General features: G+C 36.3%; 4 protein-coding genes and 5 pseudogenes across 5 annotated transcripts; 8 read left to right on the top strand and 1 right to left on the bottom strand.

Annotated features, from left to right (window-relative positions):
- The first annotated feature begins 9,084 nt into the window (after positions 1-9,084).
- LOC143566668 (1-aminocyclopropane-1-carboxylate oxidase homolog pseudogene) lies at positions 9,085-9,435 on the top strand (annotated as a pseudogene).
- Positions 9,436-13,648: 4,213 nt separating this feature from the next.
- On the top strand, positions 13,649-16,265 carry LOC143566657 (transcription factor bHLH104-like). Its single transcript, XM_077053295.1, has 5 exons — positions 13,649-13,743; positions 14,014-14,088; positions 14,290-14,361; positions 15,619-15,787; positions 15,851-16,265. The coding sequence occupies exons 1-5, from the start codon at positions 13,649-13,651 to the stop codon at positions 16,103-16,105; spliced, it is 666 nt and encodes a 221-aa protein (XP_076909410.1). The 3' UTR covers positions 16,106-16,265.
- Positions 16,266-18,052: 1,787 nt separating this feature from the next.
- On the top strand, positions 18,053-88,694 carry LOC143566667 (putative disease resistance RPP13-like protein 1; annotated as a pseudogene). The gene is made up of 3 exons (XR_013141270.1): positions 18,053-19,048; positions 19,316-19,550; positions 87,724-88,694. The product of XR_013141270.1 is annotated as a putative disease resistance RPP13-like protein 1 (transcript).
- LOC143566663 (uncharacterized) lies at positions 19,680-21,227 on the top strand. The gene has a single exon (XM_077053299.1). It carries the CDS (start codon positions 19,680-19,682, stop codon positions 21,225-21,227), a length of 1,548 nt encoding a protein of 515 aa, XP_076909414.1.
- LOC143566655 (1-aminocyclopropane-1-carboxylate oxidase homolog 1-like) lies at positions 42,587-44,341 on the top strand. The gene is made up of 2 exons (XM_077053293.1): positions 42,587-43,421; positions 43,961-44,341. The coding sequence occupies exons 1-2, from the start codon at positions 42,594-42,596 to the stop codon at positions 44,210-44,212; spliced, it is 1,080 nt and encodes a 359-aa protein (XP_076909408.1). The 5' UTR covers positions 42,587-42,593; the 3' UTR covers positions 44,213-44,341.
- Positions 46,205-48,061, bottom strand: LOC143566662 (ethylene-response factor C3 pseudogene; annotated as a pseudogene).
- LOC143566656 (transcription factor bHLH104-like) lies at positions 54,931-57,546 on the top strand. Its single transcript, XM_077053294.1, has 5 exons — positions 54,931-55,025; positions 55,296-55,370; positions 55,572-55,643; positions 56,900-57,068; positions 57,132-57,546. The coding sequence occupies exons 1-5, from the start codon at positions 54,931-54,933 to the stop codon at positions 57,384-57,386; spliced, it is 666 nt and encodes a 221-aa protein (XP_076909409.1). The 3' UTR covers positions 57,387-57,546.
- LOC143566661 (putative disease resistance RPP13-like protein 1) lies at positions 71,749-73,367 on the top strand (annotated as a pseudogene).
- LOC143566653 (putative disease resistance RPP13-like protein 1) lies at positions 79,950-87,153 on the top strand (annotated as a pseudogene).
- Positions 88,695-103,643: the final 14,949 nt, after the last annotated feature.

Here is a 103,643-nt window from a genome sequence, read left to right as displayed (position 1 = left end):
AAGCCTTCATTGCTAGAATGAACAAAAAGGGTAAAATCGGGTCACCTTGTTGTAAGCCTCTAAAACATTTGAATTCAAAAGTAGGAGAACCGTTTATTAAAACAGAAGATCGAGCAGAAGACACAACTCCATTAATCCATCTTCTCCACACTGTTGGAAACCCCTTGTTTTCCATAATGCTATCCAAGAACGTCCAATTTAGATGATCGTACGCCTTTTCAAAATCAACCTTAAATAAAAACCCAGCTTTTCTCTTTTTCCTCCACCAGGTTATAATCTCATTTATGATGAGTGGACCGTCCAAAATCGATCTGTCACTTAAAAAAGCTGACTGAGAATTTGAAATCACAGATTTCAGGACACCCATTAAGCGATTTGCAAGAACTTTAGATATTGTCTTTGATATAGCTCCCATTTAGTTAACTGGCCTAAAGTCCTGCAAAGAAATCGGGTCTCGACATTTGGGAACCAAAATTATAAAAGAGGAGCAACATTTCTGATCAAGACAAGCTGAACCGTGGAAATAATTTAATAATTTAATCCATCTCCATTTAAAAATGATGTTATAAAACATACAAAAGTAAATTATGTATATTTTCTTTGTTGGTTTGTTTAATTTAGAATATGTCGAGATTTTACTTTCATTTGGTTTTTATATTATATCTTTTAATGTATGATGTTTTGCTTATTAAATAGTTATAATTTTTTCTTTGTTTCATTTTAATTATTTTTATAAACGCATTACATTTCATCCATATATAAGGTAGCGTTTGTTTTGCAACAATGATAAGGGGAATGGAATGATTTATTGTGTGGGAATGAAAAAAGTAATGTTTGGTTGCTCAATGGATTGGAATCATCCATAACACATGGAATCACATTCCATCAAAACCATTCCTTCCTACCCTTTTTTTTTCATTTCATTCCTCCTTCACCCTACTTTCTCAACAACATCACCACTTAACAACAACAACCACTACTACCATCGCCACCACCACCACCTTACCACTAGTGCTACCGCCGCCACCATCGCAGCCGCCACCACCTTACAACCAGCGTTACCACCGCTGCCGCCACCATCGTTGCAGTAACCACCGCAACCATTGTCATTGCATCCGTTTGGTCATCACCGCCACCATCACCTGACCGGCGCCACCGTTTCCGCCAGCCTACTATCGCCATCACTACCAATGCTTGACCACCCCACCAACCCCCACCACCACCACAACCATCGCCCCTGCCGCCTGACCGCCACCACCACCGTCGCCACCGCCACCATCACCACCGTCGCCAATATATTTTTTTGGATACCAAACAACATGAGTAATAATTCATTTCATTCCTGTAGGTTAAACTAACAAGACAAAGGAATGGTAATGATCTATTTCATTCCCATTTTCATTCCATTCCTTCTCTCTTTTCATTCCCTCTTCATTCTATTACCTCCAACCAAACATACCCTAAATGTATACTTTTATAGCGGAGGGTTCATGTACAAAATAATTGTAACATAGAAACATAGGAAACAATATCAATCTATCGAAAAATAAGAACATAAGAAACAATACCAACTATAATACCAATCTACACAAGCAATGTTTTATAATAACAAAAAAATAAAATAAACTAAAAATAAAAATAAAAAAAACCTAATAATAACAATAAAAGAATCAAAATCAGCAACAAAATAATAACAACAAATACTTATAACAACCTAAGAAAACAATCTAATAATAACAACAAAATGTAAATCAACAAATACTTATAGTGTCTCATAATGGAAATCAGCAAATACGAACAAAAAATAACAACAATTATAAAAACAAACTTAATAATAGCAACAAATTGGTTCTCATTGTTTTCATGTTAAGAATAAAATGTATTTGATCCTGAAACTACTATTATATATACAAACATGGTTTATTTGTAATTTAATTTAGTTTTATCCGTTTATTATGCGACCTGACCCGACTCGAAACCAAAAAATTTTACTATATAGCGATAGACAACCAATACTTAAAAATTTTTGACCCCTGTAAAAAAAAATCTTGGATCCGTCACTAGTGATGGTTAAGGCTTGAAATCTTATGGTCTTAGGTTCAAAACCTAACTCAAATGGGTTTTTCCACAGTGGTGGGTTTCCTCCTTAATGGTGCTCCTAGATGAGTCAGCTAGACCGTCAAAATCAGTATAGGCGGTCGACATTCCGTCTCATAAAAACTCACTCGGGTTATGCATGGCCCCCGCATGGGGTGGTTCCAAAAGAAGTTGAAAAAAATATAATATTAATACAACTTAATTAATTAGTTGCTCTAGTAGATTGGCTCTCAATCACAGTTTAATAATTGATAAATCCATGTGGACCTTGTTTGTTTCATAGTACTAGTCATTTTTACCATCTTGTTCATGACATTGGACATACTATTAATGGGCCTGGTTTGTTTTGATACAATACAACTAATGAACTAATTATCTAATGCATATTAGATCAAAACCCGACCCATTGACAAGCATAAACCCTAATTCATAAATAGAAAACGCAACTAAATCGTTATTGGTGAGCCCACGATTACCTAATACCGTTATCTCCAATTCCAAAAAAAACCCACCCACCCGAAGGCCCACTGGTGGTAAAACCCGGACGCCCTCATGATCGAACTGGTGATCACAAAGATCCCAGTCTTTCTTCATTGAGCCACCCATGCCCTCTCCAAGGTGTTGTTAGTGGGGTTTGAACTTAGGTCTCCATTGAGAAACACAAGTTTCTTACCACTACACCACATTGAAAATGACTAATAATGTTTGTTAGATCATCAAGGTTATAAAGTAACACTAAAATTACCAACAAGGTTCAAAATATTTAATAACAAAACCAAAACATTGGGATACGACTTATGGGTGTTCACGGTCCAATTTTCTCGTTTTTAGGTCAAACCGCGAATCAAACCGTTACTAACGATTTTTAACTCTTGTAAACCTAAACCAAACCGTTGAACTTTTAAACCAAACCGAACCAAACTGTTAGTTACGGTTTGGTTTCATGGTTTGAACATGTTGGTCTTTAAATAATTTGCAAAAGTTTAACTTATTTAATTACATTTATGTCTAGATCATAAAATATATATTGATTTAGGGTTTAATATTTTTTGAAAAAAATCTAAAGGCTGATGTATTACTGTGTTTGGAATTTGGGCTCAGCCCATTTTTCAATTACTATTTAGTTATTAATAATAATATTTTAAAATATATTACAATATTACACCATCAGTTTATTTAACGCATATCGAGGATTGAGTTATTCTACAAAAGCCAATAAAAATGAGAAGTGTAAGAAACCATAGTTGATTAATATGTGTTAAGTGGGGACCAAAGGTAAAATGGTATAAAAGTAATAGTATATATTTTCTCTCTTCACATGCAAGTCACATGTCAATTCCCTTATTATTTTAAAACGTTCATAATTTTTTCATGCAACATTAGCGTTTTTTATCTTTAATATGAGTATGACTTTGTTATATAAATGTAACATCCCGAAATTTTCAAAATGATATTAATTATATTACTTAATAATAGAGGGAAAGTTGACTCGGGTTCGGGAAATAAATAACGGAGTAGGAGTTGGTATGAGTCGGGCTAGTGTTAGATTAATTGAGATGGGTTAAATGAGAATGGGCCTTAGGTCCATAGGCTTTAAGGGATATAAATATCCCCTAAACCACCATAAAACCCTAAACCTCATCTCTTCCCATTCTAATCTCTACACATTCAAAACACACACACCATAAACGAGCAGGATCCGAGAGAGAGTAAACGTTAGTTGGTGCTAGATCGTCATGACAAACCAAAGCATCAAGACCAGCTCGTGTTCGTAAGTTCGACTCGTTCAAGGTACGTTTATGGTTAGAAATCGTTCGTATAGGTTCGGTTTGATTTGAGAAATGGTAGATCTGAGTTTGTATGGTAAAAACGAATCCAACAAAGCTAAACTTACGGAAAATGGTTATGATTTGATGGGTTAATCGATTGATAAAAAGGACCCGTAACCTATATGCCTAAATCGCACCCTCTAAACATCGATGTTAGGTCAATTTGATAGTTGGGGTTTGAAGGCGCTGGTCAGACGATTCCATGGGTACCTAAATCGAGTTATTTGGTTAAGGAACGAAGGATTTAAGAGCGAACAGAACCTGCAGACGACAACTTCGCCTGCAAGCTAAGTTCGTCTGCAAGCTAAGTTCGCCTGATGAACTTCGCCTAAAGCTAAGTTCGCCTAAGGTTTAACTTCGCCTAAAGCTAAGTTCGCTTAAGGTTTAACTTCGCCTAAAGTTAAGTTCGCTTAGAAAATAAATTAATAACCTAATGAAAAATGTGTTAAGACAGTTAATGTAAATAAAATTTTTCCAAACTGACCTGGCAGCTCGACCCCAGCTAGGGGCTCTGCCCCTTGGACCCTGCTAGGGGCTGCCGCCCCTAGACCCCGCTGCCAGGGGCGCTGCCCCCGGACCCTGTTCGTTGTGGGTAGTAGTTAAGACTGGAAAGATGATATGAGTAGTGATAGTTGTTTGATACGTGTACTTGTTATACAGTCAGCCGTGCACAGCTGAAGAAAGGGATTACGATTAACGGTTAACGTAACCGTGTTCAGGTGAGTTTCTAGCCTCATTCCTTGTTATGTTTTCGGGGCTGTGTGCATACTCGATGTGTTGTTAATACATTTATCCTAAGTGATAAGTGTATGTCATATGTGATATGTGTGATAGATATGAATGATTGTTTGTCGGTACGCGAACGATCTTCCGATATTGCGCGTACTGTCAGGCTAAAAATAAAGGTACGAATATTATATATCGAAGATGTATGAATATTTCAAATGAATACTTGTCGGGGCGTGAACGATCTTCGGATATTGCACGTAACGACAAGGGGTATGGTTGTTAAATGAATGAGGTAAAGAATGCCTAGAGTGTTCTTATGTTATAATGTAAGTATGTGTATATAGGTACACGAATGGCATGTGAGTTCTACGTTCGACATAGTAAGTTAGGATGGCAAATCCCTCTAGCTTCTGTCGGACATAGACTCGGCTGGTGATGGCGTAGTTAAGGACTGCGAGCCTTATACGTGAAGTAGATGATATATGTAAACGATAAGGACTGCGAACCTTATACGTAATGTAGATAGGCGTCAGCATAGGAAAGGACTGTGAACCTTATACGTGCTGTATTTGTAGCATAGGGGAGGACTGCGAACCTCGTACGTGCTATGAATTAGGTTGCAACATAGGGAAGGACTGCGAACCTTGTACGTGTTGTGGATGTATTTCAGTATAGGAAAGGACTGTGAACCTTATACGTGCTGATTTTGTAGCATAGGGGAGGACTGCGAACCTCGTACGTGCTATGAATTAGGTTGCAACATAGGGAAGGACTGCGAACCTTGTACGTGTTGTGGATGTATTTCAGCATAGGAAAGGACTGTGAACCTTATACGTGCTGATTTTGTAGCATAGGGGAGGACTGCGAACCTCGTACGTGCTATGAATTAGGTTGCAACATAGGGAAGGACTGCGAACCTTGTACGTGTTGTGGATGTATTTCAGCATAGGAAAGGACTGTGAACCTTATACGTGCTGATTTTGTAGCATAGGGGAGGACTGCGAACCTCGTACGTGCTATGAATTAGGTTGCAACATAGGGAAGGACTGCGAACCTTGTACGTGTTGTGGATGTACTATGGTATAGGGAAGGACCGCGATCCTTGTACGTACCATAAATGGTGAACATAGGTAAGGACTGCGAACCTTGTACGTGTTCACGACCTTGAGTACAGGTATAGACGGTGAACTATGAATGTACTCTCGGTAGACTGAGGTTAGTGATTGTAGATATGTATGTATGTATGTATGTATGTATGGTAGCGAGTATGTATGTAGAACAGAAGGGTAACTAGTGAAGTATAGATATGTATGTATGTGTATGTATTGTATGGCGTTCGATTAACTAGAACTCACTCAGCGTAGCTGACTTTTAGTATGCACGCAGGTGAGCTGATTATAGAGTTAGCATGAGGATGACACACGGCATGGATTGAACGGCTGGCATCTGAAGAAAGAAGTAAAGATGTTTTAAATATAAAGTTTTGTGTTATGGTATCAAAGAAAAGATTTAATGTTTTGTAACAAATGATTGATGTTTTATATTCCGCGAAAAGTTTTAATAAACTCTGATTTGAAGAACTGTGTTTATGAGTAAATCCGACGCTAAAGTAGGGTCACCGGGTTCGGGGCCTTACAATAAAAATTAAAAAAAATTACGTCATTGTGTCTTTTCTGTTTGTCATTGTGTTTTTTTGTCATTGTGTCTTTCAAATCATCATCGTGTTTTTTAAATGCTAATAATACGGTTGTGTAATAATAATACGTAAATATAATGATAAAATAACAACAAATTATCAAATACATAAAACACAATGATGAATACATATTACACAATTACATGAAACGTAAAACACAATGATGAATATATAACACAATGACCTGAAACGTAAAGCACAATGGTGAATACATATAACACAATGACCTGAAATATAAAACACAATGGAAACTATATATTACGCAATGACATGAACGTAATACACAATGACTAAAACACAATGATAAGTAGAAAGACAAATGATGAACAAAAAGACACAATGACGTATGACGTAGGTTGTCGCGGTCTACTCAAAACCAATTAATTAAAGACTTAAATACCTATAAACTAGTACGGGTAAGTAAGGTCGTCTCCACAGGGACTCAAGGAAAGTGCAAGTTTATATTTTTAACTAATTAATTATTAACTAAAGTGGACAGACGATGTCAAGCGGGTTTTAGAAAAATATTTAATTAAAACTAATTGTTACTTAAAAAGATTTGTAAACAATATTAATTAAAATATTCATTCTAGGTTCGGGTAATGTGACATTCAACTTAATCACATATTTACTTGTCTTGATTGCGCAGTAATTACTAGACCTAGTAGTTTGATTGTGATGACAAACGATACCCTAACCAGATTGTTGACACAATTGAACTCGATCTACACAATTACCAATTTATGTTTTATGACAACTAACTAAGTAGCATGAACCGATGATTATAAGTTCAATGACACAAGAGCCTAACCCTAAGCGTTGATGAACAAAACCAAACAAGTGATGCACTAATCAATAATCGCAAATATAAATTGTTTAAACAACCAAGTAATCAATTAAACAAGATGAAAGCAATAACTCAAATCAAGTTCATAACTTTAAGCATAGCAAATCTGGTCTTGAGATGAATTACACAAAACCCTAACCTAGAATGAACAAAGGACTTAGCCGAACATGATCATAATGTCAAAACACTTATCTTTGATGAACTTGCAAATCCGAGATGAACCAAAAGCATCGGGATGGCTGGAATCGTCTTAGCACAGCTCTTCTGCCTCTGGAAGTCGATATTAGCCGAATCGGGAGGTTAAGGGGTTTATATAAGGCAAACCTAAAATTATGGCCGACTTAAGCATCTTCGCGTATCGCGAAGATGTCCTGGCTTGCTCTTCGTGTATCGGGAAGGACAAAATAGTCGCGGCCGATTTTCTGCAACTTCGTGTATCGCGAAGTTGTCCTTCTTTGCATCTTCGCGTATCGCGAAGATGTAACTTTTCAGAATTTTTTATTTTCTTTTCTTGACTGCCTCGTGATGCGTGCACTTCCAATCTTTCACCTCTCGATCTTCATTCCAAGCCCGTAAATATCCTCGTTAAGCTCCAAAGCTTCCAATATCCTAAAACACGTAAACAATGCTTGAAGTACCAATGTTCATTCATTTATTTACCTAAATATAACTAATTAATATATAATAATAACTAACTTTTACCCAACCATCAACGTAATCTTTGTTTTAATTGTTATCTTTAATATGAGTACCAATTGATAGCACAATGACCAAAATCTATAACACAATGCATAGAAAAACCCAATTAAAAATCATAATGAACAACCAATGACAAAATATAAAAACCCACTATGTTTTTTATTTTTATATAACAATATAATACTCATATTAAAGATAAAAAAACACTTGTTATTATGGTGAAATTTAAAAAAAAAAATAATGTCGCATGAACAAGTTATGGACGTTTTAAAATATGGAGAATTGGCATGTGCCTTGCATGTGGAAAGAGAAAGTCAACAAAAATGGGTTATTACATTTATGCCATACTCATTAATTTATTTACTTAAATTAATCTCTACCATTCATATATAAGATCAATGGATTAGATTCTTTCTCACTCATCTCATTTTTGTTGTCCTTTGTATTTTAACTTTACTCCGCATATCGATACATATAAAATTAGATATAATTAAATTATACGGTCGGTCTAGTCTGGTTTCATACATTGATTTTTTATACAAACCGTAAATCAAACCGTTTGCTACGGTTTGAAATTATTGACACCGACCGGCCGAAACTTAAAAAAAACAACCGTAAAACCGAACCGATGACCGGTTTTACGATTTTCAACCGAACCGTGAACACCCCTTATTAGGACTATATGAGTGTGAAGAGGAATATAGTATTGCTGCTATAAACATGTTTGCGTGATGATATTACTTGGATATTACTTGATAATCGAATGTAAATAGTCTAAACGAAGAATCAATGAGCAAGTATAAAACAGATAAAGATTTTGTCATTACTTTTGAATCAAAGCATTGAAACCCCCCTCCTTTTTCTTTTTTTTTTTTTTTTAATTTTGACGTGTAAATTTAGCCATTTTCATCTATAGGTATTGAGATCTTATCGGGATGTTTTCGTGCAAACGTCGCCACTAGGTTGAAGGAAAATTTTGGATAATTTGAAGACAAACTTTGTGTTATGAGTTATGACTAATCATAGATATTTTGAAATAATATATAGAAATCACAGCCGGATATGTTTGGGCCATGGTTTGATACTTTGATATTTTTGGTCCTTAACGGCAAAAGTCAAAATAGTTGACTGCGTACATCCATTTATAGAAAAAATCTTTGCATAGTAACATGACACAATTCACAAACATGGTGACAACCACCGTACCCCATGATCGAGCAGCCGAACTGAAAGCTTTCGACGAAACAAAATCAGGCGTCCAAGGCCTCGTCAATGCCGGTATTCAACAAGTCCCTCGCATCTTCATCAATCAACCAGAAACGATTCCCAAATCTTCCACTCTTTTCGACTTTCCAGTCATAGACCTTGCATCCACCGATAGAGCATCAACGGTGGATAACATCCGTGCAGCCTCGGAAAACCTCGGGTTTTTTCAAATAGTGAATCATGGAATCCCGGTGACTGTGATGCATGAGATGCTTCAAGGAGTTCGTAGATTTCACTTTAAAAAAATGACCCAACTAACATTTAAAACCTGATTATTAATTAAATAAAATCTGAATTTTAAACATATAAATAAAAAAACAATCGGCCTTCAGGTTCCTTGTGAGCTCACTTCTGTTATGTTCGTTCGATCCTTACCCACTATGATCGACAATATTCAATATTTAGCTCGACATTCGATTTTGAATCCGTTTAAAACCGAATCCCACTTGACTCGGAAGTAGGGGTGTTCAGAGTTTAATTTGAGTTCGAATCATACAAAATTCGATTTGATTCGTATTCGATTATAATTATCAAATACGAACCGAATACGAATTTATGATTTATTATTCGATTCAATTCGAATTCAAAATGAATACTTATATATGTGTGTGTATTTTTTTTTGTTTGGGCCAAATCCAAAAATAACAAGTGTCAATTACAAAATATTTAAACTCCAATAGCACATATTATTTTTTATCTCATACTATTTGTATTTTAATTTTGAACTTATTATCATATGGTTTTGTAGTTACTTTAAACTAGTATTTGTGTGTTTTACAACTATGATTTTGTTTTTTGAAATTTTAAGCATAAGTGAACTTGAATTAAATCGAATTTATTCGAACTCGGTTCGTATTTGATTTGAATTCGAATTTTAAATACGAATTAAACCGAATTCCGAATATGGCATATAGCCATATACTACGAATAAGAATTCGAATCGAATAATTCAACTTTTATTCGAATACGAATACAGATACTAGCAAAAAAAATAAATTATTCGGATTATTTGATTCGGTTAACCTGAAAATTAGTTATTCGATGAACACCCCTACTTAGAAGTTACTAATCAATCCATTACGAATAATAAGGTTAGTTTTCCCTTTTTTTCATGTAGTATAGTTTCAAGCTTGTTTATTATTTATGATTTATGTACATTTTTCAAGATTACATTGCTAGTTTACATAGGGCCGGTCCAACAATTTTGGTGGTCTAAAGTGAATTATAAAACGAGGCCTTTCGTGAAAAATAATTAATAATTTTGCTAAAAATCTAATAAGTTGAAACGTGGATCAATATTGGACAACGACCTGGGTTTGAGAGGGGGAGATCTTGATTCAAATGACAGACGATCGACAAGACTTGAAAAGAAATTCTCTTCTTCCTTTTTTTTATATTTATTTTTCTTTAATTTGTATGGCTGAGGAGCACTCTGGATATATGTTGAATGTTCAAATACATGCATTAAGTTATATATCAAATCAAACGTTAACTTTTTAATGTAAAAGAGTAAAAACTTAAGTTCTCTACCACATATATTTCATTTTTAATTAAGATTTGAACTAAGTTATTAAGTAAACACGTTCTAGATAACAAGAAAATATGGAATACATACTTCCTAACGAATTTTGAAGAGACGTGTATATGTGTGCAATGTATACTTTTTTATACGTGTAATACTTTTGTGTGACATTAACAAATTTATTTATATGCATATGCAATAGAGATGGGCGATTTAACGTTTTCAAGTTCTAAAGTGAAATAAAAGTTGGTATTCAAAGTTAATGTTTTCACAACAAGATTTCTAGTCGAGTTGACCATTGGACTGGTTAGATTGGTTTTAAATTTGAATGACATCAGTTTGAAGATTAAAACTAAATATATATAGCGGCGAAGGTTAGTGAGGGCCCAGGGTGGCCCTCCCCCCTGTTTTTTTACGCAGTTGTGTAAATTTATCTGTTTTCACCCGAAACTACTTCGTGTTTCTATGTAGAAATTAAAAAGAAATGCAATGCGGTTCAACTATATGCTTTGGTTCACTATTTTAGATAGGGACGGTTACTGATTGTGTAGTTGGTTATCGGTTTGACAGGATGGTCCACCTCCGGTTACAAGCCAATTTGTGATGATTTGAAAATTGAAAATGAAAGAAGAAAATATTTAACACGATACAAAAGTTTAGTGGAGACCATAGCTCTAGGGGTTAAATACTCATACTGAAAATAAACACAAATATTTTTTATAATTCAGAATTTTTGTTGATAAAATGCCAGAAACTACAAACTTGTTTGTGGCAGAATTACATATGATATGAGAACTTAATAAACACACTCTAAGATCAGATACATAAAGCCTAATTGATGATATGATACTCGTTGCCATTCAATTATATTTGGAACTTTTAATATATTGTTTGAACACATCGAACATGACTTGTCAATGCTAAAATAAAGTATGAATATTTATCTACATATGCATTCAATCATCTGATCTTTAAGATAGCACTAGTTGAACATTTCGGCCTGAGCAAATCTGTATCTTTATCAACTCGAGCTGCGGCTTGAGTTAAAATGCAGCTATATTAAGCATATATGAGCGTGCACTCGCTCTTGAATGTTTAACATGAGATAAAGAACTTGATTTTGGATCTCCACAATTGATGAAATATGGGTGTAAGTGTTCAACTATTAAAAATTTAGCTTGACAGCTCAACATCTTTTTAGCCACTGCCCCCAATGGTTGTTACCCATGCCTCATGATCGTAAAGTTGGGTTCACATCTTAATTTGTTATTTACGAAGTCTTTAAGCTTAATTTGTCATATCAGTTTCTACATAAAACTAATCATCAATACTATAATTATTAAAACGAGATACACCCCTTATATATTATATCTAATCGACTTGGTATTTGGTTTTTAGGCATCATACAAAATCGAAATTAAATCATAAGCTTTTTAAGTACGGTATCTTATGATTCAATTCTCCCACTCACTCTTCCTTGAGCAATTGAGGAAGCGAAGCGGGTTGCCTGTCTTGCCTCGAGCCCATAAGAGAAGTACTGCTCTGGACTAGCATGGTGTTGTTCTGCTTAAAACTAGGCTAGAAACCTTTGCCACTAAAATCATTTTTACTACGTTAATTTATAATTACCAATTTTTTATTTAATTAATTTTATGATGAGTAGTGATTACATCGAAATAGAATGCAAACGGGTAACAAGCTGTGCCGCTATCCATTTCGAATTGCGAAACCCAGGTTTTTTAAAAGCTACATTAGCTGATCTTAGAGTCATAACATTACTATGCATGACCCGTTAAACTCGGCTAAGTAACTTCACAGCTTCAGGCACGAGGAAAATAAAAGTGTCAAAAGCAAAATGAATAAATTCATATTGGTTGTCAAGACACGTCTTCTTATATTTAGTCACCTTACATAAAACAACATTTAAAGCTGTTTAACCGACTATAAAACTACTATTTCCTAGACCTACCAGAGTAGAAACACCCTGTAGATCCACACTTTTACTTTGTCATTCTGTTGGGGCAACATCACTTTTAGCGTGTGTTCTCAAGTTTTTTCTTTCTTTCTTTTTTTTTTGAAAGAAAGGAATGGAAAGTTAAAAACTTGTGTTCCCTAGTTTCATTTAAGAAGAGAAAGAAAAGAAATGGAAGGAAAATATGAGGTTTTAGAAGGTAAAATCTTTCTTTCCAATTTGAAAAGAATTAAAAGGAAAGAAAAGATGATTTGGATGCATAAAGCCATAAAGGAAAAAGAAACAAATGGAAAGGAAAAACAACTTCCTTTTCTTTCATTATGTTAACTCGAGAACACAGAGTCAAGTTTCAACTTGATAGCTAACACTAGGGGTATGTTTGGCAAAACTAGCTGGTGGCTGGTAGCTAGAAGCTGGTGACTGGTAGCTGGAAGCTGGTAGTTGGTAGCTGTAGCTAATAGATATATTTAAGTGTTTGGCAGAGTAGCTGAAGCTTTTAATAAAATGTATAAATGACCAAAATAGGCATAACTAAAAAAAATAATATTAAATTTAATTATTTTGAAAGGTTATTTAAGTAATTAAAATACTAAAAGCTTGTAGTTCATTCTAAACGCTATTAGTTGGAGCTTGAAGCTTTTAGATTATAAGAAAAAGCTTAAAGCTCCTAAAAGCTTATAAAAACTCCTTGCCAATCCTACCCTAAATTGATCACATGGTAGCTAACATTCACATTCAACATTTCAACTTGTGGTCAAACTTAAGTAATCAACAAACGCACAAAATACATTATCTTCAAAACTTTTATATCATTTTACTTGTCACCCAAATCCCAATTTAGACAATTAGATCACTACCATAACTTATGCGACTACACATTCTACGTGGCATATCCCCATTGGATAATAAATCAACATGCCACCGGCCAAATATCATTTATTCCAACTTTTTTGTTTAATTGCAAAAATCAGCAGAAAAATTCAACATAAAAATGGATCCTTTTGATTATACTAATTGGGATTTAATCGATTACAATGATCTAATTAACGACGTCGCATCCACTGATCTTTACTGGGCTGAACAGAGGTAATTAATTCTTTTTTTTTTTTAATGCAGATATAGGTATTTGATTTCTGGGTTCAGATTCTAAGGTTGAATTGTTGTTGAGTGAGTGCAAATTGTGAATTGCCAAATTGAGGATTTTGCAGGTGTTAATATGTGTATATGATAGTAAAATCTTGGATATTGTAGGTGACAGTTGGTTGTATGCTTATTTATTGAGATTCTTAGCTGGGTTAATTAGGGTAATATGTATGAACACCAAGTGTTTGATTAAATGCTGGTATGCTATTGCAGTGCTGCGGTCACGATTGACGGTTCGCTTGCACTACCGGAGAAGGAGAGTGCGGAGAAAGAATGTTCAAGGAAAAGGTATTTAATCATATAGTTAAACTCATGACTCAAACAATTGCTATGTTAGCATGTGATCATTTTTCCAAATTATCACATTATTTTGCAACTGCATATTTTGAGGTTTTGTTTATATCATGTATAAAAGCCAGTTTCTTCTTTTTCTCTGTTATTGTAATTATTTGATGTTAAATTGTTTCATACTGTTTGTTTACTTAACAGGGGACGTGGTAGCTCATGCAGCAAGGCCGAGAATAAAGCATGCCGCGAGAGGCAAAGCATAGACTATTTATATTTAGTTAGTCTATTTCTTGAGGTGCTTGAAAGCATAGACTAACAAAAATGTGTTTTGTAGAGGGGGCAAAGTTGACTAATTTACTTATAAATGAGTATATGCGTGTTGTATTGTATCTCTAATTTAAAGAAGCTACTTAGAAGTAAATGAGTTGAAAGTCACACAGAGCGTATTCCTTTGCACAAAACCTACTAAATCATTTTATTTGAAAGCGTTGTTTATTAGTCAAATAAGAAGTTTTTAATCATATTTTGACACTGACTGGTTTTAAAAACATTTATTTTGTTTTGTAAAAATAGTCTTTTTGGTCAACCCAACCTCACTGACCTGTAGGGGTGTGCATAAAACTGAATTAACCAACCAATAACCCAATTAACTGATGAACTGAACTGATATAATCGAACCTAACCAGGAACCGATTGGTCGGTTTAGAGTTGTTTTTTCTTAAAACCTAAATTAGTGGGTCGGTTATGGTTGATCATATTTCCATCTCCAACAAAACCAACCTGAGTCGAGATTTAGCTAAACCACGGTTAACGGAACCGACCCAATATATACGAATTTAAAATGGCAACTCAAATTATTCAAGCCCAAATGTCTAATAGCAATTTATTAAGTGGTTAAAACGTTAAATGCCCAAACTTTCAGGGGAATCACATTGTTTTGGGCTGTTTTTAGTCAAGCCCAAACATATCCTGACCAAATCTAGTTCATGGTTAACTGACTCATAACTGAATCAAATCAACATGTAAAACAGATTAACCATAACCGATTGGTTATCATTTTGTGGTTAACCCAAAGTTCGGTTATTGTTATGGTTTTGGGCCAAAACTGAAAAGTTGGCCGCTTTAACCTTTTAACAAACCACCCATTTTGTCATCTCTAGATCTTAGAATCAGAATTTAAGTCTAGCCAGCGTGTAAATCAACAACCCAAGTACAAGAAATAATCGTTATCTGGTCTTTTTTATACTCGGTATATGCTTTAACAATAATATATTTTAGAGATAATATTCTCCCTCCAAAGAAATAATTCAAATTCAAATATTGTAACTCTTATTTTATATTTAGATAGTCTTAACTAGGTTTGATGATAGCTTATTTCTTTGGATTTATTCCCGCAGTTTTGATTTATATTTGTGTATATATTGATAATTGATCACTAAGTCGATGAAAATAATCAAGTTGATTTCCATTCTCTTATATAATAAAATGATTCATGATATGGTTTTATTGATGAAATATTATTATTTCTTTTCACAGGTTCATAGAATTAAGCTCTACTTTGGAACCCGATCGACCCGTCACTACTGATAAGTTAGCTATTCTTGGAGATGCTATCCGAGTGCTGAATCAGCTCAAATCTGAATCACAGGATTTCAAAGAAATGAATGATAAACTATCAGAAGAAATTAAAACATTAAAGGTTAGTATTAATTGACAGCAAACGAACTTTCTTAATGTTTTTTTAATTAATTTCTAACGATAGGCAGAGAAGAACGAGCTTCGAGAAGAGAAACTTGTTTTAAAGGCGGTAAAAGCAAAAATTGAGCAGCAGGTCAAAGCCATGGCCAATAACATTCCACCACCTGGATACATGGCACCGCATCCGGCTGCATTTCAGGCTGGGGCACACAAGATGCCCGTTTTTCCAGGATACGGTTACATTCCAATGTGGCAGTATATACCTCAATCGACGTGTGATACGTCTCATGATCATGAGCTCAGGCCACCTGCTGCTTAATAACTTGACCAATGAGAGCATTGTTAGCTCATTGTAGTTTGTAAATAAATGCGCTTTTGCTGTTATGTTTTTGGAGACAAATAGAGTGCTTTGTTGGATATAAGTAATATCCTTCTTTAATCTTATTGTCCCTATGAAATTTGAATTTCTTTTACGATTTGTTGTTTCCGTATGCTTTTAAAGATATAGAGTAAGAAAGCCATTTAGATATTAAGTACTAATGCGCTTCATGGAGGATCTGGCAGCATGATTACTAGTCAAACTGAAATATTGACCTGCTAAGATCCGATGTGATAATCAGGCCATGACAGAATCTTATTTGCTTTATGCTTGCTTCTTGATTCTTCTTTTAGAAATATATATTATTGTTTAGCTAAGTAATATCGTCACACAAACATGCTTATAATAATAACAACAACAACAACAACAACAACAACAACAACAACTACTGAAGCTAATAGACAACAAATTCACGAGTGAATGACAAAAAAAGGTAAATGAAATTGTGACAGAACGTCTGTGTGTAATGTCATTTTTCATCTTTGTCTCACATGCATTCTAGGTTTTTTACTGTATCATAAATTAATACAAACTAATTCACTTATGTACAAAAAGTGATGGAAGGAAAGTGCAAAAAGGTAGAAGATTGAGGACTAAGAATGATAGTTACACATATGCACGGAAGATTTTGCCTTCAACGTTAACACAATCAAGCTAGTGTCTGTGTGCAGTTCGATTTTACCATGGCTCGAAACAAAGAGAAATCTCAATAGGTTCATCACCATGTAGCATACTCTCGATTCAGGTGCGTTTTCTATTTATGAAATAGGGTCTATGCTTCGGGTTTTGATCTGATATGCATAAGATTAGTTCATTAGCTGTTAAACACAAATCAGGCCCATTAATAATATGTCCTGAACAAGTTGCTAGTAAAATGACTAGTGTGAAACAAACAAGGTCCACTTGAATATTATTGAGCAAGTTGCTAGTAAATGACTAGTGGGAAAATGTGACTGAGAGCCAATCTAGTTGTGCAAGTAATTTAGTTGTATTAATGAAATAAATCCTAAATTAGTTACTTCTATTTCTTATGAATCCTGATAATAGATTATCCTGCACAAATAATATTGGCTGGTTTTAAAAAGGCCAGAAGCACCACAAAAGCAATATGGTCTATAACTGAGGCGTTAAGCACAAGCTTTTCGTACACGAGGCGCAATGTGCTTACATAGTGCCATTCTGGTACATGTGTGTATTCATATATCATACTTGTATATTATAACACACATCTTATTATTTATATAAATGATCATTATAATAATAAAATACAATAATCATTCTTATTCTTTTTATAATCCATCAACAAAGCCTGCTTCAGTGTAGACTGTGGGTGTAAGTTAGATGTCCTTTTTCAATAATGCGGCTTCAACTTGTTTTTTGTTTTGTTTTATTTTTCCAATATGGTGGCTCCAGGATAAGGAAGCTAGGCTGGCCACCCTTCTTTATCATTAAAATAAAATATTACAATTGTTATTATTATTATTATTATTAATTAAAAACTATAATTAATTTTATTAAAAATGATTTGTTAATAAAAGATTATCAGCTTATGTGTCTTTGAAAGTGATAAAAGTAATACTTATTTTAGTGTGTTGCGTGTGCTATATATGTTTAGCTATATGCATGGTGTCTAATTATCGAATTTCATTTGAAATTATGTAAAAAATATGATAGTATTTTTAACATGCTATTAAATTTGTAATTATGTTATATTTGAATATAACTTATTATATTTATTATTAGCTACAAGAGAGTTATTTTAAGATAATATTGTAAAAAGAGAAATTAATTAAAACATATATGGGCAAGTTCATGGATGGTACCAAATCATTGGCTAAAGGAACTATAAACAGCAGCCTCTGAAACCTTGTCTTTCCTTCCATACCCTTATAATTCCATTAACATATATCTTTGTTATACAGAGTTTCCTTCATCACCAATCACCACAGATTAAACTAACAATGTCTGAAATCATTGCCATTGAACTCCTGAAATCTGTTTTACAGAAGCTGGCCTCTGAAGCCGTCAAGACATATGTTCGGTCCCAAGGAATTCATTCAGAGCTCAACAAGCTTGAGAAGACACTGACCCAGATCCAGTCTCTGCTTAATGATGCTTCTCAGAAGGAAATTACTGATGAAGCTGTTAAGCAGTGCTCCCGGAAGTAAAATTATAATGACAACTCGAAAGGAGCAACTGCTCAAAAAGATGGGTTACAATCATCTAAACCACCTGCAGACTCTATCACATGACGATGCGATGTCTTTATTTGCTCAACATGCGTTGGGTGAAATTAACTTTGATTCACATCCAATGCTCAGACCACATGGTGAAGGCATCGTGAAAAAATGTGATGGCTTGCCTTTAGCTTTAACAGTACTTGGAAGGTTATTGAGGACAAAGAACAAAGAAGAAGAAGAGTGGAAGGAGCTGTTGAATAGCGAGATTTGGAGGTTAGGAGAAAAATCTAAGGTTATACCGGCTCTTAGACTAAGCTATCATGACCTTTCTTCCTGTTTGAAACAGTTGTTTGCATACTGCTCCTTGTTCCCCAAGGACTATACGTTTGACAAAGACGATTTAATTTTACTTTGGATGGCGGAAGGTTATCTGAACCAGCCATCATCAAGCAAGTCAATGGAACGATTAGGTCTTGAATATTTTGAAGAGTTGTTCTCAAGGTCGTTGTTTCAACATGCACCTGATGACAAATCGTTATTCATGATGCATGATTTGCTAAATGACTTAGCCACATCTGTCGCTGGAGAATTCTTTCTAAGAGTAGGCAATGGGATGGTGATGGATGTTAGGAAGGAAGGTTTGGAAAAGTACCACCATATGTCATTTGTTCGTGAGGAATATGTAGCTTACTCGAAGTTCAAGGCATTGGAAGGAGCTAAAAGTTTGAGAACATTCTTAGCAGTGTCAATTGAAACGGAAGATAGTTGGGACTATGTCAACGTATCTAGTAAGATTTTAGTTGACTTGCTTCCCAAATTACCATTATTAAGGGTTCTATGTTTGAGTGGTTCTTTTATATATGAGGTACCACAAACCATTGGCATTTTGAAGCACTTGCGGTATCTTAACTTATCTCGGACCTCAATCACAAATTTACCAGAAAATGTCAGTAATCTTTACAATTTACAGTCATTAATCCTTTATGAATGCATCATATTACATAAGTAGCCCAACAACTTTTCAAGGCTCAAAAACTTGCGGCATTTGGACATTAGGGGTACTCCGCTTTTGAATAAGATGCCCTTAGGGATTGACAGCTTGAAAAGCTTACAAACTCTCTCCAAGATCATTATTGGACGAGATGTCCTTGCGATTAAAGAGCTTAAAGACTTCACAAATCTTCACGGGAAGACTCATGTTAGGGGTTGGACAAAGTGGAAATGGCAATGCATGCACAGGAGGCAAACTTATCGCAAAAGAGGCTAACCGAGTTAGAGCTAGAATGGAGTGACGTATTTGATGGCTCTCGAAAAAAATTCTTGAAAAGGAGGTCATGGGTGCGTTGAAGCCTTGTAATGATAGTTTGACAAAACTTGGAATAGTGTCATATGGGGGTCTAGAGTTTCCTAATTGGGTTGGGGATCCGTCCTTTCTTCATTTGATTAATGTGTCTATACATGGCTGTAAAACCTGTACATCTGTACCACCACTTGGGCAGTTACCGTCACTTAAGGAGTTGTTTATTGAAGGCATGGATGATATAAAAAATGTGGGTTCGGATTTAACTGGGACTGATCTTCCATTCCCCTCACTTAAAATTCTTGAAATAAAAAACATGAAGAGGTTGGAAGTATGGTCAACCGATACTGGGGCTGCGTCATTTCCATGCCTTCAAAAACTTGTTATTAATAATTGTCCAGTTCTGGCTGAAGTGTCACTTACGGAACTACCTTCATTAAATGATTTAGAAATACAAGACTGTGATAGTGGTGTGCTGAGAAGGGTCGTTCAAGCAGCTTCATCAGTCCGCAAGTTGAAAATAGTATCCGTTCTAGGGCTTAATGATGTGGTGTGGAATGGTGTTATGGAGTACCTTCGGGAAGTTGAAGAATTAATCTTACATGACTGTAATGAAATAAGATACTTGGAAGTCAGGAATTGTCAAAAGTTGGTGAGATTAGGAGAGACAACAGAGGAAGAGGATTGTGGGAGCAACCTCATAACAACTCTAAGGACGTTAGAGATATTAAAATGTGATAGTATGGAGCATTGCAGGTGTCCAAATAACATTGAGTTCTTGCGGATCTCTTTTTGTCCTTCCATTACATCAGTTTCATTTCCAACAAAAGGGCAGAAGCTCAAGTCTCTCTTCATTTATTCATGTGACAAACTGTTAGACAAGGAGTTAGGAGGAGATAACAGTAGCGTGTTTATCAATAAACAAAGCATGCCAATGCTTCAATATGCATTGTTAATTGATTGGCCGAATCTGACAACCGTCATTGAATTGAGTCACTTCATCCATCTCACCTCTTTGGCAATAGACAAATGTCCAAATTTAGAGTCGTTTCCGAACCATGAATTGCCTAATCTCACCTCGTTAACAGATTTGGTAATAGCCAAATGCCCATGTATAGACGCTTCCTTTCCTCGTGGATTTTGGCCTCCAAAATTACATAACCTTGCAATAGGGGGTTTGAAGAAGCCCATCTTAGAGTGGGGCCCACAGAATTTCCCAACCTCACTTGCCAACCTAAGGTTATTTGGCGATCTGTCAGGAGAAGATGGTGTGAGCAGCAGTAATCAGTTGTCATGTCTTATTCCTTCATCTCTTTCTTCTCTTCAGATATCTGGGTTTAAGAAACTAAAATCACTCTCAGTGGGACTCCGACACCTCATCTCCCTCCAACATCTCTCTTTAAATGATTGCCCAAATATCAGGGATCTACCAGAATTTCTGCTGCCTGCACTTTTGAGGTTAAATATCGATGACTGCCCACGTCTAGAAGGAAGGTGTCGTAGAAGAGGCTCCTCCTATTGGTCCCGCATCTCTCATATCCCCTGCATCAGAATAAACACAGGAAGTTCTCCTATTTTTTAAACTACCAGAATGATATTGCTTGCATTCATCCAACAAACCAATGTAAGTATTATTCAATATGAGTACATTGTTACTTCAAAAAAGTGCAAAAAATAGTGCTGAAGAATCCCCTTTGATTACTTGATGTCTTAATTTGTATTACCATTTACCAATGCTAGTTAAACCCATATGTTAACCGGACTGGGATTTTCATTATATATCTGTGCAGTTGCTGAGAATAGAAATTCTATTTTCTCTCTCTGTTTACATTTGATATTTTAGTTTTTTGACAATATTTGATTTGAATTGGCGTCAACTGAATTCAGTTATCTATTACTTGATCCGAGTTACACTTTATTAGAATATCAATTCAATAAATCCAAACTGATCTGAAATTGTCAAATAAGTTAATCATCATGGCGTGCAGGTTGATGAATTTAATACTAACAGTAATTTTTTTTTCTTGTGTAGTCATTGCTTCCAAAAATTCACTCAAATCAAAGATGGATTGATCATAAGTAGACTAAACCTAGGATTTGGAACTGCCAGCTGTCATGATTTGTTTATGAGTGTTAAGAGGCCTATAAGTTGTGGACATGCATAACTAATCACCAAACTCATTCCATACTCGGTGTATGCAGGAAGTAAGACCTTTTACTAATCTTACCAAGTTTGTAGCCCCTCTTATTTGAGATAAATAATGGTTGGAGAACTAAGCCCATATGTCAGAATACATGGGCCTGCAGAAGTAATACATAAAAAAACACAAACTTAAAAACATTATTTTCTTTTCTATTAGTAAGCACCTACCACCTGTCTTGTCTTCTTTTCTAACATCTTAGTTTTGGGGCCTATTGATAATTTGGCAGGCTAGGTGTTATCAAACTTATAGAAAATAAGCTAAAGGGGCAAACTTCAGCTAAATGGGCAAACTTCAGGTTCCAAGGTAGTAAATAGTTAAAAAAGGATTGTTGGAGGCTTTGAGTGGTCAAGTTGTATAAAGTATTAGAAATCAGATTTTGGATATAATCATAACAGTGTTTTTTAAACCTGACTGCACTGCTGGTTATGCCTATTTAAGTCAAATTTTAATTGACCAATAACCAACAAGCTATTATAATATTCTGCCAACGGGCCATTTTTGTTTTAAGAAGCTTCTACTGGATTCTCTTCTTATATAACTTATAAGCACCATCAGTGCTTCCAGTTTACTTGATGTGGGACAGGAAAAAACAAGTTTTGTGGTTAGAAAATAACAACATTTACTCTTATTGTTGTGAAACTAGCCTAATAGCCAAACAATAAGAGAAAGACATGTAGGGAGAAAGATGAAGATTTCTTTAATTATGTGTAGAATATAATGAGATACAATAGAATATTATATAGGGATGAGAAAACTTGAAGAAGAAGCCAAATCTATTTTAGGTGTTGATAACCATAATAATTATTATTCATAACACTCCCCCTTGGTTATCAACTTCATACGCTTCGGGATGCTGCCTCGTTAAAAACCTTGCTAGGAAAACCCAGTGGTACAAAACCATAGCTAAGGGGAAAAGAGTGCAGCGCGTATTGTCTCCCCCTAATTTATATATTCGTTAAAATGGTAAATATCAATCTTCTGTGAAAGCTTCAAAACTTTTACTTAATCATTTGTGTCTTCGTCCCTTGACATACGAATTGTTAAGTTGAACAATGTTGCATGATCTTCGTCCCTTCACGTGAAACCTTCTTTTGTGTCATCTTGTAACCATATACTATTGTATTGATACCCTGTTGTGTTTCTCTGCATGACAAGACTAACAAAACTTGTTTTGATGAGTTAGTAAAATATAAACACATATCTTTCATACCTGAAATATATGTTTGAACCCATTCCGATGTCTCTTAGCCGGACACGTGCCGATAAATATATAAAAAAATAATCACTTATAGCTAACAATATGATATAATGCACTTATGCATTTAATTGTGGTATTTCGGAACTAATAATAGTTCATATTCAGGTAGGAAATGATATTAGAGTCAAGGTGTTTCAAAATTCTCATTCTAAAAGTTCTGCAGCTTCTCTCGATGATGTATACATCATCACTGTAAACTGTGATTATATGAACTTTTAAGAGTAAAATTTTGATAAAAGCATGGCTAATGACGTCCAACTTATCTCCCTCCTTATCAAAATATTTCCTGATTGTACGTGCCACGCTGAATCCGACTATTTGGTCCATATGCAATATCTTAACCTTGTAGAACATTTATTGATGCTTTCATGCCGATGCTTAGGCGTTTTCAATCCATCACAAAACTCTTTCCATCTTAACCAATTATTGATGTGCATTCACTCCTCATGAGTTTTGCTACATGAACTTGCTCATTTGACACATCAATTTATATATCATATATCAAAACCCATATTGTACAATTCTTTGTTTATTAAGATAAGACAATCATTAGGTACAATTTCTTCTATGTATGCTTATTGGTGCACAAGAATTACATCCTTAAGATATTTCAATTAACATTTTAAGCATTCACGTGTTAGGAACTCTTCAGGAGTTCAGCTATATTTAACATATAAAGTAATCATAACGTATTCAAATATGAATCTGTATACAACATGAGTCATAGTGTTCTCGAGAACATAATTTACATGATTTGATAATTCAAATCCTTAATAGACTTTCATGTAAACTTTCATTATCAACTGAATCACAATATTTATTAGACGCATATCAATTCTCTTTTCGTATTATCAGACTATTTAGGTATCAGAAAGTAATTGCTTCCACCATTGGAGAATGTGTCTCCTCAAAATCAATCATGGATCTTTGCAAAATCCTTGTGCCATCAATTTTGTCTTATATCACTAAATTGATTTTCATAACTTGCATAAAAGACCCGTTCGTATCTAACACATTTTACAAGTTATGTTGTACGGACTACTGGTCCGAAAAACTTTCTGTTATTTAGAGAATTCAACTCTGCCATATTTGCGTCTTTCCACTTTGGCCAATCATTAACATATTTTATTCATAGGCAGATCTTAAATCATGATTCTCATTATTTTCAAGCGCTATCTTATATACAAAATTATAACGACGTCGACTTTATTTTGATTCCATATATATCTTGTAGACATGATAAAATACAATTTACTGAGAGCTCTTTGTTTTCAGGTACCTAAGGTTTTTTCAATAACCATCATGTCTAAGATCTCTCAAGAGACCTTTTTACCATACCTCGACTTGACCATCTTTATTACTTGCTCCAATTTTCGAGGAATCATTATTCTTGGAATCGACTAGTCTACCACGCTTCAGGCGTGCCTTAGACTCACTAGTCATTACCAATGTATGGTTGTCCTTCCGGGACGTTTATATTAATTGGAGCATAGGCAGTTGTTATAGGTGTCTTAGCTAGACACTTTGTTTTGGTCAGTGAATCGTCTGGTAATTGATTCGCTAATCTTTATACATGAATTATTGTTTGAACTTTTAGTTCATATAATTTAATTTGAGGATCAATGATAATCAAACTAATTTCGTTTTCCAACTGCTTTATATTTCCCCCTAATGTTGAGAATGTTGCTTCACTAAAGTGAAAACCAATGCGCCATAAACAAATATCTTATTAATAGCTCTAACTCTTTAATCATAGATAATATATAATACCGACATAAATTCCCAACTTCCTTAATGGTCTCATCTTTGTGTCTTGTGGTGAATTAATTTCAATATATAAAACACACGGAATATTAGATGAAAGATACTTGGTTACTGACCAAAAACCAATTGCAATGGGGAGGAAGTCTCATAATTTGTTGGCTCGATGTGAATGCATGTTAAATGATAAATACCCAAATAAAACATGAACTTTTGCTCTCATGATCATTATCATTGACGTTGCAACTAATTGTAGACGTTTGATGATCGTCTTAACAAAATCAATTCGTCTATTAATAGTGATTTACCAAAATAAATATGAAAATCTAGAATATTGTGCTTGCTATCTCATTAGCTAAGCCACAAATCACACAAACTTCATGTTGTGAAATTGATAACCATTTAGACGATGCATCGATTTAAAACACTAAATGGTGTCATGTTAGGATATGCGTATCCTTTTCTCATTCCATAATATTTAGGGATTCACACTCTCCATTAGTTGGTAAATAAATAATTCCCCTTGAGAGCAATATTACATGTATAATTACTAGAAAGAATCTTTTGGTTCTTCAATAAATTTCACATCATTGACTCGGTGTGGTCTAACCGGTCATGGCATTTGATAATCATGATCCATAAACTTTAGGTTTGTGATCGTTTATGTATTATACTTCTTTAATGCAAGACTATAAATATGAGATAACATTGTATTATCGTTTCGAACGATCATGTTATTTCACTTGGGTATTTCCGCATTTTGATCTCATATAGGATCAATCACTTTGCCACTTGTGGTATATCTCATTATTAGCATGACCATAATTATAATTCCGATGGCCAATCTCATTATTAATATAATCATAATCGATCTCACGATGACCATTATTACAATTTGCCCAATTATGGTGAAGATCAATATCTTTCCAATAATTAATATGTATCACATTCACTTCGCGGAATGAAGTAAAACCAAACAAGTTTCATGGTTTTATAACTTTCTTGAACTCAAGAATATGAAATCATTACAAAAATTCCATATTGCTACTTCAGGAGCTTGCTTGAGATTTGGTAAATGCAAATTGTTTTTTCTAGGCTGTCTTTATAAACAAATTTCTCTTCACATAATATAAAATGAATAAAATGAGACATAGTGACATGGTCGAGTCATATAAATCACGTGGGTCTTAAATTTTATTACTCTTTGTAAAACAATAATGAGATTTTGAAAATATGACATTTCGGGCGTCATAGCTAAGCATATTTCTACTCTTTTATGCGAATGATAAATAAACCATACATTTGGTTGGTTTAATAAGCCATACATTTCGTTTAATTATTCTATTCACTACTCCTATATACATAAATTACACATATAAATAAGAGGTCTGCATAACAAAAAGTTATATGACCCTATAATATGTCATCATATAAATGAGTTATTAATAACTAAATGAATATCTACCACTTGGAATAATAAAGCATATTAAAAGATAAGTTGAAAACACACATCGTATACACGATTAATAAGTGGGTATTAAACCCCCCACTTGTTAATTAGGAGTCTCAAACTATTATTCTAACTCTGTTGAAAATAATAATTACAAAACAATAAAATAGACCCATGTTTAAAATATATCCGTAACAAGAATACTAACACATGATTTTTAAAACTTCCATAAATACTCAATATTATATTCTTAATTAATTTATATATAAGTTCAATCATCCCCATAGAATAACCTCATAAATCAAAGCTTTAAAATTTTAAATCATAAAATAAGATAAAAATCAAAGTTTATGTATATAGAAATCCCGCAAATATCTGATGAAAACAAATTCTATCATACCAATCAATCCATGAGAAAACATGATAAAAAAATAAGAACGATAAAAGTTTTCCTCACGGAAACAAAAATCTTAGTTTTGCTTTCTTTTTATTAATCAAATTTAGCATCAGTCAATATTTAATAATATATTTGGTTTGTTACAAGCATATCAAACGGGTAAATACATATTTGGCTAACCACATATTTAAATACAAATATACAAATATATGTAGTATGGCAACAAATCTCATATATTAATCATGCATGATTAGATTTTAGAAACCAAATAATCATACTAATATATAAACAAATAAAGTATGTAAGAACAACACCATTTATTAAAATCATAAACCAATATAGAATATTAAGATGATTTTTCTTTTTTAACAAGATTATATTCATGACTATTGGGATAATTTAGAAACAAATTTACTATATATTTAGTTAGATTCTTTGAGTCCAATAATTGCACCCTGCATTCTATTGTAGGATTGTAGGGCCAATATTCTATGTTGTTTTTAGGATTGTATATGTCGTTTTAGTTTGCTTTTAGTCGGTGTAGTACATACTCGGTACGTTTAGTTTGTATGTTTATTTTGTAAGTTTTGAAGATATTGGGAGACCTACCCATTTCTCCACAACACAACTCTTTCACAACTCAAGAGAAACAACTCTTGGAAATAAAAAGAATTTCTCTCTCTCTATCTTCTTCTTCTTTCTTTCAAGCAAATAAACCAAACAAACTAAGATCCGAGATCCGAGTGTCGTTGGTGATTTCCGCTAACCAACAACACGGATTGATCCGAGTCAAGTCTTGAGATCCATTTAGAGGACCTACAAGTGGTATCAGAGCTTTCGGCTCGACTTTTTGTGGTTTTCGGGTCAAACTTTTCAGATTTTGATCTTAGTTTTTGTTGGATTTGAGGTTGATTTCGTGTTACTCATCTCTTTTGGAGTCCCTTACACCTTGGAAATACACGAAAATCACCAAATCTAAGTTTTTAGTGTTTTAACTTTTTGTGTCCGAGCTCAGATTCGGTTTAAAAACTTAGATCTAGGCCTATTTATTGATTTTTAGACTAAAGTCTTTTTAACTTTTTGGAAGTTTGGGTGTTAAATTCTCAAAAAAAAATTGCATCGGGTACTGTAGCAGTCGCTTCCGAGGTACTGTAGCAATCGCCGGGGGGGGGGGGGGGGGTGGTACTATAGCAATCGCATCGCCGAGGTACTGTAGCACTTTGCACGGGGGGGGGGGGGCTGTAGCAACTCGGCACTGTAGCAACTCATGCGAAAAAAGGGATTTCGCATGCACTGTTGCAACTCATGCAAAACACTGTAGCAACTCATGCGAAATACTGTAGCGGCTCGGCACTGTAGCAAAAAAAAAAAAAAAAATTCTGGTTTTAAAAGTTGTTTCGCTTCGCACCAGATCATTTCGCTTAGCATCAAGAAAATTCGCTTCGCTTGAGACTGCTTCGCGTCTCATCAAAACGTTTCGCTTCGCTTGAGACTGTTTCGCGCGAAATTCTTGTTTTTGTTAAAAATCAAACTGTTTAAGGACTGTTAAGTGTTTGAGACTGTTGTGACCATGGCTAGTACTGATTCTGAGCTGTTGAAGGGGTGCTTGTTGCTTGAGAACCAAGTGGGAACCAATACTAAACCTCCAAAGTTTATGACCTTAGATGACAACTTTGCTGATTTCAAATGGAGGTTCATGAACTTTATTTCGTTGACTGACTCTGAGTTGATGAGATGTTTTGAGGTAGGTCCTCATGTTCCTGTGGTAGTCACTGCAAATGGGGGACAGGCAAAAGCCGTTGAAAATTATGATCAAAATGATAAGACATTAATAGAGCAAGATAAGAAGGCATACCTCACTTTAACTGTTTGTCTTTCAAATGAAATTACTGAAACTCTACGTGAACACAAAAGTGCAAAGGGTTTGTGGGATGCACTTGTTGAAAAAGTTGAGGGAAATGCTGAGATTAGAGAAAACAAGAAGGCTCTGCTGAAAGAAGAATTCAATATGTTCAACCATCGTCAAGGTGAAAATGTGTTGAACTTGGTAAAAAGGTTTGAAAAGTTGATGGTAAGAATCAGAGCTGCTAGTGTCAACATCACGAACTCTGAAATCAACTACAAGCTGTTGAATTCACTGCCTTATACATGGAGATCAATGTTGTTACCATAAAGAGAACCACAAACCTGTATACCATGACACTCTCAGAGTTGGCTTCTACCATCAAATCTTTTGAAATAATGGAAGATAAGCTCCAAATGAACAATCAGTCCAAAGAAAATAAAGTTGGGACAAGTAATAAAGTTGGGACAAGTGCTGCAGGTGAAAGCAGTCGTGCATGTCCTATCATTCCCGACACATCACATGCTGATGAGGTATACAACAATTTATGTCCTCAAGCTTGCATTAACAAGGTCACATATTATAGATACCATCAGAATGAAGTTTTGAAAGAAAATGCAAAACTTCGTGAGTTAAATGCTGAATATGTAAAGGCTGACAAGATTTATGTTGAGAAGATTGAAACTCATCCTGATGATGTGGCAAATCTTAAACTTAAAATTTTTCAAAAGGAGCATGACATTATATATTATAAAAACATAATTAATGATTTAAAAGATGAAATTGAAAAGTTGAAACTTGATGCTTCTGATAAAAGGGAAAAAGAAAAATAAGTTGAAAGATTTGAAGCATCATCTGAGAAATTGGATGATCTTATTGGAGCCCAGAGAAGTACTAAAGTGAAAGAGGGGCTGGGGTACGATTACATTGTCGTACCACCACCTTTTAATGATAACTACACCATTTTTCCCCACGTTAGCTATAATACTTCTCCCGATGAAGAAATGTCATATGGGGTTGGTAGAATACCAAAACCTGTGAAATTTGTTCCTGCAGTACCACAAGCTGTTGCTCTAGTTCAATCATCTGATAAATCTAACATCAATGTATCTTTTGAAGCTGGTTGTGTAGAAGAAAGTGGGTCGGTGGAAACGGACACGAGTTGTGATTATGAAACCGTTTGTGATGAAACTTTTGTTGAAAAATGTGTCAACGAAAGTAGGCCTGTTGAGGTGAACATATCAAGTTGTTCATCATCAAGTTGTGAGACTGAAGATAATTCAAGTAAAAGCAAAGTTTTTGAAAATGAAAAGACAAGTACTTCTTGTAAATATGTTCCACCAAATAAACGATCATTTTCTCAAACAACCAATCAATTTAGAAATCCTCAGCCATACAACTTCTGTGACAACAACTACTATGGTCATTATCAACAAAATTTTGTTGATCCATATTACAAATGTGTTTTATAATCATGTTCCTTTCCAAGGATCACCTTTCCCACCACACCAACCACATTATAGTTCAGATGAGTTCTTTGGCACTCCCAGGAGAAAGTGTTGTTTTGTGTGTGGTCACTCTTCTCACCTTGCAAGACATTGCAAGCACTGGTTCAAGCAACAGCTTGATATTCAAAGGCAGCTTAGTCAGTTCCCAAAAGGAGCTTTTAGTAGCCTTGATTCAAGGACTGATCAAGCTGATAGTGAACCCAGTGAAATGGATGTGAGATCCAAAGTAAATAAAGTAAAACACAAAAAGAAACCTTTTAGGAAAACCAAGAAGGATAAAATCAAAAAGGATCCTAAGACTGTAAAGTCTGAGGATTCACCAAAAAAGTTTTAAAATCAAGAAAAGAAAAGTCTAAAATTTCCAAAACCAAGGAACAAGTTTTTGCTTGGATTCCTAAGGATTGTTCTTCATCAAGTGAGACTCCACCAAGAAATAAATGGTTTTCAGGAAATAAAATCAAGTTTGGTCGATTTACGGTTGACCTTCCCGAGACAAAAGTATCCCGGGAACCCATGTCTATTTGAATGCTTAGTGCATGCAGGGGTCAATCAAGGAGGACTATCAATAGTATTAGGTACTTAGATAGTGATTGCACCAGGCTTATGATGGGAGACGAACCCTTGCTATTTGATGCTAAACCATTCGATAGCGGATTCGAGTCTTTCATAAGCGACATGGGAGGACAAAGTTCAAGGAAGGGAAGCGTTGTTTAAATGATTCAACAATAACTTTTCGAGCGTTTCTCAAACCAATCTCCTGCTTCTCTCAAGTGATGGATCCAGCATCAGCTGTTGGATCTCGGTTTGAATCTCTTCAACTTTGTTATACAATGTGATAATGCATGCTTATGATAGTCCATCTGACAACAACTTTGCTGACCTTTACACTAAAGCCATCGATCATACCCGATTTGAATTTCTGGTCGAATTGTTCGGCATGATCAATTTTGATTAAAACAACCTATCTATCTTTTTGTATATAAAATTGTAAATATTTTTCAAATATATCACAATTTTAGATGGAGAAAATTGAGTTAAGTTTAACTCACCAAAAAGATTTTCAGTTTGCTTTCAAGAAAAACTAAAACGAGTCATTTGACTTAACAAAAAGATTTTACTCCTATTAAAGAAAAATTTCAAAAATTCAAAAAGTATTATCCCGCTTAGAGGGAGCTTCTTCGTAGAGGGAGTCAGATGTTTAAAATTTTCAATTAAGAAATTGATCCTACCATGTGGAAAATGATAGTACATTGGTATGCAATGATCCTAGCGCATAAAAAGAGTAGATCAAAAGTCTATAAAATCACTCACAGATGTGTAGATAGGCTTGACAAACAAGTAAGTGTCAGGTGATATAAACCTAAATTTCTGCCGGTACTAGTGGATATACGTTTATGATGCAGTTACATGATTCCGTTAAAGTCATATCAATGAATGATAAAATGTAATTATACATGTCATACCCAAGGCTCTCTTTACCTGATCACAGTTGTCTTATGAAATATGTGTCAATTTTTAATTTTTCTTTGAGCCAAGAAAAGAAAAAGAAAAAGAAAAGAAAAAGAAAAAGACTCAAGAAACGAAAAAGAAAAACAGAAAAACAAAAGAAAAATCAAGAAAAAGAGTCGAAAAAGAGTTTATCTTAGGATTTTAACTTCTGCTTTATTTCTTCATTTATTTTGATTCAAGCCTTGGACTTTCTCTGTTTGTAGTCATACAAGACCTGATTGTTAAGGCCCTGAATCTTCTGCTTTCTTTTAATCTTTCTAGATTGAGTCAAGTGTGCAAAAATAAAGCATAAGGTGTTAAGTATGTTAATAAGGGTACTATGATCAAATAAGAAAGGTTTAAGTCAAGTTGAGGTGATATGTCAACACAAAGTAAGCCTGAGATATGATGGAATCAGTAACATGTCTGATTAAGTGGGGACCACATAAGCACCGTGCCTAATTGTACTTTAAATGTATCACTTTAGCATCAAAACACTTGTCAGGTTAAACAAATTGACGACATCTACAGTCGGTGATGAAATTGTGACATAATAATATCAAAATTGAAACGCGATCTAGGGCTTTGTAAATCAATATGATTATGTTGCGATCTTTCTCACAAAAATATTAAAATCGTTAGAAAATTCTGTAAATATTATTGATATATAATATTAATTTCATCTTTACTCCTATCTTTTATTGTTTATTTTGATTTTGTTTTATTTTAGTTTCAACTTCAAAATATTATGTATATATTTTCGTAATATTAAAATATATGAAAATGCCAAAAAGATTTTAAGTTTTTATTATGTTCGTACATATTTTATTAAACCTTGTTTATTCAAAATCATGTGTTTTGTTGTCAAGGTCGTTCATGCAATGTTTGTTGGAAACCTGGGACTTAAACAAATCACTTACAAGTTGAGAGATTGAAAATAAAATTTCAGGTTATTCTGCAAACACTTCAAACCAAGAGCTTGTTTTGAAAAGGAAAATTCTTCTTTGACCCTTGAGAGAGTCTGTGAACGAATCTTATTCGTTCTAAGTTTTGTGCAGGTGTAGATGGGCAGGTAGATCAAGATCAAGTCTGCTTGGAGTTGCACATGCTGAAGCGCTTAAAAAAAGACGAGAACGTGAAAGTTGGCGGTTGAACCTAAAGATGAACTGATTGTGTCTGAAGATAAGGAATGAAACCAGCCGGCTCAAGAAAGTCAACAAGAGAAAATTAGATGTCGAGCTTCCCGCATCTAATGTTTCTAAAATTTGCTGTTGCCGATCCTTCCCAGAAAATAAGATTGAAATTCAAGTCTATAAGACTGGAAAATAAAGAACTGTTCAAGATCCAATCTGGTTCAAGATCCTGAATCAAGACAAGTACTAAGTTTCAAGAAATAAAGACGAAGCAAAGAACTTGACGAATGTTCCTCAACATACTCAATCCTAGAGGGAGATTGTAGGGCCAATATTCTATATTGTTTTTAGGATTGTATATGTCGTTTTAGTTGGCTTTTAGTCGGTGTAGTACGTACTTGGTACGTTTAGTTTGTACGTTTATTTTGTAAGTTTTGAAGAAATGGGGACCCTATAAAAGGTTACCTACCCATTTCTCCACAACACAACTCTTTCACAACTCAAGAGAAACAACTCTTGGAAATAAAAAGAATTTCTCTCTCTCTATCTTCTTCTTCTTTCTTTCAAGCAAATAAACCAAACAAACTAAGATCCGAGATCTGATTGTCGTTGGTGATTTCCGCTAACCAACAACACGGATTGATCCGAGTCAAGTCTTGAGATCCATTTAGAAGACCTACAATGATGATTTTATTAAAACAGAATAATTAGTCTTTACTATGGATATATTTTCACGGTTAAAGTTTCAAACAAAACTAGCAATTCAATAGCTCTCGAGAAGCAATATTTTGTTAAAAAAATCATCTCCATCTAGATGAAAAGAAACTTTAAATTTGATTATATTCTTGCCATTAAATTCTTTTTATTAGAAATAAATTGTGCATAGAGATTTATAGTTGTTTCGTAGGTTATGAAAAATTCTAGCATAAACAATTATATTCGTTGAGCAATACATAACTTATAATTGTATCAGAATAATAATTAATTAATATAAATCTCAATTTAACCCGAAGTTATATGAATTACAATATGGATTATTTTAAGAGATTTAAATATTTAATGGTTCAAGTTTCAAAGAATAAAGAATAATGGTATGTTAATTATATAATATTGACTTACCTTATGATGTGCGATCCAACTCCAAAAGCAAGTCGTGCTGATAACGTGTTGTGAAACTAGCTTAATAGCCAAACAATAAGAGAAAGACATGTAGAGAGGAAGATGAAGATATGTGTAGAATACAATAAGATACAATATAATATTATATAGGGATGGGAAAACTTGGAGAAGAAGTCAAATCTATTTTAGGTGTTGATAATAATAATAATTATTATTCATAACACTTATCAATTTGTTGTTTGAATTATTATTCCATCAAGCACGTCATCTATTTCGTAAGCAAAATGTTGGAGATCATTGAGCCACTGTTGAACAGCTTCATTGGTTATATGCTTCTGAGAAGCATCCTTAAGCAGAGACTGGATTTTGGTCAATGTTCTCTCTAAATTATTGATCTCTGAATGAATTCCCTGGGACCGAACATATGTCTTTATGGCTTCAGAGGCAAGCTTCTCAAAAACAGATTTCAGGATTTCAGAAGCAATGATTTCAGCCATTGTTAGTTTAATCTGAGCTGATTGGTGATGAAGGAAACTGTGTATAGCAAGGATATATGTTAATGGAATTATAAGTGTATGGAAGGAAAGACAGGGCTTTTGAGGCTGCTGTTTATAGTTCCTTCAGCCAAGGATTTGGTACCATCCATGAACTTGCCGACTATATGTTTTAATGATTTCTATTTTTTCACTACATTTTATAATAACTCTTTTTATTTAATAATAAATATAATAAATTGTATTCAAACATTACATTATTATAAATTTTTAAGGCATGATAAAAATACTATCTTATTTTAGATGTTAAATCATTTAAAATATAATGAAATTCCATAACTAGAATACACTGAAACAAATATATTACTTTTTAGATACCATATAGCTAAATATAGGATGCGACACACTAAAATAAGTATTACTTTCATAAATTTCAAAGATACATGAAACTGATTTAGTTTATTTACAAATGATTTTTAATAATTTAGTTATAGGTATTAATAAACTAGTTTTTCACCCGATGCGTTGCGCCGGGAACTCGGAGGGTGATAAAACTCAAGTGACGTTGTAGGTCTCAAGCGTTGAGCTGGTAATTTTACGTGAATTTAGTCAGTTTTGGTGACGTGTGCTATTGCACCCGAATTAAAACTAAATATAAAACAAAAAAACATAAAGGTTGAGGAGGACCAATAGGGTGTCGTCAGTAGGTAAAACTCGAGAATTGGTAAAAGCCGACCGTTGTCGATCCTTGAACTAAAACAAAAAAAACACAAAAAATTGACCTTCGGCGTTACGTTCGTTGCCATGACTGAACTATAGAAACAAAAACAAATTCTGCGGGTCATTGGGCCACTTGACGGCACCAAACTTTGTATTTGTTATATAGTAATAATAATAGAAATTGTAGCATTTTATTAAAGATCTAAGCATAGTAATGAAAAAGATGGGCGGCCAGCCTAGCCTCCTTATCCTGTAGCCACCGGATTTGAAGGATGTGTACAAAAAACTTTAACAAAACAAAAAACAAGTGGAAGCTGCATTATTAAAAAAGGACATATTGTTGCACATGGGCGCAATTTTTCATAGAAATTAAGCTTGAAAAATGAACCTTCAATTCTGGTTATGACCAGTTTTATATAAAGCTTATTTTAAGCTGAATGTTGAATAGGAGATGCTAAAAGCCTATAGAATGTATAGAAAATATGTGTAAGCACATTGCGCCTCGCATACGAAAGGCTTGCACTTTTGTGCTTCACGCTTAAATAGACCAGGTCACTTTTGTAAGCTTCTTGTTTTATAAAACCTAGCATTCCAGTATTATCAGTATTATCAGGATTCATAAGAAAATAGAAGTAACTAGTTTAGGATTTATTTTATTAACAATAATAATACAGCAATTGGCCTTCCGGCTTAATTGCTTGGGAGTGATGGTCAGGGGCGGACCTATGCTTTGCCGTAGAGGGTCGGCCGACCCTGTGAAAAAAAAATAATTAGTGTCATATCTAAGATAAAATCCCGATAGACCTCTCTAAAATTTCAATACCGACCCCTATGAGATAATGAAAATGGAGGAAAAAAAGGATTACTGGGAAAAAAAAGGTTATCGGAGAATACGAAGTTGGGAACTAGTTATATGCTTTGAAAAAGAAAGAAGATAAAGTTTCTCTCTCTTACCACTATTATTTTTTTTATTAAACATTGGAAGAAGTACCTGACACATGTGGACTTCAGCATCTCCATTTTTTTTTAACTGCAAACTTCGTTAAAAGAACAACACAGAACCTCTCCTAACGAGAAGCTAGCGGAAGCCGCGCAAACAACGAACAATACAAGTTACAAAAACAACCATTTCCATCTATTTCAATCTATATCTAAACATTTAGATCTATGTTTAATCCACAGAAAATTTAACACCTTGATATCTCCAAGTATGTTGTTGATTTTGATGGGTCGTTTGTTCTCGAAAATTCGCTTGTTCCAAGCTCTCCATTGCTAACCGAAAAAGCCTTCATTGCTAGAATGAACAAAAAGGGTAAAATCGGGTCACCTTGTTGTAAGCCTCTAAAACATTTGAATTCAAAAGTAGGAGAACCGTTTATTAAAACAGAAGATCGAGCAGAAGACACAACTCCATTAATCCATCTTCTCCACACTGTTGGAAACCCCTTGTTTTCCATAATGCTATCCAAGAACGTCCAATTTAGATGATCGTACGCCTTTTCAAAATCAACCTTAAATAAAAACCCAGCTTTTCTCTTTTTCCTCCACCAGGTTATAATCTCATTTATGATGAGTGGACCGTCCAAAATCGATCTGTCACTTAAAAAAGCTGACTGAGAATTTGAAATCACAGATTTCAGGACACCCATTAAGCGATTTGCAAGAACTTTAGATATTGTCTTTGATATAGCTCCAATTTAGTTAATTGGCCTAAAGTCCTGCAAAGAAATCGGGTCTCGACATTTGGGAACCAAAGTTATAAAAGAGGAGCAACATTTCTGATCAAGACAAGCTGAACCGTGGAAATAATTTAATAATTTAATCCATCTCCATTTAAAAATGATGTTATAAAACATACAAAAGTAAATTATGTATATTTTCTTTGTTGGTTTGTTTAATTTAGAATATGTCGAGATTTTACTTTCATTTGGTTTTTATATTATATCTTTTAATGTATGATGTTTTGCTTATTAAATAGTTATAATTTTTTCTTTGTTTCATTTTAATTATTTTTATAAACGCATTACATTTCATCCATATATAAGGTAGCGTTTGTTATGCAACAATGATAAGGGGAATGGAATGATTTATTGTGTGGGAATGAAAAAAGTAATGTTTGGTTGCTCAATGGATTGGAATCATCCATAACACATGGAATCACATTCCATCAAAACCATTCCTTCCTACCCTTTTTTTTTCATTTCATTCCTCCTTCACCCTACTTTCTCAACAACATCACCACTTAACAACAACAACCACTACTACCATCGCCACCACCACCACCTTACCACTAGTGCTACCGCCGCCACCATCGCAGCCGCCACCACCTTACAACCAGCGTTACCACCGCTGCCGCCACCATCGTTGCAGTAACCACCGCAACCATTGTCATCGCATCCGTTTGGTCATCACCGCCACCATCACCTGACCGGCGCCACCGTTTCCGCCAGCCTACTATCGCCATCACTACCAATGCTTGACCACCCCACCAACCCCCACCACCACCACAACCATCGCCCCTGCCGCCTGACCGCCACCACCACCGTCGCCACCGCCACCATCACCACCGTCGCCAATATATTTTTTTGGATACCAAACAACATGAGTAATAATTCATTTCATTCCTGTAGGTTAAACTAACAAGACAAAGGAATGGTAATGATCTATTTCATTCCCATTTTCATTCCATTCCTTCTCTCTTTTCATTCCCTCTTCATTCTATTACCTCCAACCAAACATACCCTAAATGTATACTTTTATAGCGGAGGGTTCATGTACAAAATAATTGTAACATAGAAACATAGGAAACAATATCAATCTATCGAAAAATAAGAACATAAGAAACAATACCAACTATAATACCAATCTACACAAGCAATGTTTTATAATAACAAAAAAATAAAATAAACTAAAAATAAAAATAAAAAAAACCTAATAATAACAATAAAAGAATCAAAATCAGCAACAAAATAATAACAACAAATACTTATAACAACCTAAGAAAACAATCTAATAATAACAACAAAATGTAAATCAACAAATACTTATAGTGTCTCATAATGGAAATCAGCAAATACGAACAAAAAATAACAACAATTATAAAAACAAACTTAATAATAGCAACAAATTGGTTCTCATTGTTTTCATGTTAAGAATAAAATGTATTTGATCCTGAAACTACTATTATATATACAAACATGGTTTATTTGTAATTTAATTTAGTTTTATCCGTTTATTATGCGACCTGACCCGACTCGAAACCAAAAAATTTTACTATATAGCGATAGACAACCAATACTTAAAAATTTTTGACCCCTGTAAAAAAAAATCTTGGATCCGTCACTAGTGATGGTTAAGGCTTGAAATCTTAAGGTCTTAGGTTCAAAACCTAACTCAAATGGGTTTTTCCACAGTGGTGGGTTTCCTCCTTAATGGTGCTCCTAGATGAGTCAGCTAGACCGTCAAAATCAGTATAGGCGGTCGACATTCCGTCTCATAAAAACTCACTCGGGTCATGCATGGCCCCCGCATGGGGTGGTTCCAAAAGAAGTTGAAAAAAATATAATATTAATACAACTTAATTAATTAGTTGCTCTAGTAGATTGGCTCTCAATCACAGTTTAAATCCATGTGGACCTTGTTTGTTTCATAGTACTAGTCATTTTTACCATCTTGTTCATGACACTGGACATACTATTAATGGGCCTGGTTTGTTTTGATACAATACAACTAATGAACTAATTATCTAATGCATATCAGATCAAAACCCGACCCATAGACAAGCATAAACCCTAATTCATAAATAGAAAACGCAACTAAATCGTTATTGGTGAGCCCACGATGACCTAATACCGTTATCTCCAATTCCAAAAAAAACCCACCCACCCGAAGGCCCACTGGTGGTAAAACCCGGACGCCCTCATGATCGAATTGGTGATCACAAAGATCCCAGTCTTTCTTCATTGAGCCACCCATGCCCTCTCCAAGGTGTTGTTAGTGGGGTTTGAACTTAGGTCTCCATTGAGAAACACAAGTTTCTTACCACTACACCACATTGAAAATGACTAATAATGTTTGTTAGATCATCAAGGTTATAAAGTAACACTAAAATTACAAACAAGGTTCAAAATATTTAATAACAAAACCAAAACATTGTGATATGACTTATGGGTGTTCACGGTCCAATTTTCTCGTTTTTAGGTCAAACCGCGAATCAAACCGTTACTAACGATTTTTAACTCTTGTAAACCTAAACCAAACCGTTGAACTTTTAAACCAAACCGAACCAAACTGTTAGTTACGGTTTGGTTTCATGGTTTGAACATGTTGGTCTTTAAATAATTTGCAAAAGTTTAACTTATTTAATTACATTTATGTCTAGATCATAAAATATATATTGATTTAGGGTTTAATATTTTTTGAAAAAAATCTAAAGGCTGATGTATTACTGTGTTTGGAATTTGGGCTCAGCCCATTTTTCAATTACTATTTAGTTATTAATATTAATATTTTAAAATATATTACAATATTACACCATCAGTTTATTTAACGCATATCGAGGGTTGAGTTATTCTACAAATGCCAATAAAATGAGAAGTGTAAGAAACCATAGTTGATTAATATGTGTCAAGTGGGGACCAAAGGTAAAAGGGTATAAAAGTAATAGTATATATTTTCTCTCTTCACATGCAAGTCACATGTCAATTCCCTTATTATTTTAAAACGTTCATAACTTTTTCATGCAACATTAGCGTTTTTTTATCTTTAATATGAGTATGACTTTGTTATATAAAAATTAAAAAAAATTACGTCATTGTGTCTTTTCTGTTTGTCATTGTGTTTTTTTTGTCATTGTGTCTTTCAAATCATCATCGTGTTTTTTTAAATGCTAATAATACGGTTGTGTAATAATAATACGTAAATATAATGATAAAATAACAACAAATTATCAAATACATAAAACACAATGATGAATACATATTACACAATTACATGAAACGTAAAACACAATGATGAATATATAACACAATGACCTGAAACGTAAAGCACAATGGTGAATACATATAACACAATGACCTGAAATATAAAACACAATGGAAACTATATATTACGCAATGACATGAACGTAATACACAATGACTAAAACACAATGATAAGTAGAAAGACAAATAATGAACACAAAGACACAATGACAAACAAAAAGACACAATGACGTATGACGTAGGTTGTCGCGGTCTACTCAAAACCAATTAATTAAAGACTTAAATACCTATAAACTAGTACGGGTAAGTAAGGTCGTCTCCACAGGGACTCAAGGAAAGTGCAAGTTTATATTTTTAACTAATTAATTATTAACTAAAGTGGACAGACGATGTCAAGCGGGTTTTAGAAAAATATTTAATTAAAACTAATTGTTACTTAAAAAGATTTGTAAACAATATTAATTAAAATATTCATTCTAGGTTCGGGTAATGTGACATTCAACTTAATCACATATTTACTTGTCTTGATTGCGCAGTAATTACTAGACCTAGTAGTTTGATTGTGATGACAAACGATACCCTAACCAGATTGTTGACACAATTGAACTCGATCTACACAATTACCAATTTATGTTTTATGACAACTAATTAAGTAGCATGAACCGATGATTATAAGTTCAATGACACAAGAGCCTAACCCTAAGCGTTGATGAACAAAACCAAACAAGTGATGCACTAATCAATAATCGCAAATATAAATTGTTTAAACAACCAAGTAATCAATTAAACAAGATGAAAGCAATAACTCAAATCAAGTTCATAACTTTAAGCATAGCAAATCTGGTCTTGAGATGAATTACACAAAACCCTAACCTAGAATGAACAAAGGACTTAGCCGAACATGATCATAATGTCAAAACACTTATCTTTGATGAACATGCAAATCCGAGATGAACCGGAAGCTTCGGGATGGCTGGAATCGTCTTAGCACAGCTCTTCTGCCTCTGGAAGTCGATATTAGCCGAATGGAGAGGTTAAGGGGTTTATATAAGGCAAACCTAAAATTTTGGCCGACTTAAGCATCTTCGCGTATCGCGAAAGTGTCCTGGCTTGCTCCTTCGTGTATCGGGAAGGACAAAATAGTCGCGGCCGATTTTCTGCAACTTCGTGTATCGCGAAGTTGTCCTTCTTTGCATCTTCGCGTATCGCGAAGATGTAACTTTTCAGAATTTTTTATTTTCTTTTCTTGACTGCCTCGTGATGCGTGCACTTCCAATCTTTCACCTCTCGATCTTCATTCCAAGCCCGTAAATATCCTCGTTAAGCTCCAAAGCTTCCAATATCCTGAAACACGTAAACAATGCTTGAAGTACCAATGTTCATTCATTTATTTACCTAAATATAACTAATTAATATATAATAATAACTAACTTTTACCCAACCATCAACGTAATCTTTGTTTTAATTGTTATCTTTAATATGAGTATCAATTGATAGCACAATGACCAAAATCTATAACACAATGCATAGAAAAACTCAATTAAAAATCATAATGAACAACCAATGACAAAATATAAAAACTCACTATGTTTTTTATTTTTATATAACAATATAATACTCAAATTAAAGATAAAAAAACGCTTGTTATTATGGTGAAATTTAAAAAAAAAAATAATGTCGCATGAACAAGTTATGGACGTTTTAAAATATGGAGAATTGGCATATGCCTTGCATGTGAAAAGAGAAAGTCAACAAAAATGGGTTATTACCTTTATGCCATACTCATTAATTTATTTACTTAAATTAATCTCTACCATTCAAATATAAGATCAATGGATTAGATTCTTTCTCACTCATCTCATTTTTGTTGTCCTTTGTATTTTAACTTTACTCCGCATATCGATACATATAAAATTAGATATAATTAAATTATACGGTCGGTCCAGTCTGGTTTCATACATTGATTTTTTATACAAACCGTAAATCAAACCGTTTGCTACGGTTTGAAATTATTGACACCGACCGGCCGAAACTTAAAAAAACAACCGTAAAACCGAACCGATGACCGGTTTTACGATTTTCAACCGAACCGTGAACACCCCTTATTAGGACTATATGAGTGTGAAGAGGAATATAGTATTGCTGCTATAAACATGTTTGCGTGATGATATTACTTGGATATTACTTGATAATCGAATGTAAATAGTCTAAACGAAGAATCAATATAAAACAAATAAAGATTTTGTCATTACTTTTGAATCAAAGCATTGAAACCCCCCTCCTTTTTCTTTTTTTTTTTTAATTTTGCTCGTGTAAATTTAGCCATTTTCATCTATAGGTATCGAGATCCTATCGGGATGTTTTCGTGCAAACGTCGCCACTAGGTTCATGGAAAATTTTGGATAATTTGAAGACAAACTTTGTGTTATGAGTTATGACTAATCATAGATATTTTGAAATAATATATAGAAATCACAGCCGGATATGTTTGGGCCATGGTTTGATACTTTGATATTTTTGGTCCTTAACGGATAAAGTCAAAATAGTTGACTGCGTACATCCATTTATAGAAAAAATCTTTGCATAGTAACATGACACAATTCACAAACATGGTGACAACCACAGTACCCCATGATCGAGCAGCCGAACTGAAAGCTTTCGACGAAACAAAATCAGGCGTCCAAGGCCTCGTCAATGCCGGTATTCAACAAGTCCCTCGCATCTTCATCAATCAACCAGAAACGATTCCCAAATCTTCCACTCTTTTCGACTTTCCAGTCATAGACCTTGCATCCACCGATAGAGCATCAACGGTGGATAACATCCGTGCAGCCTCGGAAAACCTCGGGTTTTTTCAAATAGTGAATCATGGAATCCCGGTGACTGTGATGCATGAGATGCTTCAAGGAGTTCGTAGATTTCACGAACAAGACTTGGAAATAAAGAAAAGGTTTTACACGAGAGATAATACCAAAACAGTGGTGTATAATAGTAATTTCGATCTGTATACTTCCCCTGCTGCCAACTGGAGAGACACATTTCTTTCGTTCATGGCGCCCTCACCTCCGCCTCCAGAAGAATTGCCAGAGGTTTGCAGAGACATTCAAATCGAGTACTCGAATCATGTGTTGAAACTAGGCGGCTTACTATTTGGATTGATCTCGGAGGGCTTAGGTCTGAAACAAGATTACTTAGGAGATATGGGCTGTGACAAGGGGCTGGCGTTCTTAGGCCATTGTTATCCTGCATGTCCCCAACCAGATTTAACCATGGGCACAACCAAACACACCGACGCCGGTTTTCTCACGGTCCTTCTACAAGACCAAATTGGAGGGCTGCAAATACTTCATCAAAATCAGTGGATTGATGTTCCACCAACTCCTGGTGCTCTTGTGATCAATATCGGTGATCTCTTACAGGCAAGTTTTGTAAGATGATAAATCAAGGCCAACTATGAGGCAGGGCCGGGAGGTCGACGGACCCCGGCCCGATACCCTGATAGGCCCGATTTATTTATTTTTTAATATTGATTATATATATTTTTTTGGAAAAAAAAAGTATTCTTAGGAAGTGTTTGGGATTCCTTATTTTTACCTCCTTATGACTTATGGAAAAGCCATAAGTTACAACCTTGTGACTTATAACTTTTCCTCTCACATATTAAGCAAACCTAAACGCTTTTTTTAACTTTTTAATAAGTTACAAGTCATAAAAAGGCAAAAATATGTAATCCCAAACACCTCTTAATGTTTAAACCCAATTACTCAACTCAATAAGACCCAAAAAAATTTCACCTTCGGCAAAATAATTTTTCACGATTCTCAAAGAGACCCTGTGTAAAATCCTGAACTGATTAATTTCATTCAATAAAATAGTACAATATCTAAAGGTCATAATCATTGGATCTTGATTTTTTTTGAAATTCAGAACTATAGTCTAAAATTTTGTTAGGTTTCAGATGATCACGAATGACAAGTTGAAAAGTGTGGAGCACAGAGTGTTAGCAAACGTGAAAGGGCCGAGGGTGTCCGTGGCGTGTTTTTTCAGCACCTCCCTAGCGGCGTCGACAAAGGTTTACGGACCGATCAAGGAGTTGGTTTCTGATGAGAACCCAGCGAGGTACAGGGAGACCACCGCTCATGACTACATGCGGTATTCCTTCTCTAAGGGTCTTAATGGTGTTCCCCGTTTACTTCATTTTAAGCTTTAATGTCTACACAAGTTTAGATATGTACAAGCTTATAATTATATGTTTATTATGTCTACAAAAGTTTATATATGTAGTTATGTACAAGCTTATATTACTTGTATATGGAAAACTATATATATGTTAATCACACTCATGCTTACATTGGTAATCAATATTAATATATGGTCAGCGAGGAATTTTGACCCTATAGCATTTGGTCTAGTACTTTAGTGATACAAACAAGTTCTATAAACCTTTGGTGGGAGAAGATAGTATAAATCTTTCTAGCTAAAGAAGACATTTTGGAATGGGTAAATATGTTTTTGTATTTTGTCATCATAACGTTAGGTTATCCTCGAGGTGTACAAAACCGGTTTGAGAGTACAAGCTGGTTCGAATTATAAACCAAACCAGTTTAGTCAATTGCTTATAAAAACCGTTTAGTTCAAACTAGTTTGTGTTATAAAATGGTTTATGAGGAAAAATGTTCAAACCTATCAAACTGATTCGGTCATTTGAAAAAAAATTAAAAAATGGGTCTTGATTATTCGAAGTCTGAACCATTATATGAACCTACGGGTTGGGTCAGTTTGGAAACCGGTTTGGCCCAAACTAGTTTTGGGTTGTTATTGGGCCGGGTTGGTTTTTTTGTCCATCTCTTGTTTATCCCAATAGCAAGTAGAGGTGTACAAAACTGGTTTTAAACCCAAACCGAACCAGTTTGGTCAACAGCAGGTCAAAACCGGTTTAACTCAAACCGGTTCGATTTATAAACCGGTTTAGAAGCAGCATAGGCCGCCCTGGTCACGTCGGTTCGGTCCGGTTTAAAAATCGGTTTAACCGGTTTTCCTCAAACCGGTTCGGTGTTAAAACCGGTTTGGTAGATCTTAAGGGGAACCGGTCCTGAAACTGTAGGTTTGGGTGAAACCGGTTTTCCTCAAACCCATTCGGTTCCGGTTTGGTAGATCTTAAGGGGAACCGGTCCTGAAACTGGCGGTGTGGGTCGGTTTGGGTGAAACCTATTTTAAACCCAAACCGGTTCGGTTCGGTTTGCCTAAAACCGGTCCCAAACCGGTTTTTTTAACACCTCTAATAGTAAGTGCTAATATTGGCCCAACAGAATATGGACTCATATTATCATATTATAATCTGGCCCAAATGCTATTAAATACAACACATTTTACCATCATGAGCTTTTCGATTACCCAACGGGCAAGTGGGCAACGACTACCATGAATAGTGCATATGACATTGGCCCGATATGACTTACGGCATACAGTCATGCACTATCATGGCCCAGTCCCACCAAGAATTTATCTCATACCAATACATCTTCCTGGGCTTATGATCTGTCCAATAATAACTTATCCTAGCCATGGGCCATGACTCAATATTTGAACTGCCCAAATATACCTCATAGGCTCTTATTTTACAAGGGAGCAGCCCATTATGTAACTTAGAAGATTATTCCAAGCCCAAATGGCCCAACCCAATATAACTATCAGTAGACCTCATCTTGCCTCTTGCGTGTACCAAAATCCCATCGTTGACACCCATTGACTTTTTGGTCAACATTGACAAATGGTCAACATTGGTGATCTGTTATAGGCAAGTTTCCATTGTTAGGTTTCAGATGATAAACTGAAAAAGTGTATAGCAAGAGTGGTGGCGAATGAGAAAGGGCAAAGGGTATCGATGGCCTGTTTGTTCAGCATCTTCCTAACACTGTCGACGAAGGTGTACATACCTATCACGGAGTTGGTTCCTCGTATACCTCATTTGAAGCTTTAAATAGTAACCAACTTATGAAATTTATAAACTTACAATTATTTGTTTATTGAGAACAATATATATATGTTAATCATACCCATGCTAACATATGAATAAAAGTGCGAAATTAACCACAGATAGAAGTTTATGACAACTATCCTAACAAATTCGAGGTTTTCCACTCTTGATAAAATTTTTATGTTTTTACAAGAAAATACATGTGTTATAAAAAAAAAATACAAGCTAACTCTTACTTTCAATTGAAAATGTCAACAATTCTTCCAAATAGTCAACTCCTAAATCCTCAAACACCACCTTCTTTTCTCCCATCATCTCTCTTCTTCTCTTCTTACCACCACCACCACCTCTCTTCCTCATCAAATGCCTCTTCTTCACCTCCAATGCCGGCGAACCACCACATTCCACCGCCATCTCTCGCAACGATTCCCTCACTCGGTCTACAGGAAAGTTCAAAATTGCCAAAGAGCCTCGCATGGATAAAGCAGCCTGATCATAAGCCAAAGCGGCTGCTTCCGCACTATCAAACGTGCCCAACCACACCCGCACCCCATTCCTCATTGAATCCCTTATCTCGGCCGCATACTTCCCCCACGGCCGACGCCTAACGCCTCTAAACTGGGTGATTTTGTCAGGTGCTTGCATTGAGGTGGCTTTGTCCGAAAATGAGCCGTTTGTTAGGATGCCGAATAAAAGCATTTCTTGCGAATCATTTTCGTTGAAAGGAAGGGAATTGGTTAACTCCGTTTCCGGTGAAAGAGAAGAATCCATTGAGTTTGATTTGTTTTGTTTGTCTCGTTGGCTTGTTTAAATACCATTAGGAAGAGGGAAGCTTGGAAATGTGTATTGGACTATTGGTGGTTTAAAATATATTAAAAGGAGATTTCAAATATGTTACAAAATTACCATTTGTATTTCTTTTAATACTATTAAAGTTAAATAAATAAATAAAAATAAAACAAGAGCAATCGAGTTCAAGTAATTTAAGCATAAATTCTAGCTCAATATGACAATATCTCACCATATTCATTTAAGCTAATTTTGAACATCAATGAATATAGATATAGAAAAAAGGTTTAAATACAATGCTTCTTTTATAATATAAGTAGAATTTTGGGTCATTGATTTAATTTAAAACCAATATGCGTTGATATAGTTGTAATTAAAAAACTTAAATCATGCACAATTTCTTATTTTTTTTGAAGTTTTCCCACTTTTTTTGAAATGTGGATAATATTCTTATAAAAAAAACTAACATATAAAATCAAACATTTTATTCTCTTTAATTTGAATACTTTATTGCTATACTTTAAAAAATCAACTTTTTTTTAAAACACTAAATGTGGTGTGCATATAACGTGCGTGATTATATTCATGCGAAATTAGATTGTGTAGTTATTTATACAAGTTACATAATTATATATGTTATATTGCATAATTACCATATAAGTGACGTAATTATGTATGTTTGCGTGATTGTGTAATTTATGTTTCATATTTATAATTATGTCACCACGTGGACTTTGTATGATAAGAAACTTTTATACAATATAATCACCTTAGTAGCTTGTAAATATAACACCAAAGCCATATGTATTGAAGTACTTCGGTGTGTGTGTATAGATATATATAGTTTAATCTTTATGCCATTTTAGTTGTCTTTGAAATAGACTTTTAAGTATTAACGATTAAAATTTAGATTCAATTGGTAAGAAGAACGTAACTGAAGTAAATGATGATATGTGAATATAAAAAAAGTTTATGAGTTTATAAACTCCAAATACTCTTATACTTAACGGTATAAATTGATTAATCTTTTACAATAACAAAACATAATATTACATCACTACATCATATTTAGCATTGGTCAAATAGAAGCAGCTGGCGTATGTTTACTCTTGAATGAACTAATTCAAATCTCCTACACATTAAATATATTAAGTGCTCTTGTTCAAATAGGGGCATCCAAGGATCTGATTGGTTAATTAAAAAACTTTTTTTATTCTGTGACTTTAGCTTTTAACATGTAAAAAAAACGGATTTATCATTTAAAACTTACGTGTTACTAAACAACGACGTCATTATCAGACGTATCACTATATCAGTCGAGTAAATATATCACGTTTACTTTTAAAAACCAACAAACCATGTTAATGTCAACTGAATAGTATATTGTTCGTGTATGTTCTTTTTACCAAATGTTGGCAAAAAAATACTTTTGCTTTTAACATGAAAAAATTGATTGGAAGAGCAATTTTTATCAATTATTTGGCACGTTAAGCTATGATTAGAAAAATAAAAATAAAAACATTAACACAAGTTGCCTTCTTAGCACTTACTTTACATAATTCGGCGCGCCGCAATAAAATGGCTATATTTCATGTAGAAATTCCAACACTAGGTAACAAAAACATACCCATCCCAAACGTAGTTGTTTAAAGGTTTTATATTTATCAATAGACCACCACCCCATTAGTGTCCCAAGACATACCTGAAATTAGAATAAATAAAACAAATCTTCTTAAAAAAGTCAATAACAATATAATATATAGAAGGAGAATTTGATTAAGACTTGCCTTTGTAGCTTGAATAAAGTTTTGTGTCATTTCGACCATCAACAAGATCAAACGATGATGTATTGTCTGATGAATTTTATGCACATGTAACATCTTAAATGTATAACAATTAAAAAGTATTAAATCGGTGTAATAAAAAATAAACATTTTTTTAATTTGTTATTGTGTATCTATGATAATGTTATAAAATACATTAATACTTTTATCATGACTAACTCAAACTTTCTATACTGTACTATTAGATCTACACATATTTGTCCATCACGAGACTTAAACAGTCACTACTTAAAAATAGACATTCTTTTAGCACACTGACACCACCGAATCAAAGGCCTTTAATGAAAAAGCTTAGATGACTTGAGACATTTAAGAGTAGTCGTTTTGACAATTTGACTCGATGACTCCTATCATCCCTATGATCCTGTCTATTTTACATGAATCCATTCAACAGTTATTTGACTTAACATTTTGTAATCTCAAATCTAGTTAGTCATAATATATTTATATTAAACTATGTATCATATGAATAGAGATAATATTTTTCTATAATTTGTTTCTTAATTATATAAAAAAGTTTTAAGACTAATTCTAGAAAGTTTGTGGTTATGCAAATTCAAATCAAAATCTAATTTGAAATGTGTAGATGGTCACCAACTTATATAGAAATATATTTATGATGGATCTTCACGTTACCATTTGAATTTCATCCAAAACCCTCCATTTAAGTTCAAATGTGTTTTTTTAGGCTTAACGGTTAAGTTTATTATTATTGTTAATGTTAGGCTGTTTTTTTCTTAAACGGCGACTTTCTTAGTTTAGTGATAACGTGACCGCATTCACGGCCCCATCACCTTCGGTCCAGACTAGGTTGACATTATCGGGACCCACGCTGGAACCTAAGGATCATTTGGCATTCCCGGTAAAACCCCCGCTCACCCCACCCGAAGGCACGACAGGTTTTATGCATCAGGGAAAACCCGGTTGGCATCAGGGATCGAACCCGGGTCTCCCCTTGTCTTCCCATCCTTTGCCTGGTCAACTGGGCTGTTAGCATATTAAACGTTTTAGTATCAAAACTATTGATATTTGTATCAATAAAATCAAATAAAATCACCCATTGCCTTGCTAGCTTGTTGGCAGTATATACAATTGCAACTAACACCATGTTACGAACTAGTTTCTATTAACGAGATTTCCAAACGAGGTTTTGGACAGGATTTCCAATCTATTTGCGGTTTATTTAGAGCACATGATACAAACACACTCCTTTACATCAATTGAACCCACGAAAATTTTAAACGCACTAATTATGAAACTTTTAATAAAAGTTTTTTTTAATGGATTCTTTAAAGAAATTACTAAAACTAGTAATGCCAAGTTAATTGCCCAAATCATTATTATATATTAATTAAAACATAGATAATGACGCCATTTTTTAACAACAAATTTATGTCTTTTAGTAGACTTGAACCCAAAACCTCCTAACGTCTTGATGTTTTAAATGGCTTTGTCTTTGTTAATGGGCTACCAACCCCATTAGTATATTGACTCATATCTTAAATCTTAAATATATATAAACGAAACCTTTAAAATCTCTCGGGTTGCTCCCATCCTCATCTCAAGCCATTAGATTGCTTTATTTTGTAAACGGAGCCTTCTCATACATTTGACTCGAATTCACTAGTATGAGTCTTACCAAACCCCGATATCCCTTAAACAGGTTATAATATCTCATTATATTAAAAATTAATCTACCTAATATTTGATTTGAAAATCCTATAAAATAGGGATATACTAAAAATTAATAACCAAATTTTTTTTAAAACAAGATATTATTTATAATTAAGAAACAATTTTAAAGTAAAAAAAATAAACGAGTCATCGGTCTCACCAAACCTAAATAGCTGTTAAACATGTTATAACATTCATTTATTTGTGAAACCCTTTCTTCATCAAACCCTAAGTATATTATTATTAACTTTTTTTTACAATAAATAAAATTAAAATCTAAAAAATATATATAAAGATTAGAAACGAAAATTATATAACAAACCTCGTAATACGGAGGATAAAAGCTAGTTAATTAATAAAGAGAGTGGCCTAGATAAATAAAAAAAATGGTATTTACTTTAAAAAAATGACCCAACTAACATTTAAAACCTGATTATTAATTAAATAAAATCTGAATTTTAAACATATAAATAAAAAAACAATCGGCCTTCAGGTTCCTTGTGAGCTCACTTCTGTTATGTTCGTTCGATCCTTACCCAATACGATCGACAATATTCAATATTTAGCTCGACATTCGATTTTGAATCCGTTTAAAACCGAATCTCACTTGACTCGGAAGTAGGGGTGTTCAGAGTTTAATTTGAGTTCGAATCATACAAAATTCGATTTGATTCGTATTCGATTATAATTATCAAATACGAACCGAATACGAATTTATGATTTATTATTCGATTCAATTCGAATTCAAAATGAATACTTATATATGTGTGTGTATTTTTTTTGTTTGGGCCAAATCCAAAAATAACAAGTGTCAATTACAAAATATTTAAACTCCAATAGCACATATTATTTTTTATCTCATACTATTTGTATTTTAATTTTGAACTTATTATCATATGGTTTTGTAGTTACTTTAAACTAATATTTGTGTGTTTTACAACTATGATTTTGTTTTTTGAAATTTTAAGCATAAGTGAACTTGAATTAAATCGAATTTATTCGAACTCGGTTCGTATTTGATTTGAATTCGAATTTCAAATACGAATTAAATCGAATTCCGAATATAGCATATAGCCATATACTACGAATAAGAATTCGAATCGAATAATTCAACTTTTATTCGAATACGAATACGGATACTAGCAAAAAAATAAATTATTCGGATTATTTGATTCGATTAACCTGAAAATTAGTTATTCGATGAACACCCCTACTTAGAAGTTACTAATCAATCCATTACGAATAATAAGGTTAGTTTTCCCTTTTTTTCATGTAGTATAGTTTCAAGCTTGTTTATTATTTATGATTTATGTACATTTTTCAAGATTACTTTGCTAGTTTACATAGGGCCGGTCCAACAATTTTGGTGGTCTAAAGTGAATTATAAAACGAGGCCTTTCGTGAAAAATAATTAATAATTTTGCTAAAAATCTAATAAGTTGAAACGTGGATCAATATTGGACAACGACCTGGGTTTGAATGGGGGAGATCTTGATTCAAATCACAGACGATCGACAAGACTTGAAAAGAAATTCTCTTCTTCCTTTTTTTTATATTTATTTTTCTTTAATTTGTATGGCTGAGGAGCACTCTGGATATATGTTGAATGTTCAAATACATGCATTAAGTTATATATCAAATCAAACGTTAACTTTTTAATGTAAAAGAGTAAAAACTTAAGTTCTCTACCACATATATTTCATTTTTAATTAAGATTTGAACTAAGTTATTAAGTAAACACGTTCTAGATAACAAGAAAATATGGAATACATACTTCCTAACGAATTTTGAAGAGACGTGTATATGTGTGCAATGTATACTTTTTTATACGTGTAATACTTTTGTGTGACATTAACAAATTTATTTATATGCATATGCAATAGAGATGGGCGATTTAACGTTTTCAAGGTCTAAAGTGAAATAAAAGTTGGTATTCAAAGTTAATGTTTTCACAACAAGATTTCTAGTCGAGTTGACCATTGGACTGGTTAGATTGGTTTTAAATTTGAATGACATCAGTTTGAAGATTAAAACTAAATATATATAGCGGCGAAGGTTAGTGAGGGCCCAGGGTGGCCCTCCCCCCTGTTTTTTTACGCAGTTGTGTAAATTTATCTGTTTTCACCCGAAACTACTTCGTGTTTCTATGTAGAAATTAAAAAGAAATGCAATGCGGTTCAACTATATGCTTTGGTTCACTATTTTAGATAGGGACGGTTACTGATTGTGTAGTTGGTTATCGGTTTGACAGGATGGTCCACCTCCGGTTACAAGCCAATTTGTGATGATTTGAAAATTGAAAATGAAAGAAGAAAATATTTAACACGATACAAAAGTTTAGTGGAGACCATAGCTCTAGGGGTTAAATACTCATACTGAAAATAAACACAAATATTTTTTATAATTCAGAATTTTTGTTGATAAAATGCCAGAAACTACAAACTTGTTTGTGGCAGAATTACATATGATATGAGAACTTAATAAACACACTCTAAGATCAGATACATAAAGCCTAATTGATGATATGATACTCGTTGCCATTCAATTATATTTGGAACTTTTAATATATTGTTTGAACACATCGAACATGACTTGTCAATGCTAAAATAAAGTATGAATATTTATCTACATATGCATTCAATCATCTGATCTTTAAGATAGCACTAGTTGAACATTTCGGCCTGAGCAAATCTGTATCTTTATCAACTCGAGCTGCGGCTTGAGTTAAAATGCAGCTATATTAAGCATATATGAGCGTGCACTCGCTCTTGAATGTTTAACATGAGATAAAGAACTTGATTTTGGATCTCCACAATTGATGAAATATGGGTGTAAGTGTTCAACTATTAAAAATTTAGCTTGACAGCTCAACATCTTTTTAGCCACTGCCCCCAATGGTTGTTACCCATGCCTCATGATCGTAAAGTTGGGTTCACATCTTAATTTGTTATTTACGAAGTCTTTAAGCTTAATTTGTCATATCAGTTTCTACATAAAACTAATCATCAATACTATAATTATTAAAACGAGATACACCCCTTATATATTATATCTAATCGACTTGGTATTTGGTTTTTAGGCATCATACAAAATCGAAATTAAATCATAAGCTTTTTAAGTACGGTATCTTATGATTCAATTCTCCCACTCACTCTTCCTTGAGCAATTGAGGAAGCGAAGCGGGTTGCCTGTCTTGCCTCGAGCCCATAAGAGAAGTACTGCTCTGGACTAGCATGGTGTTGTTCTGCTTAAAACTAGGCTAGAAACCTTTGCCACTAAAATCATTTTTACTACGTTAATTTATAATTACCAATTTTTTATTTAATTAATTTTATGATGAGTAGTGATTACATCGAAATAGAATGCAAACGGGTAACAAGCTGTGCCGCTATCCATTTCGAATTGCGAAACCCAGGTTTTTTAAAAGCTACATTAGCTGATCTTAGAGTCATAACATTACTATGCATGACCCGTTAAACTCGGCTAAGTAACTTCACAGCTTCAGGCACGAGGAAAATAAAAGTGTCAAAAGCAAAATGAATAAATTCATATTGGTTGTCAAGACACGTCTTCTTATATTTAGTCACCTTACATAAAACAACATTTAAAGCTGTTTAACCGACTATAAAACTACTATTTCCTAGACCTACCAGAGTAGAAACACCCTGTAGATCCACACTTTTACTTTGTCATTCTGTTGGGGCAACATCACTTTTAGCGTGTGTTCTCAAGTTTTTTCTTTCTTTCTTTTTTTTTTGAAAGAAAGGAATGGAAAGTTAAAAACTTGTGTTCCCTAGTTTCATTTAAGAAGAGAAAGAAAAGAAATGGAAGGAAAATATGAGGTTTTAGAAGGTAAAATCTTTCTTTCCAATTTGAAAAGAATTAAAAGGAAAGAAAAGATGATTTGGATGCATAAAGCCATAAAGGAAAAAGAAACAAATGGAAAGGAAAAAAAACTTCCTTTTCTTTCATTATGTTAACTCGAGAACACAGAGTCAAGTTTCAACTTGATAGCTAACACTAGGGGTATGTTTGGCAAAACTAGCTGGTGGCTGGTAGCTAGAAGCTGGTGACTGGTAGCTGGAAGCTGGTAGTTGATAGCTGTAGCTAATAGATATATTTAAGTGTTCGGCAGAGTAGCTGAAGCTTTTAATAAAATGTATAAATGACCAAAATAGGCATAACTAAAAAAAATAATATTAAATTTAATTATTTTGAAAGGTTATTTAAGTAATTAAAATACTAAAAGCTTGTAGTTCATTCTAAACGCTATTAGTTGGAGCTTGAAGCTTTTAGATTATAAGAAAAAGCTTAAAGCTCCTAAAAGCTTATAAAAACTCCTTGCCAATCATACCCTAAATTGATCACATGGTAGCTAACATTCACATTCAACATTTCAACTTGTGGTCAAACTTAAGTAATCAACAAACGCACAAAATACATTATCTTCAAAACTTTTATATCATTTTACTTGTCACCCAAATCCCAATTTAGACAATTAGATCACTACCATAACTTATGCGACTACACATTCTACGTGGCATATCCCCATTGGATAATAAATCAACATGCCACCGGCCAAATATCATTTATTCCAACTTTTTTGTTTAATTGCAAAAATCAGCAGAAAAATTCAACATAAAAATGGATCCTTTTGATTATACTAATTGGGATTTAATCGATTACAATGATCTAATTAACGACGTCGCATCCACTGATCTTTACTGGGCTGAACAGAGGTAATTAATTCTTTTTTTTTTTTAATGCAGATATAGGTATTTGATTTCTGGGTTCAGATTCTAAGGTTGAATTGTTGTTGAGTGAGTGCAAATTGTGAATTGCCAAATTTAGGATTTTGCAGGTGTTAATATGTGTATATGATAGTAAAATCTTGGATATTGTAGGTGACAGTTGGTTGTATGCTTATTTATTGAGATTCTTAGCTGGGTTAATTAGGGTAATATGAATGAACACCAAGTGTTTGATTAAATGCTGGTATGCTATTGCAGTGCTGCGGTCACGATTGACGGTTCGCTTGCACTACCGGAGAAGGAGAGTGCGGAGAAAGAATGTTCAAGGAAAAGGTATTTAATCATATAGTTAAACTCATGACTCAAACAATTGCTATGTTAGCATGTGATCATTTTTCCAAATTATCACATTATTTTGCAACTGCATATTTTGAGGTTTTGTTTATATCATGTATAAAAGCCAGTTTCTTCTTTTTCTCTGTTATTGTAATTATTTGATGTTAAATTGTTTCATACTGTTTGTTTACTTAACAGGGGACGTGGTAGCTCATGCAGCAAGGCCGAGAATAAAGCATGCCGCGAGAGGCAAAGCATAGACTATTTATATTTAGTTAGTCTATTTCTTGAGGTGCTTGAAAGCATAGACTAACAAAAATGTGTTTTGTAGAGGGGGCAAAGTTGACTAATTTACTTATAAATGAGTATATGCGTGTTGTATTGTATCTCTAATTTAAAGAAGCTACTTAGAAGTAAATGAGTTGAAAGTCACACAGAGCGTATTCCTTTGCACAAAACCTACTAAATCATTTTATTTGAAAGCGTTGTTTATTAGTCAAATAAGAAGTTTTTAATCATATTTTGACACTGACTGGTTTTAAAAACATTTATTTTGTTTTGTAAAAATAGTCTTTTTGGTCAACCCAACCTCACTGACCTGTAGGGGTGTGCATAAAACTGAATTAACCAACCAATAACCCAATTAACTGATGAACTGAACTGATATAATCGAACCTAACCAGGAACCGATTGGTCGGTTTAGAGTTGTTTTTTCTTAAAACCTAAATTAGTGGGTCGGTTATGGTTGATCATATTTCCATCTCCAACAAAACCAACCTGAGTCGAGATTTAGCTAAACCACGGTTAACGGAACCGACCCAATATATACGAATTTAAAATGGCAACTCAAATTATTCAAGCCCAAATGTCTAATAGCAATTTATTAAGTGGTTAAAACGTTTAATGCCCAAACTTTCAGGGGAATCACATTGTTTTGGGCTGTTTTTAGTCAAGCCCAAACATATCCTGACCAAATCTAGTTCATGGTTAACTGACTCATAACTGAATCAAATCAACATGTAAAACAGATTAACCATAACCGATTGGTTATCATTTTCTGGTTAACCCAAAGTTCGGTTATTGTTACGGTTTTGGGCCAAAACTGAAAAGTTGGCCGCTTTAACCTTTTAACAAACCACCCATTTTGTCATCTCTAGATCTTAGAATCAGAATTTAAGTCTAGCCAGCGTGTAAATCAACAACCCAAGTACAAGAAATAATCGTTATCTGGTCTTTTTATACTCGGTATATGCTTTAACAATAGTATATTTTAGAGATAATATTCTCCCTCCAAAGAAATAATTCAAATTCAAATATTGTAACTCTTATTTTATATTTAGATAGTCTTAACTAGGTTTGATGATAGCTTATTTCTTTGGATTTATTCCCGCAGTTTTGATTTATATTTGTGTATATATTGATAATTGATCACTAAGTCGATGAAAATAATCAAGTTGATTTCCATTCTCTTATATAATAAAATGATTCATGATATGGTTTTATTGATGAAATATTATTATTTCTTTTCACAGGTTCATAGAATTAAGCTCTACTTTGGAACCCGATCGACCCGTCACTACTGATAAGTTAGCTATTCTTGGAGATGCTATCCGTGTGCTGAATCAGCTCAAATCTGAATCACAGGATTTCAAAGAAATGAATGATAAACTATCAGAAGAAATTAAAACATTAAAGGTTAGTATTAATTGACAGCAAACGAACTTTCTTAATGTTTTTTTAATTAATTTCTAACGATAGGCAGAGAAGAACGAGCTTCGAGAAGAGAAACTTGTTTTAAAGGCGGTAAAAGCAAAAATTGAGCAGCAGGTCAAAGCCATGGCCAATAACATTCCACCACCTGGATACATGGCACCGCATCCGGCTGCATTTCAGGCTGGGGCACACAAGATGCCCGTTTTTCCAGGATACGGTTACATTCCAATGTGGCAGTATATACCTCAATCGACGTGTGATACGTCTCATGATCATGAGCTCAGGCCACCTGCTGCTTAATAACTTGACCAATGAGAGCATTGTTAGCTCATTGTAGTTTGTAAATAAATGCGCTTTTGCTGTTATGTTTTTGGAGACAAATAGAGTGCTTTGTTGGATATAAGTAATATCCTTCTTTAATCTTATTGTCCCTATGAAATTTGAATTTCTTTTACGATTTGTTGTTTCCGTATGCTTTTAAAGATATAGAGTAAGAAAGCCATTTAGATATTAAGTACTAATGCGCTTCATGGAGGATCTGGCAGCATGATTACTAGTCAAACTGAAATATTGACCTGCTAAGATCCGATGTGATAATCAGGCCATGACAGAATCTTATTTGCTTTATGCTTGCTTCTTGATTCTTCTTTTAGAAATATATATTATTGTTTAGCTAAGTAATATCGTCACACAAACATGCTTATAATAATAACAACAACAACAACAACAACAACAACAACTACTGAAGCTAATAGACAACAAATTCACGAGTGAATGACAAAAAAAGGTAAATGAAATTGTGACAGAACGTCTGTGTGTAATGTCATTTTTCATCTTTGTCTCACATGCATTCTAGGTTTTTTACTGTATCATAAATTAATACAAACTAATTCACTTATGTACAAAAAGTGATGGAAGGAAAGTGCAAAAAGGTAGAAGATTGAGGACTAAGAATGATAGTTACACATATGCACGGAAGATTTTGCCTTCAACGTTAACACAATCAAGCTAGTGTCTGTGTGCAGTTCGATTTTACCATGGCTCGAAACAAAGAGAAATCTCAATAGGTTCATCACCATGTAGCATACTCTCGATTCAGGTGCGTTTTCTATTTATGAAATAGGGTCTATGCTTCGGGTTTTGATCTGATATGCATAAGATTAGTTCATTAGCTGTTAAACACAAATCAGGCCCATTAATAATATGTCCTGAACAAGTTGCTAGTAAAATGACTAGTGTGAAACAAACAAGGTCCACTTGAATATTATTGAGCAAGTTGCTAGTAAATGACTAGTGGGAAAATGTGACTGAGAGCCAATCTAGTTGTGCAAGTAATTTAGTTGTATTAATGAAATAAATCCTAAATTAGTTACTTCTATTTCTTATGAATCCTGATAATAGATTATCCTGCACAAATAATATTGGCTGGTTTTAAAAAGGCCAGAAGCACCACAAAAGCAATATGGTCTATAACTGAGGCGTTAAGCACAAGCTTTTCGTACACGAGGCGCAATGTGCTTACATAGTGCCATTCTGGTACATGTGTGTATTCATATATCATACTTGTATATTATAACACACATCTTATCATTTATATAAATGATCATTATAATAATAAAATACAATAATCATTCTTATTCTTTTTATAATCCATCAACAAAGCCTGCTTCAGTGTAGGCTGTGGGTGTAAGTTAGATGTCCTTTTTCAATAATGCAGCTTCAACTTGTTTTTTGTTTTGTTTTATTTTTCCAATATGGTGGCTCCAGGATAAGGAAGCTAGGCTGGCCACCCTTCTTTATCATTAAAATAAAATATTACAATTGTTATTATTATTATTATTATTATTAATTAAAAACTATAATTAATTTTATTAAAAATGATTTGTTAATAAAAGATTATCAGCGTATGTGTCTTTGAAAGTGATAAAAGTAATACTTATTTTAGTGTGTCGCTTGTGCTATATATGTTTAGCTATATGCATGGTGTCTAATTATCGAATTTCATTTGAAATTATGTAAAAAATATGATAGTATTTTTAACATGCTATTAAATTTGTAATTATGTTATATTTGAATATAACTTATTATATTTATTATTAGCTACAAGAGAGTTATTTTAAGATAATATTGTAAAAAGAGAAATTAATTAAAACATATATGGGCAATGAAGAGGTAGGTCCCAGCAGAGCCCAGTTGGACCCGCAAGACTCACCTTGAACAGGGACGTCTGCGCAACGACCAACTGCTCCCGCAGGACCCACCATGCTCAGAGAAAACCTTACGCGCAGTACGCCAGCTGTACCCGCAGGGAAAGCCTCCCAATGGTGAAGTACCCCGCTTGTTCCCGCAGTTGCGGATACAAGCCATCAGGGAAGGCTACCCGCACTGACAGCAAGGCTACACGCACAAGGCACTAGCTACTTCAGTAGTCACATGAAGGAATGAGCAAGGCGGGAATAATCCCGCCTAAATGAAACAGTCCGTATGCTTCTGGAAGATCTTTTGTACTATACCTACTAAGGTATGGGCAGAACAGACGATCTGACCAGAGCAGCCCATGAACCAATCAAAGGGTGACAGCTCACCGACAACAGTACGAGGAGGAGCACCCTCTAGTACTGTTTGTCACTATTAGCCGCTGCCTACTCACCAACCCTTACTATGGGACGTGCGCAGCCTACAGTTGGTGGAACAGTGCATAGCCGGCAGTAAAGGAACAGTATACAGCCGACCTTGTTACTGTCGGCCGTAGTCTATTCATCAACCAGCATGGCCTGTGCGTAGTCCACTGTTGGTAGAACAGGAATACTATTCAGCCGGCTGTACCTTCTAGGAAACCTACCTTCGGCTATAAATACTCCAACACCTTGGAATGGTAAGGACATCATCTGATATCTCATTCTTATCTAGCAATCTCTTAATATACACTTATATTCAGAGCAATCTAGTCTGATTCTCACGCCGGAGGGTGGTCACATGGAGGAACCCCCCCTTCTCAGTGGCGAGCTTACGGTGTCTGTTTTGCAGGTCACCTGAAGAATAACCTTCTCTGCTGGACCTCATCCTCGTGGGAAACATTACTTAACCCCCATATTATCCATAATCTGCCCCGGGTCACTTAGTGTTTCTTCATTGGCGCCATCCGTGCATAAAAGCTAGAACTAATCCTTAGTTTTTTCAAAATTTCTGAAGAAATGGTTAACGTTACTCCGGTCCCAAGGCCAGTAAGCGACCAAGAAACCCCGGTAACCACAACCCCAGCAACTGGGGGGAACACCGGCGGTTATACAAATCTTACGAACACTACCCCGGTTACCCAAGCCGGGGCAAGTGCAGTAAATATTCCACTGGGGTTCACTGATGCCCAGTTGGAGAAACGAACGAGGGTCCCTCGCCAAACACTAGATCAAGTTAAGGCGTGGGCCGAAGCACGTCAGAAAGAGTTCCAAGCTGAGTTGGATGAACGCTTGCGTTCAGTTCAACAGGCTGACGAATTCGGCAGTACTCGCCAACATCTCAATATGAACAGTGAGTGCGAGTACTCAGACGATGAGCGGGAAGAATCCGATACCGACGCAAACCCTCGCCATAAAGCAAAAGGGAAGCGTAAGGAAACGGACTTCCAACCGACAAGGAATTTTGGAGAAACCTTTAAACCAACGAATGCGGAGAGAAACCCGCGTGACTTCTCCAAAACCTTTAGACCAACTGCTGCGAATGCAGGAAAGTCAAAGTTTGCAACGGACATTGCGGAAGCAATCGCCCCGAGAAGTGCCAAGCAAATGTCCAACATCGGCACTTATGATGGTCTATCCGACCCAGACGACCACTTGAACAGATTCATTGCGGGGGCAACCGTCAGTAACTGGACGGAACCCACGTGGTGTTATATGTTCCAGATGACTCTAGTCGGAGCGGCCAGGGCATGGTTCGATCGTTTACCGGTCCACCACATCTATGATTGGGCGGACTTTCAAAACAAGTTCAGCCAACACTTCAGCCAACAAAGGAAATATACTGAAGAACAGTGGACGATCCTCAACTGCGTGAGAGAGGAGGATGAATCTTTGCTAGACTTCATCACTCGCTTCAACTCCAAAAAGCTAAGTCTGGGCAACATAAGTGAAGATCTTGTTCGCGCCGCTTTCATCCAGGGCGCCGAATACCCATAGCTTATCCGCACATTGACGGGTAAAGACGGCATGCCATCCACATGGGATGCCATCATGACGGCGGCCAAGCACTTTGCCGAGACGGAGAAGCAACTGGGAAGGGATCTTCCCCAGAGTACACACCTCTACACGCAAAGGACTAGAGAAAACAATGTTCGGATCGCCCGGCAGAACAAAAAGAGGAAGCTAGGTATTTGGCAGTCAAGGGTAAACTTTGACACCTCATCCAGCTCTCACCCCCTTGTTGGCGGAAGAGATAATACACACCCTTCAAACCGAAAACACCGTTGGACGCCACTCACCAAAAGCGTCACGGAGATATTTGCCACCGAAAAACTACCATGGCCGAAAGCTCCAATGATCCGGCAGCGACCTAATGCGGATCAGAGTAAATCCTGTGACTTCCACGGGACAAAAGGTCATAGTACGGAAGAGTGTACATCCTTGAAGGATATTGTTGAAGCATTCGTCAAGGATGGAAGACTGGCACACCTGGTGGCATCAATCAAGAAGGGAGGAAGGAACGACAACCGGTACCGAGGCAACGGACGAAAGCCCGTTGACATCAGCATCAACATGGTTCATGGTAAGATCAGAGGAAGAAAAAGGCGAACGACAGAACCAGCGCGTGGAAGGAAGCTGAGGTGCGCTTCCCGCGAGTGCCAGGAGGACCCAGCAAAGAAGGCCCTATCGTCATCAAAAGCCAGCTGGGGCACTACATCACTTCTCGCACTCTTGCTGACAACGGCGCCTCGTCAACGGTGATGTACAGGCAGTTCTTCGACAAGAAGGGAGGAAGGAACGACAACCGGTACCGAGGCAACGGACGAAAGCCCGTTGACATCAGCATCAACATGGTTCATGGTAAGATCAGAGGAAGAAAAAGGCGAACGACAGAACCAGCACGTGGAAGGAAGCTGAGGTGCGCTTCCCGCGAGTGCCAGGAGGACCCAGCAAAGAAGGCCCTATCGTCATCAAAAGCCAGCTGGGGCACTACATCACTTCTCGCACTCTTGCTGACAACGGCGCCTCGTCAACGGTGATGTACAGGCAGTTCTTCGACAAGCTAGATGACGAAGACAAAGAACGCCTGGAAACGATCTGCGCCTCGATGGAAGGGTTCGATGGCAGCACAAACACCCCCCTGGGTATCCTATCTTTCCCCGTCACTCTTACGGATGGGAATCACTCACGCACAGAAGACGTGGATTTTGTCGTAATGAGGAAGCCACACCACACATACGACATTCTCTTCGGAAGAGACGGGATGGCAAGATTCAACGCCGTGGTATCCTCAGTCCACGGCATGATGGGATGGCCAACAGCTGAGGGTGTAGCGATGATCACCGGCATTCCCCAGATATGCATCGCATCTGTCTCATCTAAACCCAAACCAAAGATGGCTAAACCAACCATCACCGAACCAGAAAGATGGGCCTTCAACGGCAAGTACCCTGACCAGGCCGTTTCCATTGGCCCAACAGTTGTTGATCCCACACGCACCTTACTCAAGCGCTTATTACAGAAAAACGCTGACATCTTCGCGCGGACACCAGCTGACATGACTGGTGTACCCCGAAGTAAGGCAGTGCATAAGCTCAAATGCGATCCGGCTGTTACGCCAATCGTACAAAAGCGCAGAGTAATGGGGCCAGAAAAAACTAACGCGTGTAGAACCCAAGTCAAGGAACTCCTTGACGCAGGCATCATACGCGTTAGTAGATATCAAACATGGGTTGCAAATCCCGTTATGGTACCGAAGAATAACAAACAATGGCGCATGTGCATAGATTTCAAGGACTTGAACAAAGCATGCCCCAAAGATTGTTATCCGTTACCCAAAATTGATCTTAAGGTGGATTCGTTGGCACCGTTTTGCCTTAAATGCTTCCTAGACGCGTATAGGGGTACCATCAAATCCATATGGCCGTTGATGATCAGGACAAAACCGCTTTTCGGACGCCCGATGGCACATTTTGTTACCAAATGATGCCATTCGGACTTAAGAATGCCGGGTCCACATACCAACGCCTGATGGACAACCAGTTTCATGCCCAAATTGGGAGGAACTTGGAAGTCTACATGGATGACTTGGTCATCAAAAGCCCTGACGCAGAAGCGATGTTGAAAGACATCGAAGAAACTTTCAACACGCTCAGGAAGATAAACATGAAGCTCAACCCGAGCAAGTGTGCTTTGGAATGGAAGAAGGGAAGTTCTTGGGGGTCATCGTCACTAAAGATGGCTTCAGAGCGAACCCTGAAAAGGTCGAAGCCATTATCAAAATGGAATCACCTACTACCGTCAAACAGGCTCAGACACTGAATGGACGACTAGTGGCACTTAATCGCTTTTTGGCAAACCACGCGGATAAGTCGTTTCCTTTCGTGTCAACGTTGAGAAACTGTTTAAAGAAAACGCACTTCCGCTGGACACCAGAAGCGGAAGCAGCTTTTCAGGAGATTCGGTCACGCTTGATCGAACTCCCAACGCTCACAGCACCAAAAGCGGGAGAGGAGTTAATCCTATACCTTTTCGCAACAGATAGAGCAACCGGGGCAGTCCTGCTAGTAGAGCGAAAAGGCATCCAGATGCCAATCTATTATGTCAGCCGTATCCTAACAGACGTAGAAACCCGGTACTCTACCCTCGAAAAATTAGTCTTAGCACTTATACACGCTTCACGCAGGTTAAGACGATATTTCCAGGGTCACCCAATCACCATTCTCTCCAACTTCAAACTTGCAAACGTTCTAGGCAAACCCGAGTTATCGGGACGCCTAGCCAAATGGGCAATTGAGTTGGGGGAGTACGCGATAAAGTATAAACCAAGACCAGCCATAAAAGGCCAGGTTTTGGCCGACTTTATTGCGGAAGTGCCTGCATCGCGGGAAAAAGAGTGCCAGGAAGAGGCTCAACCCTCTCCAGCACAAGACATCAATGATGTCTGGCGACTCTACACTGATGGAGCAGCCAGTAACGAGGGTTCAGGCGCAGGGCTGAAACTAACCAACCCAGCAGGCCAAGAATACACTTACGCTATTCGACTGGATTTTCCAAGTACGAATAACGAAGCCGAGTATGAGGCATTCTTGGCTGGGCTGAGAATTGCGCGTAAGATGGGAGTGAAAAACTTGGAAGCTCAAGTGGATTCCATGTTAGTAGCCAATCAAATCAACGAGACGTACACGGCCGTGAACGACACAATGGCCCTGTACCTCGCACAAGCAAAATCCCTTATGCGCGATTTCAACGACTGCAAAGTCATACACGTCAAGCGTAGTGAAAACAAATCTGCGGATGCGTTAAGCAAGCTTGCATCATTAGCCTTCACCCACTTAGGAAAGGACATCCGCATTGAACTCCTCGAGACACCTTCGGTCCCGCACAAGGAAATTTGTGTCATCCAAACCGGCACAGAAACGTGGATGACACCAATAATAAAATACCTTGCGGCAGGTACATTACCAGAGTAAAAAACACAGGCAAGAAAACTACGCTGTAAAGCACTGAATTATCAACTCATCGATGACGTCCTTTACAGACGTAACTTTCTTGGCCCACTCTTAAGATGCGTGGACAACCAAGATGCTGACTACCTCCTAAGAGAAGTACACGAAGGCATCTGTGGGGTACACGCAGGCCCCCGCGCTGTTGTAGCTAAGCTAAACAACGCGGGATACTTTTGGCCGGGGATGCATACGGATGCGCTGGCATACATCAGAAAATGCAGGTCTTGCCAGCTCTACGCACCCAATACGCACCGCCCGAAGAATGAACTTGTTCCAGTCACCTCTTCATGGCCATTTCAGAAGTGGGCCATCTATGTGACAGGCCCATTTCCTACAGCAGCAGGAAATGTTCAGTTCCTAGTGGTAGCCATCGACTACTTCACCAAGTGGATAGAAGCAAAACCCTTAGCCCAAACAACCGCGAAACATATCAAAAAATTTATTTGGGAATTTATTATTTGTCGTTTTGGACTTCCACAGAATTTGGTGAGCGATAACGGCACCAACTTTGCTGACAAGAAGCTACAACAGTGGTTGAAAGAACTTCAAATCACCCACACCTTTACCTCAGTGGCACACCCGCAAGGTAATGGTGAGGTGGAAAGAGCAAATAAGAGCATCGGCGAAGGCATAAAGAAAAGACTCTTGGAACACAGATCCGGCTGGGTGGACGAGCTTCCGCACGTCCTTTGGGCAAACAGAACGCTAAAGAAGGCCAGTACGGGAGAAACCCCGTTCAGTCTCACTTATGGCACTGAAGCCATGGTCCCGGTCGAAATTGGTTTACCCTCACCAAGGGTCTTGATTCAGCCAGAAGACAATGATGCGGAAAGACGGTTAGATCTTATGCTAACCGAGGAACGCAGAGACTTAGCCGCAGTGCGTGAAGAGAACTACAAGCGACAAATGCAAAAGTACTACAACACGCGGGTAAAACTCTGCAACTTCAATGTAGGAGACTACATATTGCGTAACAACGAGGCTTCAAACCAAGAACGCCCAGGAAAGCTGGCCCCTGTCTGGGAAGGGCCATACATTATCAAAGAAGTTCTGGGAAAGGGCGCGTACCGGCTCGAATGGCTCGATGGCACTCCCATCCCAAGAACATGGAATGGAGCTCAATTACGCAAATGTTATATGTAGATCAATTCCAAACTTGTAAAGAAAAGGCCTAGAGCCACTTCTAATGGAAATGATTCTCCTTTCACAATGTGTTGATAGCCATACCTTTATACTTATGAACTTCCCACACTGATGTGCCGGTATTCACCGCATAAATAGGGGAAGAAGTAAGTCGTTACGTGTGGAAGGCGGCAAAACCCGCATAAACACAACGGTAAAAATTTCAAGTTTTAAGGAAAACCTCCACGCAGGTCAGATGTAAGTGAAGTTTAGCCATCCTTGTAAGTGCAAGTGACGGTCTTACCCGCACAATCACGAACAAGGAGGCAAAACTTCAACCTATTATCTACCACGTCCAAAGGTTAACTTATTCTGAACACTTAGAAAATTTCAAAGGAAAAGATGAGGAAAACTTCCACGCAGGTCAGGTATAAGTAAAGTTAAGCCATCCTACTAAGTGTAAGTGACGGTCATACCCGCACAATCATGAAAGAGGAAGCGAAACAAACTTATAATTTGCCACGTTAAAAAGTTAACTTATCGAAGTACTAAAGAAATTGCTAAGTTAGATCAAAACATGCGTAAAATAAACAAGGCAAAGAATTAACACAATCTTTATTCCATCAAAATTCAAATATTACAAAGATTGCTGGGTGCATACCCGCATACAAAAGAAGCTATACCAAAGCAAAAATCTACGCTAATGGTGGAAAGGGATCTTCAGGATCATGCTTCAGGACCACTTCCACTTGGACCCGCACCATCAGCAGAGCGTGGCGGTTCAAGGAAAGCTTTGAGGATAGCTAGCCCATCATCAGCAGCAGCGACTTCGTTTACCTTCTCCACCACTGGATGCGGGAAGGCGGCATACTGATTCACTGCTTGGTCGTAAACAGCTTCAGTATCAACATTATACAAAGGGAAGTTGGAAGGCGGGATGCCTTTCTCAACAAACCCTAGACCAAGCAGGAAGCCGGCCTTTTCCCCATCCTCATGAGAAGCGTTGAGGGCTGTACTCATGGCATCGTCATAAGACGTCTCCGTGAAGACCCGATGCACAACCTACAAAAAAATATACAAGTATCAAAACCTTTTCTATTTACAAAGAAAAGCGTAAAGACATGAAAAGCTTACCTGAGACAACGCTTCTCGAAGAAGCCATTCCTTGGCAACCAGAGCTTCTTGGAGGGCGGCTTGAGCTTGAATACAGGCGCGTTCGGCTTCACTTTTATTGAGGTTGGCAAGCAACACTTCCTTTGCAGCAGCCTCTTCGACGCCCTTTACCTTCCGCTCAGTGTGGTCAAGCAAGCCCCTCTGGTCCAGGATCTCTTGGAGCTTCTTCGCGTCCTCCATCGCCAAGGCATCATGAGCCTGTTGGAGCGCCTCTAATTTAGCTTTAAGTTCCTCATTCTCGAGGCGTAGAGGCTCAGCAACAGCTTCAGCCTTGGTGACCCTTTCAGTCGCGTTCCTAGCAGTTTCCTTAGCTAGCTGAAGCTGTTCGTTAACAGCTTGGGCAGCCTTGGAACGGGTCTCGAGACGGGCCTGAACCTCAACTTCAAGGGCCTTGAACGCCTTCTCATTCTCTGCGGCCGCGGCGGAGAGCCTCTTATTCTCCTCCCGGACAGCCCGCGCCTGAGCTACTTCCTGTATGCGAGCTGCTTTTAACTTGTCATTTTCACGACAAAGCAGCTCGACGCGCGGCTGCATCCGGGCCAGGAGAACCCGAAGCTCATTGGTTAGCCTACCCTCCTGGTAGCTAGCCATGGCTTCCCCCAACGCACCACTGGGAGCTGCGTGACGAGCCCACTCCACGCATTCCACAGGTGTGCGAAGGGTTGTTCCTCGGCGAATGTTCCATCGAGGAACATACACTTCATTGGAATCCGACACTGCAAAAAACAAAAAGCAGTTAGGAAAAGATGATAAAAATATATATATATATATATATAGGCCAAAAGAACCCTACGCACCTGTAGGGTCAATAACAGGCCGATAGCCGCCAAACCCATCACCTGAACCCAAGGGAAATCCGTCCAAGAGGTCAGGTAGATGGGAAGGAGGCAGAGGTTGGCGAGAAGCCCCATGCATACCTGAAGGATCGGCCGTCGTTGCCGATGACGGAGGAGGCATGGTGAAGGCCGCCGCGGCCGCCGCGGTCGCCGCTGCAGAATCCGCAGCAAAAGTAACCGCCGGCTCAGTGAAAGATGCGGTAAAAATGGCACTGACAGCCGGCGGTGATGTCATCACAGCTGGAACAGTTGGCTCAATGGATTGAGCAACTGAACCAGCGGAAGCAGGCGCAGCCGCCTGGGTCGTCGCCTCAGGTAGGCTGACCAAGCCTACCGTCATGGGCGGAGGAATACTCTTCCCTGCTCCACCCTGGAATGCGTCAACATCCACGCCTGCACAAAGAAAAGTATTAAAGATGGAAAACTATGAAGTTAAAAGTAAAGTTTGTACTTACGGGTTTTCTTTAGCTTGAAAGTGCGGACAGGCGGGGATGAACCCGATGGAGCCGGCCTCTTTGCGCCGCTCACCGTCGTCATCCGAGGCTCTCCGGAGGTGACAGTCGTCACAGCCTCCGGAGCAGTGGTCTTCTCACCACCGGGGTTCCCCGCCACCTCCTCGCTCTCGGCCTCTGAGTCAGACCGAGGTACCGGATCGGCAGTGGAGGCCACCTTCTCCTTCCCCTTCCCGCCGGCGGCCTTCTTCTTCCGCACCAACGGAGGACCATCTGCGGATTCCTCATCAGAACATAAGATTAGAGGAATTCCAGCAGAGGTTTCAACATTGAGGGGTCGAGGGTTGAATAGCGCCTTACCTGGCCGCCTGGCGCTCAGGATCTCGTGTCCTAGCGGGTAGACCTCCACGAACCGATCCGCCGTTTGTTCTAGGATGGGCAACTCGTTCTCATCTAGAGCACGAGTACCCATCCGAGCGGGACCGTCAGCCTCCCGCGGATACAGGAGCGACTGCAAGTCGTTCCCCTCTGAAATAAACAGGAAAGAAGTTAGAAGAGATTCTAAATCAACAAAAAGAAACAGAGCATACCGTAAGGAACAGAGTTCAAACCGTATTCGAGGACGATCGGGATCTTTCGCGCATCCGCATCCTTCCACACCCGGCTCATCCCGAGCATCACCATCCCGGACTCCGCAAACCGGTAAACCGGAGATTGGACTCGGGATATCTTTGAGAACCATTCCGCCTCCTGGTAGTTGGAGGCGTGAAGGCTTGGGAGAGCTTGCCCATTCTTGAATTTCATGGCAAGGGGGATGGCGGGAGCGAAGATGAAAAAGAACTCCCGCTTCCACGAGCGAAGACTACGCTCGGTTGCGCAAATCTTCAAACCCATGATCCGGGTTATCAGGGTATACCACCCCTGGATGCACCTCCAAGTGTAGAAGGTCATCAGGTGGTCGACAAAGGGCTCAATGCCCAGAATCCGACACACCCACTCGAAGTGGCGAATCTTCGTGATCGCCATCGGGTGCACCTCGGTCAGGTGCACACCGTGCCTCTCCAGGACACGGTACACAAACTTTGTCAATGGGAACCTAAGATTCCCATAAACAAAGAATGCAGCATATACCCCGATCTTGCCTCTGGGGGCATCATACACCGTCTGATGGGGTTCAGGAAACTCAGGCTCGAGAGACTCGAGCATGAACTTCCTGACGATGTACTGGTACAGATCGACAGGCAGAGCACACTGGCACTCGCCAGCAGTACTCTTGTCATCGGTGAACACCCCAGCCTCCTGGGCTGTAGCTTCGAGATCGTGAGAAGACATCTTACAGATGAAAGAAGAAAACGATTTCGAGAGAATGCTCGACTAAAAAGTTGAGTATTCGCCGGAAATCGCTTTGAAGATGAAGAGAAAAGTGAAAGTGTGGATTACAAAGAACCCTCTCCCCCTTTATATACTACTCGCAGTTAATGCGATGAAATTAATGCGGAAGAGAGAGAAATCGAAGGTGCAATGAAACTATGACACGTGGCAAAAAGCAAGCTGGCAACAGCTGTTGAAAGGACGCGTACCATTAATTTCGCGGCCACGCGCCCGAAAAATCGCGCCCACGCGCCTGAAAAAGCGTCTGGAATGACCATGTACTGTCACGTCACCATAACTTCCTGCATGTCCTGACACAGTCAGAAGAAACCGTCGCACGACGTTTCAGAGGTTTGGACTGTTCTTATCCTTTCACCAACTCTTCGAATTTCAAAAAAAATTCAAAAAGATTCAAAAGTAAGCGGGAAAATACCCCTTACCTTGGCAACCAAATAACTGTAAGACAGGTGCGGGTACAGTGTTAAGGCAAAACCTTTCACATACTTAGCACCCGCAGGGAATTGACGCCAGGAATACCTTGGAAGTAAAGTAACCGTAAGACGAGTGCGGGTACAGTGTCAAGGCAAAACCCTTCACATACTTAGCACTCTGCAGGGAATTCAAACCAAGAAGGATCTTCTGGGCTATGCTTGCGGAAACGGGAATAACATCCCCGCATGACGGGAACGTCGAGAACTATATTGTCTGAAACTCCAAGATGGAATTGGTGGTTTTAGCATAATTGATCACTATGTTGAAAACTACCAAAACCCCATGGAGAATCCACACAAGTGGGACTCAACGCTCCTGACTTGCGAGGAGGTTACAAACCTACCCGCTTCATACCCAAAGATCAAGCAGAAAAGTCGGGAATTTCTGCGTGACATCAGGAAAACCGCGGGAAGAATCCCCACGGAAAACCTTAAAACTAAAAACCCTTTTCAAAACCCCTTACTAGTCCAAAAGTTCACCTCACTTATTAATAATTCATGAGAAGAACATTGGACTGGGGGGACTTGAAGAGGTAGGTCCCAGCAGAGCCCAGTTGGACCCGCAAGACTCACCTTGAACAGGGACGTCTGCGCAACGACCAACTGCTCCCGCAGGACCCACCATGCTCAGAGAAAACCTTACGCGCAGTACGCCAGCTGTACCCGCAGGGAAAGCCTCTCAATGGTGAAGTACCCCGCTTGTTCCCGCAGTTGCGGATACAAGCCATCAGGGAAGGCTACCCGCACTGACAGCAAGGCTACACGCACAAGGCACTAGCTACTTCAGTAGTCACATGAAGGAATGAGCAAGGCGGGAATAATCCCGCCTAAATGAGCGAGTCCGTATGCTTCTGGAAGATCTTTTGTACTATACCTACTAAGGTATGGGCAGAACAGACGATCTGACCAGAGCAGCCCATGAACCAATCAAAGGGTGACAGCTCACCGACAACAGTACGAGGAGGAGCACCCTCTAGTACTGTTTGTCACTATTAGCCGCTGCCTACTCACCAACCCTTACTATGGGACGTGCGCAGCCTACAGTTGGTGGAACAGTGCATAGCCGGCAGTAAAGGAACAGTATACAGCCGACCTTGTTACTGTCGGCCGTAGTCTATTCACCAACCAGCATGGCCTGTGCGTAGTCCACTGTTGGTAGAACAGGAATACTATTCAGCCGGCTGTACCTTTTAGGAAACCTACCTTCGGCTATAAATACTCCAACACCTTGGAATGGTAAGGACATCATCTGATATCTCATTCTTATCTAGCAATCTCTTAATATACACTTATATTCAGAGCAATCTAATCTGATTCTCACGCCGGAGGGTGGTCACAAGGAGGAACCCCCCCTTCTCAGTGACGAGCTTACGGTGTCTGTTTTGCAGGTCACCTGAAGAATAACCTTCTCTGCTGGACCTCATCCTCGTGGGAAACATTACTTAACCCCCAGATTATCCATAATCTGCCCCGGGTCACTTAGTGTTTCTTCAGGCAAGTTCATGGATGGTACCAAATCATTGGCTAAAGGAACTATAAACAGCAGCCTCTGAAACCCTGTCTTTCCTTCCATACCCTTATAATTCCATTAACATATATCTTTGTTATACAGAGTTTCCTTCATCACCAATCACCACAGATTAAACTAACAATGTCTGAAATCATTGCCATTGAACTCCTGAAATCTGTTTTACAGAAGCTGGCCTCTGAAGCCGTCAAGACATATGTTCGGTCCCAAGGAATTCATTCAGAGCTCAACAAGCTTGAGAAGACACTGACCCAGATCCAGTCTCTGCTTAATGATGCTTCTCAGAAGGAAATTACTGATGAAGCTGTTAAGCAGTGGCTCAATGGTCTCCAACATCTGGCTTATGACATTGATGATGTACTTGATCACCTAGCAACTGAAGCTATGCGCCGTGAGTTCGGCCAGCAATCTGGAGCCATCACCAGCAAGGTAAGAAGGCTTGTTCCAACTTGTTTCACAAATTTATCACTAAGTCAGAGGATGCATCACAAGTTAGTTGATATTACAACCAAATTTGAAGACCTGTTAAACGAAAATGCGCGTCTAGGTTTGATTGTAAAAGGTGAAAAGCCAAAAAGAAGTTATCAGACCTCTTTGGTAGATACATCCGGTATTGTTGGCCGGCAAAAAGAAAAGAAGGAATTGCTCGTGACGCTATTTGAGGATGGGCCATCATGTGATCAGAACTTTAGCATCGTGCCCATAGTTGGTATGGGCGGGTTAGGCAAAACCACTCTAGCTAGACTTTTGTACGATGATGAGGAAGTTAAGAAGCACTTCAAACTCAAGGCCTGGGTTTGTGTGTCTGATCAGTTTTGATATATTTAATATAAGCAAAGTGATCTTGCAATCTGTAAAGGGGGAAAACAAGGAATTCACAGATTTAAATCTACTTCAAGTAGATCTTAAAAATCAACTCAAGGAAAAACGATTTTTAATTGTACTAGATGATGTTTGGAGTGAAAGTTATGAGGACTTGGAGACACTAGTGAGCCCATTTCATGAGTGTACTCCCGGAAGTAAAATTATAATGACAACTCGAAAGGAGCAACTGCTCAAAAAGATGGGTTACAATCATCTAAACCACCTGGAGACTCTATCACATGACGATGCGATGTCTTTATTTGCTCAACATGCGTTGGGTGAAATTAACTTTGATTCACATCCAATGCTCAGACCACATGGTGAAGGCATCGTGAAAAAATGTGATGGCTTGCCTTTAGCTTTAACAGTACTTGGAAGGTTATTGAGGACAAAGAACAAAGAAGAAGAAGAGTGGAAGGAGCTGTTGAATAGCGAGATTTGGAGGTTAGGAGAAAAATCTAAGGTTATACCGGCTCTTAGACTAAGCTATCATGACCTTTCTTCCTGTTTGAAACAGTTGTTTGCATACTGCTCCTTGTTCCCCAAGGACTATATGTTTGACAAAGACGATTTAATTTTACTTTGGATGGCGGAAGGTTATCTGAACCAGCCATCATCAAGCAAGTCAATGGAACGATTAGGTCTTGAATATTTTGAAGAGTTGTTCTCAAGGTCGTTGTTTCAACATGCACCTGATGACAAATCGTTATCATTGCTTCCAAAAATTCACTCAAATCAAAGATGGATTGATCATAAGTAGACTAAACCTAGGATTTGGAACTGCCACTGTCATGATTTGTTTATGAGTGCTAAGAGGCCTATAAGTTGTGGACATGCATAACTAATCACCAAACTCATTCCATACTCGGTGTATGCAGGAAGTAAGACCTTTTACTAATCTTACCAAGTTTGTAGCCCCTCTTATTTGAGATAAATAATGGTTGGAGAACTAAGCCCATATGTCAGAATACATGGGCCTGCAGAAGTAATACATAAAAAAACACAAACTTAAAAACATTATTTTCTTTTCTATTAGTAAGCACCTACCACCTGTCTTGTCTTCTTTTCTAACATCTTAGTTTTGGGGCTTATTGATAATTTGGCAGGCTAGGTGTTATCAAACTTATAGAAAATAAGCTAAAGGGGCAAACTTCAGCTAAATGGGCAAACTTCAGGTTCCAAGGTAGTAAATAGTTAAAAAAGGATTGTTGGAGGCTTTGAGTGGTCAAGTTGTATAAAGTATTAGAAATCAGATTTTGGATATAATCATAACAGTGTTTTTTAAACCTGACTGCACTGCTGGTTATGCCTATTTAAGTCAAATTTTAATTGACCAATAACCAACAAGCTATTATAATATTCTGCCAACGGGCCATTTTTGTTTTAAGAAGCTTCTACTGGATTCTCTTCTTATATAACTTATAAGCACCATCAGTGCTTCCAGTTTACTTGATGTGGGACAGGAAAAAACAAGTTTTGTGGTTAGAAAATAACAACATTTACTCTTATTGTTGTGAAACTAGCCTAATAGCCAAACAATAAGAGAAAGACATGTAGGGAGAAAGATGAAGATTTCATTAATTATGTGTAGAATATAATGAGATACAATAGAATATTATATAGGGATGAGAAAACTTGAAGAAGAAGCCAAATCTATTTTAGGTGTTGATAACCATAATAATTATTATTCATAACACTCCCCCTTGGTTATCAACTTCATACGCTTCGGGATGCTGCCTCGTTAAAAACCTTGCTAGGAAAACCCAGTGGGACAAAACCATAGCTAAGGGAAAAAGAGTGCAGCGCGTATTGTCTCCCCCTAATTTATATATTCGTTAAAATGGTAAATATCAATCTTCTGTGAAAGCTTCAAAACTTTTACTTAATCATTTGTGTCTTCGTCCCTTGACATACGAATTGTTAAGTTGAACAATGTTGCATGATCTTCGTCCCTTCACGTGAAACCTTCTTTTGTGTCATCTTGTAACCATATACTATTGTATTGATACCCTGTTGTGTTTCTCTGCATGACAAGACTAACAAAACTTGTTTTGATGAGTTAGTAAAATATAAACACATATCTTTCATACCTGAAATATATGTTTGAACCCATTCCGATGTCTCTTAGCCGGACACGTGCCGATAAATATATAAAAAAAATAATCACTTATAGCTAACAATATGATATAATGCACTTATGCATTTAATTGTGGTATTTCGGAACTAATAATAGTTCATATTCAGGTAGGAAATGATATTAGAGTCAAGGTGTTTCAAAATTCTCATTCTAAAAGTTCTGCAGCTTCTCTCGATGATGTATACATCATCACTGTAAACTGTGATTATATGAACTTTTAAGAGTAAAATTTTGATAAAAGCATGGCTAATGACGTCCAACTTATCTCCCTCCTTATCAAAATATTTCCTGATTGTACGTGCCACGCTGAATCCGACTATTTGGTCCATATGCAATATCTTAACCTTGTAGAACATTTATTGATGCTTTCATGCCGATGCTTAGGCGTTTTCAATCCATCACAAAACTCTTTCCATCTTAACCAATTATTGATGTGCATTCACTCCTCATGAGTTTTGCTACATGAACTTGCTCATTTGACACATCAATTTATATATCATATATCAAAACCCATATTGTACAATTCTTTGTTTATTAAGATAAGACAATCATTAGGTACAATTTCTTCTATGTATGCTTATTGGTGCACAAGAATTACATCCTTAAGATATTTCAATTAACATTTTAAGCATTCACGTGTTAGGAACTCTTCAGGAGTTCAGCTATATTTAACATATAAAGTAATCATAACGTATTCAAATATGAATCTGTATACAACATGAGTCATAGTGTTCTCGAGAACATAATTTACATGATTTGATAATTCAAATCCTTAATAGACTTTCATGTAAACTTTCATTATCAACTGAATCACAATATTTATTAGACGCATATCAATTCTCTTTTCGTATTATCAGACTATTTAGGTATCAGAAAGTAATTGCTTCCACCATTGGAGAATGTGTCTCCTCAAAATCAATCATGGATCTTTGCAAAATCCTTGTGCCATCAATTTTGTCTTATATCACTAAATTGATTTTCATAACTTGCATAAAAGACCCGTTCGTATCTAACACATTTTACAAGTTATGTTGTACGGACTACTGGTCCGAAAAACTTTCTGTTATTTAGAGAATTCAACTCTGCCATATTTGCGTCTTTCCACTTTGGCCAATCATTAACATATTTTATTCATAGGCAGATCTTAAATCATGATTCTCATTATTTTCAAGCGCTATCTTATATACAAAATTATAACGATGTCGACTTTTTTGATTCCATATATATCTTGTAGACATGATAAAATACAATTTACTGAGAGCTCTTTGTTTTCAGGTACCTAAGGTTTTTTCAATAACCATCATGTCTAAGATCTCTCAAGAGACCTTTTTACCATACCTCGACTTGACCATCTTTATTACTTGCTCCAATTTTCGAGGAATCATTATTCTTGGAATCGACTAGTCTACCACGCTTCAGGCGTGCCTTAGACTCACTAGTCATTACCAATGTATGGTTGTCCTTCCGGGACGTTTATATTAATTGGAGCATAGGCAGTTGTTATAGGTGTCTTAGCTAGACACTTTGTTTTGGTCAGTGAATCGTCTGGTAATTGATTCGCTAATCTTTATACATGAATTATTGTTTGAACTTTTAGTTCATACAAATTAATTTGAGGATCAATGATAATTCAAACTAATTTCGTTTTCCAACTGCTTTATATTTCCCCCTAATGTTGGGAATGTTGCTTCACTAAAGTGAAAACCAATGCGCCATAAACAAATATCTCATTAATAGCTCTAACTCTTTAATCATAGATAATATATAATACCGACATAAATTCCCAACTTCCTTAATGGTCTCATCTTTGTGTCTTGTGGTGGATTAATTTCAATATATAAAACACACGGAATATTAGATGAAAGATACTTGGTTACTGACCAAAAACCAATTGCAATGGGGAGGAAGTCTCATAATTTGTTGGCTCGATGTGAATGCATGTTAAATGATAAATACCCAAATAAAACATGAACTTTTGCTCTCATGATCATTATCATTGACGTTGCAACTAATTGTAGACGTTTGATGATCGTCTTAACAAAATCAATTCGTCTATTAATAGTGATTTACCAAAATAAATATGAAAATCTAGAATATTGTGCTTGCTATCTCATTAGCTAAGCCACAAATCACACAAACTTCATGTTGTGAAATTGATAACCATTTAGACGATGCATCGATTTAAAACACTAAATGGTGTCATGTTAGGATATGCGTATCCTTTTCTCATTCCATAATATTTAGGGATTCATACTCTCCTTTAGTTGGTAAATAAATAATTCCCCTTGAGAGCAATATTACATATATAATTACTAGAAAGAATCTTTTGGTTCTTCAATAAATTTCACATCGTTGACTCGGTGTGGTCTAACCGGTCATGGCATTTGATAATCATGATCCATAAACTTTAGGTTTATGATCGTTTATGTATTATACTTCTTTAATGCAAGACTATAAATATGAGATAACATTGTATTATCGTTTCGAACGATCATGTTATTTCACTTGGGTATTTCCGCATTTTGATCTCATATAGGATCAATCACTTTGCCACTTGTGGTATATCTCATTATTAGCATGACCATAATTATAATTCCGATGGCCAATCTCATTATTAATATAATCATAATCGATCTCACGATGACCATTATTACAATTTGCCCAATTATGGTGAAGATCAATATCTTTCCAATAATTAATATGTATCACATTCACTTCGCGGAATGAAGTAAAACCAAACAAGTTTCATGGTTTTATAACTTTCTTGAACTCAAGAATATGAAATCATTACAAAAATTCCATATTGCTACTTCAGGAGCTTGCTTGAGATTTGGTAAATGCAAATTGTTTTTTCTAGGCAGTCTTTATAAACAAATTTCTCTTCACATAATATAAAATGAATAAAATGAGACATAGTGACATGGTCGAGTCATATAAATCACGTGGGTCTTAAATTTTATTACTCTTTGTAAAACAATAATGAGATTTTGAAAATATGACATTTCGGGCGTCATAGCTAAGCATATTTCTACTCTTTTATGCGAATGATAAATAAACCATACATTTGGTTGGTTTAATAAGCCATACATTTCGTTTAATTATTCTATTCACTACTCCTATATACATAAATTACACATATAAATAAGAGGTCTGCATAACAAAAAGTTATATGACCCTATAATATGTCATCATATAAATGAGTTATTAATAACTAAATGAATATCTACCACTTGGAATAATAAAGCATATTAAAAGATAAGTTGAAAACACACATCGTATACACGATTAATAAGTGGGTATTAAACCCCCCCACTTGTTAATTAGGAGTCTCAAACTATTATTCTAACTCTGTTGAAAATAATAATTACAAAACAATAAAATAGACCCATGTTTAAAATATATCCGTAACAAGAATACTAACACATGATTTTTAAAACTTCCATAAATACTCAATATTATATTCTTAATTAATTTATATATAAGTTCAATCATCCCCATAGAATAACCTCATAAATCAAAGCTTTAAAATTTTAAATCATAAAATAAGACAAAAATCAAAGTTTAGGTATATAGAAATCCCGCAAATATCTGATGAAAACAAATTCTATCATACCAATCAATCCATGAGAAAACATGATAAAAAAATAAGAACGATAAAAGTTTTCCTCACGGAAACAAAAATCTTAGTTTTGCTTTCTTTTTATTAATCAGATTTAGCAACAGTCAATATTTAATAATATATTTGGTTTGTTACAAGCATATCAAACGGGTAAATGCATATTTGGCTAACCACATATTTAAATACAAATATACAAATATATGTAGTATGGCAACAAATCTCATATATTAATCATGCATGATTAGATTTTAGAAACCAAATAATCATACTAATATATAAACAAATAAAGTATGTAAGAACAACACCATTTATTAAAATCATAAACCAATATAGAATATTAAGATGATTTTTCTTTTTTAACAAGATTATATTCATGACTATTGGGATAATTTAGAAACAAATTTACTATATATTAGTTAGATTCTTTGAGTCCAATAATTGCACCCTGCATTCTATTGTAGGATTGTAGGGCCAATATTCTATATTGTTTTTAGGATTGTATATGTCGTTTTAGTTTGCTTTTAGTCGGTGTAGTACATACTCGGTACGTTTAGTTTGTATGTTTATTTGTAAGTTTTGAAGATATTGGGACCCTATAAAAGGTTACCTACCCATTTCTCCACAACACAACTCTTTCACAACTCAAGAGAAACAACTCTTGGAAATAAAAAGAATTTCTCTCTCTCTATCTTCTTCTTCTTTCTTTCAAGCAAATAAACAAAACAAACTAAGATCCGAGATCCGAGTGTCGTTGGTGATTTCCGCTAACCAACAACAAGGATTGATCCGAGTCAAGTCTTGAGATCCATTTAGAGGACCTACAAGTGGTATCAGAGCTTTCGGCTCGACTTTTTGTGGTTTTCGGGTCAAACTTTTCAGATTTTGATCTTAGTTTTTGTTGGATTTGAAGTTGATTTCGTGTTACTCATCTCTTTTGGAGTCCCTTACACCTTGGAAATACACGAAAATCACCAAATCTAAGTTTTTAGTGTTTTAAGTTTTTGTGTCCGAGCTCAGATTCGGTTTAAAAACTTAGATCTAGGCCTATTTATTGATTTTTAGACTAAAGTCTTTTTAACTTTTTGGAAGTTTGGGTGTTAAATTCTCAAAAAAAAAAAAAAAAAAAAAATTGTATCGGGTACTGTAGCACTCGCTTCTGAGGTACTGTAGCAATCGCCGGGGGGGGGGGGGGGTACTATAGCAATCGCATCGCCGAGGTACTGTAGCACTTTGCACGGGGGGGGGGGGGGGGGGGTACTGTAGCAACTCGACACTGTAGCAACTCATGCGAAAAAAGGGATTTCGCATGCACTGTTGCAACTCATGCAAAACACTGTAGCAACTCATGCGAAATACTGTAGCGGCTCGGCACTGTAGCAAAAAAAAAAAAAAATTCTGGTTTTAAAAGTTGTTTCGCTTCGCACCAGATCATTTCGCTTAGCATCAAGAAAATTCGCTTCGCTTGAGACTGCTTCGCGTCTCATCAAAACGTTTCGCTTCGCTTGAGACTGTTTCGCGCGAAATTCTTGTTTTTGTTAAAAATCAAACTGTTTAAGGACTGTTAAGTGTTTGAGACTGTTGTGACCATGGCTAGTACTGATTCTGAGCTGTTGAAGGGGTGCTTGTTGCTTGAGAACCAAGTGGGAACCAATACTAAACCTCCAAAGTTTATGACCTTAGATGACAACCTTGCTGATTTCAAATGGAGGTTCATGAACTTTATTTCGTTGACTGACTCTGAGTTGATGAGATGTTTTGTGGTAGGTCCTCATGTTCCTGTGGTAGTCACTGCAAATGGGGGACAGTCAAAAGCCGTTGAAAATTATGATCAAAATGATAAGACATTAATAGAGCAAGATAAGAAGGCATACCTCACTTTAACTGTTTGTTTTTCAAATGAAATTACTGAAACTCTACGTGAACACAAAAGTGCAAAGGGTTTGTGGGATGCACTTGTTGAAAAAGTTGAGGGAAATGCTGAGATTAGAGAAAACAAGAAGGCTCTGCTGAAAGAAGAATTCAATATGTTCAACCATCGTCAAGGTGAAAATGTGTTGAACTTGGTAAAAAGGTTTGAAAAGTTGATGGTAAGAATCAGAGCTGCTAGTGTCAACATCACAAACTCTGAAATCAACCACAAGCTGTTGAATTCACTGCCTTATACATGGAGCATCAATGTTGTTACCATAAAGAGAACCACAAACCTGTATACCATGACACTCTCAGAGTTGGCTTCTACCATCAAATCTTTTGAAATAATGGAAGATAAGCTCCAAATGAACAATCAGTCCAAAGAAAATAAAGTTGGGACAAGTAATAAAGTTGGGACAAGTGCTGCAGGTGAAAGCAGTCGTGCATGTCCTATCATTCCCGACACATCACATGCTGATGAGGTATACAACAATTTATGTCCTCAAGCTTGCATTAACAAGGTCACATATTATAGATACCATCAGAATGAAGTTTTGAAAGAAAATGCAAAACTTCGTGAGTTAAATGCTGAATATGTAAAGGCTGACAAGATTTATGTTGAGAAGATTGAAACTCATCGTGATGATGTGGCAAATCTTAAACTTAAAATTTTTCAAAAGGAGCATGACATTATATATTATAAAAACATAATTAATGATTTAAAAGATGAAATTGAAAAGTTGAAACTTGATGCTTCTGATAAAAGGGAAAAAGAAAAATAAGTTGAAAGATTTGAAGCATCATCTGAGAAATTGGATGATCTTATTGGAGCCCAGAGAAGTACTAAAGTGAAAGCGGGGCTGGGGTATGATTACATTGCCGTACCACCACCTTTTAATGATAACTACACCATTTTTCCCCACTTTAGCTATAATACTTCTCCCGAGGAAGAAATGTCATATGGGGTTGGTAGAATACCAAAACCTGTGAAATTTGTTCCTGCAGTACCACAAGCTGTTGCTTTAGTTCAATCATCTCATAAATCTAACATCAATGTATCTTTTGAAGCTGGTTGTGTAGAAGAAAGTGGGTCGGTGGAAACGGACACGAGTTGTGATTATGAAACCGTTTGTGATGAAACTTTTGTTGAAAAATGTGTCAACGAAAGTAGGCCTGTTGAGGTGAACATATCAAGTTGTTCATCATCAAGTTGTGAGACTGAAGATAATTCAAGTAAAAGCAAAGTTTTTGAAAATGAAAAGACAAGTACTTCTTGTAAATATGTTCCACCAAATAAACGATCATTTTCTCAAACAACCAATCAATTTAGAAATCCTCAGCCATACAACTTCTGTGACAACAACTACTATGGTCATTATCAACAAAATTTTGTTGATCCATATTACATAAATGTGTTTTATAATCATGTTCCTTTGCAAGGATCACCTTTCCCACCACACCAACCACATTATAGTTCAGATGAGTTCTTTGGCACTCCCAGGAGAAAGTGTTGTTTTGTGTGTGGTCACTCTTCTCAACTTGCAAGACATTGCAAGCACTGGTTCAAGCAACAGCTTGATATTCAAAGGCAGCTTAGTCAGTTCCCAAAAGGAGCTTTTAGTAGCCTTGATTCAAGGACTGATCAAGCTGATAGTGAACCCAGTGAAATGGATGTGAGATCCAAAGTAAATAAAGTAAAACACAAAAAGAAACCTTTTAGGAAAACCAAGAAGGATAAAATCAAAAAGGATCCTAAGACTGTAAAGTCTGAGGATTCACCAAAAAAGTTTTAAAATCAAGAAAAGAAAAGTCTAAAATTTCCAAAACCAAGGAACAAGTTTTTGCTTGGATTCCTAAGGATGTGAGACTCCACCAAGAAATAAATGGTTTCAGGAAATAAAATCAAGTTTGGTCGATTTACGGTTGACCTTCCCGAGACAAAAGTATCCCGGGAACCCATGTCTATTTGAATGCTTAGTGCATGCAGGGGTCAATCAAGGAGGACTATCAATAGTATTAGGTACTTAGATAGTGATTGCACCAGGCTTATGATGGGAGACGAACCCTTGCTATTTGATGCTAAACCATTCGATAGCGGATTCAAGTCTTTCATAAGCGACATGGGAGGACAAAGTTCAAGGAAGGGAAGCGTTGTTTAAATGGTTCAACAACAACTTTTCGAGCGTTTCTCAAACCAATCTCCTGCTTCTCTCAAGTGATGGATCCAGCATCAGCTGTTGGATCTCGGTTTGAATCTCTTCAACTTTGTTATACAATGTGATAATGCATGCTTATGATAGTCCATCTGACAACAACTTTGCTGACCTTTACACTAAAGCCATCGATCATACCCGATTTGAATTTCTGGTCGAATCGTTCGGCATGATCAATTTTGATTAAAACAACCTATCTATCTTTTTGTATATAAAATTGTAAATATTTTTCAAATATATCACAATTTTAGATGGAGAAAATTGAGTTAAGTTTAACTCACCAAAAAGATTTTCAGTTTGCTTTCAAGAAAAACTAAAACGAGTCATTTGACTTAACAAAAAGATTTTACTCCTATTAAAGAAAAATTTCAAAAATTCAAAAAGTATTATCCCGCTTAGAGGGAGCTTCTTCGTAGAGGGAGTCAGATGTTTAAAATTTTCAATTAAGAAATTGATCCTACCATGTGGAAAATGATAGTACATTGGTATGCAATGATCCTAGCGCATAAAAAGAGTAGATCAAAAGTCTACAAAATCACTCACAGATGTGTAGATAGGCTTGACAAACAAGTAAGTGTCAGGTGATATAAACCTAAATTTCTGCCGGTACTAGTGGATATACGTTTATGATGCAGTTACATGATTCCGTTAAAGTCATATCAATGAAGGATAAAATGTAATTATACATGTCATACCCAAGGCTCTTTACCTGATCACAGTTGTCTTATGAAATATGTGTCAATTTTTAATTTTTCTTTGAGCCAAGAAAAGAAAAAGAAAAAGAAAAGAAAAAGAAAAAGACTCAAGAAACGAAAAAGAAAAACAGAAAAACAAAAGAAAAATCAAGAAAAAGAGTCGAAAAAGAGTTTATCTTAGGATTTTAACTTCTGCTTTATTTCTTCATTTATTTTGATTCAAGCCTTGGACTTTCTCTGTTTGTAGTCATACAAGACCTGATTGTTAAGGCCCTGAATCTTCTGCTTTCTTTTAATCTTTCTAGATTGAGTCAAGTGTGCAAAAATAAAGCATAAGGTGTTAAGTATGTTAATAAGAGTACTATGATCAAATAAGAAAGGTTTAAGTCAAGTTGAGGTGATATGTCAACACAAAGTAAGCCTGAGATAATGGTGGAATCAGTAACATGTCTGATTAAGTGGGGACCACATAAGCACCGTGCCTAATTGTACTTTAAATGTATCACTTTAGCATCAAAACACTTGTCAGGTTAAACAAATTGACGACATCTACAGTCGGTGATGAAATTGTGACATAATAATATCAAAATGGAAACGCGATCTAGGGCTTTGTAAATCAATATGATTCAATGTTGTGATCTTTCTCACAAAAATATTAAAATCGGTAGAAAATTCTGTAAATATTATTGATATATAATATTAATTTCATCTTTACTCCTATCTTTTATTGTTTATTTTGATTTTGTTTTATTTTAGTTTCAACTTCAAAATATTATGTATATATTTTCGTAATATTAAAATATATGAAAATGCCAAAAAGATTTTAAGTTTTTATTATGTTCGTACATATTTTATTAAACCTTGTTTATTCAAAATCATGTGTTTTGTTGTCAAGGTCGTTCATGCAATGTTTGTTGGAAACCTGGGACTTAAACAAATCATTTACAAGTTGAGAGATTGAAAATAAAATTTCAGGTTATTCTGCAAACACTTCAAACCAAGAGCTTGTTTTGAAAAGGAAAATTCTTCTTTGACCCTTGAGAGAGTCTGTGAACGAATCTTATTCGTTCTAAGTTTTGTGCAGGTGTAGATGGGCAGGTAGATCAAGATCAAGTCTGCTTGGAGTTGCACATGCTGAAGCGCTTAAAAAAAGACGAGAACGTGAAAGTTGGTGGTTGAACCTAAAGATGAACTGATTGTGTCTGAAGATAAGGAATGAAACCAGCCGGCTCAAGAAAGTCAACAAGAGAAAATTAGATGTTGAGCTTCCCGCATCTAATGTTTCTAAAATTTGCTGTTGCCGATCCTTCCCAGAAAATAAGATTGAAATTCAAGTCTATAAGACTGGAAAATAAAGAACTGTTCAAGATCCAATCTGGTTCAAGATCCTGAATCAAGACAAGTACTAAGTTTCAAGAAATAAAGACGAAGCAAAGAACTTGACGAATGTTCCTCAACATACTCAATCCTAGAGGGAGATTGTAGGGCCATTATTCTATATTGTTTTTAGGATTGTATATGTCGTTTTAGTTGGCTTTTAGTCGGTGTAGTACATACTCGGTACGTTTAGTTTGTACGTTTATTTTGTAAGTTTTGAAAAAATGGGGACCCTATAAAAGGTTACCTACCCATTTCTCCACAACACAACTCTTTCACAACTCAAGAGAAACAACTCTTGGAAATAAAAAGAATTTCTCTCTCTCTATCTTCTTCTTCTTTCTTTCAAGCAAATAAACCAAACAAACTAAGATCCGAGATCTGATTGTCGTTGGTGATTTCCGCTAACCAACAACACGGATTGATCCGAGTCAAGTCTTGAGATCCATTTAGAAGACCTACAATGATGATTTTATTAAAACAGAATAATTAGTCTTTACTATGGATATATTTTCACGGTTAAAGTTTCAAACAAAACTAGCAATTCAATAGCTCTCGAGAAGCAATATTTTGTTAAAAAAATCATCTCCATCTAGATGAAAAGAAACTTTAAATTTGATTATATTCTTGCCATTAAATTCTTTTTATTAGAAATAAATTGTGCATAGAGATTTATAGTTGTTTCGTAGGTTATGAAAAATTCTAGCATAAACAATTATATTCGTTGAGCAATACATAACTTATAATTGTATCAGAATAATAATTAATTAATATAAATCTCAATTTAACCCGAAGTTATATGAATTACAATATGGATTATTTTAAGAGATTTAAATATTTAATGGTTCAAGTTTCAAAGAATAAAGAATAACGGTATGTTAATTATATAATATTGACTTACCTTATGATGTGCGATCCAACTCCAAAAGCTAGTCGTGCTGATAACGTGTTGTGAAACTAGCTTAATAGCCAAACAATAAGAGAAAGACATGTAGAGAGGAAGATGAAGATATGTGTAGAATACAATAAGATACAATATAATATTATATAGGGATGGGAAAACTTGGAAGAAGTCAAATCTATTTTAGGTGTTGATAACAATAATAATTATTATTCATAACACTTATCAATTTGTTGTTTGAATTTTACCTTTGAAGGGTATTTTTGTCTAACACTTTTATTTCAAAATCCACTTAAATTAGTTTCAAAACCCACTTACATAAACCCACTTACATCTTCACTCATCTCCTACAACCACCACCACTCCACCGCCCACCGCCACCATAACCGTCACCCACCTCCACCACCTCGCCGAAAAAGTCTATGGAAAATCCGCCGGGAATTTCACCGGAAAAGTCGTCGGAAAGTCACCGGAAAACAATCCCCGATAAATTTCGCCAGAAGAATCGCCGAAAAATTTACCGAAAAGTCGCCGAAAAAAAGTCACCGGAAAACGACCATCGAAAAAAACACAATGGAAAACACTATGAAAAACACAATGGAAAATAACACTATAAAAAAAACACAACGATAAAAACACAATTATATGACACAATGTAAAAAACACAATTGCTCATGAAGCTATTAGGAGATGCGCCATGTAACCGAAACTTTAGCATCGTGCCCATAGTTGGTATGGGTGGGTTAGGCAAAACCACTCTAGCTAGACTTTTGTATGATGATGAGGAAGTTAAGAAGCACTTTGAACTCAGGGCCTGGGTTTGTGTGTCTGATCAATTTGATATCTTTAATATAAGCAAAGTCATCATACAATCTGTGAAGGGGGAAACAAGGAATTCACAGATTTAAATCTACTTCAAGTAGATCTTAAAAATCAACTCAAGGAAAAACGATTTTTAATTGTACTAGATGATGTTTGGAGTGAAAGTTATGAGGACTGGGAGACGCTAGTGAGCCCATTTCATGAGTGTACTCCCGGAAGTAAAATTATAATGACAACTCGAAAGGAGCAACTGCTCAAAAAGATGGGTTACAATAATCTAAACCACCTGCAGACTCTATCACATGACGATGCGATGTCTTTATTTGCTCAACATGCGTTGGGTGAAATTAACTTTGATTCACATCCAATGCTCAGACCACATGGTGAAGGAATTGTGAAAAAATGTGATGGCTTGCCTTTAGCTTTAAGAGTACTTGGAAGGTTATTGAGGACAAAGAACAAAGAAGAAGAAGAGTGGAAGGAGCTGTTGAATAGCGAGATTTGGAGGTTAGGAAAAACAGATGAGATTTTACCGGCTCTTAGACTAAGCTATCATGACCTTTCTGCATGTTTGAAGCAGTTGTTTGCATACTGCTCCTTGTTCCCCAAGGACTATATGTTTGACAAAGACATTTTGATTTTACTTTGGATGGCAGAAGGTTTTCTGAACCAGTTGTCATCAAACAAGTCAATGGAACGATAAGGTCTTGAATATTTTGAAGAGTTGTTGTCAAGGTCATTGTTTCAACATGCACCTGATGACAAATCGTTGTTCATGATGCATGACTTGCTGAATGACTTGGCCATGTCCATTGCCAGAGAATTCTTTTTAAGGTTAGAGGATAAGACGGGGAAGGATGCTAGGAACTAATATTTTGAAAAGTATCGCCATATGTCATTTGTTCGTGAGGAGTATGTAGGTTACTCGAAGTTAAAAGCATTGGAAAGAGCTAAAAGTTTGAGAACATTTTTATCAGTGTCAATTGAACCGGAAGATAGTTGGGAAGATTTCTTTTTATCTAGTAAGATTCTAGTTGACTTGCTTCCCAAATTAGCATTTTTAAGGGTTCTATCTTTGAGTGATTATAAAATAAGCGAGGTACCAGAGACCATTGGAAGTTTGAAACACTTGCGTTATCTTAACTTATCTCAAACCTTAATCAGACATTTACCAGATAGTGTCAGCAATCTCTACAATTTACAGACATTAATCCTTTTTGGATGTAAAGGATTAAGTAAATTGCCCAACAACTTCTCAAAGCTTAAAAACTTGAGGCATCTGGACATTAGGGACACCCCGCTTGTGAATAAGATGCCCTTAGGGATTGGTGAGTTGAAAAGCTTGCAAACTCTCTCCAAGATCGTTATCAGAGGATATAATGGCCTTGCAATTACCGAGCTTAAAGACTTCACAAATCTTCAAGGAAAGACTCACATCAAGGGGCTGGACAAGTGGAAGTGGCAGCACATGCATGGGAGGCGAACTTATGGCAAAAGAGGTTTAGCGAGTTGGAGCTTGAATGGAGTGACATGTTTGATGATTCTCAAAAGGAATCTCTTGAAAAGGAGGTCCTCGAAGTGTTGAAGCCTCATAATGACAGTTTGATAAAGCTTGGAATAGTGTCGTATGGCGGCATAGAGTTTCCAAATTGGGTTGGAGATGTATCATTTATTCAGTTGATTAGTGTGTCGCTACGTGGCTGTAAAAACTGTACAACTTTACCACCACTTGGGCAGTTACCATCACTGAAGAATTTGTTTATTGCAGACATGGATGCGGTGAAAGTTGTGGGTTTGGATTTAACTGGGACTGGTCTTGCATTCCCCTCACTTGAAAATCTTGAAATACAAAACATGAAGAGGTTGGAAGCATGGTCAACTAGTATTGGGGTTGTGTCGTTTCCATGCCTTGAAAAGCTTGTTGTTAGAAATTGTCTAGAACTCTCTGAAGTGTCAATTCCAGAACTACCTTCATTGAATAATCTTGAAATACGAGAATGTGATAGTGGTGTGTTGAGAAGGCTCGTTCAAGCCGCTTCATCAGTCAAGAAGTTGAGAATTTTAGCCATTTCAGGCCTTAATGAAGTGGTGTGGCATGGTGTTACGGAGTATCTTAGGGAAGTTGAAGAATTAATAATACGTGACTGTAATGAAATACGATACTTGGAAGTAAGGAAGTGCCAGAAGTTGGTGAGATTAGGAGAGGAGGATAATTGTGGCAGCAACCTCATAACTGCTCTAAGGATATTAAAGATAAAAAGATGTCAGAGCATGGAGCATTGTAGGTGTCCAAATAACATTGAGGACTTGCGCATCTCAGATTGTAACTCCCTTACATCGGTTTCATTCTTGACAGCAACAGGAGGTCAAAGCTCAAGTATCTTTTCATTGAAGGCTGTGACAAACTGTTAGAAGGAGATAACACTGGGGTGCTTATCAACAACCAAAGCATGCCGATGCTTCGATTTGCAGTTTTATTGAACTGGCCAGGTCTGACAACCATCATTGAATTGAGTAACTTCACTCACCTCACCTACCTAGCAATTGTTAATTGCCCAAATTTAGAGTCATTTCCTGACCACGAATTGCCCAATCTCACCTTGTTAACAAATCTGGTAATATGCTATTGCCCATGCATAGATGCTTCCTTTCCTCGTGGATTTTGGCCTCCGAAAACGAATACCCTTACCACAGGGGGTTTGAAGAAGCCCGTCTTAGAGTGGGGCCCATTGAATTTCCCAACCTCACTTGTCAACCTATCATTACGGGGTGGACTATCAGAAGAAGATGATGGTGTGAGGAGGTGTAGTCAGTTGTCATATCTTATTCCTTTATCTCTTACTTGTCTTGAGATAGACGGATTTAACAAACTGAAATCACTGTCGGTGGGACTCCAACACCTTACCTCCCTCCAACATCTCTATATAACTGACTGCCCAAAGGTGTGGGGTCTACCAGAAAGTCTGCTACCTGCACTGTTGAGTTTAACCCTCGAAGCATGCCCACGTCTAGAAAGAAGGTGCAGTAGAAGAAGAAGAAGAGGCTCCTATTGGTCCCGCATCTCTCATATCCCCTGCATCAGAATAAACCCAGAATAAACACAAGATTTTCTTCTAGTTTGTAGACTGCCGGACTGATTTTGCTTGCATTCACCCAACAAACTACTGTAAGTGTTATTTCAATAAGAGTGTATTATTAATACAATTAACTGAAAGGCGGTGCGCCTTTGATTACTTAATGAATTTGGATTACTAATGGCAGTTAAACCCATCAAAGCCTGTTTAACAGAAAACATGCTATCCGAAGGGATTTTGATTATATATGTTTTGAAATTTTAGTCTTCTGACAATATTTGATTTTAAATGGCATCAACCAAATTCAGTTGTCTGTTACTTGATCTTCATTTTGAAACCGTGGACAACTAAATTCACATGATCTGAGTTATGTTTTATTTGAATATCATTTTGATAATCCAAATTGATTTGAAATTACCAAGTAAGTTAATCCAAAATATCAAAGAAGTTGAAGCAACCCACCATTTTGATATACTCTACCTCAGAAACAATAAAATCTTAAAATCAATGGTTTTCTATTGCCATAGTAGAGAGAGAGAGAGAGAGAGAGAGTTGTTTTTATTTTTATCGGTAGAAGAAGGATAGAGTGCTAATTAGTTGACTTAGTTAAAATACATAATATTTTCATTTACAGACTAAAATGCGGTTAATGATTTTCAACCATTGATGAAATAATCCATGGGTCTAGATGCCTTATTTTGTTCTCGCATTTATTTAGTATTCTGAATTGAGAACGGTCCTTACAGTAATATGTATTCTGAATCGAGAACGATCCTTACTATAAAATTCATACCCATGCTTACGTTTAGAGTTAATATTAATCTTTTGGTATATCTTTAACTCTTTGATCAATTCTGTGTACCGAACAGGGAGTAATAAGGATGCGCCACACTATTTCTATTAGGACATTAATTTCCACATAAATTTACATTTTTTAGCTCAACCAATGGTGTGGAATCTCTTATTCTGGACCATATTGTGCTGCCTTTTTATTTCCAACTTTGAGTGTTTTTCGAGTAAATTCACTTGCTAAATCTTGACCTAAAAGTCAATGGAGTCAATGACGGGACGTTGGTCAACCGGCTGTTATACTAGGTCGGGGCTTGGTGGTATAGTGTTTTATGTTATATATACACTGGGCAGCTCCCATGTCCAAAATAAGAGGTATATTTGGGCCTTGGCTAGGATAAGTTATTGTGTCAATGACACATGCTTTGAACTTGTATAAATTACTTGCCAATAACTATTCAGCCTGTCTCATACCGAACCCAGCCCGTCAGACTCAGACCAAGACTGACTGAGCCAGTTTCAGTCTGGTCTTCGGTTTGACTTCTGTCACAAACACCAAGTCTTATCTTAAAACTTAATCAAACGAAATAATAAAATCCTGACCACTAATTCAATGACCTGATAAGCAAAATGGAACCCATCCAGAATCCAATGCTTACAGGATCAACACTTTCAAAAAGTTCATGAATGAACATAGATGCTGAATTAGGTATTCTGCCATCTTTTTTTTCTGTACTTGTTTGCTTTCGAACGATAGTACGCAACCGAGAATCTTTTCCTACGTTTGGGATGCAGATTAGTAAATTTTCAAAAGTAGCATGATCAGGCATAAAACCTCGGTTGATCAATTCTTCCAGAAATATCTCACCTATTGTACCACCTACTGTACTCATCGGTTCTTTAAAGGTTGCTATGTCTTCAATAGGGTATAAACTTTCAACTTCATGCCCTAAATGATTTGAACTGTGTCGCTCAATATCATCATCTTCAACCACAACCGCAACATTCATTGACTCATTAGTAATTGACGGAGTTGGTGTGGTATTAATCTCCACAACCTCTTCCTCCACTTCGTGCTCTGAAAGTCCTTGAACCTCATCTATCACTTCATCATCCACCAAGAAACCACTAGCCAACTTCTCTCGTTCTCGTTTAATTTGGGCCACCTCTTCTAATAGTTGACTAACCAGTTCATCTTGGGCAACACTTGACATTTCTTGAAGCTCCAAACTTTGATTTAAAGCCTTAATGTGAGCTTTTTGATCGCTCTTCATCGCCTTCAAAAAGTCCATAACATCTTCCATAGACTCTTCTTTGTTATCCGAGGAATCTTCTTGACATTGCTGATATTCCTGTGATATGTACCACCTTTATTATTATTATATTGAGGGACTTCTTCGTATATCGGTTGGGAGTACTCATCATAGTAGTATTCTTCCTCATCTCGGGAACTTACAAAAGTTGGCGTTTCAGGCTCATCACTATCATACTTATCTGACTCATAATAGCATTGATAATCAGGTGGAGGCAGTGAATAATTTTGATGATGCCTGTTGCGACCCTAATGGTTTAAGTTCCCTTGGTTATAATTATATGACCCATAATAGCTTTAAGGGTTTGGTGAAGATGGTTCATCAAATGAATGTGGATAGTCCAAATCATCATCCTCCACGACCTTATATCCTTCATGTGGGTTATAAACCCAACTCCACGTCATCTTGAGTTACCTGCTGCACACATGAGACACACAAATACCGAGCGTAAAACTGACAGAAATAAAATAAAACTGATAGCCAAAAATAAAATAAAAAGAAAATTAAAAATAAACAAAACACTAAACTAGCACTTTGTGCATTGATTCCTCGGCATTAGCGCCATTTTGATCGATGTCGAAAGGTCAATAAAAAACATTTGTAAAATACCTTCACTAGCTAGGGCAAGTAAGATGTCGAATCCACAGGGAATCAGTGGAAAATGCTAATCAAGTTCAGTTTTGTAATAATTAATTATACTAAGCGGTTTATGAGATTTGTTTAAACGAAACGACTATTAATTTGATTTGTAAACGATTATAAAAAGGGTAACCAATCTCCAGGTTTTAAGTTTTGAAGTAAATTAGATTGATGATTAAACCTATTGAATTATAACCTTTTTTTGAATCAATAAACCAAGAGACTAGATGTTTGACTATGTTGATCGTTCGAACTTAATCCAATTGATTGATACGGCTAAACAATAATCTATTTGATTGTTAATCTTAGGTAATGATGAATCACTCAATATTATGGTTAAAGATACTAGGCCAATGACACTAAAAACTCAATCCTAATTGTTGATGACCAAAATCATTAACTGATAAACTTCAAATCTCATTGATTACCCAAAAATACTTTCAAGCACACAAACAAAATCCAAAAATTAGGTTTAGAGTACCAACAATCCAATAAACAACTTCACCCTACACCCGGAGATGGTCACTAGTGGATTAGCCTTCCATATACATCTTCAATAGCGTTTTTGATTCTTGAATGGATGATAAAATGGATGATTATGATGATTAGGATGTGTTAGAATCGCGAGAAGAGGCTCCAAAATCATCCAAGTATGTTATGATATGAAGCATAGCAGGCCTAGGGCTGAACCAGGCTTAAAATAGTCAACAAAAACCTAAAATTCGCGTTTTTTTTCGCCCAGGCCACCGTAGCCTACGGTCTCCCCACCATAAGCTATGGTGGGACCGTAGCCTACGGTCATCAGACATTGCTTTACGGTGACTGCCCCTCGCACTGTTTTGCCCGTAACTTCTTCATTTAACTCCGTTTTACGCACCTTTTTCGGCCACGTCTTTGTCTTTAAATTCTCTATCATTCCATGCAATAAAATCTTCATTTTCATTCCATCTCATATGTTCCAATTTAGCTCTTTTAAGCTCCGCTCACCTATAATTATAAAACTACTCAAAGTAATCGTGTTTCCGGCATATAAACACACAAAACACACTCCATGACTCATTTAACACACGATATTTCACCCATATATCACATTCCCACACTTATCCTTTTTCGTCCCGAAAAAGATGTACAATCAAATCAAAACTGGAAACTGTTTTTACTAATTACGAAACTTATTTTTAACAGATAACACAAAAACCGCTATTGTCGATATTACTATCCACTTAAACCCATGCCCTAATATTTACCGGGACAAATAAGGTGTGACAATTTTATTAGTTTATATATTTAAGGGGAACCTAAACATCAAAGCCCTTAAGCCGCCTTACCATGCTTCATTATGGTTTTACCGAGCCAGACCACCCCAACTTGACTTAAACCTTAGAGTTAGATGCTCAAAACTATGTACAACCATGTGTACAATTTTGAGCTCATATGTAATAGCTAAAATAATCAAGGATAGTATCTCTAGCTTAAACTTAAGCATCAAAGTCTATATGCCACACCCCCGCCAGCGGCGGAAACGCGGGGGCGTGATGACGTCATGGATCATAGTCACTGTTTATAGAGTATACAATAAATACTTCAAAAAAATGCTTCTACATGCGTGTGACTCCATATGTGTTTCCAATGCTTCAATTACCTGAGAATGCGTGCATAAAAACGTCAACAAAAATTGTCGGTGAGTTTCACAGGTTTATATGACATCTAAAAATATGTGTTTCTTGGATAACGAGTCAACCAATTTCTCAGACAGTTACCCCATGAGCTCTATGATCAAGACTTAAAAGCGTTTCTATGATCGCCCCTCATGATGTTCTAATGCGAAAAACATCGAAGACAACTATGGACAAATATCACCCGCTAGATCTTCAATCTAAGTTAGTGCGACTAACCACGGGTGGGGCGTGTTACTCCCAAATAGTACTATTCATATCGATCACGTCTATAATAGTTAATGATCACAGATTCTAGGGGACTTTGCCCTCATTATTGATTCAACCCATTTAACAAAATGAGACCGCGTTTCTACTCGTTTCCAAACATGTGTTTCCCATGCATTCTCCCTCAAAGTTTCAAAACAACCTAATTAAAAAGGGGTCGTGAAACTCACCTCATGAGTTGTGATCAATGAGCCTTGGATAACACATTATCCTGATGAACTACCGACCTAAATATAAACTAGCTAGTATAAGACCACTTCAACATTCCACAGATTATTACTGGACTAGTCGGTTTATGCAACGTGTTCACCCAATACGTTACTTTTTATAACAAAATGCATTTCAACCATATGATATTATTATGTTTCTTTGTTTTAAGCGACAAAAATACGACGTTTGTGTTTAATAAAATCTCATGTCGGTTTTGCATTATCTTCCATTAATCCAAGATTATCTTGTTTATTTATGAGTAAATAAATATACGCAACGCTATATATTTACTTTAAGAAACATAGTAGCAATTGACTACATGAAATTATGTCTCTGCTCTAACGAGCTTATTTTAAACATGATTTCTTCATTTGTATAAATGTATAACTATTAAAATTTCCACCCTAGCATTTCCAAGTTTATTCGTTTTAAATTACACGTATAGTATTTCCCAATTTCAATTATGCATCTCTTCACGAATATTTATCCAACTTATTTTATTTCATATTAAAAGTTATATTTTATTTTTCCCAAATCTATAATTTTGCCTAAGTTACTAAAATATATATATTTAAGATAACTTCAAAACCATATTTTTCATATAAGCTTACCAAGTACGTATTTTAATGGTATTTACAGCATCGATATAGTCGTTTCTTCTACAAAGTTACATTTTAGTTAACCGTATGTTTAAACTACATATTCATTCCATAGGTTATTTTAAGTGCAATGACCATCATTTTAACGTATATGGAATTACTAACAATTTTTAAAATATGTCCATATCACAAAGTTTATTGTGGAGCAAGCTTGTTAAATTTTCATATTATTATTATTATTATTATTATTATTATTATTTTCCCCACATTTTAGTCTATTACATGTTACTTAATCACTTACTTGGGTGAACATATTTGTGGTATAAACAACTAGATTATGGATTTTAGGGTAGAATTCTTACTTAGCGTAGTAATGACGTGTTTAAGGATGAGAAAGAAAAGATCTTGAGTTAGTATCTACTCCGCGATGCTTGGCTCGATGAGATGACCCTCCAAATCCTTGCTTTTGATTGAAAACTGGAGTTGGGTTTGATGCTTTCGGTTCACGGGAAGAGATCGTTGGGTGTTTTGAACCGGGTTCGGACCATAGAGGTGTCTGGTGTTGCTTTCGGTGCCATTACCGAGTGGTGCGCCTGTGGTGAATGGTGTAAGTGGTTGTTTGCTGGTTGTGTTGTACAAACCAGGAGGAGAGGAAGGGTACCGATGCATGTGTGTTGTGTTTGGCTATGTGAAGCGGCCTGGTGAGAGCAAATAGCTAGAGAGAAAATGTGTGTGTTCTTTTGTTTTGATGAAATGGTGTTGTGTTTGAAGCATGCATCTAAGTTTCCACCTCATAGTAGAAATTAGGGATGTGTTTGAGCATTTTAATAATTGAAAGATGAAAAGTGTTTTTTTGAGTGTTGGAGTGACCAAAATTTAAATCAAGTGAATAGAGTCATGGGGATGGGTTACATATTTGAAAAGGGTGATGATGATGTTCGGTGATTGCAATCTTTGACCATTCTAGACAAGCATTATCCCCTTTGATATTTTCATTTTGAATTTCAAGTAAGTGTAACTATGTATTCTATTATGGAGAGGCAATGAAAGTTGCATGTTAGTGCCATAGTTAACTGGGTTTGTTTAGAAATTTATCTTGGTGATTTAGTTGATCTTTTACGAAGATTGAACATCTATTAATTGTTAAACGTATCCGTTTGTTCATAATAATGTTTCGTAAAAGCATAATTTTAAATAAATACATACACACGCGCACATGAATTTGCTAGACAAATGCCGATTAAATTAATAAAATTTAGCCTGGAAAGAATTAACATAAATAAATGGTGTTTAAGGTTTGTACGGAAAACACCCGAATTAGTGAAGTGTCACATTCTCCTCATGTTAAAAGAATTTCGTCCTCGAAGTTTCATGTTGTACTATTAGAAGCTTTATATATTCTCGAATAATGAGGATGCTCACGTCTAATTTTCCTTTTGAATTCCTTGCTTATTTTATTTTTAGAGTGATATAGAGACTAACAGTCTTGTCCTAGTAGACGTCCTTAGTTCTTACGGATTTGAATGCTTGAACTACATAGGAAATGTAACCACTTTAGACCCAAGATTTGCCTAGTGGCTTTACTATGCTTGTACACATATTGGTTATTTCCTTAGTGGACATTAGTGAATCAGTGATTAAGAATGTACTATTCTTTTTTTTTTTTTCGTTTTCTTCTTTTTCTTTTCAAAAGAGAAATTTAACGGTGAGCGCACGTTATTGATTTGGTATATATGATATCCACCACTAAGATGTTCGTTATAGAATTATAATAGGATTTTGCAAAATGCGGGTTTGTCGTTTTTCCGTGACGGAGATTTATGTCCACAATGAGCTCGTCATGAAGTGAGGTAAGGCTTAGATAGTCTTAAGGTTTGGATAAGGGAATATAGGCTCGTGTAGGAACATAACGACCATAGATTTTTTTTTTCAGATTAGTATGATAATGTATTTATTGTACTACTGAATTACTGTGTAGTTATTTTCAAAATATATAGTTATATAATATATATTTAGGAAGATTTTATAAAAAATTTATGTATGCATTACTTCAAACATATATATGTTGATAATGTTTTTTATAAGTATTGTTATTATAGAATTCGTCATTAATAAAATTTTAATGTTTATTTTAACTTTAGCACTGCAGGTAAATGTTACAATATATATATATATATATATATATATATATATATATATATATATATATATTTAAATCTTGTGTAATTTCTTTTGAAAAAAAAATCGTGTTTAAAAGACGACGTCTACGTAAGACGATGGTTTTTGAACAATTAGGTTTGGGATTTCTAATCCAGAAATGTGTAGGATGCGGTTTTCTATGACAGTTCTAAGAACCTATGTGTTGATGTAAGAGTGTAAGAATATGAAATCATACTATTTAATCAAGAAATTTATTTAAAAGATTATTTATTTCAATATAGTTGAATATTTAAATAAAAACTAGAAGTTATTGCCTAGGCGAAGGTGTTTAAGATCTGGTCGTCACTTATGGTTTAGAGAAAGAATGAATAAAACCAGATAAATCACACCCATGGATCAAATTTGGGTATGAAAGCAAATTGACAGAACTTTATCTATAGGTTCTTTATAAGTATCGGTAGTATAACTTGAAGCCATTAACAAAAGAACAACTCGGTTGCCATGTTTAAAAGGAAAGAGTAATTCAAAAGATTTCATTTTGTAAAGGAAAAGTCTGCATACTCTTAGACATACTAGTTATTCTTTTGAAGAAAACAATGAAATGATCATGTCATCTAGCGACTTAATGATTAGCGGCTAATTCCTAATGTCGAATATCATAAGGCCATTTTATTGTACTAACTAAGAATAATTTATTTTTTTTAACATAGTCCGAGATAATTACGTCATCCATATTTCTGGAAATTTATAGTCAACGAGTACCCACTCCATATGATAGGCGGTGTGCCGCCGATTCGTGATCTTTTTTTTTTTGAGCAAAATGTATGCTACTTTAGGGTAGTAACTATTGGCAGGATGCCACATATGTGTTTAAAAAAAATCCACAGTAAAAGAGCATACAAGTTTCGATACGGGTCGAGTAAAGTTTTTGATTGCCTATTAATCATGAGATTGCTAATTAAAGATGTATCTCCTTAAGTACATGAAGTTTCCACGAAGTAAGATTGTGTCAACATATGATTGTTACACTTGCGTAGGTCTAGATATTACTTGTGCATGCTAGTTGGTTACTACACACTCGTGTTAAGTAATGACATTTTAAGCACATAGGTAAAACCATGACCATAAATTCGAACATCATATTAGAGGTATCATTCATAATAAGAACTTAAGCTGATAGTCATGGAAAGCCCGTATAAAATTATCAATGCGTCAATTCCTAAATCACGTATAGCGTGAAAAAAAAACTGATTCAAATAATTTCCTATAATGGGGCTTTAATCCACTCAATGGGCCTTCCAGAGTTCTCATATAATTGTGGATTTACAATTACGTTGGCCACCGCAACTGTAATTCAATGATTACCCCAGTATTTCTCCATCATGAGTCATAACGCGTGTGTTCCTATTTATAATAGTTTTTTCATCGAAAATTCAGCCATCACAAGGTTTATTTAATGGTTATCAATTTACTTTGAGGTTATAGACAGCTAGTGCGGGTTCAATGACTAGTGAAGCTATCTCATATTGACTGTCTGCCTTTCAAATGAAATCACTAAAACTCTTTGTGAACACACAAGTGCCAAGGGACTGTGGGAAGCACTTGTTGAAAAAGTTGAGGGCAATGCCGAAATTAGGGAAAACAAGAAGGCCCTATTAAAGGAAGAATTCAATATGTTCAATCATCGTCAAGGTGAAGCTGTTTTGGATTTGGTAAAGAGATTTGAGAAATTGATGGTAAGAATTAGGGTTGCAAGTGTCAACATTGCAAATGCTGAGGTCAACTACAAGTTGATGAATTCATTGCCATACAGCTGGAGTACTAATACTGTCACAATCAAGAGAACTACCAATCTAAATATGAAGTCAAACACTGACTTTATATCCACTATCAAGTCATTTGAAATGGATGAGCAGATGAGAATGAACAATCATCTAAGTTCTCTGAATCAAGCTGGAATGAGTTCTGCTTCCTTAATGCCAACTGCTTTCATAAGCAAAGCTCAACAGAATGTGTATCCCGTGACCACTCCCAAGTACTCCCCAAGTGTACCTTCACAACCAACAGCATTCATCTCAACAACTAATCAATCATATTCTTCCAATACAAGTTCGTTTCAAAAGGCAGTCGACAGTGCGGTTGCCCAAGCCTTAAAAGCTGAAGGAATTTCCTCATCTTCAAAACCTCAACCAAGCAAACCTTCAAGTTTTTGTGAAGCACTACCCATGTTGAATGACTCCAACATCGCAATAGTTCACGCTTTTCTGTCAAGCCATGAAGAATTGATGCAAGAAAATCTATTGCCACCACAGTTTGAAGCTGGAGATTTAAGAGATATCAATCAAAAGGATCTTGAAAAGATGGACATCAAGTACCAAATGGCAATGGTGATGCAAAGAGCCACAAACTTCATGAAGACGTACGAGAAATATAGCTTCAATGATTCTGACAGAAAAAGAATTGGGATTGACAAGTCAAAGCTGCGATGTTACAATTGGTGAGATGGGTCATTTCTCCTAAGAATGCACGAATCCATCAAAACCTGCAAATGATATTCGTGTGACAGAGGTGACAGAGGAAGAGAACAGCAAGGCTACAGGAAAAAGGCATGAGGTGCAGAAACCAAGCAGCTCATCACAAAGAATTGGAGATCATCCACACAAGGGCCACTCAAGCTCAAACTCAAAGGCCCTTGTCTCCCAATCAGAGGTCCAAGTTGGTGTGGATTGGGATGATCAATTTCAAGAGCTACGGAATCCTCTCAACATGGCTGGTATGGCTCTCACAAACAACGAAGCTTCTTCATCTGCTGCTGCAAGTTTTGATACGTCACCATCTGATGAGGTAAAAAGAAATCTTTGCTCTCAAGCTTGCTTAAATAAAGTTACATATTATAGATATCTTCAGGACGAAGTTTTTAAAGAAAATGCAAAACTTCGTCAACTAAATGTTGAATTTGTAAAGGCTGACAAGATATATGTTGAAAAGATTAAAACACATCACTATGATGTTGCAAATCTTAAACTTAAAATCTTTTAAGGAGAGCACAATGTCATCTATTACAAGGACATTGTAAATAAATTAAAAGATGAAATTGAAAAGTTGAAACTTGATCTTTCCAATAAACGAGAAAAGGGAAAAAAAAAGTTGAAAGATTTAAAGCATCATCTGAACAATTAGATGATCTTATCAGAGCTCAGAGAAGTACTAAAGTTAAAACGGGATTAGGTTGTGATTATTCAGCGGTGCCTCCTCCAATGAATGATAATTACACTTGCCTACCCCATTTTAGCTATAATACTTCTCCTGATGAAGAAATGGCCTATGGTATTGGTAAACTACCAAAACCAGTGAAATTTGTTTCAGCTGCTTCTCCATCAACAGCTCAAATTTCATCATCTAAAAATTCTAACGTCAACATGTCTTGTGTAGCAGGTGATGTAAGAAATGGGAAGGTTAACCAGGGTTGTATACCAAAGGGAGAGTTAGAACCACGTTTTGAATCCTGTGTGGGTCTAACAAAATCAATTAACAATCCTGTTTGTAACAAAGTGTGTGAATCAATGATAGGAAGTTTAATGTCTAGATCAAAGGATGTATTTTGTGAATCATCAAGAGATGACAGTTATATAAATGTTTGCAATGAAAGTGAATGTTCCTCTTCTGATTCAGAATGTGAAACCGTAATTGATGAAATCGTCGAAGTCAAGGTTAATTAACAGACTAGTCAAAGCTGCTCATCAACTGATAATAAAATTGAGAACTTAACAAAAGAGAATATTAGCTTTGAAAATGAAAAACCAAGCACTTCAAGTAAATATGTGCCACCCAAGAAAACTTCATTTTCTCAAAATACAAATTATAACAATAGTTCTCAATATTATGATAAATTTGATAGTGCCTTTTATTACTCTCGACAGAAACCTAGGCAATCAAATTATTTTGCAACTCATCATTCAAATGCTTACAAATATTAGTCAGATAAAGGTCACCAACATGTTAACCAAACAACATCACCTCATCCCACATATCTCAGTGAGCTAGATGTCTATAAATGCAACCAAAGAAAATGTTGCTTCATTTGTGGAAATCCGTCTCATCTTGCAAGACATTGCAAGAATTGGCACAAACAACAAAGAGACTTCAATAGTAAGTTTGGTCAGACATTTCCTAGGTATAATGCTCAAACCAAGAAAATGCCTAACCAAACTTACACTTCAGCCAGTGAGACAAATTTGAGATCTAAAAGAACCGAAAAACCCAAGAAATCATTTTGGCTAACTCGAAGAGAAAGAAAGAGGTTAGTAAAGGGGTCTGAGGCTGAAAAGCTCAAGAACCTTTCAAAGGTTTTCTCAAAGGCTAATCAAGAAGATTTTATGGTTAAGCCCAAACCAAAACGAAGGCAATCCAGAAAACTTTTCCAAAACCGAGGAATCCATAATTCAAGTTCCCCGAGGGATTGCTCTTCAGATTCTGATTCACCAAAGGATTATATTTTCAGAAATCATAAATCATAAAATTAAACTTGGTGATTTTGTGTTTAACCTTCCTGAGACAAGAGTGTCTCGGGAAACCCTCCACTAACTGGTTCTTCGAGTGTGCAGGGACAGCCTAGACGGCCTATCAACAGTATTTGGTACTTAGACAGTGGCTACACCCGACACATGATAGGAGACGAGTCGCTGTTGTTCGATATCAAACCATTCAACGGTGGTCACATTTCCTTTTCCGGTGATATTGGAGGAGAGATAACGAAACAAGGGAAGGTCTCGAATGGCACTTTGACATTCTATGAAGTCAATCTGGTGGAACAGCTCAACCACAACCTGCTCAGCGTCTCTCAAATCTGTGATAAGAAATTTTCAACCCTATTTCCAGAAAATGAATGTCTTATTCTGAAACCAGGTTTTAAAGTCCCTGAAGAATGGATTATGATGCATACTCCGAGACACAACGATGCCTACATTCTAGACATGAGAAGCAATTATTCCATGTGGTCTGCTTCTTGCTTGATGTCCAAGGCCTCGGAGAATGATTCATCCTTATGGCATCGACGGTTGGGTCACGTCAACTTTAAGAACTTGAACAAGTTGGTTAAAGGTGACCATGTAAGGGGTTTGCCAGTAAAATCGTTTCATTGTGTCGAAAAATGTTTATCCTGCTCTAAATGCAAACAGCACAAACTCCCTCATAGGCCCAAGCTTGTCAATTCCATCAATTCCACTCTTCAGTTGTTGCACATGGATCTTTTCGGTCCAATTCAACCAATGTCAATAGGTCGAAAAGCCTATTGTCTGGTTATTACTGATGACTTTTCGCGTTTCAGTTGGACATTTCGGTTAGGGCACAAAGACGAGACGTCACATTTTCTGCTCAGGTTTATCATGTTGGTTGAGAATCAAACTGATAAGAAGGTGAAATGTATCAGAAGTGACAACGGCACAGAATTCTGTAACAAGGTGGTGAATGAATTCTGCCAAAACAAGGGAATTGTTCATCAACTCAGCGCACCTTACACTCCCGAACAAAATGGGGTGGCTGAGAGAAAAAATCGTACTTTGGTGGAAGCCGCTAGAACAATGCTCTCATATTCTAAACTACCATTGATTTTCTGGGGTGAAGCTATCAACGCTGCTTGCTTTACCCAGAATCGTGTGCTTCTGAACAAAAGACTTAACAAGACACCGTATGAAGTCTTCTATGGAACGAAGCCAAGGGTAAATTTCTTCAGAACGTTTGGATGTCCCTGTACTATACTCCAAACAAATGTTGGAACATCCTACAAGTTTGCTGAAAAAGCGGATGAGTGCTACTTTGTTGGTTATTCTGCTGATAAAAGTGCTTATCGCGTGTATAACAAGAAATCAAGAGTAATCTTGGAGTCCTTTAACATTGATTAGCAAGAGTTAAACCCTACTGATGCACACAATGGTCCAGACTGGATGTTTGATTATGGATTGTTCAAGTAATTTCGTGGAACGTACATGACACCAGTTGTACCAAAGGTTTCTCCTCTTGATTCTCCACTTGTTCAACCTGATGACGATCAGTCGATCCTGATGCATGCTGTTTTGAAAGATCTTGGACATATTGACATAGTTGCTGCTGCACCCATACTGAATGTACAACCAATGGCTAACCAACAAGCCCCGGTTGGTAATGAGCAGCCCTCTGCCGACACCACTGAAATGCCAGTTGTTGAAGACACGACTAATTCAGATTCTGATTCATACATGTCAGCCGTCAACAATCAAAATGTTCAAGTTGATCAAGAAAAACCACCTCTTGCAGAACCAAGTGTGGTGGAATCGGTCCCCACACCTCCCTCAGAAGAAGACAATCAAGGTCCTGCAATGGAGGTTGATGCATCAAGTGTACAGGTTGAACCAAGTTCGAATGAAACTTCTGATAACACCAACACAACTTCTGTTCCAGCTATTGTTGTTCCATTCTATGACAACCTATGGAAAGGTCCCATTGCTACAGAACATTTGATTGAACCACAAGAAGATGGAACTAATACTCAACCGAGTGTTTCTGTCCCTGTGACCACTGTCTTCCATCCCATACAGAGCCTGACCATCCAACTTGAGGCCACACCAGTCGAGCATGTCGACCAAATTCCACAACTACC

The sequence above is a fragment of the Bidens hawaiensis genome, unplaced genomic scaffold, assembly GCF_021521415.1.
Source record: "Bidens hawaiensis isolate Kalapana, Puna unplaced genomic scaffold, B.hawaiensis_p1.1 tig00023035_1, whole genome shotgun sequence".
Taxonomy (NCBI): domain Eukaryota; kingdom Viridiplantae; phylum Streptophyta; class Magnoliopsida; order Asterales; family Asteraceae; genus Bidens; species Bidens hawaiensis.
The sequence above is the reverse complement of the archived record's forward strand: the minus strand, read 5'-3'. Positions and strand labels throughout refer to the sequence as shown.

Bases quoted from the DNA above. Each gene is read 5' to 3' on its own strand.
- LOC143566655 (XM_077053293.1), top strand. From the start codon at position 42,594: ATGACACAATTCACAAACATGGTGACAACCACAGTACCCCATGATCGA. The intron at 43,422-43,960 runs GCAAGTTTTGTA...GTTAGGTTTCAG, and splicing joins ATATCGGTGATCTCTTACAG to ATGATCACGAATGACAAGTT.
- LOC143566657 (XM_077053295.1), top strand. From the start codon at position 13,649: ATGGATCCTTTTGATTATACTAATTGGGATTTAATCGATTACAATGAT. The intron at 14,089-14,289 runs GTATTTAATCAT...TTTACTTAACAG, and splicing joins AAAGAATGTTCAAGGAAAAG to GGGACGTGGTAGCTCATGCA. The intron at 15,788-15,850 runs GTTAGTATTAAT...TTCTAACGATAG, and splicing joins AAGAAATTAAAACATTAAAG to GCAGAGAAGAACGAGCTTCG.
- LOC143566656 (XM_077053294.1), top strand. From the start codon at position 54,931: ATGGATCCTTTTGATTATACTAATTGGGATTTAATCGATTACAATGAT. The intron at 55,026-55,295 runs GTAATTAATTCT...ATGCTATTGCAG, and splicing joins CTTTACTGGGCTGAACAGAG to TGCTGCGGTCACGATTGACG. The intron at 55,371-55,571 runs GTATTTAATCAT...TTTACTTAACAG, and splicing joins AAAGAATGTTCAAGGAAAAG to GGGACGTGGTAGCTCATGCA.
- LOC143566663 (XM_077053299.1), top strand. From the start codon at position 19,680: ATGGGTGCGTTGAAGCCTTGTAATGATAGTTTGACAAAACTTGGAATA.